Source organism: Perognathus longimembris, chromosome 6 (assembly GCF_023159225.1).
Source record: "Perognathus longimembris pacificus isolate PPM17 chromosome 6, ASM2315922v1, whole genome shotgun sequence".
Lineage (NCBI taxonomy): Eukaryota > Metazoa > Chordata > Mammalia > Rodentia > Heteromyidae > Perognathus > Perognathus longimembris.
The window spans coordinates 16,307,858-16,450,922 of record NC_063166.1 but is presented as its reverse complement, the minus strand read 5'-3'; the positions used below and the strand labels follow the sequence as shown (position 1 = coordinate 16,450,922).

The following is a 143,065-nucleotide window of genomic DNA, read 5'->3' as shown; positions in this document are numbered from 1 at the left end:
GTGAGATGCATCATTTGGATTCAATTTATGTATTATTTTATGTACCTTTATATGAATAACTCACAGTGTACCCATTAAGTCTTCAACTTATATTTCTCTATGTTGTATCTATTTCTTGAGTGTATATCTTTCTATGGATTTAGAATTTCTGGGATATTAACATATATAAACCCTTAGCTTACTCTATGTCATATGTTTTAACTTATATTTATTCCTTTTATTTATTATTATACATATTGATCAATAAACTGGAAAACTATTTCTTTATGGAAAATACAGATAGATGAGAAGAACTAAGATATAGTTATAGTCACCATATTATTGCCAACATAAAGTTCAGTACTATAATCATTTTCCTTAGAATCTACTCCATCAAAAAATACCAAAAATACTAATCATAAAAGCAAAATACTAACCCTTATGCATATCTAACATTATGTATCACTTCATAGATATTATACTCAAATAGCTGAGAAAATAATACTGCCAAGAAATATGGGAACAATATTTAATGAGAAGTGAAAACATCATAGAGTATCAAAATAAGGAGCAGTTAACAAATACAGCAATATCAACAATGCAATATTTATATGTTCCTCGGTGGTATATGGAATATTACTTTGGATGCATTGGTTTAAGTTCTTCATTCTTACCTTCTTTTACATTGTGAGATCCATAAAGACAGATAAATAATATTTATTTACATAATAAGTGCTTCCACACTGCATGAATATGATTAATGAATAAATATGTATTACATCCTGGAGTAGTGTTACATTTAGTATGTAATGGAAATTATTGCTGAAGAGTAAGAACGTAAATGATAGAGAATATCTCTCCTAGGTGTGCACACTAAATCACTGCCCAATAAAATGCCATCCAGAAGGGAGAGATGGTTACTCCAGTTACTTTGGGAAAGTTTGAGAGTTTGGTGATGTGAATGACATTGGGCAAATCTCCAGAGCTGCTGAGTCGCTCTGACAGTCAACTCCAAAACAAGAAGGGACAAGAAATGACTCACTTTAGTTCTCTACTGTGATCCATCTTTAATTGTTTCTTCCCTAGCACAGATAACCCTAGAGATTGCTCCATTCTGTGAATTATTATGAAACTTCCCTGAAACTTTTTAATAGTTGCATACACGATGAGAAGACATATTAATAGATCATACACTTCTAAGAGCTGGGTCCCTGTGGACATGGAGAAAACAAGGTTGCCATTATCTATAACTCTCTTACAGTAATGGTCATAATGAGGTCTCTAGGGTCTTGTCTTTCCAAGTTCTATAAAGAGCTGCTGAAGTTGCAAATTGCTCTCCTGCCTATTTTAGTTTGATGTATTCCCCATTGATCCCACCATCCAAAATCTCTTAAGGTTTTCCAGTTACCCAGACAAAGTTGCCTGATTCACTGTATCCTTATTTCATTTTTCCCAGCCATCAGAGGTGGTCTAAGAAAAGCTACTTTAATCAGTAAATCCAAACATTTATTATTCATTGGTTTTTCACCTTACAATTTCATCTCTCCTTTATCAGCCTCTCAGAACACAGCTGCCAGGGTAAATAGATCCAGTCATTAATAAACTGACTCTACATAACTGTAACCCTTCTGTAAATCACCTTGACAATAAAGCTAATTTTTTTAAGCTGACTTTTCAATTAGAAGACAGGAAGAGACAAGTGACTCAAACCCCTGTACTTCCTTCTCAATTCTTAAGATTTATTCTCTACAAAAAAAGGCCAACAAAATGTAGAAAGTGTTAACAATGTGTAGGAAGCTTTTGTAGTGTTCTTCCTTAGACCATTACCTTGAAGAAATGGCAAAAAAAAAAAAAACCACAAACCTGACTTAATTCACTTTACTAGCTGTTTGTGGAGAATTTCTTTGGGTAGTGTTGTGTTGCATTTGAACCCATAAAGTGAAGTTTAATTTAGAAGAAACTTGCAAATATTGAATGACTACTGTGCCAGATTTTATCAATGGAATTGTCATTGGGTCTGAGTTTGATGAATAGTTTTTCTGCTTTTACTTTATAAACATACTTATATAGTTATATGTTAATAGTTTGGGAGGGATTAAAAGCAGACATTAAGTCCATATTTGTCCATCTCCAGATATTTTGACATGTTTACATAAGCCCCTGTATTTTAGAAATAGATAAAACAAAATTCTGGAACATTATTTTGCGAACTTAATATATTTTATATGTTTAACAATAGTTGGAATAATTTTATTTGTTAAATATAATGTCATTTAGCATACTTTCTATTTAGTCCATATTTAATATAATACAAATAAAGTTAATGCATATACTTCAAGTTATGTAATATGAATAAGATCTATTTAAGGGGACTGGAATATGCCCTAGTGGCAAGAGTGCTTGCCTCGTATACATGAAGCCCTAGGTTTGATTCCCCAGCACCACATATATAGAAAATGAGCAGAAGTGGCACTGTGGCTCAAGTGGTAGAGTGCTAGCCTTGAGCAAAAAGCAGCCAGGGACAGTGCTCAGGCCCTGAGTTCAAGGCCCAAGACTGGCCAAAAAAAAAAACAAACAGAAAAATATCTATTTAATAAATTTTGAGATTCCTTCCATACTAGTACACTTGTATCACATTCTTTGTGACTTTATTTATGAGTGTTGTTGGAAATAAGTCAGGATGTTGGGGTGTTCCAATTAGACAAGGACACCAACTAGAAAGAAACTTGGCAAGGCAAAGTTTACTTCTGCAGAAGGGTGCACCATTAGCCCAAAATCTGGCAAGCAAACACACGAGAGCAGGCAGGCTGCTCCCTTTTATCCCTAACCCAGAAGGCCCCGCCCCTGGGTTCATATTGGCTAAGCTCAGGTTCATACTCTGTAAAAGGATGTAGTTTAACAGGATGTAGTTAAAATTTAAGAATCTTCTATTAGTATGTCTTAAGTTAAAGTGCAGCAGGAAAAAAGATATAACTAAAATGTAATTAACAAGGGCCAAGCTACCTGGCCAAAGCAAGAACTTTTCAGAAATTCTTACTCAAGCAATGAACCTTATTCTGTTTCTTTATAGCCACTCTGTAACTGTTATGAATTCATCTTTCTGTACTTATGCAAATACTTTTATAATGAATTCCTGAGAAGTAAAATTAGTAGACATGTGCATTTACCAAATTTGCAAAAATTTTATAAAACCATTCTTCAAAATTTATGGAATTATTGACATTTCCAAACAGAGTGTTAGTGTACTATTACTTATGTCCTCTCAGGGTATTACAAGAAAGAAAAAAAGTATTTGCTACATGGTATATAAAAATAATTCTAGTTGCTGTGATAAATATCTATTAAATATACAAAATTGCATTGTATGCTTATTGTTGTGTTAACTGTAGTTATCTAATTATGCTTAGAGTTGAAAATTATATTATATGTGTTGGTAACATGTATTACTGTTTCAATAAATTGTGCCTTATTATCCTTTTCATTAGTCTCATCCAGCAAAGTGTAATCTTTTTAAATTTTATTTATTTTTTTATTATTATTTTTAAGTGGTGGTACAAAGAAGTTGCCATTTAAGAAAGTTTATAAATGCAATATATCTTGATCATTGTTACCCCTAATGTATAGTCACTGGAAAAAGGTTTATTTATTGGAAAACGTTCCTTGACCACTAAAACCTTGCATTGGTCCCATATTCATTTTGAAATATTTTTCACTGTTTTCAATAAGTATCACCATGCCAAGGGCCAGTGGTTCACACCTGTAATCCCAGCTACTCAAGAGGTTGAGATCTGAGGATTAAGGTTCAAAACCAGCCCAGGGACCAAAAGTCCAGGAGACTCATCTCCACTTAACAACCAAAAGGCTGCCAGTAGAGCTGTGGCTCAAGTAGAAGAGTGCTAGCTTTGAACCAAAAAGGCTGAGAGACAGCCCTGAGGCCCTTAGTTCAAGCTCTAAGATGGGCACATACACAAAATTATTTATGTCATTGTGTTCTCAATGATCTTTTGTTTCACCAAAACCCAGATAAAAATAAGTGGTACATCTCAAGGATATGAACACCTTAGCTCTTAAACACCAAAACTAGTACCTAGAAGTTCTGATTCCCAATTGTTTGAGTTATTCCAGTATTTCCCCCAAGAAAATAGTCTTCTATTCTCATCAGCAGCAAATAATTACCCAAAGGAGCATGCAGTCTCCATGATGTCAACAAGAAAACATTATGCTTTCAGACACCGTATTTAATGCCAGGAAATTTGTTTTCTGTTCTTTCCATCTGAGTCTATAAGAGCTCCCACAACTACATTGGTTATTTCCTGGGATTGGCAAGACATTTTTGTCTTGGGAGTTAATAACTCCTTAAAAGCCCATTGAATTCCAATCATTGGTCCAAATAGCATGGATATAGAAGAAGGATGCTAATGCTGTTTTTGTTATTGTTGTTATTATTACAATTGCATCTTCTCTCTGAAATTTAACTACCTATGGCAATTTGTCCATTTTAACTTTTTTCTGAAATAGTACTTTTCTATTATTCTTATTGCTGTAATCAAATTGTAAGAAACAAATAGCACTTACCATTTGAGGAAAAAAAAATACCTAGAGCATTATGCCTAGAAAAGACTTTGGGGCCTGATTTTCCTTTTTGACAGGATGAAACCTTTGTAACCATGTTTGTGAAACTTTAAGAGCTTTATTTCATAGGCTCCTTATTTCTACTATATTAACTGCATGATCATCCACAAAATCAAACAACAAACCAAACCATGCTGAAAAATATTAATATGTATTTTTATTGTATTCTTCAAGAATGATGAAGCCAGGTAAGCTTAAATGACTGAAGAAGACAACAATTTTTTTCTTTTACGCTGGTATTGGCAATGGAAAATAAATTAACTCTAAGAACTTCAGTTTAAGAAGCTATCACTAGTGAGGCCTCATAGTACTCACCTGAAATTACAGCAACTAAACCAATGCAGGAGAATCTGGAATTCCAGGCTACATTTTGAAAGCATATTTCCAAAAATAATTTAAAAAATAGTATTCACTAAAGGTAAGTTTTTATTTGAAAATCAAATTATTGACAAAAATTGTGAAACTGCATTTTTCCCCCGTTTACTAAGTGAATATATTATCACCAAAACCAACCCTTGATTCTCTGGATCACATGGCAATCTAGATTTGCTATAGTAGCCATTTACTGCTATTAGGCTTGTCATTTATAACTGTTCAGTAAAGAATCAACATAAGCCAGGCACTCGTCATTCACACCTGTAATCTTAGCTACTCAAGAGGCCGAGATCTGAGGATCGTAGTTCAAAGCCTGCCAGGGCAGGAAATTCCATGAGATTATTATCGCCAACTAACTACTAGAAAACTGGGAGTAGTGATGTGGCTCAAAGGGGTAGAGCACTAGCCTTGATGGAAAGAACTCAGGGACAGCACCCAGGCAGAATTCAAGCCCCATGACTGACAAAAAGAAAAGAAAACCAATCAACATAATGATAGGTGTGAAGTGTGTTTCCTCCTGTATATTTGCTGTTTTCATATTTTTCTTCCTTTCTCTGTAATTTCATTTATAATCTGGCATCCTTTAATGCAATTCTTAACCACTTGGGAGTTGATTTTTTTCATAACTTTTAAACCCTTATATGCATTATCTTTTTTTAACTGTATTTTTCTTCCCCTCTACTCTATCCATCTCTATCACCATGCATCTCTGTCTGCAAACTAATAGCTGTTCTGACACTTCTAAAAGACTACTAGAAAGGAAAATATATACCAACTAGTGGTTTGCCTCTGCAAAGAATATACTCCTAATTTTATTAATCTAGAAGGCAGAATTCTGTTGCAAAGAAATTAATGCCTAAATCATTCTATCAGAATAAAGGATTGAGATACTTAATAGGTAAAATTATACTCTGCCTAAGAAGGTAACATTGACATTGTAAACGACAATTTGTACATGCATATAAAATTACAACAGCCCAATTCACAATAGGAAATACCTTCCCACATCTTTGGTTTTTCTAAACTGCAGACATTGAATTCAGCCCTGTTGGTCATAGTTTTAGAAAGTCATTGTCAATACTTAGACCACGTGGAAGAAACTACTAGAGCCACAATACAGCCCCTAACCTTGTTAAATGAAGAACAGTTGAAGAAAAGTAAATGTCTTGCCCTAAAGAAAATTAGTTGACCTGCCACCCCTATTTATAAATGTATTATTAAAGAGGGATGAAATGTGATACATCTTATGTAAAGTCAAAACATGTCTGTCAGGCACAGGTAGCACACACCTGTAATCCTAGCTACTGAGGAGACTGAAATCTGAAGATCACCATTCAAAGTCAGGCTGGGCAGGAAAGTCTGTGAGAGTCTTGTCTCTAATTAACCATTGGAATACCAGAAGTGGCACTGTGACTCAAGTGGTAGCACACTAGCCTTGAGCTGAAGAGCTCAGGGATAGTGCCCAGGCCAAGAGTTCAAGCCCCATAACTAACCAAAGAAAAAACAATAAAAACATATTGTCTTATGAATCACAGGGACAACATTTCTACAAAATAAAATGCCGATTATAAGGCTTTACAACATGAAATAATTTATTAATATTTAACTGAGTGACTGATGAAAACCTTACAGAGTTGAGCAGGAGATATCTATTAATGCAATGTTAGATTTGATGGCTATACTGTATTGTTCAGGAAAGATGATTGCCCATGTTTTATTTTGCAGAAAATATAAATAATCTGTTCTTTATTTTCTTTTACTAGGTGTATAGATTTGATGATGTGAAAAGAAGGCTATGGAAAAATCCAATGACAGCTCAGAGTACGGCTTTATCCTGGTGGGTTTCTCTGATCGCCCCAAACTTGAGATGGTGCTCTTCATAGTAAATTTTACTCTGTATTCAGTGGCTGTGTTAGGAAATTCAACCATAATCCTTGTATGCATATTAGACCCTCGACTTCATACACCTATGTACTTCTTTCTGGCAAATCTTTCCTTCCTAGATCTATGTTTCAGTACTAGTTGCATCCCACAGATGTTGGTAAACCTCTGGGGCCCAGAGAAGACGATCAGCTATGCTGGCTGTGTTGTCCAACTTTTCTCTTTCCTTTCTGTCGGTGGAATTGAGTGCATCCTTCTGGCTGTTATGGCATATGATCGTTATGCAGCAGTCTGCAAACCTTTGCACTACATGGTCATTATGCATCCCCAGCTATGTTTGCGGCTGGTGGCTGTGGCCTGGGGAAGTGGATTGGTCAATGCCATTGTCATGTCACCACTGACAATGACCCTGTCCAGATGTGGTCGCCGACGAGTGAACCATTTCCTTTGTGAAATGCCAGCACTGATCAAGATGGCTTGTGTAGATGCTCGGGCCGTGGAAATGTTGGCCTTTGCCTTTGCCATTCTTATTGTACTACTGCCCCTCACTCTCATACTTGTTTCTTATGGCTACATTGCTGCAGCAGTGCTGAGGATCAAATCAGCTGCTGGAAGATGGAAGGCCTTCAATACCTGTAGCTCCCACCTCACTGTGGTCTCTTTATTTTATGGAAGCATCATCTACATGTACATGCAGCCAGGAAACAGCTCTTCCCAAGACCAAGGCAAATTTCTCACTCTCTTCTACAACCTGGTGACTCCCATGCTAAATCCACTTATATACACTTTAAGGAATAAGGAGGTGAAAGGAGCACTGAAGAAGGTTTTGGGGAGACAATCGTGAGCATATATATATATATATATATATATATATATATTTATTTATTTATTTATATATTATATTATATATAAATGTATATTTATATATATTTATGGTCTTAGGCAAGATATTTTATTTCAAAGTGATTTAATATTTTTATTTATAATTAATCCAGCTAATGTATTTAACACTATTGTATACTTTAAATATGCATATATGCATTGAATTTTCTCTGAAGTCATTTGAATTAACCATGAGCATACTTTACACAGCTAAATCTTAGCAAAGAATATTTAGTAGAAAGAATTATCTCACTAGAAAGAATAAAATGACTTTGGTATAGATATGTAGTGAAAGATTATTCAAATTAAACAATGAAGGAACTAGATAGGTAATAGTAATTGATTCAAACTGTGAAACATGCAAAAATATTACAAGAAGTGAAGAAATGTTGAAATGACTGAACAAAGGGAGACGTCTTCCTCTTTGTAAGAGTGAAAACAATTTAATTTCTCTGAATTCTTGTCTCTCTGTGTCCTTGTCTCCCTGTCTCCTTGTCTCCCTGTCTCTCTCTGTCTGCCTGTCTCTCTCTCCCTCTCTCTCACTCATTCACTATCGCTCTCTCTTTAGGCTGGTCCCTGGGGCTTGAACTCGGCCTAGGCACAGTCTCTCAGACTTTGTGCTCAAAGTTAGCATTCCACAGCTCCACTTGCACTCTCTGATGGTTAATTGGACATTAGAGTCTCATGGACTTTCCTGCCCTGGTTGGCTTCAAACCCCAATTCTCTGTCTCTTAATCACCTAGGGTTACAGGCATTAAGTCACCAGTGCCCAGCAACAATTTAATCTCTGACAGTAATTAACTCTCATCATCTATAAGAATCATGTCACAATGTTATCAGTTATCAATAATTGGAAATTACCTGTCAATCAGAATCAGAAAATCTGGAAAGTTTCCTGTTGAATTTAGACAATACATAATTTCCACTGAAACATAAAATCTTCCACACAAAGTACACTATGTATTTTACCAACAAGTATGTTGTCTCAAGTTTCTTAATAAAAGGATGCAATTATTTTCATCTGCTTTCTAAAAAAGATGAAACTACAAGGGCTGGGAGGGTAACATAATATCAGAACATTTGCCTAGCATCTTCAAGCCCATCCCTGAATCATTGTCATTTTCTGATAAGTAATGTGCTTTTTCTATAATGTTTGGGTATATGCAGGAAACTCAAGTATCAGCCTTGCTTGTATTTTCTTCACCTATCTGCACAGTCATTTAGGTTTGCTGGATATAAAATTTTAACATCACCAGTTTTATTTTAACTATTTATGTCATTCTATCACTCATTCCTACGATGCCCCACACAAACTGCTTATAGAAGTTTTTCCTATACTTTGGCAACATACAACATATTTGTAAAATCATCTGGTTCTTCAGTTTAAAATTATTTTGTCTCTCTTTTTAATCTATGGCATAGTTATACATGGAAAGACATTTTTTAATTAATATTATGTTTATATATTTCATATATTTGCTTCTAAGTTCCTTGGCAGGAAGTCACTTTTTAAACCTTCTTAGTATCATCGTAAGTATTAATTAAGTTGTGACTAAAATGACTTGTAGCAGTAAGTGCAATAATAGCTGGTAATGTTTATTAATTTCAATTTATTCCATCCAAAAACTATTTTTTCATTCAATTGTCATAGTCTCTGTTCTTTAAAATGACAAGTGAGGCTGGGAATGTGGCTTAGTGGAAGAGTGCTTGCCTAGCATGCATGAAGCCCAGGTTCAATTCCTCAGCACCATATAAACAGAAAAAACTGGAAGTGGTGCTATGGCTCAAGAGGTACAGTGCTAGCCTTGAGCAAAAAGAAGCCAGGGACAGTGCTCAGATCCTGAGTCCAAGCTCAAGGACTGGCAAAACAACAACAAAAAAATAACAAGTGAATCTATCACAATATGTCATTGTAGTTTAAATCTGCTGTCATGTTTACATAATTCTTTTTGATTATCATGAGAAACAAAATAATCACTGAGGAATCCCCATGAGTATCAAGTCATCCTCAGATTTTTGAAACAAGACTGTTTTTCTCTAAATGTGCATCACAAAATCCAGAGAAATTATCATGAATTTTGTCATGGCTTATTAGATGAAGCTGAATAATAATAAGTCAGCATTTTTAGCTTCTTCAGATTGAGATATTTTGCTCTTCCCACTACAATAACTTCCTTACATGCAATGCCTTCCTACCTTAGTTCAGTATACCTTATTTGTTACCCATTTTCCATTAATTGATGATTAAAACCAGTGAATCTAATTTTAAACTGTAAATATTAGTGGTATAACAGTTGGGTACAAATCATGGATATGTTGGAAAGCTAGAGGGTAGCCTTGAATGCCCATAGAAATTATATTGATAGAATACCTAATTTGATATGCAAACTGGAAATAACTTTTAATGGATATATTGTGATATGCAGGTAGAAAATGCTTTAAATAAATATTACTTTTGTCTTTGATGCAAAGTTTCAATTACAAGACAACAAAGATTTAAATTAGCAGATACCCAAAATTCTACACTTATTATTATGCACACCCTTGTCACATGTGCTCAAGATCTGGTGGTTTGCAAAATAGCTCTCAATGTATGCTTTTTCTACTTTAAATATATGTAAATAGTGATTTAATATCATAAAGAGTTACATTCATTTTTACACATACTAGATTTTGAAGCATACTTAGCTTGAAATAGTATATTGAAAGAATCCTTAAGACTGAACATGATCCCTTAGCAGGCTAATATCCAGCCAAAATAATTGATAAAAGTAAAACAGAATAAATATAAATATGGAATGACTGTCATATCTATTCTGTTAAATAAATTATGATCCTACATGGTCTTTTAAAAACGTTTTGGGCTGGGAATATGGCCTAGTGGCAAGGGTGCTTGCCTTCTATACATGAAGCCCTGGGTTCAATTCCTCAGCACCACATTTATAGAAAAAGCTGGAAGTGGTACTGTGGCTCAAGTGGTAGAGTGCTAGCCTTGAGCAAAAAGAAGCCAGGGACAGTGCTCAGGCCCTGAGTTCAAGGCCCAGGACTGGCAAAAAAAAAAAAAAAGTTTTGATATGTTCCTTGTAGACATACTCAGAGATTTTCATAATAAAACTATTTACCCTGTTTCACTACAGTGCCAAATAAAATTATTCTGTTGGACCTAAAAAGGTTGTGATATCTTTTATAATATCCAAAATGAACAAACAAAAAGGGGACACTAATTCAAACCTCTTTTTACTAGAGAGAGTTTAATCATATGAAGAGAATATTTTTTGAATTATCACTAAAAGAAATGCACAAGTGGGGCTGGGAATATGGCCTAGTGGTAAAGTGCTCGCCTCGTGTACATGAAGCCCTGGGTTCGATTCCTCAGCACCACATATATACAAAAAGTCGGAAGTGGCGCTATGGCTCAAGTAGTAGAGTGCTAGCCTTGAGCAAAAAGAAGCCAGGGACAGTGCTTAGGCCAGGAGTTCAAGCCCCAGAATTGGCAAAAACAAATGTGAAACTATCAGTCATCATTATGAGGCATATTGAAAACTCACAGTGGATCAGTTTCACAGCCATTCTATATGAAACTGAGTATCACAACTAAAACTTGTAAGAAATACTTAAGTAATAAAATATATTTACCTTTTGAGTACAAAAAGCAACTTCTTTCTTTGGTTTCTTGATAAAAGTTCAACATTTCCTTTTATTTTTATAGAGAAAAATTGATTGGTGCAATTACTTTCTGAAGTTCAAAAAAGAATAATATATTTCTACTTTATTTTTTCTAACATAATTTAATGTCATTGTTAGTTATTGGGACTGTGGGAAACATCTCCAAGAATATCTAAAATGTCCCTACAAAAGTAATTATAGAAGATTAAAATAAAGAAGTTATTTTGTGTCGTCAGACAATGTTTACCTAGAGAAAACAGAAAAGTTTAATTATTTAACTTTTAATCAGAAAGCTTTTCTAACCCCTGATATTGTTATGTTATTATGTACATAATAAATTTTATTCAACCTATTTTAATAAAGTAATGTAAATTTATTGAATTCACTGCCAAAGAACATTGGTTATGACTACAAATCACACCAATTTGAAATGAAGATTCTGAATCTTTGTAGAAAAAGTTACCAAATTAGTTGTATCAAATGAGTGAATACCTATCTATTCAGCAAATTCCTGATCACATTGGCAGAAACCCTTTGCAGATGTGAACAAACAACATGATAGTTTAAATCTTTATGAAATTTTCTGACATGAAGGTATAAGCCATATTTTGATCCCATGACTCACTTTGATCCCATGACTCACTGCAAATAATCGGTCCATATGGAAACCTTTAATACTCAAGCTACATTCTTGTCTGTTATGATCTCCTTTTCTTTGTAATGTAAGGTTGGCTTAATATTCAGTGAAAGATGGGAAAATGTTCTACACTGAAAACAAGGAAATACATATATATATGAGGAAAATTAAACAAAGCCTAAATAGATGTAGAGCTATGATACATTTATTCATTTCAAGATTCAGTATTTTACAATGTACATGTTTCTAAATGGGCCAAAGATTTGAAAAAGAACTTCATACACAAGATGGGTAGCTAATAAATATAAAAAGGTATTCAACTCAATACTAACTCATACAAATGTATAAATTATAATAAAACCTGAGCACATATAATGGCTAAAAATGAAAACATGACACCAAAGGATGAAAATGTACAGAAATTTGAGTTCATTGTTGGTGAGAATACTAAACCTATACAGTTATTTGGACAAACTGCTTGGCAATTTCTTAGTTAATCATGCACTCTATCCATTTTTGTTTGTTGTGAGACTTGAACGGAGGTACTAAGGACAGTCCCTGAGCTTTTGTGCTCAAGACTAGTGCTCTACCACATTGAGCCACAGCTCTTTGGTGGTTAATTGGAGATAAGGGTCTCACTGACATTCTTGCCTAGGCTGGCTTCAAACATTTAGCCTCAGATCTCAGCCTCCTGAGTAGCTAGGTGAGCCACCAGGACCCAGCTCAGTTTTTGATTGCTACAGCAACAAAACTTCTTTAGCTGAGAGAGTTGGAGGCTGAGAGTTCAAGATTTAGGAGTTCAGTCTGTTTGGTCTCTAGTGAGGGTTGCCTAGACTATGCAACAATGCAAGAGAGATCACATGGTGAGACAGGAAGAAAGAAAGATTTGGGGGATGTGCTTACTCTTTATTATTGTTCTTATAACAACTCACTCTTGTAAGAACTAATGTCTGATGAGAACTACATTCATCCCCCCTCCCCTGAACCTAATTACATTCCACCAAGCCCTCATGTCAACATCACCACTGAGGACCAAACTTTAGCACATAAACTTTTAGGGGACACATTCTAACCATACATGAGCCATTGCTGGTGACCCTTCTTAATGTCCGCCATGTATCTATTATGTTTGCAAGAACTGGTCCTTTGTTGTCTCTGGACTCTTGGTTCTGTTGTACCTGCCTAAGGCCATTCAAGCAATCTGTTAGATCAACTTCTGGATGGTGCAGCATCTAACATGACCAGTGGAACGTGGTTCTTGAGTTCCTCTTCCATGACTTATGTGGGTTCATTGGTTGGATGCAAGGCCATGTGGTATCCCATGTTGAAAGACCAAGCATTGCACAAGACTCCATTACCAACAGGGACTTTTCAGGCAGAAGAAAGAAATACACCCCTGAAAGATGTATTTATCTTTGTCATAAATCTATCATGTATTACCAAATGGTATAGGTTGTTTTTCTTACAGACAGTGCTCTGTCAGGAACTCAGCATCCATTTGCTAACAGGCTAAGCATTCAAAGGCAGTGGAATCTATTTCTAGTTGAGTTTATGTTATAGTACCATGGCCATTCCAATCATAGATTCATTGTTCCAGATTCATGGTAGCCAATGATAAAGCTAACGACAACTGGCTACGTCATTTTATTGTTGTTTATTTTGTTGATGTTATTGTTTGGTGTATCACCCATGGTTAATGATTTTTGGTGGGGGTTAATATGTGATACAAAAATTATTAAATATAGATCTTGATCAGTGCCATTCTGTCCTAGTCTCAATATCTCTGTAATTGTTGAATTAATTAATTTCCACTTTCATCTCTTACCTATGTTACTACAAAAATGACATAATTTATTTCTTGGTTTCTAGCCTTACTCCACTACAATGTATTCCATCAGACCAATGAAATTGTTGTGCTAAAATACAATTCTTTTTATGGCATGGTCTACTTTAAACCACAGCTGTGACTTGCCTTTAGCCCCAAACTTCCATTGCAATTACTATAAGGAGTGATCTGCTTATACGACTTACAGCTCTTGAGTGATCATCCCAACTTTTGAGTTAATGTGCTTTAATGCTGCCCATTTTGATTCCTTTTACATATTATACCATATCCCATTTTATGAATGAACCACAGTGGCCAATCAAATCTGCAATTTATATTCCACCAAGTGATTTTCAAAGTTACACGATTACAAAAAGAGCAGTTATCAACACTAAAATTTTTTTCTTGGGCATATGGCTTTCTATGGGCTTAGAATGTCTTGAACATTAGAATGTATGATTCTTCATTTTATTATATATCACATGTCTTCACTTATTTATATATATTCTTTTAATTGATTATTACATTACTTCTGTCTAGTGGTCAATCAACTGGAAAATATTCACTTATATAAAATGGAGATAAATGGAGATGAACTACCATGTAGTCATCATATTATTGTCAACACAAAGTTGAGTATTGCAATCACTTGCCTTAGAACCTACTCCACCAAAAATTATCCAAAGTATTATTGATAAAAGTAGTAAACTAGGCTGGAAATATGGCCTAATGGCAAGAGTGCTTGCCTCGTATACATGAAGCCTTGGGTTCGATTCCCCAGCATCCAGAAGTGGCACTGTGGCTCAAGTGGCAGAGTGCTAGCCTTGAGCAAAAAAAAAAAAAAAAAAAAAAAAGAAGCCAGGGACAGTGCTCAAGCCCTGAGTCCAAGCCCCAGGACTGGCAAAAAAAAAAAAAAGTAGTAAACTTTATGTATAGCTTATATTTCACTTGATAGAGTAAAATAATCAAATATTTAGTGAATTACTACTATGTGCTAATACTGTAGCAGGCTTTGGTATGTAACAAGAAATATGTAGCAAGAAATGAAAATATCACAGAGTAGCACAATTAGGAGCAGTTAACAAACACAACAAAATCAATATTGCAATGTTTATATGTTCCTCGGTGGTATATGGAATATTACTTTGGATGCATTGGTTTAAGTTCTTCATTCTTACCTTCTTTTACATTGTGAGATCCATAAAGACAGATAAATAATATTTATTTACTTAACAAGTGCTTCCACACTGCATGAATGTGATTAATGAATAAATGTGTATTATATCCTGGGGTAGTGTTATAATTAGTGTGTAATGGGAATTATTGCTGAAGGGTAAGAACATAAATGATAGAGAATATCTCTCCTAGGTGTGCACACTAAATCACTGCCCAATAAAATGCCATCCAGAAGGGAGAGATGGTTACTCCAGTTACTTTGGGAAAGTTTGAGAGTTTGGTGATGTGAATAACATTGGGCAAATCTCCAGAGCTGCTGAGTTGCTCTGACAGTCAACTCCAAAACAAGAAGGGACAAGAAATGACTCACTTTAGTTCTCTACTGTGATCCATCTTTAATTGTTTCTTCTCTAACACAGATAACCCTAGAGATTACTCCATTCTGTGAATTATTATGAAACTTCCCTGAAACTTTTTAATAGTTGTATACAGGATAAGAAGACATGTTAATAGATCATACACTTCTAAGAGCTGGGTCCCTGTGGACATGGAGAAAACAAGGTTGCCATTATCTATAACTCTCTTACAGTAATGATCATAATGAGGTCTCTAGGGTCTTGTCTTTCCAACTTCTATGAAGAGCTGCTGAAGTTGCAAATTGCTCTCCTGCCTATTTTAGTTTGATGTATTCCCCATTGATCCCACCATCCAAAATCTCTTAAGGTTTTCCAGTTACCCAGACAAAGTTGCCTGATTCACTGTATCCTTATTTCATTTTTCCCAGCCATCAGAGGTGGTCTAAGAAAAGCTACTTTAATCAGTAAATCCAAACATTTCTTATTCATTGGTTTTTCACCTTACAATTTCATCTTTCCTTCATCAGCCTTCAATCAATCAATAAACTGACTATATTTTCTTTTCAGTTAGAAGACAGAAAGAGACAAGTGACTTAAACCCTTGAATTTTCTTCTCAGTTGTTTATATTTATTACCTGCAAAAAAAGGCAAAACATTTAAAGGAAACAATATGTAGAAAGTATAACTATGTTTAGGAAACTTTTATTTCGTGTTTTCCAAGCTTATTCATACCATTACTGTGATAAAATGGCAGGAAAAACTTACATCAGTCTGTTAACAAGTTAGTGGTTTGTGTAGAATTACTTTGGTAGTGCTGTATTACACTTGAATACAGAATCAAAGTGAAGCTTAATTTAGAGAAAACATGCAAATATCTAATGGCAGCTGTGCCAGATTTTATCAATATAATTGTCATTGGACCTCAGATTTATGGATACTTATCTTTTTTCATTTTTAATAACATCTGTTTTCTGTGTCACTCTCAATCTTTCAAAGAAGCACTTTGCCAAATTCCTGAATACTCTGATAAAGTAATGGGATAATGCATTTAATAATGCTGATGCATTAATTGGGTCAAAAACTGGGCAACGAAAGAGCACTGGATAAGTGTGATCTATTTTGCAAGCTAAGCAGAATCATAGAGACTATTAATTACGCACTTTTTTTTCTTTTGGAATAAGATTTTTAAAAAAACTTTGTGCAATTAAGATGGTTCAGTACCAAACCTAAATATGAGACCCGGGGCAAATTATTTTATTTACTTCCAAACTTTTACTTCTAAATATGAAAATAAGATAACCTTAGTTATATGTTATTTATAGATATGGTTATATGTTAATATTTTTTAGTTTAGGAGGAATTAAAATAGAAATGTATATCCTTGTATTAAACTCCAGATATTTTTGCATATTTGTGTAAATTATAGTATTTTAGAAGTAAGGCCTTAGTATAACTAAAATTATGAAATATTTTGTGTCAAGACTTAGTATTTAGGGGCTGGGGATATAGCCTAGTGGCAAGAGTGCCTGCCTCGGATACACGAGGCCCTAGGTTCGATTCCCCAGCACCACATATACAGAAAACGGCCAGAAGCGGCGCTGTGGCTCAAGTGGCAGAGTGCTAGCCTTGAGCAAAAAGAAGCCAGGGACAGTGCTCAGGCCCTGAGTCCAAGGCCCAGGACTGGCCAAAAAAAAAAAAAAAGACTTAGTATTTAATGTATAATACTTGAATATTTAATGTATAATACTTGAATTTTTTTTTAGTTTTTGTATAGTACCATCTAGCATAATGTCTGTATAATCAGTCTTCAATTCAAATATACTTAGTAAATATACTTTGAATACTATGTAATAAGCTTGAACCATATTTAATAGATTTTGGAATTTGTCTCATACTATATACAAACACCTCATTCTTTATCACTTTATTACTTATGAGTATAAATACATTTCATTCATTCATTCATTTATTGTCTATCATGGGGCTTGAATTCTGAACCTGGACACTGTGCCTGAGCTCTTCAGCTCAAAACTAGCATTCTACCACTTTGAACTACCATGTCACTTTGGGTTTTCTGGTAGTTAATTGAATTTAATTGGAGATAAGAATCTCAGAGACTTTCCTGCTCTGGTTGGCTTTGAACCATGATCCTCAGATCTAAGCCTCCTGAGTAGCTTGGATTACAGGCTTGAGCCACTGGTACCCAGCTAATACATTTCTTTTTCCATATTAAATCTGGATATTTAGTGTGTGTACTTCAACTACAATGTAACTATGAAAACATCTTTCTGTACTCGTGCGAATATTCTCAATAATAAATTCGGAGTAGGTCAACAATTAGTGCACTTCCCAAATGTCCAAAATCTGAGTTCTTAAAAACTGTTCTTTAAAAAATTTAAGGCTGATTTACATTTTCATACACTGTGTAGATCTCACAGAGTGAATATTACCAGAGAGAAAAACAAGTTGCAAAATTAATTGCAAATTTTTGTGACATTTTTCCTCTTTTTATTAGTATATATTAATTTATCAAAAGGTTTTATTTGATACTCCTTGTTTTGTTAATGCTATTTATTTAAAGGTTATAATTATGTTTGGTGACCATTTATGCACTACTGTTTCACCTAATTGCATCTCATAATCCTTTACATTTTACTTCTCCACATAAGTATAATCTTGATTGATTGGAAAAAGTTTATTTGTTGGACAAGCTCTTTGACCACTAAATAAATTACATTGTTTCCACACGTTCTGCAATATTTCACTATTTTATAAAAATCATTAGGATGATTTATCTGGTATTTATTGAGGCACTGAAATTTTTCTACTGACTATAATACTTGATTCTTACTTTTTTACTTAATATTTTTTAAAAACTGCAAAATGCTGCAAATTTAAATTCACACCATGCACACAAGCACACACACACATATATTCAGCCTCTGAAATGAGCTTTTTGAATTACTCATGAGTTTCGAAGACCTTCAGTAATAAGGACATTTGTAAGTTTTAATGTCTCATACCCATGAGTGTGTTTAATGTTTATTCTTAGACTATGAACCACCCCTTAAAGAAGTCTCTCTGATCCTTAGTTTTACTGATTAAGACAATGTTATCTTTCTTCAGGTTGAGGGGGGAGCAATATTATTTCTTCCAGAGGGAAATCAGTGTGGTTTTAGTGTTCTGTTTGAATATAATTTAAAGGATAGTCATCAAATTCCAAGGAATATTCATTTAGTATTTACTATAGTCAAATAATTTCATCAGGCCAAACCTAACATAAAATTAGATTTCAAGTGACAAGAAAAACACCAGAATCCTTTAGTTATCTTTTTGAAAATTAAATTATAGAGATTTTAGAATTTAGAATACTTTCTTCAGAAAAAAACAGATTAAATTTCAATATTTCAATTCAAAGAAAAAGAGCTGTGCAAAAGTTAATCATATGGGGGCTGGGGATATGGCCTAGTGGCAAGAGTGCTTGCCTTGTATACATGAGGCCCTGGGTTCGATTCCCCAGCACCACATATACAGAAACAGCCAGAAGTGGCGCTGTGGCTCAAGTGGCAGAGTGCTAGCCTTGAGCAAAAAGAAGCCAGGGACAGTGCTCAGGCCCTGAGTTCAAGGCCCAGGACTGGCAAAAAAAAAAAAAAAAGTTAATCATATGTCACTGTGCTCACAGCAAGCATCTGCCACACCACAGCCCAGAAATATTTTAGCATAGCAATAATTCCCAATTGTGTGGTGTTATTCTAGTATTGTCCCTAAGAAAATACTCTTCTATTCACATCTGCAGCAGATAATTACCCAAAGGAGTATGCAGTCTCCATGATGTCAACAAGAAAACATGCTATGGCAACTTCTGGACATCATCTTTAATGCCAGGAAATTGGCCCAGGAAATTGGTTCTTTCCATCTGAGTTTATGAGACACCCACACGGCACTGGTTATTTTAGGAAGCTGGTAGGAAGTCCTGGCATTTGGGACTTTGGGTGAGCACTGCAGAAAACATGTTGAATACCAGGCACTTAGTCCAAATGGCAGGGGATACAGGAGATGGATGCTAATGCTGTTTTTTTGTTTTTCTTATTACAATTGCATCTTTTCTCTGAAACATCACAATAGAATTATACTTATTGCTGTACAGTTTGTTAAGAAAAATAAAGCAAATGGCCTTTGCTGTTTTATTGTCACAAAGAAGAGGCTTAGAACATAATGCATGAAATAGACTTTGAGGCCTGAGTACCAGCCTGGTTTGTTTCTTTTTTCTTTTCTTTTGTTGTGCTTCTCTCTCTCTCTCTCTCTCTCTCTCTCTCTCTCTCTCTCTCTCTCTCTCTCTCTCTCTCTCTCTCTCTCTTGCTTTGTTCTCTCTTTCTTTTGCTGTCTCTCTCTTTTGCTCTGATGGTTTGTGTGGATGCTCAGGCCGTGGAAATGTTGGCCTTTGTCTTTGCCATTGTCATTGTACTACTGCCTCTCACTCTCATACTTGTTTCTTATGGCTACATTGCTGCAGCAGTGTTGAGGATCAAATCAGCTGCTGGAAGATGAAAGGCCTTCAACACCTGTAGCTCCCACCTCACTGTGGTCTCTTTGTACATGCAGCCAGGAAACAGCTCTTCCCAAGACCAAGGCAAATTTCTCACTCTCTTCTACAACCTGGTGACTCCCATGCTGAATCCGCTCATATACAGCTTAAGGAACAAGGAGGTGAAAGGGGCATTGAAGAAGATTTTAAGGCTACAAAAATGAGGAAGAAAGATATATAACAAATTATATAGTCTTAGGTAAAATAGTATTTCCAAATATATTTATTCTTTTACTGATAATAAGTCCAACTGATTGGGTATTTTAAATGTGGATACATACAGTTAATTTTTTCTAAAGTCAATATGAATCAATCATAAATTCACTCAATCTGGATAAATACTAAGGGAAGAATTAAGTTGTATTTTTAAAATATCTGGTACAGATTAGTGAAAAATATATGGTATACTTTTTTAATGTACTTAAACTTTAAGTTAGTAAATGAAGGCATCAGACAAATGTAATAATTGGCTCCAAAAAAAATTTAAAAACATGAAAAGTAAAGAAATGTTGAAATAACTGCAAATGCAAACAAAATTTACTTCTTCTCTTGTAGGAGAGAGAAGACAATTTAATTTCTTTTAGACAAGCTATCCATTTGTCAAAAATATACAAAGTTGTAAAATACCTGCCTTAGAATCAGATGAGTGTCCTTTCTACTGAAACAAAATCTTCCATACAAGCTAAAGTATATGTTTTCATACTCAATATGTGTTCAACCCTCATAATAAAAGGACATAATTGTTTTCACATAACTTTTTTAATGATGAAACTACAGGGGATAGAATGTAGCTTAGGACATTTGTCCAAGGCCCTATGTTCAGTCCCCAGCATAACAAGAAGTCATTTTAGGATTTCAAAGTGCTGTGCATTGTCCACAAATCATTGCCATTCTCTGATGAATAACACTGTCTTTGCTAAAGTGTTTGGTGCATACACAGCTTACCCAACTATCAGCCTTGTTTGAATTTTCTTCACTTATTTGTATAATCCTTAAAGCATGTTACCACTCATATCAGAGAATTCTCAAAAGCTTAATATCTATTCATTTACTTTAACTATTCACCCATTCCCACATTGTCTCTGGTGATCAGCACAAATACAATGTATTTGCAAAATTGTCTTTGTGTGTTATTTGATTTATAATTATTTTTCTTTCCTTTTTACTTACAGCATTTTTATGCATGTAAACACCACCTTTTGATGTTGTTATGTTTATGTATTTCACATATTGGGAATTAGATTCCAAGTTGCTCAGTGAGAAAAGTCATTCACTTCTTTAAATATCATTCTAGGCATTAAGTGTCTTGTAGCTACTAGGTGATGAATAATAGCTGGTGTGGTTATCAATGTTAAATTACTATTATACCCAGAAATTATTGTTTCTTTTTGTTTGTTTGCCAGTCCTGGAGTTTGAACTCAGGGCCTGGGCACTATCCCTGAGCTTCTTTTGCTCAAGGCTAGCACTCTACCACTTTAGTCACAGCACCACTTCCTGCTTTTTGTGTTTATGTGGTACTGAGGAATCAAACCCAGGGTTCATGCATGGTAGGCAAGCACTCTACCACTAAGCCACCTTTCATCCCCTATTGTTTCATTTTTAATTAGTGTCACAGTCTTTAATCTTCAAAATTACAAGTTAATCTACCACAATATGTTCTCAGTTTAAGTCTGCTGACAATCTTTTTAAATTTTTTTATTGTTATTATAAAGGTGACACACAGAGGGGTTACAGTTAACATACGTCAGGTAAAGAGTACATTTCTTTTTGGACAATGTCACCCCTTCTCACACTGTCTCCCAGTTTTTCCCTCCCAGCCCCAAACAAGTTGTATAGTTCATTTCTAACATTTTAATGTCTAACAGTTCATTTGCATTTAATGTACACTGATAAAAAAATTAAAAATCATGGAGGAATCTCCATGGGTATGAAAAGCCATCCCCAGATTTTTGAAACAATATTTTCCCTAAATGTACTTTACAAACTCAGTAGAAATTACCATGAATTTTGCCATGCATTATTGGAGGAGACTGGATAATAGCAGCTCAGCATTTTAACCTCTTTAGTTTGAGATAAGAAGGCGATTGGTTCTTCCCATTATGTAATTTCCTGGCGATTGATGCCTGCCTAACCGGCATTTCAATATTCCTTATTTGTTACACATTTCCTATGATCAATTGATTATTAAAATTGGTGAAAACAATTTCAAACAAAACTTCTGTAAATATGAGTGATGTAATAGATGTATGAAATCATAAATATGTTGAAAATGAGGGAAAGACTTTGATAAATGCCAATTGGAATCATATTGCTATAATACCAATTTATAGGCAAAATGGAATTTTCTTTTAGTGAACATATTGTGGTATGCAGGTGGAAAATGCTTTAAATAAGTGTTACTTTTTTTCTGATACAGAACTACAAATACAATTTTTCAAGGCAACAGAGACTTAAGTTAGCTGGCACCTCATGTTCTACTCTTGTGATTATGCATACCCTTCTCACATGTGCTATAGACCTGGTGCTTTCCAAATGTTTCACTTGTTTTCTTTTATATTTTTTAAAGAAAATTTCATTTGTAATTTAATATCTTACAGAAGGCATCATTCATTTTACATATTCTTTATTATACTGAATATTTATTGCAAAATGTTATACTGAAAGTACTCTTAAGACTTAAAAATGTTCTATTACAGTCTTAAAATCTGGCTAAAACAATTTATAAAGATAAAACAGAGGGCTGGGAATATGGCCTACTGGTAGAGTGCTTGCCTTGCATACATGAAGCCCTGGGTTTGATTCCTCAGCACTACATATATATGTGTGTATATATATGTATATATATATGCATATATATACATATATATATATATATATTTTTTTTTAAGCCACAAGTGGTGCTGTGGCTCAAGTGGTAGAGTGCTAGCCTTGACATGGACTGTCAAAAAAAAATTTTAAGATAAAAAAGAAAATGAATATGAAGGCCATAACTACTCTAAAATAAATTATTATCCTGTAGCATATTACTTTTTTTGTTAGCTATGAAACGAACTCAGGGACTAGACATTTGTTTCTGACCTCTTTAGCTCATGCACGCTACCACTTTGAGCCACAGATCTAATTCCAGTTTTCTGGTGGCTAATTAGAGATAAGAATCTTATGAGCCTTTTTGCCCAGGCTGGCTTTGAACTTCTATTCTCATATCTCAGCCTCCTGAGTAGCTAGAATTACAGGCATGAGTCACTAGCACCTGACTTCATCTTCCTTTAAACCTTAGTATAGTTTTCAGAACACAATACTACATTATACTGCAATACAAAAAAAATTCTTCTATTGGATTTCATAATTTTAATATCTTAAGTAATGTTCAAAATAGGATAAACGGGGCTGGGGATATAGCCTAGTGGCAAGAGTGCCTGCCTCGGATACACGAGGCCCTAGGTTTGATTCCCCAGCACCACATATACAGAAAACGGCCAGAAGCGGCGCTGTGGCTCAAGTGGCAGAGTGCTAGCCTTGAGCGGGAAGAAGCCAGGGACAGTGCTCAGGCCCTGAGTCCAAGGCCCAGGACTGGCAAAAAAAAAAAAAAAAAAAAATAGGATAAACGATTCAAACCTCCCACTGCTCTGTTTTACTATATTAAGGGATTATTACTATAAAGTTTTCACTAAAATGAATGACCAATGTGAAAATATCAGTCACAGGGCTTACTAAAATAAGTTAGTTTGAGAAAAGTGCAAGGTTCACAAAACTCCACAAAAACATAGATATTATGGCCACTCTGTATGAAATTAATTTATAGGAAAGTTTAAATAAGAAGAATATTCGCTATTTGAGCACAAAAAAATAACTGCTCTTTTCTTGTTGGAAGTGACAACATTGCCAGGTTCTAGTGGCTTAAACCTGTATGTTTAACTACTCAGGAAACTGAGATCTGAGGATCATGGTTCAAAGTGAGATTGGGCAGGAAAGTCCATGAGACTCTTATCTCCAGTTAACCACCAAAAACCCAGAAGCAGACTTGTGGCTCAAGTGGGAGAGTGCCAGCCTTGGGGGGGGGGGGGGGGGCGGGGTGGAGGAAAAGAAAATAAAAAGTGTCAACGTTTCCTTTTTTATTAATATGAAGAAAAATTAAGTTGTCTGATGTATATAATTAAAGGTTTCTGAAATTCAAATTTTCGATTGGCTTTCTGGGGAAAAGAAAGGGTCTGTCCCTACTCTAATTTTCCTATCATAATTTCTAATGTCATCAAATAGTGTTATTGTCATTTACACTTTTATGTTATGGGATTATAGCAGCCTTCATTGAAAATATTTTCTAAAGATCTCCTAAAAGGGTAATTATGGAGCTGTAAAATAAAAAAACTTACTCTACGACATCAGACACAGGCTTACCTAAGAAAATTAAATGTTGAATTGTTGAAACTCCTCTGAATGAGAAGTCTTGCTACTTTCCTTTCAGGATTTTCTTTTCTACTTTCAAATAATCTTATTGTGTTTACTCCTTAATTGAAATGGGTTTAATTAAAATGGGTTTTCTTTGCTTTTTCTTTTTTGTTTGGTCATGAGGCTTGAACTCTGGGCCTGGGCACTGTCCCTGAGCTCTTCAGCTCAAGGCTAGTGCTCTACCACTTTGAGCCACAGCACCACTTCCAGTTTCCTGGTGGTTAATTGGAGATAAGAGTCTCACGGACTTTCCTGCCTGGGATGGCTTTGAACCAAGATTCTCAGATCTCAGCCTCCTGAGTAGCTAGGATTACAGGCATGAACCACTAGTGCTTGGCCTAAAAAAAGTTTTAGTAAAGTAATATAACTTTATTAAGAAATAAATATACATGAGGAAATTAAGAACAAATTCTAAAATGTGTACCTGTAGCAAATTTACTAAGTGGGAGGTTAAGAATGTCAAGATACATGTTTTTGCTGAGTATAGTGGTTCATGCTTGGAATTATAGCTACGCAGGAGGCTGAGATAAGAAGGATTATGAATGAAGGACATCTTATTGGTCTCCAACCAAGAACCTGGGCAGGGTGATTTAATGTTTGTATTCATAACTATATAGTGAGCATAAATAGGAGGAGGTTTGTGATTACAGCCAGATTAGGCATAAATGCAAGACCCTGTCTGAAAAATAACAAAAGCAAAAGGACTGGAGAAATGTCTCCAGTGGTAGAGTGGTTATTACTGACTAGGGTGGTAGAGCTCCTTTCTGACAAAATTGCCAGGTCCTGAGTTCAAACACCAATACTTCCAAAAAAGAAAGTACATTCTTTACAAAATTATGTATTGATACTTAGTCAATTGAAATCTCAACATGAATTTTTATAGATGTTCACTACATGTTCTTAACACTTACATGAAAATGCAATAGGCCAGTAAATCGGAAATAATTTTGAAGAAAAAAAAAAAAACTTGGGGGCAGGGCAGGGCCGGGCCTGGTGGAGGGGCTCATGCCTGTAATCCTAGCTACTTAGGAGGCTGAGATCTGAGGATTGCAGTTTGAAACCAGCCCAGGCAGGAAAGTCCATGAGACTCTAACCACTAGAAAACAGGAACTGGTGCTGTGGCTCAAAGTAGTAGAGAGCTAGCCTTGAGCATATAAAGCTCCGAGAGCACCCAGCCTCTGAGTTCAAGCCTCATGACTACCACCACCAACAACAAAATTCCTTTGGAAAGATAGATAAGCTGACCAAACAGAGAATCCAGAAGTGGATGTGCATGCTCAGTTAGTTAATTTTTCATGTCACTAAAACAATTCAATGGTTTTGTGGAGTTGGCTACTAAAACAATATACTTGGGCTTATCTTGTACGATGAATATAAGTTAAATTGAGATGAGTCAAGGAATTAGATGTGAATGCTAAACCTATGAAGTTTCATATTTATCAATGCATAAAATTTACTCCACGTTGTACAGGGATCAAAATAATAACCATTTCCTCAGTGATGAGTATGTGTGCTATGGATTGGGCACCATGAAGGATATCTCATTTCTGTTCCATAATGTCAGGGACCTCAGCTGGGATGGCTTGAAAACGTCTGTGACAGCTTATTGGGTCCCATCCATCTGGAGCTTTCTTTCTTCTCCACATAGACTAAAATATCTGGGATGATCTTTTGCTCATGTCACGCATGCGTGTTCTCCCATGGTTAAAATGGTTGCTTATTGTGAGTATGTTTGTACCATTATGGTGGGCTCGGAGTACCTACAATTTACAAATAATGGGAGCAGAGGTTTCGGAGAAACGGAAGTTAAATAAAGGTTACTTGATTTTGCCAGACAGAATTTTGACGACATGAAAAAAAGAAAAATATAGTCGTACAGTCCAAGCGGGACTGGGGAGGGGCAGGGAGTGGAGGTGGATATGGGTTTTAAAGAAGAGCTCAGAAGCCTGGAGTCATTTCCATTTCCATTTCAGACCAAGTGACATAATGTTATCAATATGGGGAATAACACAAAGTTTATAGGGACTTTTTTTTCTGCCAAGGGTCACTTGGATATTTATCATTCAAGGATATAGTATCATTCAAGGGCTATACAAAATTATCAATACAGGCACATGGCCATGGGCAGCACAAGAAGCACAGGAGATGCATGTGTGGCTGTCTTGTCATGTACCAAATGATTTTGAGGGCTTTATAATGGCCTGTAGAGGGTCAGTGCCACCCATGAATGGTCAAGGTCCCTTTCAGCTCTGAAATAATTGAGGAAAACATGTTATTATAGCTCTAAAACAAACTGTAAAGGATGTGTGATGTTATTTATACCAAGTGAATGCAAACTACCTTTGATTGTCATTATCAATGAGTGTTGATGAGAATGAATTCTTAGCAAGTATTAAGAACCAGAGTTTGAAATCCTTAGAAAACTTAAAATGTGAAAGAAAACTTCTAGCATCTAAAAGCACATCAAATCTTTTGGAATGATCTCCAGGCTGACTAAGCCTCCTTGACCTTTATGAGGAGTCAAAAGACATATGAATCTCACCCAAAACAATCTTGCCCTTCCCCAGATGAAGCACAGATGTGGAAGTTTGCTTTGCTGTGTCCCACTGGTCTTCGGTTCTGGACAGAGCAGCAAACTTGTCTAATTGCTTCAATGGAGCCTGTATTCCCAAAGGCTTCAGTGAAGAGAATGAGACATTTTTTTGTTTTCTGCCAAGAGATGTTTATTCAAAAAGCTCAAGTATAAATTGTCTTTACTGCTTCACAGTAGTTCTTTAAGAGTCTGAGGATCTTTTCTCAGACTCTGGTGTGGCATATGTTGCCAAGGGCCTCAAGATGAATTCACAGGTGGAAAATGTGCCAATTTAATAGAGCTCCTGCTGCTATGTTTCAGCTCCATACAAGTTCAGGAAGAAAGTGACTTCCAGTCAAGTTGTAGATCCAATCCTATATTTGTTTGGTGAGCAGTTTTTCTCTCACACTGTTTACTTTGTAAGATTAATTTATACAAATTCATACCAAATGGCATCACAAAATGGGTGATATTCTTAAAAGTAACCAACTTCCTAGAATTAAAACTAGCATTTAGAAGAGAGAAATAGAGAAGGAAAAGAAGAACTACAAAAACTTAAATTCCAACATGGTCTTATGGATAGTTTAAGTGGAAGTAACATGGTAATTATTTTTTATTTTAAAAAAATAGTTTTCTTACTCTGATTTATCTCTTAAGTAAAAAAATTGACTAACAGTTGTACTTAACAGTGTTAGGAAAGGAGTGTGTAAGAAAGTATCTAGGAAATAGAGAGTACTAGAAATAATTATTTAAGAAAAAGAAATACTATAATGGAACCTATTTTTCAATATAGCTGATAATAGAAACAAGCTAGAAAATTACTTTTTAATCATGTGGACAAATGAAATACAAAAACAAAATTCATCCACATGATATTTCGGGCCATCAAAGTTCAAACTGGATACTCATATACAAGTTCTATCAATCTTAAAGAGCTTTGCAATTGTACCAGCTATGAAATCAGAAACATAGTTATAATAAAATTTTTCAACTTTCATTCTTTGTGATGTTCAGATATTTACAGAAGCTTTGTGTTTATATATAAATTGTATGGGTGGAATATAGTTTTAAATATTACCTTTGGCTTAGAATACTGTAAAAATTATTTTGAAAAAGGAAATCTTTCAGCCATTTAAAACAATCCATCAACAATAACCTTGATTCATCACAATGGATAAAATTTCCATCAGGTAAGTGTTTTTTTACTAACTCAAGCCAAGGTGAAATTATATTCTTATGTTGATATTGGGGAAAATCTCTGGTTTTATTTTATCATTTTTCTCTAAGCATGTATTGATATAATCATTTCTTCCTAATACTCTCCATTTGGAGAATATGTTATCTACCTTCAACTGCTTAAACAGATTTAACTTTAACAGAGTTCTTTGTATACCTCATTTTATCTGGTGACTCTATCTTAAGTTAAACATAAAATACTAAACCCATTAGCAAGATAAATTGTTTCCTAAATATTTCTGTCCATCTATAGATCATACTATTATGATTCATGACTAATTGGATTAAAAAAAATTTTGCCAGTCCTGGGCTTGAACTGAGAGCCTGAGTACTGTCCCTGGCTTCTTTCTGCTCAAGGCTAGCACTTTACCTCTTGAGCCACAGCACCACTTCTGGCTTTTTCTCTTTATGCGGTGCTGAGGGATCGAACCCAGGCCAACGTGCATGCCAGGCAAGTAGTCTACCACTAAGCCACATTCCCAGCTGGATTTTTAAAAATTTTTAAAGATTGAAAATTTTCCTGAAGATCAACCAATACACACACACACACACACACACACACACACACACACACACACACACACACACACACACACTAGCAAGTGTTTTGAAAAGCTGGAAAATTTTCAGATGTCCTTTTGCCTGACAGACTTGTTCATTATAAGGTCCTACAGAAACTATATACTTACTTAGCCCTCAAGTTAAATCCATTATTACCCTCAAATCAAATGCTCTCTTTTTCCTTCTGTGTGCTCACTTTTGACAATGCCAATGAATTTGAAGTCTCACCAAATTCCCGCTTTTGCTGAATAAATCTTCCAGGGCTGGGAATTCTTCCTCTAGCATGGTTTGCCAATCTATACACTCGTCTTTATGACAGCTATCATTCTAAGAGAGATTATTATCATTTCCTTCCTTCTTTCATTTCCTTCCCTTCCCTTCCTTTCCCTTGCCTTCCCTCTTTCTTTCTTTTTGTCCTGTCCTGGGGTTTGAACTCTGGGTCTGGCCACTGCCCCTGAGCTTCTTTGGCTCAAGGCTAGTGTTCTACCACTTGAGCCACACAGCCAATTCTGACTTTTTCTGAATAGTTTATTTGAGATAAGTGTCTCATTGACTTTTCCTACCTGGGCTGGCTTTGATCCATGATATTCAGATCTCGGAGACCTGAATAACTGGGATTACAGGCATGATCTACTGGCATCCTGTTCATTTCTTGATTAGATTACCACAGTCTTAGGTTCATCATTGTAAAATCAATCCAGTGCAGCCAGAATAAGTTCTAAATTCCAATCTCAATCAAGCAACTACTCTAGATCACTCAGTATTACTCACTACTTTGCATGTAAAGACCAAACTCCTTAACAAGAGCTACAAGGCCACGTATATACTAATCTTTACTACCTGGTCAGGTTGAGTGAATGCCATTCCTTCATCACATTCCAGAATACTAAGGTTTGTTTTTTGTTTTGTTTTGTTTTTTTTTAACTTCTTAAACCATGCCTTTTCTTGGCTGGGTTCTCTCATTATGAAACACCTGTCTTTGCTGGGTGCTGATGGCTAACACCTGTAATCCTAGCTTTCGAAGCCAAATCAGGCAAGAAAGTCTATGAGACTTAGCTCCAATAAACCACTCAGAAAAGGTCGGAAATGATACTGTGACTCAAGTGGTAGAGTGCTACCCTTGAGCCAAAGAATATTCTACTTCTTTTAAGAACATATCCTTTATCTCCTATATTTCAAATGTGTAACCCATCTATCTCTATATTCTTCCCAATCATATGATATATTTTCCTCTTCTTTTTCTTCCTCTTCTTTCTCCTCTTCCTCTTTTGTGTGTGTATGCACTGGTCCTGGGTCTTGAAATTAGGGCCTGGACACTGTCCCTAAACTTTTTTGCCCAAGGCTAGCCCTTTACCACTTGAGGCACAGCTCCACTTCTACTTTTTGGGGTGTTTGTTTTGTTGGTGCTTAATTGGAGATACGTCTCATGGACTTTCCTGCCTGGGTGGCTTTGAAACACAGTCCTCAGATGTCAGCCTCCTGAGTAGCTGGGATTACAAGTGTGGGCCACTGGCAGCTGGTGCCTTATTCTTCTTTTAATCCCACATTGCAGTATTTATATATAATCTCTGTGAAGGCAACAATAATCTGTACCTTGTTTGACATATTAAACCCAGCATTTGTCACAATGTCAACTATACATAATGGACACACATTTTATTTTCCCCAAAATATTCCTCTAATATTCCTGCAACTGACTAAACTGTTAGACTCCAGTGGCAAAAGTGAATTAACTCATATTAAACTTAAAAAAATTAAGTACGTGCCAATGGCTCACACCTCTAATCCTAGTTACTCAGGAAGCTAAGATCTAAGGATCAGGATTCTAGGCTAGTCCACTCAGGAAAGACTGTGAGACATTTATCTCCAATTAACCACCCAAAAGCCAAAAGTGGAGCTGTATTTCAAAGTGGTAGAATGCTAGCCTTGAGAGAAAAAGAAAACTCAGGGACAGTTCTCAGGGGCCTGAGTTCAAGCCCTACACACACACACACACACACACACACACACACACACACACACACACACACACGGAAATAAAGAAAATAAAAAGAGATTGTTTCTGTGAAAAAAGAATTTAAGAAAACCAGAAAGATAAGCAATGTCATTTGTTGCTGTGGGATGGGCAATACAGAGAGAAGGAAAATAAGATGATAAAAGTACAACTATGGTCAGCACTAGAGTCAGAACTAAGTAACTGTCAATCAAGCTTATTTGGGAAACATAGCCTTCTAAAATTCAGCATATGAAGACCTAAATGTTTGCCTTACAGTTAAATCAAATTCAAAAAGCATAATTATGAACATCTCTCAAAAAGGAAAAATATTAAGATACATAATTATGATGTATCATAATATTTGAATTTTACACTTTTCAGAAGGGAAAATAAATATTTTAATATAAGATAAAGCAAAATTTATTATTTTAGTACAATTTATATACTGCTATAGATTCAACTAACAGATAAAAATGGAAAGGTTGTACCTTCTAATTTAATAAAATAAGCTATTAGTCCTGCTTTCATTACATATAAAAGTCACTTTTGTGTTCTACTGACAGACTTTTCTATGGCCTATGACATGCTAGCTCAAAACAAGCAAAGAAATCTCTAAACGTAGAGAGCTAATAAGCATAAAAAATTAGTTAGGCATGATGGTGTATGACAGACAACCCCACCTACTCAGGAGGTAGAGTTAGAATTGTGATGAAAGGCCAGCCTAAGCAAAATGTGAAACCCTAATTTTTAAGTATACTGAAAAGCAAAAAATGCTTAAGTGTAAGGCTTTGAATTCAAATCCCAGTATCATCACAAGAAAAACAATTACTCTACCCTCTCTACCAATAACTTCAAATTTAACCACTATCATATACCCCTAAAGGTCAATCAGTTGTCATAAATTTGGGAGAAAAGAATTCGGTACAGTGGACATATCCATAATTTATCAAGACCTTTAAAATGGAAGAAATACCCTAAACTATTTAAATGCATAATGATACAGCTATCAGATTGTCAGACAGACATTAGTAGTTATTTTTACAGAATTTTACAAATAAGACTATAAAGTTTTAGATATACTATTTGTTTAGGGTATATTAAATTGCATTTCCACATAAGGAAAGAATCAAGAGTGCAGTCGTAGTTGTTTCTGTAATGTATGTACTTTTCTCTGTTCTTTGTATGCATCTGTTATTTTAAATGTATTTTATATCTAGAAAAGAATTAACTCAATAACAAGATATCCTGCCCAAAATATGTAGTGTCTCTCCACAGGATATTAAAATATACACAAGTATTTAATATTCTCCTTGTCCCTCTATCCATCCTTAGTCTGCCTCATTAAGAACACAGGTTCCTATTGGCTTTCTGAAGTCATCTGCTGATAATCTGCTGTCATGATCAACCAGAGCTGCCAGGATCAGTTCATCTTACTGGGCTTTTCAGATAGACCCAGGCTGGAACAGATCCTCTTCATATTTGTCCTCATCTTCTACCTAGTGACCTTAGTTGGCAACATCATCATTATTCTGGTCTCCCTCCTGGACCCTTGTCTCCACACGCCCATGTACTTCTTCCTCACTAATTTGTCCTTCCTTGATCTCTGTTTTACCACCAGTTCCATTCCCCAGCTGCTTTTCAACTTAGGCAGTCAGGACAAGACCATCAGTTACATAGGCTGTGCCATCCAACTCTTCATGTTCCTAGGGCTGGGTGGCACAGAATGTGTTCTCCTGGCAGTCATGGCTTATGACCGTTTCACTGCGATCTGCAAGCCCCTTCACTATTCAGTCATTATGCACTCTCAGCTCTGCTGGAAGTTAGTGTCTGTGGCTTGGGGAGTTGGACTTCTCAACTCCCTGGTTATGTCTCCTGTGACTATGAAGCTGCCAAGATGTGGGAGATGTCGAGTGAAGCATTTCCTGTGTGAGATGCCAGCTCTGATCAAAATTGCTTGTGTGGACACAGTGGCTGTGGAGAGCACTGTTTTCATCTTGTCAGTGATAATTGTTCTGGTGCCACTGTCTCTCATTCTCATCTCTTACAGCTACATTGCCTTAGCAGTACTGAGAATCAAGTCAGCCTCAGGAAGAAGGAAGGCTTTTAACACCTGTGGGTCCCACCTCACTGTAGTCTCCTTGTTTTATGGGAATATTATCTACATGTATATGCAACCAGGAAATACTTCTTCTCAGGACCAAGGGAAATTCCTTACCCTCTTCTACAACTTGGTGACCCCCATGTTAAACCCTATCATCTACACACTGAGAAACAAGGATGTGAAGGGTGCGCTGAAAAGGCTTGTGTCTAGCAAATAAGGTCAAGTGACTTTTCCTAGGGTTGATTCTTTAACTTCTTCAATAAAAGGAAATATTTCTTGAAGTGACAATTTAAATTTATAAATTAAATAAAATTCATCTACCAGCAGGAATGGATCTTTGGACTAAATATTATGAAGTCCTAAATATGATGCTGATAATTAGCTGTATTACAGCTTACAGTTCATTTGTATGATATCTTGGGTTTTACGTACTAAATCCATTCTTGTCCCTTTCCACTTAGCCATAACTAATTAAAATCCAACAAACCCATGAACAAGTGTTTCAGTACTGTGGGTGAACTAACAGGAAATAGGTCTTGCTGGTAGTTCATGTAATTGTCACTTTGTATCATGAAATGTTAAAATGAAATGCAAAACCACTTTTATTTTCTGAAATCCATAAATTTTATTATATGGAATAGATAAATTGTGGGCCTAGACATCATTTATAATTATTTTATTTGAACCCTGTTTCACTAATCTACTGATATAAATTACCTGGAGACTTTTTTTTCAAGTTCAAATCTCAGAAGGTCTGATTTATTTAGTAAGTGTAGAAATATTTGTGTTGAAAAGCTCCTCGATAGCCAGGCGCTGGTGGCTCGCTCCTGTAATCCTAGCTACTCAGGAGGCTGAGATCTGAGAATCACAGTTCAAAGCCAGTGTGGGTAGGAAAGTCTGTGAGACTCTTATCTCCAATTAACCACTTGAAAAACTGAAGTGGTTCTGTGCCTCAAGTGAAAGAGTGCTAGCCTTGAGCTGAAGAGCTCAGGGACAGAGCCCAGGCTCAGAGTTCAAGCCCCAAGAGGGGAGAAGGAAAGAAAGAGAGAGAGAGAGAGAGAGAGAGAGAGAGAGAGAGAGAGAGAGAGAGAGAGAGAGAGAGAGAGAGAGGAGCTCCTCATGTAATTCTAACATGGACTTGCATTTTAAAAAATGATATATTTTGAAAACTTTCAATAAACTTTCTGTCAAACTTTGACACAATAAAAAACATCACAAAATGGACTACAAATTGTAGACCTAAGAATTTAACATGGATGTCCAAATGTATCAGGATGAGTGTAAATCCTCTCACTTTATAAATATCAGTTTTACTTAAAGGATTATTAAAAGTGATGAGCCAGCCAAGCACTAGTAGCTCACACCTCTAATGCAAGCAAGCTACTCAGGACACTGAAATCGGCAGATAGTGGCTCAAATCCAACACAGGCCAGAAAATCTGGGACTCTCATCTCCAATTAGCCACCAAAAAGCTGAAAGTGGAGTTGTGCCTCAAGTGATATGCTAGACTTGAGCATGAAAGTTCAGGGATAGTGCCTAGGCCCTGACTTCAATCCCCAGAACCAGAACACATGTGTGTTCTCTGTCTCTGTCTCTGTCTCTCTCTCTCTCTCTCACACACACACACACACACACACACACACAGTGATGATCATAAAAGCAAATATGAAAGGTGTATATATATGAATATTTCTTCTAAAACTAATGAATGTGTTTGATTTAAATTTATTTTATAATCCAAAGAAAGTTTCTACACTTGGCAACACTAAATACCTATTTATCAAGTTTGCAAGTACACATTTGTTCTGTATCAATCAACAGTACCAATTAGTTAATTAGACAAACTCACCCCAAAATACCAAAAACTGTAAGTTCTTATCTAGAACCTCCAATAGAAATGCAAACAGAAAGGGGGTCAACAACTGACTAGCCCAAGTTATTACATCAACTGACCAAATGCTTTTTACAGCCCCATTATGTTGAATTAAGCGAATTGTACAACAGAGAACTCTGATCTCTTAGTTTCAATTTCCCATTCATTGAGAAAAGAACCCTCTATGTCTACCTAGTAACTGTAGAGATAGGCTAATAAATCATGTGTAGAATATATAATGACAGATTATATGTCGTCCAAGTAAGTGAAATTATCCAATGCAGAGAAGGACTCCAGGTTTCAACAGTTGAAAATTTGAAAATTGTTTTTTCAGTTGTGGGGCTTGAACTCAAGGCCTAGGCTGTGTCCCTGGGCTGTTTTTGTTGTTGTTTTGTGGTGTTTCTTTTTTTCTTAAGGCTAGCACTCTACCATTTTGAGCCACAGTCCCACTTCTGGGTTTGTTTTGGTGGTGGTGCTGCTGGCTAATTGAACATAAAATTTTCAGGGACTTTTCCACCTGGACTGGCTTTGAACTGCAATTTTCAGATGTTAGCCTCCTGAGTAGCTAGGATTGCAGGTGTGAGCCACTAGTGCCCAACAGCAAGTGGAATTTTAAGTGAAACAAATAGACAACAGGCTTTATTTGTATAATATGCAAATATAACTCTAAAAAGCACATATCAATCACTTGGCTTTGAGAGACATATGAGAATGATATCCTAGGGCTGGGGACTATGGCCTAGTGGCAAGAGTGCTTGCCTCATATACATGAAGCCCTGGGTTCAATTCCCCAGTACCACATATATAGAAAACGGCCAGAAGTGGCACTGTGGCTCAAGTGGCAGAGTGCTAGCCTTGAGCAAAAAGAAGCCAGGGACAGTGCTCAAGCCCTGAGTCCAAGGCCCAGGACTAGCAAAAAAATATATATATATGGAGAGAATGATATCCTAAACAAGAATGAATCCCAAGCTCCTCTTTATTAATAATTTCATTTCTTTGATGTTTCTTTTTAATATCTTGAGTCTACATGACTTACATTAATTATTGCTTAGTAACAAAAGTGACCTGACTTTACCGGGATAGAAAATAGGTTATTGCCAACTCTGCTTAGAAGAAGGGATACTTACATTGTGTATTCAAACACATTAGCTGAACTATAAAAACTGAAAGGGAATTCACTAAGATGAACACAAACAGTAAGTGGAATATTATAGGGAAAAATGAATTATAAAACTAAAGAAACAAGAAGATCACAAATCAAGATACCACCATACTTAAGTCTTTCTTCTAAGACAGTAGTGAGCTCCCAAAGAAGTTTAAGCAGGAAGGAAAGTTATTTTTACATAGTAAAAAGATTACTCAACCTAAGTGTCTACCAGTGCATACATGGATAAAGAAACTATAGTACATGATACACAATGGAATAATCTTCCATAATAAATAGGATGCGGTCTTGTCATTTGGAACAACATTGGTGGAACTAGAGAATCATTATGCTAAGAGGAATAAGCAAAGTTCAGCAATACAAACATTGCATGATCTCAGCTAAATATGGAATGTAAAAAGTGCTATTTTCATAATAGTAGAAAATAAAGCAATGGTTACCAAAGACTAGGTAGAGTGAGGGGAAAAGGAGGTAAGAAAAAAATTAGTCAATGGCTGCAAAGTGGAAATTGAAGAAGAGGCTTTTGTGCTCAATTACTCAGTAGGATGGCCATAATTAATAATAATATATTAAAATACCTACAGGAATATATTTCAAATGGTCTCACCACAAGTAAGTGAAGAATGTTTTAGAGGAAGAATAAGTGAATTTTCCTGTTTGATCATTGCATAATATATACATGTACAGAAGACCATACTGTACCCCATAAATACATGATTATTGTCAACTAAAACATAAAATTAGGACAAAACATTGCTAACATTAGCCCTTATGATATTACCTGCTAAGTCAATATGTACTTGTGTAGGATTCTAAAATATTGGATATAGTAACAAAATAAATATTGTGGTGGATTAAGAGAAAACTATTGAAAATTACTTTATTTTGTTCTTTCTGTGTACTGATATTTATGTGTACTTCCTCCAAAAGTGCACAACTTAAGAGATAAGATAATAAACCCAGGGCCTTTCCCATGCTAAGCATATACTCTGTCACTTAGATATGCCCTCAGCCCCCTATTTATAGTTTTCTTGAGATAAGATCTCAGAAACCCTGGACAGTAATGGAATCAATAGCACCATTTTTTTAAAAAAACTTAGTTTTAGTGATATATAATAGTATAAAGATAACCAATATAGAAACTGAAGCACAGACATTCATGCCTAATAGTCACTTTCTCTATTTTAAGTACAAGAAACAGTATTTGTAAAAGTAAAGATCAAGAATTTAAAGACTGGCCTAAAAATGAAATCAATACTAATAGACATGTGAAGTTAAGTATAGACAATGGGTTCAAGCCACATCAATTGGACAGGAAAAGATCGATTATCTGTTGATACCACTCTCCAGAGCCTTCCTCTTTGGTTTCTCTCTAGAGGCAGTCAAACTCTGGATACCTCAACTGAGGCTAATGAGTTAGATGGCACAGGACACTCTTGGGGCTACTAAAAATAAATACTTCCTCAAACATCTCAGTCCCTAAAGCATGGTCCTTGATTTTCATAGCTTATAAAAATATTAAATGGATACAACAATAGCCCTTTTATTTATGGGAAGATTCCATGGAATTCAGATTCCAACTTAGTTTCAGTTACAGGCTCAGTTGTCTATCCTAATTTATATACTGAAACACTATAAAATGAGTGGGAAATCTTCCCTGAAAACTTTATGCTAACTAATTTTAAAGGCACTGGCTTGCTTTGAACAGCCTGAATGGATAGCTATTTCTACTTCCCTTGTATTTGATGATTATTCTTTTTTTTTAGTATTTTCCTAATGGTGGCAACATTTAAGCATACTTTGAATATACAGGATTTGTATTCATCCTATGGATTCTATTCTATCTACATCATCCCATAAGCAACCCATAGTGTAGTTCTTCGACCAAATCTAACACTTGGGAACGTTGATGTGGGTTTTATTTTCTTGATAGTAACTGCCTCTTCTGTGCAATCTTCTAGTTTCATTGACTTGGAGAACTTTTTCAAAGACCATCTTACATCTTCAAGAAGGTAGATGAATGCTAGTAGTCTTTGTTATTCTTCGGTGAAAAATGTCATGTTCTTGGTCCAATTCAATCGTTCCCTAGGCTAGCTAATGGTGGTCTTTCTACTTCTGATTTCTTCACTCAAAACAAAGGTAGTACTTTCAGGAGAACTGACAGCTGCACATGAGTTCACTTCCATAGTAAGTCCTCAAATAGAAGAGCAATCTAAACCCTAGATTAGACAAATACTTTTGCATTGCAGTAGTAAATATTTTTTTTCTTTTTCAAAATGTTAGGTAATAGATCTTGTAAGCATGCAATCTATATTTGTGATTTAATCTTTACTATGGAACAAAGATGAATAAATTCTTAGGTGCATATTCCTGACAAGTTTGAGTCCCGATTACTACAAACTTCCACTATAGGTGCATATGTTGAGACTGCGCGTGCATATTTAGAAATCAAAGAAAAGGCAGCTTTACCAATAATAATATTAGCAATTATACATGACCAGAAGTCATTCTATTTATGAAAGTGGAATAGGATGGAACAATATTGTCATCTTAGGCTTACCACTGTTCACCAGGAATTGATTACAAAGAATCACTACAACTTGGCAAGTATGAGTACAATATTTTTGTAGTTTGAATCCGACTCAAAGAAGATAGGTTAAAATACTAAGCAATAGTTCTTGTGAATGTCACTTTACTTGGAAATAGGGACTTTGAATATATAATCAAGCTAAGGTAAGATAAAATAATCAGTTTGGATAGTCCTTAATCGAATGTGACTGTTATTCTTTTAAGTAGAAGAAGCTGACATACAAGGGAAGAGGGCCATTGAATGGTGGAAGTAGAGATTGAAATGTTACAGGTGTAAGCAAGCTAGGCAGTGCCAGAAAACTGCGCAAACACTAGAACTTGGAGAGAAGGACTCTCCTCGACAGGTTTCAGAGAAAACATCGTCCTGCTCTTACTTTAATTTGGGATATTGAGCTTCTAGACTGTGAGACAAAAATTTCTGCTAAATCCTCTTATTCCTCTTATTGTTGTAGGAAGTGCTAAGGAACTAACATTACTGTATAGAAATTTATGTTGAATTCTTATGCTAATTTTATTTTTCTGAATGTGATGAATTATATATACAGTTCTTACCAGAGTTTTTTGCTTTTCTTGGTGCAGATTACATTCTGTGTATCACTGAGAAAAAAATCATTTAAAAGCATATCTTTAGACCAAGTTAACAAGATATTTAAATAACCTCAAGGAAATCAGAGACTGATTGAACACTGTAAGAAACTTCAACTAGGCACCATGATGAAACATATTTTCAGTAACTCTTAAAGCACAAAGATAGAGAAAAATCATCAAAGGTAAGTATGAACAACATTTGATTAAAAAAAAAACAATCCTAGTTGTTAAGGGTCTTTTTCTAACTCTGGATATCTTGAAACAAGGCCTGATAATCTGAAACGTAAATGTTAAGCCATATTGAAGAATGTGCTAAGACTGAAGAATACTTATTCAGGATAGAACATTAGATATGTTAGAATATAAACCTACACAGGTTTCAGAAAGAGTTAAAGGGCTTTTTCTGTTTTTAATATCTTTTATTTTGAAAAAGAAATACTTAGGAAGTAGGAGTGAAATACAGACATTTGAATTTCAAAGCTTATTAATAGGAAACTTAGAACATAAAGCATTTTAATTCTCAATTGATTGCATTTTAAAAGCTATTTCAAATTTGGCCTGACAATTAGTGCCATCAAAACAACTATTGAAAAGATTTAGGAGCAGAAGAGATTAAGATATCAAGATCCAGCTGGAAAGGCATTAACAGACTGAAGGCAAACTATCTTCTTGATTGGTCATGAATTTTACTACTAGAAAATAATGTTTAGAATGGATAAGCCTAATAGACGTGTTCTTATAGTTCCCTTACATTCCGTGGTTTCTATTGACTAATGTACTGTAACAATAGAATTTGTTTAAATATGTTCCACTTAATAATTCTTGATCCACATCACAATGCTCATTGTTGCAATAAAGAAAATGCTAAGAATTAGAACCACAAAAAAGAAAGAAAATAATGTTTAGAAAAGATGAATAGGCTTTACAAGATTCAATACACTACAACTTCAAAAAAAATTGAAGTTTGAAGATACAGGACTGCTTATTACTTGAATGTATATGAACAACTTGAATATCTTGAATGGATATGAGCAAATTGAAATGCATATGAGCAAATTAATATATATGAGCAAATTGAAATTCAAGTACACCTTTCCAAGTAGACTAAGTCTTTCAGGCCATCAAAATTTCCCTTATATAGGAGATAATGCAACTATTTAGTAACTGTTGCTCAATATTTTCTTTAGCATTTGGGAAAGTGGCTCCCATGGTAGCATGTCCACCTAGCAAGGTCCTTCACTGAGTTCAAACCTCAGTACTGATAAAAAAATATTTAAAATATTTTGTTCGTTCCCTAGATATCTATAAATTTCTAACCTTCCTAAATTTGTTATTCAATATCTATGGCAGTGTTTTCACTTATCCAGCAAATGTTTTTTGTGTCCATATGCCAGAGTCGTTCCTAGGCTATGGTGGTAAGAGCAAATCCTGTGGCTGGGGATGTAGCTCAGTGGAAAAGCATATGTATAGCATGCATAGGGACTGGGTTTGATGCCCAACTCCTCCAAAAAAGTAACAATAGTATGAGTTTTCTTCTGGTATTAAGTGTTAAAATTGTGTAAAAAAGGAGATGAGGGGCTGAGAATGTTGCTTAGTGCTAAAGTGCTTGCCTAGCAAGCATGAAGCCCTGGGCTCCATTCCTCATACCACATAAACAGAAAAAGCCAGAAGTAGCACTGTGGCTTAAGTGGCAGAGGGCTAGCCTTGAGCACAAGAAGCTCAGGGACAGTGCCAGGCCCTGAGTTCAAGCCCCAGGACTGGCAAAACACACACACACACACACACACACACACACACACACACAGAGAGAGAGAGAGAGAGAGAGAGAGAGAGAGAGAGAGATGAGGGAAGATTCCAGGCCCAATAACTTTGATAGGAAAAATAAAAGATTATTTCGTGAGCTTGCTATTTTAAGAAATTCAGAGTAAAAAGTTGAAAACCTAAATTATTCCAGTACATTAAAAAATTTTTAAATAAATATAATTTGAAAGAAAATGAAAGATTAAATATGGGACTGGTTGCTCTCCAAGTGTTTGCTGAAATGTTGGCAATGATGATCACTTAGGACTGGTCCTCTTGAAATGTGAAGTTTGAATACAGAAAATTCTAAAATCATTTTTAGTAGCTTCCCAATCAATAAGACGGTTCCAGGATCTGGTACCCCAAAGATTTATTGGTTTATGAATTAAAATGTATTATTCCGCTTCAAGTAAAATTGGCAAATGGTGGGGCTGGGAATGTGGCCTAGTGGCAAGAGTGCTGGCCTCGTATACATGAAGCCCTGCGTTTGAATCCCCAGCACCACATATATAGAAAATGGCCAGAAGTGGCACTGTGGCTCAAGTAGCAGAGTGCTAGCCCTGAGCAAAAAGAAGCCAGGGACAGTGCTCAGGCCCTGAGTTTAAGGCTCAGGACTGGCAAAATAAATAAATAAACAATAATAATAAAATTGGCAAATGGTGAATTTCTTATTCTATGCATCTTTAGAATTTTTTCACTGCACAAAACAGAAGTAGGAAAGGAAATCTGAAATATTTTATTGATGGAAAATAGAGATAGATTAAGGGGTAACAAGTCTGCAATGTATCCAGGGAATTCACATTTAATTTTTGGAGAAATATTTAGAATTTATGCAATCATAAAAATGCAAAGCTCTTAGCAGTGATGTATTGTGTTGTGAGTAAAGTCAGCTTATGTCCTGTCTGGGCCATTTATTAGGCGAGTCACCATAAAAAAAAAAAAATGAACCACCCTTGGTGCCCTGTGTATTCAGCAAAAGCAACAAGAATGTAAATCTTGTGTAAAAGTACTCATAATATTAAAGATATACCATACATAATTCTTTATCACCCCCTCACTCACCAACAACAACAAAAAAATGGCCATTAAAACACATCAATTCACCAGTCAAGTTCCTTTCACCTAGGGTAGGAAAAAAAGCTGGCTCAAGCCTGCAAGATAAAAAAAAAAAAAAAAAGTTAAGAAGTCTCTTGATTCCAACAGGTAGAGTACAATGGAAAGAACTAATGACAGCACCTTCTCAGGATTTATTCTCCTGGGCTTCTCGAACAGGCCTCAGCTAGAAACAGCTCTCTTTGTTGTCATCCTGATCATCTACTTTTTGAGCTTTCTAGGCAATGGCTCCATTATATTTTTGTCAATTGTGGATTCTCGCCTCCATACCCCTATGTATTTCTTCCTCTCCAATCTCTCTTTTATGGATCTTTGTTTAACTACTTGTACTGTCCCTCAGACACTGGTCAACTTCAAGGGAAAGGACAAGACCATCACCTATGGTGGTTGTGTGACCCAACTGTTCATTGCCTTGGGCCTCGGGGGAGTGGAATGTGTCCTTTTGTCTGTGATGGCCTATGACCGCTATGCAGCTGTCTGCCGCCCACTCCATTACATGGTGATCATACATCCCCAGCTTTGCTTGCAGCTGGTTATAACTGCTTGGCTTACAGGGTTTGGTAATTCCGTGGTACAGACTGCATTGACCATGACTCTTCCCCTCTGTGGTAGAAACCAACTAGACCATTTCTTCTGTGAAGTTCCAGTGATGCTGAAACTAGCCTGCACTGACACTTCCATCAATGAAGCTGAACTCTTTGCTGTCAGTGTCTTCTTCTTGGTAGTGCCCCTCTCACTCATTCTAGTGTCCTACGGGCACATTACTCATGCAGTCCTGAAGATAAAGTCAGCCCAGGGAAGACGAAAGGCTTTTGGAACTTGTGGTTCTCATCTGTTGGTAGTGATCATTTTCTTTGGCACCCTCATCTCCATGTACCTCCAACCTCCCTCCAGTTATTCACAGGACCTAAACAAAAGTATTGCACTCTTCTATACTCTAGTAACACCTCTGCTGAACCCCCTGATTTACACACTGAGGAACAAAGAAGTCAAAGGTGCACTGAGAAGAATAGTGGGGAGAATCACAGCTTCAAGAGAGAGTTAATACAAAACTCGCAGACCCAAAACAATGTGCAGTAGAAGACATCTGGGCAGCTAAAAGCTAATTTTAATTTCATAAATTTTCCTAAAGCTTCTGCTATGCGCCAGGTACTTTTCTAAGTACTTAATTAGATAGGTTAATTACATAGATGATAGATAGATAGATAGATAGATAGATAGATAGATAGATAGATAGATAGATAGATAGAGTAATCAGATATTAAAACAGAAAAATCCCTGCCATTGTGGAGCTAAATCTCAGTATGAAGAGAAAATAAATAAACTAAGCAAAAAATAAATTTTGACACCTCATGTCAAATGTTATGTGAGAATAAATAAATTATAAGTACCTATAACATCAGGGATTATTCTCAGAAGTGTAATTTACTGGCCATTCTTGAAGAAATATAGATTGGTAATCTTTAAACAAAAGTTTTACTGAGTATTTCAAATTTCATGAATTAACTATAGTTGACTCATAAAGATGTTTAGTATGTATGTTTCAATATATAAAAGAATATCCAACAAAGGTCAAAAGCTTAATAAAAACCTAAAAAATATTTTCATAAGCCAGTGATTTCAAGGTGTTTAAATGTTTGATGATATGTAGTAAGAGATTTTGAAGCATATTTATAAAATATTTAAAAATAATTATCTGGTAAACTCCATGAGTTTATGAAAATATTTTCTTGAACATTTCTTATTCTGGCCATGGCAAGTTTGAGGATTGGTTGATATTCTTACATTAAGAAATGATAAGGGGGAGGGGGAAATGAGGGAGGAGGTAACAAACAGTACAAGAAATGTATCCAGTGCCTAACGTATGAAACTGTAACCGCTCTGTATATCAGTTTGACAATAAAAATTTTAAAAAAAGAAAAAAGAAAAAAAGAAATGACACAAGAATAAATACTTTCGTTCATAAATTGTTGAACTCCCTAATGATCTTCTCTGTTTATATTGAATAATTTTGAATGACTTCTGATTATTTTGAAGACATGATTTGGATTATCTTATTGGCAATTATTGGCCTCTTATTTATATCCATGTAGCCAGGTTCACTAATAACCATATCAGTCTTGGAACACAGAAGTTTCAAAAAATAATTCCCTCCCAAGACACCCAGGGGATACATGAGACTTCAGCTAGTCCCAAACCCTGTGTATAAGCATCACGTGATCGGGTTTTATTTGGAATTAAAAATACAGCCTCAGCTGAGCCCTAGTGGCTCACACCTATAATGCTTGCTACTCAAGAGGCTGAGATCTGAGGATAGTGATTCGAAGCCAGCCTGGATAGGAAAGTCTGTGAGACTCTTATCTCCAATAAACTATTCAGAAAAGGCCAGAAGTGGTGCTTGGCTTCATGATAGAGCCATAACCTTGACCAAAAGGAGCTCAGGGACAGCGTCCAGGCCCAGAATTCAAGCTCTAGGACCAGAAGGATAAACCAAAAAAAAACAAACAAACAAACTGCACAGCCTCAAGAGTTTCATTTTCATAGCAAACAGATTCAAGATGACCAGAGGTATTCTGTTATTAATAGGACTTTAAATTCCAACCCTTTCTTTTCCAACTTTTTCTTAACCTGTCAGCTAAAATATTAGTAGAAACATACCATAAGCAAGATCTTGTTTGTGTTAGCAGATCCAAGTAGGTAGGTTTTAATTTTTTTTTAACTTTTAGCATGGACTTACTTTAGTGTAACAGAATCAAGTATGGAAAACTGAGGAAAGGAATTTCCTACTCTACTCTTTAAGTCCAAATGTATTCTTGAATCCATACAACCATCCCTTACAATAAAGAAATGGCTTGGTGTCACACATTTTAGGGGAGTCCCTGCCAAAGACCTCATCTTGGAGCTTTCTGGAACTTCACATTGCTGTAAATTGAATTACTATTTCTGTTCATATCTTCTGTTCATAAAACATTTTTCTTCTTTAAACTCTTCTCATGCACTGTTTCTCTGAATTTGGTGATTGGAGGCAAAACAGTCAACTCAGCATGAATCTCACTGTCTTCTCCCCAATTGCACAGGTAAAAGATTCATTTTTATTGTATATCTCAGTACCCTCAGCATACAATGATTTCTCTTCATATTAAGTCTTGAACTACCTTTCTTTTATATGAAAGCCATGTGTGGTTTTTCGTTGGTTATTAACAAATTGCTACCATAAGTACATCATGCTTTGGGTTCCCTGGTAAGTAAAATAGAGTTACTTCAATATAATCACTGTAATATGATAATTGACCCAATCACCAGTAGGGCTGCTCAGTGACTAATGGATGATAGCATATAATACTGAGTATATATGCTAGACAAAATGATGATTCCTGTGCAAAGCAGAAACACACGGGAGAGTGAGCAGTGTCATTGCTACTCAGCGGAGCATCCGATTTAAAACTTATAGATTTTTATTCCAGTAATTTCCCATTTAATATTTTCAGACAATGGTAATGAAAACTGCAGAATGTAAATACTCACCTAGGTGCTTACTTTTTCTTTTTCAGAAAAATAAGCTTTGCTTGCATTTCATGGACTTGGTTTATTATCTCATTCAAAGTAGTCTTTTGTGGCTTCTACTTACAGGGGAGATGTGCTAGATTATAGCAAAGCAATATTCCCACTATGAGGACTTGAAAACCTGAGATAAATCATATTCTTTAAAGACATCAGAAAACCATGAACATGGTGCGTGCTATGCACATGAGAATAAGAACTAGGAGAGAGTGATTATGAACTGATCACAAATGCCAGGTTTTCTTCCCTCAGGAGAATATGTCAAACTTGTGGAGAAACTGAGATGTGAGTTTGGCTTAGATAAAGGGCTTTTACTGAGAGAAGAAATCAGCATAGGAATTTTATAAGGCTAGAAAGCTTTAGCACGCTCAAATACATGGCCCAATTTGAAGACATTTGCTGAGTTCTTGGGCAGTATGGGAAACTAGAGAGCAAAACCCAAAGCTTCAGAAATTTAGAATAAATCTCCTGTTTCACTGAGCCTAGGGAAAAGGGTTCTGCCTCTCTCAAACAGTTTTTTTTTCAATTGAGACAAACTAACAAAGAAGGCATTCCAGTAGAGAGAGAACAGGAAAATGTTGTAAAAGAATTGGAATTTATATAAAAGAAGCAAATAGATGCTCTAGAAATAAAATTAGCTCCTATTTACATACACTCCCCATGTGATCACAAATGGACATAAAACTTCTCAATGTGTGTTGGGAACAATTTTTTCACAATTAGGCACACAACCTGAAATAAGGCCAATTCTACATTCCCGATCTGTGTGCACCTATTGTTACAACAAAAGGGATATAATTTGTCTCCTGGAGTATTTTAGTGATGCAGGATTCTATTAATTTCAGCTACTTCTACCATCTCTGAGTAGGCTGTTTTCTTTCCAAAGTGGCTTGCCTGTATAAACTATGATACAAAATTCATGTGTTCATATTCTCTATTTCAGAAAACATTAGAATTGTATTACTATAAGTAGGTAATTTTCCAATATTGATATTCTTCTTCAGCAAAGAGTTAAAAGATTAGTCTATACAAGATTATACATGTATGCCATGTTCTATGTGTACATATATAAGTTTCAAAAACCAGGTGTTGGTGGGCCATGCCTATAATCCTAGCTACTCAGGAGGCTGAGCTCTGAGGATCATGGATAAAAGCCAACCTAGGCAGGAAAGTCTTCTTAACTCCCATTAACCATCAGAAGTGGAACTGTGGTATAACACTGGACTTGAGCAAAAATACTCAGGGACACACCCAGATCCCAAGTTCAAGCCCCAGAATTGGCACCAAAAAAGAAAGGGGGGGACATGTTTTAAACCATATTAATTTTTTTAAATTTATTTATTAATTGAACACAAGATTTTTGGACAGGGTGTTGTGCAAAAAGGGCACAGTTACATAGTAGGGGAGTGTGTACATTTCTTGTGATATCTTATGCCCTGTTTTTCTTTCCCTTCTCTAGGTCAGGTAGACATATCCATATTAATTTTTTTTAGAACAAACATAGACCATGGAAGAATTTGAAGAAAAGTATCACCTATGCAAATAAGGATAGTATCTTAACCTCAATGCTTCCACAGAATATAACATATAAGACCAGTAAATTTTAGCCACATGTCCATAATCTCTTCTCCTTTCCCATAAAATGGGTCTTTTGATCTCAGGCAACACTAATAGATAGGTACTTACAAGTTCAATAATGGGCTTACTAAAGGTGCTTCAGGAAGGGAACTATCATTTAGAGAATTGGTCAATCCTACTTAGAATGATTTCTTTCTAAGAAACCGTTTCCTAATTCAAACTAGAAACATTTGCTACTAGTGTCATAGGTATACATACTTTACATTTGGGATTTTCTTGGGAAGTAGTGAGAGATTTTACAATTGTTCCTGGAAGCCTATGAACAATCTCCAGATCCTTTAATTCTTTACCTATCCCTGGAGAAATGTCTATGTTCCTACAGTAGGCTAATTCGAATGGGAAAACCACCAGGGGAATAAGGCAATTATTGCTAGAGTTGAGGGAGCTTGTCAAGATTGGGGTCCCCGGGAGGTCCCTGGGGCTACAAAGAAGCTGTGCATTTTAATGCCTTGGTCTCTCTCATTCTCACTGCCAAGTATATGTAACCTGTTTCAGAATCATCCTTTTCCTCAATCTTATACATTCTGGGGAAAGGGAAAAATTCTCCCAATTTTTATATTTCTCATTACCTCTGAGTGCGACTTAAAAGTTAAGTATCCTTCCAGGAAGTCCTGATATGAGCACCTGGTAAGTACAAGGGGAAAACAACAGGTTAGAAGAAATGGGAAGAAAATCTGTCTTTCCTTACATAAGACAAGTTCAGCCTGCACCCAAGGCCAACAATCATTGCTTAATATATGAAGTAGGTGCCTAGTAGCCAACCGTGGAATTTGTTATTCAAATAGTGAGTGCCAACTATCTCAAGAGATGAATTCCCTGATACAGCATTTGCTTTGTGAAAAGTGGGCTAGATTTCAAATCAAATAATCATGTCAGAAGGTAGGGGTGAGACTCAATGATATTGCCCAGCCTGTATGAACCACTGGTTCAATCTCCAGCATCACAAAAAAGAAAGACAAAAATCTTATTGCAGACCAGGATTATGCCAAAACTCAATGAGTACATAATGATAAAAATGTACGATACACATGATGAAATTTTTGTACAGATTAAGAAAGTGGGAATGTATGTAGGGTGGCATACAGCACTTGAAAGTAGTAACTTTTCCCTTTTAAATTTTTTTCTAGCTTGGTGAAAATTTTATGATTTTGTAATGTAGCCATAGAGTTTACTAACTTAGGCTCATGTGCTTCTCATTGTTTTACTACATTTCCAACAGGAAAAGTATTTTGACACAAAAATGAGGTAAGATATATTTAATCTACTTCATCACCAATATCATCAGTTGAGTGCAAACAAAGAAGTCAATAAGCATTGATGATTCTGAATTAAAAACTATTTCCTGGAGTCTATATTGCTTCTTTATTGGCCTAAAAAGTAGTTCTCCTTCCATAATTTTTTTACAATAATCCCTTTATTCATTTCCTATAAGTTGTTTCCACAATCATATAAAATCTTTAATAGAATCACACAAAAAATATAAAGTAGTAATAAGCACGATTGAAAATAAAAGGAAATGTATCAGGAAAATTTTATGCCAGTGGGTATGAACTTGCCCCAATCTATGTTTAAAAAGAAAGGAAGGGAGGGAAAGAGAAAGGGAGGGAGAGAGGGAGGGAGGAAGAGAGGAAGGGAGGGAGAGAGGGAGGAAGAAAAAGAAAAGAATAGTCAGGAGATAGTGTTTAGCATCTATAATCCTAGCTACTCAGCAGTTTGCGATCTGAGAATTGCACTTGGAAGCCAGCCCTGGCAGGAAAGTCCATGAGATTCTTATCTCCAATTAACTACCAAAAAAATCAAAAGTTGAGCTATGGCTAAAGTGGTAGAGAACTAGCTTTGAGCAAAATGCTCAGGAACAGCACCCAGGCCTTGAGTTCAACACACAAGAGTGACCCAAACAAACAAACGAAAGGAGGAGGGCACCGTGGCTAAAGTCTGTAATTCTAGCTTCCCAGAATATTGATATTTGAGGATCCCAGTTCAAAGCCAGCCCAGACAGGAAAATCTGTGAGACTCTTATCTCCAATTAACTACCAAAAAAAATTCCAGAAATGGAGCTGTGGCTGAAATGGTAGAGCACTAGCCTTGAGCAAAAAAGTATAGATTCTATAGAAAGCTAAGTAAAGATTCCAATAAAGGAGGGTAGATGTAAAGACAACTGATGAAGTAGAACGACATACCTAAGGCTCAGTGAGTATTGGCAGAAAGAGCCAGAGAGAAGATAGGGTTATCAAGAAAGACTAGTTGGTAAATAGGAATAAGACAAGGTGAACATACAAAACTGCCAAGGGATTTTTTTTTAACCAAGCAAAAATATAATTTCACTCTTTGGGTTTTCATGCAGATACAAGAAATGGAAAAGGAAAACCAAACAAATGTCTCTGAATTTCTCCTCCTGGGCTTCTCAAATTGGCCAGGGAAGCAGACACTCCTCTTTGCAATTTTCTTGTGTCTCTATTTAACAGGGCTGTTTGGAAACTTGCTCATCTTGCTGGCCATTGGGTCAAATCGTCACCTCCACACACCGATGTATTTCTTCCTTGCCAATCTATCCTTGGTAGACCTCTGTCTTCCTTCAGCTACAGTCCCCAAGATGCTACTGAACATTCAAACCCAGAGTCAGTCGATCTCCTATTCTGGATGCCTCACTCAGATGTATTTCTGTATGATGTTTGCCAACATGGACAATTTTCTTCTCACAGTGATGGCCTATGACCGTTATGTGGCCATCTGTCACCCTTTGCATTACTCCACCATTATGACTCAGCATCTCTGTGCCTCTTTGGTGGCTGTACCTTGGGTCATTGCCACTTTGAACCCTCTCTTACACACTCTTATGATGGCCTGTCTGCACTTCTGCTCTGACAATATCATCCACCATTTCTTTTGTGATATCAACTCTCTCCTCCTTCTCTCCTGTTCAGATACCAGCCTAAATCAGTTGATGGTTCTGGCTGTGGTGGGACTGATTTTTGTAGTTCCTTCAGTATGTATCCTGGCATCCTACAGTCGAATTGTATCTGCTGTGATGAAAATACCTTCTTTTCAAGGAAAACTCAAGGCCTTCTCCACCTGTGGGTCTCACCTTGCCTTGGTTATTCTTTTCTACGGAGCGATCACGGGGGTCTATATGAGCCCTTCATCCAACCATTCAACTGAAAGAGACTCAGCTGCATCAGTAATTTTCATGATTGTAGCCCCTGTGCTGAATCCCTTCATTTATAGCCTAAGAAACAATGAGCTGAAGGGAGCCTTAAGAAAAACTCTGGGCCAGAGAAATTTTTTTTCCCAATGATTTACCTGGACTGAAAGTAATTCAACAAAACAGAAAACCTAATGAGATCATTAGTTGAATTGTCCGTTGTAAAATGACATAATCACAGCTCTTACTCCTATTGGCATTTTACTGATGTAGATAGATATAGTTGAGTCCCAGAAAAGCCACAATAAAATATAGTGTCATCAATTAAATGTATTATGAAGACCGCTCCCACAGTCTTACATCCATATATACCACAGGGAGTGCAAAATAGAGTATTTTCTATTACTGTCCTCCTCTTAGAGTCAATAAGTATAGGTAATTATAGTGTCGTGCATGAAAAATATTAAAGAATAATGTCATTTTATGATCAGTTCAAAAGGTAACTATAATGTAATATCAAAGGAAGAAGATACTAGAGAATGTGTCAGTGGTCAAATAGAGCTGTAAGAAAAAGCACATAATTTCAGTCTTGAACATGGTTGGGATTTACATGGGACCCATGAGAATATTTAAAACTTTAGAAGAAGACAACTAGGAAAGAAGTAGCAGGATATCTATATAGAAATTTGAATAATAATCCTAATATAGAGAAGAATCCATATTAGATACTGATAAAAGAAAAGGTGGATAGTCACTTTCATCCTATTGTTTTTGTTTTGTTTTTTACCAGTCCTGGGGCTTGAACTCAAGGCCTGAGCACTGTTCCTGGCTTCTTTTTGTTCAAGGCTAGCACTCTACCACTGAGCCACAGTGCCACTTCTGGCTTTTTCTATATGTGTGGTACTGAGGAATGGAACCCAGAGCTTCATGTATGTGAGGCAAGCACTCTACCACTAGGCCATATTCCCAGCCCCCATAATGTTTTATACTTATTCATACTATATGCCTTTACTATTTCCTGTCTTCATTCTGTTGTGGATGAAAAAAAAAACAGGATTTATACTGAAATCTGTGTCTACATAGATCTTTGTGCTTACCTACAAATAATGCCTAGAATGTTTGCTACCCATTGTTTAAAAACTTGTGTAATTATTGAGTTGGTAACATGACTAGAATTACCTATAAAAGAAGCAGATTATATGAGCATTGAAAGCCCGTGTCCTTATGAATTGATTTGGAACTTGTGTTTTATTTAACTGGGTATATACTGTCACCTACAGTTCTGAAAATGTGCTTTTTCTATATATAGCATATATATCATATTTGCTTATATGACATAAAATTCTGTAAATTGCAAACAAACTGCACTCTCAACTTTTGCATTTGTTCTCCCTCTTCCTGAAACATTTTACTCCTAATGGCTCTTCAATATTTGCTCAAATGACAACTTATTTGTGAAGTCCTCCATGAACAATCTATTCATGTCACATCATTTCAATCTCACCCCAAACTGCCTATATCCTTTATTTTCTCCTTAGCACTAGCATCTACTTTGTTAATTGCCTGTGTGCATATGTGCACACACACACATTCCAGCTTCTAAAACAGGGCCTGACGTAGAAGGTGAATAATCAGTATTCATGGAAGGAAAGGAAAGAGGGTGGATACAATCAAGACAGTCTTTTTCACTTATTGTCTTAGTGATTACCAAAATACAGTACTATGTTGACAAGAACATAGGTAGACAAGAACATAGCCAACAGCTTCCAAGATTCATGATTTGGCACTAACAAAAGTCAAATGTCCTCCCTCACTTTACAATCTAGTCATTCTAATACGGACTGATATATCCTTACACATATGATATAGGTTGACCGTGATTTTTGCAATAGTATTTGAAAAAGAAAAATTGGAAACAGCATTACTGGGGGGGGGGGGGGTAGTTCTTAAATTACGGCGCATATACACAACCGAACAACAACGCAGTTGTTCTCTTTTAGCAAGATCCAGGGCATTCTTTATGTACAAGACCAGTTGGTAGGAGGGAAAACAGGCAATTTGTGTCGCAGGAACAACGCGAAGGTAACTCATACTTGTGCAATAAATCTATGGAAGAATCTGTCCAGAGAAACATTTGAATTTGTCAAAACTGGACTCGTGGAGACGTTTCTTTTTAACAAGCTCTTGCAAATGCACGATTTAGTTAAATTACTTGTTTAATAATTTAAAAAAAAAAATCTTGAGACAGGTGAGAGATTCCATTAAAGGGACAGTAATTCGGTCCTCCAGGGGGGAGCGCGGCTAGAAGCCCGGGGCTGCCACCGAGGCACCGGTTCCTAGAGCGGCCCGGAAGTGCTGCGAGGCCGCCGCTGGCGCCCATTGCACTCCTGAAGTCTAGCCTTTGTTCAGGGCTGCTGTGGGGACGCCGGCTGTGTCACCTGTGCCTCTCGACTTGCGAGGTGAGTGTTTCCCGGACTCCCCAAATGGAGAAAAAGAGGGGACAAAGCACAGCCAGAGTCAGCAGCGACACCCTCCCCACACCCTCCTGTTGTGGGCAGTGTAACGCTCCAGCACTGACCCCCTCCCTGGGCGACAGATGTACCCAAGAGAATAACTTGGGCCGATTTCCCTGGAAAGCCTGGGTCGGGAGGGGACCTGGGCATCTCGGAATCGGGAATGCTGTGGAGCCTTTTGACGAATGGAATAACTTAGTAGTTTATTCAGTAGTGTACTTAGTTGGGGCAGCTGACAAGCCACGTACCCTGCATACCTTTTGTCATTTAATCTATACCTCAGCCAAGTGAGATACATGAGGATCTGAATTCTAGTCTAGACAAGTAACTTCTACATGATACAGTTGTCCCTGTCCCACTGTTCTTTACAGCCTCACAGGAGACTGGTTTCCTGCTACTCAATTCTAGTGGCTTGGCTTCATTAAGTGTGTGTTTCTTATCACTGCAACAGATTTTGTTCTTTCTGTATGGTAACAACTTTTTATTCCTTAGGAGTGTCTTTGAGGCAAGATCCCAGAGGGAGGATTAATCTGATAAACCCAGGATGGCTGTAGCTGTGGAACCTGAAGGACAAAAAGGACGTCTTAAAGTGAATGCTGAGAACTCTCACGGGGGACAGGACTCCATGTCACAGAAGTATAGTCCTTATCGGAGGGAACTCTTCAGGCAGCACTTCAGGAAGCTTTGCTACCAAGATGCATCTGGACCCCGGGAAGTTCTTACTCAGCTCAGGGAGCTTTGCAGCCAGTGGCTGAAGCCAGAATGCCACACCAAGGAGCAGATTTTAGACCTGCTAGTGCTGGAACAATTCCTGAGCATTCTTCCTAGGGACCTGCAAGCATGGGTGCAGGTCCACCATCCAGAGAGTGGAGAGGAAGCAGTGACTGTGCTGGAGGATCTGGAAAGAGAGCTCCATGAACCAGGAATACAGGTGTGATGATGGGGTGATAGTTGGCTGGGAGTGATCAGGGTATGTGGACCAAAACAAAACAAAAGATATGTCAAAGAAATAACTGAACATATTGAAAATGTATAACCTAGAGGGAAAACATGGTTTAGGGAGAGATATGACTGTCTGTATCAAATAACTGAAATGTGGCTTTGTAAAGAGAAGAGACACTAGGGAACAGACTGGTTCTAGGCATACTAGGATCAGTAGAAAGTTATAGGAAAGCATATCTGAGGAAAATTTTTTAAAAAACTTTCCTAATGTGACTGTAAATCAATTGGATTATTCCATAAGTAGTCCAAATAAATTGGATTGTGCTGTAAGAATCTCCTTTTCCGTAAATGTATTTGTGAGGACTCGAATAGCTCTCAAGGACATTGCACAACAGCACTGTCCAAAAAAATAAATACATGGATATATATACAATAGATATACATGTATACGTATGTATATACACATACATATGTATATACATATATGTATGTGTATATACATGTATATATGCATGTATGTACTATAGTGTGTGTGCTATATTTGTAAATTTTCTAATAATACTAGAATTATTCTAATCATTTCAATGAGACATATTTTATTTACTCCAAAGTATGTAATTATGTAATCAATACTTAAAATGATATAGTTTTTAACTTTTTCAAATTTGGTACATATTTTACACTTAGATTACTCCAATTTATACCAGCTGCATTTAAATAATAAGTAATATTTATTTATGACTATGGCTACCATATTTGGTGTAGAAGAAATCTTCCTTTTCTGGGCCATATGATTTCTCAAGTACCTTCTAAATCCTAAGTCTATGATCCTATATCCCTTTAAGATCATTTGGGGAAAGAACTATATGGATTAAGCATTCTTCTAATCATTACAATATAAAATTGAATCCAAATCTGTCACAATTCTCTTGGTTTTCAGATCCCAGCCAATTCAGAAAGCAAGGACATGTTCATGGACAAACTGGTTGCCTTGGAAAAGCCATATGAGTCACTGACTAGCCAGCCTCATTCAAAGAAGACTCTACTGAAACAGAAATCTGAGAATGGTAAGGAACTAGAGTTTTGTGACTATGAGGAAGGTAAGGTTATCTTCATTTTCTGTTTCTAATAACACAGTACCAAAAGCTGTGTATGTCAAAAAGAAAAGTTTAATTTTGGCTCACAGTTTGGCTGCTCTCGGGGCAGGGAATGTGGCCTAGTGGTAGAGTGCTTGTCTAGCATACATGAAGCCCTGGGTTCAATTCCTCAATATCACATATACAGAAAAAGCTGGAAGTGGTGCTGTGGCTTGAGTAGGACTGGTGGGAAAAACATTAAAAACTACTCTCTATCCTATTGCTCTGTTACCTTTATTTGACCTCTTTCTTTACAATATTTTGACTATACACTATGATGGTACCAAATTATGATGCGGGTGTTATGAGTTCTCATTGTTTTGTAATACTTTTTTTTTGGTGGTTGTAAGGCTTGAATTCAGGGGCTGGGCACTTTTCCTGAGCTCTTTTGCTCAGGTTAGTACTCTACCACTTTGAGCCACAGCACCACATCCAGTTTTCTGGTAGTTTAAGTGGAGATAAGAGTTTCATGGATTTTTCCTGCCTGGGCTGGCTTCAAACCACAATTCTCCGATCTCAACCTCCTGAGTAGCTAACATTACAGGTGTGGGCCATCAGAACCCAGCTTGTTTTGTAATACATTTATACTATTTATATGTTCTTCCTTTTGCTTCACAAACATAGAATAAAAAGTATTTATTTACTATTTGTTACAGGTAATAAAATTAGGACTAAAGATGAAGTATCATCACATGAAGATATGACCAAAGATATGGAATTCCTTGAGGAGATAAACAACAGATTTACCAAAGATATTCCTTATCATCCTGAATCCAAAGATTCAATTGAAAATGAGGGGAGATTAGAACGGCAACAGAAGGAAAGAAGACGATATAACTGTGATGAATGTGGGAAAAGTTTCAGTCATAGCTCAGATCTCAGTAAACACAGGAGAACTCACACTGGTGAAAAGCCCTATAAATGTGATGAATGTGGGAAAGCTTTCATTCAGCGTTCACATCTCATTGGACACCATAGAGTACACACTGGTGTGAAACCCTATAAGTGTAAAGAATGTGGGAAAGAGTTCAGTGGGCGCACAGGTCTTATTCAACATCAGAGAATTCACACTGGTGAAAAACCCTATGAATGTGACGAGTGTGGGAGGCCCTTCCGTGTAAGTTCAGCTCTTATTAGACATCAGAGAATTCATATAGCAAATAAACTGTACTAAAAAGGTGAAAGTAGAGACAGGAAGTTACTTTAATGTGAGCAAGTTCCGCCGTCATTAAAAACCATATCTTAGATACTTATAGAGACTACCTTAAGGCTCTTGGCAATCACATCATAGGTATGAAATAATTAGAACCTAAGATGATGAGTATGTTAATGGAGAAGAACAACATTTCAAAGAACTGTATTGACTCTGCCAGTCTCTTATTCCCATATTTCATCTTTGGAAATCAAGCCTTTCAACCTGTACAATTTAGAAATGTATAACATTTCTATGGTGTTTACATAACAGGCAGCACTTCCTTCTAAAGTGAGTGAACAGAAGACTACAGATAAGCTGGGGACCTCTACAATCTCCAAACATAAAATCCACTTTCTCCAAGGCAAAGAATTTCACCAGAGTTTATTCCTAATTATTGCTGTCCAGCTTTATTTTTCCCTTGTTCTATTGCAAAGGTCATCTTAGTTTTGCTTTAACGTTTTTTAGTGTCCCTCAAAACTTCACTGTTGACAGACTAGAACTCTATTCTGAATTTTTTGAAGGGTAGGGGAAGTGGGCAAGTGCTTGGAGCTTGCTAGGCATGAACTCTAGTGATTCAGCCAGGCCTCAAGCCCTTTTTGCCCCTGATTTTAAGATATGGGCTTTATTTGTTTATTGATTTATTTTTGCCTTAGTTGGTCTTAGCCACCATTCTATTTATGCATCTAGAAGTAGTTGAGGTAACTGATGCATCACTACACTCAGCCTTTCCCATTGAGACCGGTCTTAGGAACTTTTTTGTCTGAGCTGGTCTGGAACTGTGAACCTCCTAATCTCAAGATTCCCAAGTAGGATTATAGCTATGAGCCACTGCATTGGCTACAATCTCTTTGCTGTTGTTGTTATTCCCCATATTGTCACTAGTTACCAACCCATTCTATCCCAAGTAGAAGATAAGAGATGTGAAATAAAAAGAAAAAATAAGTACACTGAAAAAAATTAATTAAAAATAAGTGCTTTGATTAGGTCCAGAAACATTGAACTAACTTCCTGAGTTTTACTATTGTTTGCTTGTTTGGTTGTGATGATTAGATGGCAAACCCTTAAAAATAAATTAAGACTAATATCTGTTCCTGGTGGGTGGACAAAAATGAGGGAGGAGTCAGAAATGAGGAAGGGCTAAAAACACTGGAAGTGACTACCAGCAGGAGCTGATAAAGCAAGGTCAAGACTTGAGCAACACCAAAAAAGAAAAAAGTTTTTTTAAGTGATTGGGAGGGCTGGGAATATGGCCTAGTGGTAAAGTGCTCGCCTTGTATACCTGGGTTCGATTCCTCAGCACCACATATATAGAAAAAAGCCGGAAGTGGTGCTGTAGCTCAAGTGGTAGAGTGAGCAAAAAGAAGCCAGGGACAGTGCTCAGGCCCTGAGTCCAAGCACCAGGACTGGCAACAAAAACAAAAAGTAATTGGGAAAGGTTACAGAGGAATAAAAATATAGGACCAAAACAACAATGGCACTTCTCACAACCAAATCCTGCCAATCCTATATACTCTGAAAGGTTTAAGTATATGAACAATGAGTACAAACTTGTTTCCTGAACTTTATGATCTTAACAGTATCTATTCCTGAAGCTTACATTATAAATGTAGTTTGTTTTTTAATAAGTGATGACGGGCACTGGTAATCCTAGCTACTCTGGAGGCTGAGATCTGAGGATCCCAATCTGAAGCCATCTGGGGCAGAGAAGGCTGAGAAACACTCTTACCTCCAACTAACCACTGAAAAGCTAGAAATGGAGCTGTGGTTCAAGTAGAAGAGTGCCAGGCCGGCCTTGAGCAAAAAATGCTAAGGGGCAGTGCCCAGGCCCTGAGTTCAAGCCCCATGACAGGCAAAAACATAAAAATCGAAAAGCAAGTTTTCTACGATTGAAATATATAAAGCCTGTGAACTATGTAAATACACAATGTATATTCAATTTCAACTTTTTCAACACTGTATAGTGTAAAGTGTACAATTCCTAGGTGCCATAGGGCATTGCAGAACTATAAAATGATTAGCAGGAATTCCTTAAATTTTCCGTCAATAATGGAGACTTGGATAGAAGGCTAGGGCGTTACCCTTTGCCTGCCGGCCCCTGCCTGACACCGGCCTGGGGCGCGAAGAGCGTCCTATTCCTCCGGGGGGGTTCGAGGCCCCAAACAGCCGCACTGCCCGGCCCCCTGGAGTGCCCGAAAGCCGTGCGGTGCCAGCGTCCCTTCCACCGGCCAACCATAGAGCTCTCAGACCTCCTGGATTCCTAGAGAGCTTCCGGAAGTGCCTTTGGGGCAAAATGCGTGCTGGCCGGTGCTGTACCTCCGTGGGTTTGGAACTTAGTGGCTGGGGGGCCCCGGGCCCGAGTGCCGACTTGCGCGCGGTCCTCCCAGCCCCGCTCTCCCTCGGGCTCGGTCCGCCCTCTGCAGACGGCCTTTCCTGCAGACGGCCCCTGGGACCCGCGGTGAGTACGACTGGACTCCGGGCTGGAGGAAGGGGTCGCTTTGTGGCCGGATCAGGCCGCGGCGGCGGACAGACCCGAGGGGTCCGGAGGAAAGGGGCCCGCGGCGGGGTCCGCTCCCCGGACGTCTCCGCGGTCACGCCGAGGGCCCGCCCTGCATGCCGTCGCAGGCGGAGTCTGGGTCCCTAAACTTTTTACGAGGGGATCCTTTATGGGATTCGCTTTCTCCATAGCCAATCGTTTTCTGGTGTGTATTTTGTAGTCGATCTTATTTGTCGTGTCGGGGAACTGCCCTCACGATGCCTTTTGTCCAACTCTTCCCGTGGTCTGAAGTAAGTGTGTATGTGTGTGTGTGTGTTTAGAAGCTTTTGCATTTCGACCTCAGTATAATCCCTATTTGTTTTTAAAGATACATTTTGCCTTTGAATCACAGTTATCCACGAACACACACACACACACACGCACACCTCTTTTTTTCTTTATTGTTGTTAAAGTTATTCTTCTCTTTTTAGTGTATTCGGAAAATGGCAGTGTTGACCGGATACTTGTGCGAAAGAAACACTTTCAAAGTTTCAGGATAAAGGGGAATTCCATTTCAGAGTACTAACAAATTCGATTTCAGGACACTAGGGAATACTTTGCTTTTTATCACTTATTAAATCTAGCTGAAAAAGATACCTGGGAAGTATTTGGGAGAGGCCCCCACCGAGTAATTTTTTGTCAGGCGCTTTTAAGACCAGCACCCCATCTCTCAAAATTTATCTACCCTTTGGTTAGTTTACCGGGAGTATATGTATGTAAATACACACATCCTAAGTTGCTATTGAAAATGTAAAATGTGATGGATGAACGATTCAACTAGTGCAACTGGAGATAGCTACAAAACATAATATTTGCTTCATCTACTGTTTCTTCATTTTTAAGGTCTGGATAATGTTTTCTTTTTTTCCCCCCAAACATTTCTCAGACTTAGACTGATAGTTTCTTCCTTATACATCTGTTGAAAAACTTCTGCCATTGAAGTTGACTTATTTTGGGATCCAGAAGAAGCATTAAAATTATCTCTTTTAAGTTTATAAATCAATAAGCATGACTTATTCTTTTTTTTTTTTTTTTGCCAGTCCTGGGGCTTGAACCCAGGGCCTGAGCACTGTCCCTGGCTTCTTTTTGCTCAAGGCCAGCACTCTACCACTTAAACCACAGCACCACTTCTGGCCTTTTCAATGTATGTGGTGCTGAGGAATCTAACCCAGGGCTTCATGAATAAGAGGCAAGCACTCTACCACTATGCTACATTCCCAGCCCCGCATGACTTATTCTTGAAGGAGAATATGTAACAATCAGTCTTTACACACAGATGCTTACCAACTAAATACAAATATGTACACACAAAATTATTGAAGAGGAAAATATACAGTTTTAGACTTATTCTCAAAAATTTTCTGATGTGGGAAGGAAGAGACTAAAAAATGTAATATTAGCCACTGAAAACAATGAAAGGACTAGGGATGGTAGTATACTGTTATACTCATAGAACTTAGGAGGTTGAGGCAAGAGAACCACCAGTTTGAGGCCATCCTGTCCCATATAGACACATGGCTAAGCAGAAAAATAAATCCAAGCTGAAGAAAACACAACTGTTAGATACTTTGGTATGAAATACAAACAAACAAGACAATTAAGTAATTTCCATCAATGTCACTATTGAGAGATTTCAATACCACATCAATAATCTAAAGTTCTTGAAGAGTATACATTTCATATTGAAGTATTTGATAACTGCGGTTGGCAAAGATTGATTGTAAGATGATCAATTTTTCAGTAGTTAGAAAGGAACCTTAATTTTGGGAAATTTTATAAGAAAACATAGTAAGACTATAACTATATAGAAGCACATTCTCAAGTACCCCACCACAGAATCTTAGCATCTTGCTCAAATTCACTCTTCCCCCCCAAGACTCATTATTTTATCAAACTGCATGAATTGGACCTCTGGTTTAAATAGCTATATTCAACTTTATCTCTTGTTCCTTAGTTCTTCCAACTTTTGCTCTATGAACTGTTAACAACCTTCACGAAAATTTTCAAATAACCTCACTTTTCTCTACATCTTCTTTAAATAGGGATTTTTTTTATAAACCTTCTTAACATTTTTTTTTTTTTTTTTTTTTTTTTTTTGCCAGTCCTGGGCCTTGGGACTCAGGGCCTGAGCACTGTCCCTGGCTTCCTTTTGCTCAAGGCTAGCACTCTGCCACTTGAGCCACAGCGCCACTTCTGGCCATTTTCTATATATGTGGTGCTGGGGAATCGAACCCAGGGCTTCATGTATACAAGACAAGCACTCTTGCCACTAGGCCATATTCCCAGCCCCCTTCCTAACATTTTTAAGTGGGTGTCAAATGTATGAATTCTTCTACAATTAAGTGTAAAACTTTGTATCTTTGGGCATTTTTCTGAGACGGAATCAGTTTCATTAGGTTGAAGGGTCTATAAACAAACCCTCTTCGAAAAAAGTAATACCCAAAAGATAAAGAGTACTTTTTTAAAGACTCATTTCAGGAACTGTACATTATCAGCTTTGTTTGTTTGTTTTTTTCTGTGAAGAGGGACCTAGATAAAAATATCAGATTTGTGTTCTTTGAAAGACACTGTTGAATGAAAGGAAAGCAATATTTGTAAACCATACATCTCATGGAGAACTTTTACCAAAAATACATAAGGAATTCTCAAAAACTTAAGAGGGTGGAAAACTCAAAGCTAGGAATGGTGGCACACATACCTATAATCCCAGCATTTGAGAGGCTGAGGTAGGATTGCCAGTTTGAGGCTAGTCTGGAGTCCATAGTAAAGCAGTATCTCAAACAACAAAATGACAAACAAGAAAACAGCAAATACAACATTAAAAAGCTATTTAACATAGTAAAGAAATATAAATTAAGCCCATGAGATACTACTACTATACGCTTGTAAAATCCAAACAGTATAGCAACTCACATTTTTCTCTGTGAAATGCAAAATATTAGAGCCACTTTGAAAGACAGTTTGAAAGTTTCTTAAAATTATACATGCTCTTGATAAACTAACAATTTTGCTTCTATGTTTTACCCAAATAGAAGTAACTATGTTTACACAAAAACTCATGTGCACATATTTGTAATTGTCAGAAACAAAACAACTCAAATTATCCGAATTGGTTGGGAATGAATAAACATACATTTATGCAAGGAGCAACCTACTTATACATACAGCATTGATTAATACCAGGTGTAATGTGCTAAATGAAAGATGCTGGAGTCCAGAGACTGCAATATAGAACGTTCTGGAAGAGGTGTTTGCATTGTAAGTGTTTACATGGAATCCAGGTTCTTTTTTTTTTTTCGCCAGTCCTAAGGACTGGACTCAGGGCCTGGGCACTGTCCCTGGCTTCTTTTTGCTCAAGGCAGCACTCTACCACTTGAGCCACAGCACCACTTCTGGCTTTTTCTATATATGTGGTGCTGAGGAATCGAACCCAGGGCTTCATGTATGCAAGGCAAGCACACTACCACTAAGCCATATTCCAAGCCTGGAATCCAGGTTCTTTGGAGATCCATTACTCCAATAAGGTCCAAAGTAGAAGTTAGACAGGATAGGAGAAAAGATGGGGAGCACATATAGGATGTTGAATGTTAAGGCAGAGAAGAAGAAAGTACAAATTGTGTGGAATTTAGTCTCATCTGTAGGAAAGGAAGTAGATTTAAAGCAGAGGCATATAGAAGCAGTGGCATAACAGATGCTATAAGGTATTAAATGAGCAGAACTGAATTTAACCACAGAATTTCAGCTGAACCTAGTCTCCATGAAATGCTTACTCCTCTACATCCCTAGTCAGAAATAGTCAGAAACTAGTTAGGGGTTACTTGTGGGTGGACCTGGCATGGTTGGAATGACAGATTAAAGGAGTGACCAGCTATTTCTGGAACCGTGAAGCAGATCATTTAAGTAGCTGAGACAAACTCCATGTCATGGTCGGATGGGGAGCTTGTTATGATATCTTAGTAAGTTACTCTGACTTTTTACTTGCTTTAACACTTTGTCATTTTTTTTTCTTCTGGAAAGTACCTTTGAGGCCTTCAGAAGGTTCTTACAAAGGTAGTGGAAAGGAGCTACCTGAGCTCTTCTACCCCTAAATGGCTACAGAATCAAGAAAGCCTTCAGCCCCATCTCCACCAGACCAAGCTCCTGAGGAGGATCTTGTCATCATCAAGGTAGAAGAAGACCATGGTTGGGACCAGGAATGTGGCCTGCATGAAAGTAACCCTCCTGGCCAAGAACTATTTCGCCAACGCTTCAGACGGTTGTGTTACCAAGAGACACTAGGACCCCGAGAAGCTCTGATTCAACTCCGGGCACTTTGCCATCAGTGGCTTAGGCCAGACTTGAACACCAAGGAGCAGATCCTGGAGCTACTGGTGCTTGAGCAATTCCTGACCATTCTACCTGAGGAGCTGCAGGCTCTAGTTAAAGAACATCAGTTAGAGAATGGAGAGGAAGTGGTGACCCTATTGGAAGATTTGGAAAGGCAGATCGATATACTGGGGCGGCCTGTAAGTAGGACTACGCATGCTGGGACTGTGGGAGTCTTGGACTCTGAGTAGTGGGATGTAAGCATTGGTTTCTTTTGGGTAAGTGTAAAAATAGTTATGTGGTTTATCCAATATTTATAGAATTATTTACGGATATAGTTCATTTTTATCCTCAAAAAACATCTCAACAACTGTATTACTGTTCTTGTTCACTTATAGGAACATATAGAACTCGGATTTTTACAGGAGTACCTAAATAATTAAAGGTGAATAGGAATCAGAACTCGAGCTTCCTACTTGCCTTATCTAAAGTTGTTTTGCTACTGTATGGCACTACTTATAAGTTTCTATTTGTCATTCTTTCTCCTCTCCTAGCTTAGTGGCACAAAATGTATAGATTCCATGTAGCAGGGAGGTCATAGATAGGAAATTTTTCCTGTGGCACTGTGTAGAAACAGTGCTTTTCTGAGCTGCTTGACTTGTTTGCAGTCCTTATGCCCCTAAGAAATAAATGAGATTTTGCTGCTTACTTCCCTAAACATGAATCCCTGTTGATGGTCTGTTGGCCATTAGGTTTGTTCACTTCATTTCCCAGCAGGATTCCTTATAATCCAGCTGTCCCGTTATTTTTTCCTAGGTCCCAGCTCGTGCACATGGCCATAGGGTACTTTGGGAGGAGATATTGCCTTCAGAATCTTCACCAAGTACTCATCTCCAACCTGTGGCAACCCAGCGTAAATCTCCAGTGCCCCAAAAGCCTCAAGAAAGTGGTGAGAAGCCAAATTTCATTGTTAAGGATGGGAAAAGTCAAAAGGAAAGAAACATCTGTGGTACCTGATCAGTGTTTAGGCTTCAAACATAGGCTGTTAGTCCTACTAGTAAACTTGAAAAAAAATTAGACAATTCTGGAGTCACACATTTATATTACCCTTATGTGTTTACAAAATAGACATTTTTGAGCTTTTGCTGGTATCATACCACTTTGTGAATATTTCAGTGTGTATTTCCTTAAACAAAGGTATATATCTTAAATAGCCACAATAAAATGAACACAATTAAATGAAATAAGGATCTAATACTAGTCTAACCCTCCATCCATATTTTGCCAGTTATCCCAGTAATATTCTTTTGCCTAGCCTAAGATCACAGTGTCTAATTAGTTATCTCTTCAGTTACCTTAATCAGCATAGTTCCTCAGTCTTTCTTTCCCCTTGAAAAATCTGAACTTTGTTTTAAGAATTACAAGTGATTGTGTAAGATGACTGCATTGAGGCTTGCTTGATACTACTTCATATTTAGATTCAGGTTGTATATCTATGTCAGGAAAACACTAGCAATATGTCCTGTTAAGATACCATTTTGATGACTTAGCATTCTAAGCATTGCTCAGTTGATCACTGCAAAGTTCCTAAGTAACATGGAGAAATATCTAAAGTTGGCAAATACCCTAGCCCTCATTAAACTTTTGTTGCTAAAACACTCGTTTCAAGGTAACTAGCCAGCTTCTATGATTTTATAACTGTGGTTTCTTCCACAGTGATTTGTTGTTTTTTGGTTTTTTGTTTGTTTGTTTGTTTGTTTTTGGGTTTTTTGGCCAGTCCTGGGCCTTGGACTCAGGGCCTGAGCACCATCCCTGGCTTCTTCCCGCTCAAGGCTAGCACTTTGCCACCTGAGCCACAGCGCCCCTTCTGGCCGTTTTCCATATATGTGGTGCTGGGAATCGAACCGAGAGCTTCATGTGTAGGAGGCAAGCACTCTTGCCACTAGGCCATATTCCCAGCCCTTGTTGGTTTTTTTTGTTTTTTTTTTTTTTTTGTTTTTTTGGTTTTTTTTTTTGGCCAGTCCTGGGCCTTGGACTCAGGGCCTAAGCACTGTCCCTGGCTTCTTCCCGCTCAAGGCTAGCACTCTGCCACTTGAGCCACAGTGCCGCTTCTGGCCGTTTTCTGTATATGTGGTGCTGGGGAATCGAACCTAGGGCCTCGTGTATCTGAGGCAGGCACTCTTGCCACTAGGCTATATCCCCAGCCCTTGTTGTTTATTTTTTAATAGCATTCCTCTCTCCCTATTTTTATTTATTACTTTTGTCTGTGTGTAGGCACACACGCGCGTGTGCACTCACATGAGCACCAAGACTAGTCCTTGAACTCAGGGCCTTGCTCTGTTTTTTGGCTTTCTTGCTAATGGCAGGCCTCTACCACTTGAGCCATGCTTCTAGTCTGATATTTTTGGCTGGTTAATTAGAAATGAAGCCTCACAGACTTTTTTGACCAAGCTGGCTTGAATTCACCATCTTCCCATTCTCAGCCTCCTAACTGCTAGGATTACAGGTGTGAACCACCAGCACTTGGTTAATTACTTTTATTTTTTAACATATCAGATTGGGCTTATAAACTCTTCCTTATTCTATAAATACCTGTTACTGTCTTTATTTTATGCTGAGATCATCTCAGATTTGGCCAGAGAAAACCCCTTAAGTTTTAGCCCACATGTCTTTTTGACATTTTTCTCATCCATTTTTTGAGAATGACTTTCCTTTCTTACAGAATAAAGTGATCCAGTCTCACCTCCCTCTGCATTTTGTGTAGTTTAGTTTGTTTTATGTAAATAAATCTTTAATATTCCTTAAAAAAAAAAGCTTAGAAGCACTTTTCTTTCCAGTCCTGAGGCTTGAACTCCAGTTCTGGGCACTGTCCCTGAGCACTCTACCACTTGAGCCACAAAGCTACTTCTGGCTTCTTTTGTTTGTGTGGTACTGAGGAACCAGGGCTTCATGCATGCTAGGCAAGCACTCTACCACTAAACCACATTCCCAGCCAAAGCACTTTCAATTAATAATGTAATTCTTGTCTTAAGTCTTAAAGCTTGTTGCCCAAGACACGTGATAGTGAGGTATAATACTGATTTGGGTAAAAAAAACAAAAAAAGTTGACTGATACCCATTAGAAGCAGATACTGGCAGCCATGGTAGATATTTCAGAAAGGTAATTTAAGTTAGTAAAAATAAGCTGGTTTTCTCCTATTCTCCTGAGATCTTGTGCTAGGACATTAGGACTTAAAGAAACATTATACATAAGCACAACAATAGTAGTTTGGGCAGCAGAGAAGAAATTGGAAAGCAATTCCTATTAGTAAAGCAGTGCATTTTCTATATTTTACTGTAACTTCAGACTTAAATTCAAGGACACCAAAGTGAAGATTATCTGTGGGCAGCCACAGTTAGGACCCAGAGTCAAAGATGTCAGCACTTTATATGCGGAACCTTTGGACACATTTATGCTAGAATTCAAATAATTTGGAATGGGTGAGTGCTGGTGAGGGCAAGGCTGGTCTCATTCATAGCTTCTTTCTGCTCTCTCAGCCATGTGTACTTCTCAAAGTCCTACCCCTTCTCAGAAAGGAAGTTCTGGAAACCAGGAGATGACAGCTACACTTCTCACAGCAGGGTTCCAGGTGAGTCACACTCCCTCTCACTGAAACCTCATATCCCTTGTTGGAAGTGTTTGGGGTATCTGCTCCATATCCAGAACTGTAGCAATACCTATTCAAGAACACACCCAACTGCTTTTCCATAGTGACAGATCAACCCCAATAAATGATTTTCTTCCCAGCTATTTAGATACTTTTACATGTTCCATTCCCATACCTTAATACTCTCCTAATACTAGTAGGTTTGTCTGACACTCTGGATTTAAACTGTGAAACAGTTGCAGGCCCCAAATGAGGGTCTTGTTTTGTTGCAGACATTGGAGAAGATCGAAGACATGGCTGTGTCTCTTATTCAAGAGGAGTGGCTTCTTGATCCGAGTAAAGATAACAGGCCAGAGAATTACAGAAATATGTTCTCCCTGGGTAAGGAGAGCTATGGTCATTATAATTTAAGAACTTTTGTTCATTGTATAAATGGTAGATATGAACTTTATAGAAGATATAGTTAAGTTTAAATTCAGAGTCCAGCAGAGAGACACAGCATTGAGATTTCTTGAGGTCCAAACCAATTACTTCAGGAATTCCTTACACTTTATACCTGGGTGTTATTCTGTTTGCTAGTTGGAAATTGACACCTCTAGTTCCAGTAGGAGCCTTATGTGGATTTTTTAACTAAGCCTGTCATGTTTCTTCCTTTTCCAGGGCATTACCCATTTCTCTCTTAAATTTACTAAAAGTTCATTTAGTAGTTTCATATTCCTTCCCACTCTCCAGCTTCTAGTTCAAAGTGGGCCCTTCCCAACTTTAGTCCCCCTTCAGTAAATCCCTTTATCATGGTCCCACTTCCCCACTTGGCCTCTATTATATCTCCCACTGTTATAAAGCCATTTTGAAAATAGAATTTTTTTTGTTATTTCAGCTGTTTCATGTGTACTTTCCTTTTTCCCTATCTTCAATTATTTTCTACAAGCATAGACACTAGAAAGTGACATTGGCTTGATATGTGTTTTCTTTGGTCTTTTTTTTTTTGGGGGGGGGGGCAGTCCTGGGGCTTGGACTCAGGGCCTGAGCACTGTCCCTGGCTTCTCTTTGCTCAAGGCTAGCACTCTGCCACTTGAGCCACAGCGCCACTTCTGGCCATTTTCTGTATATGTGGTGCTGGAGAATTGAACCCAGGGCCTCATGTATACGAGGCAAGCACTCTTGCCACTAGGCCATATCCCCAGCCCTCTTTTTTTTTTTTTTAATGGTTAGAGGGTTTGAACTCAGGGCCTGTGTGCTGTCCCTGGGCTTTTTTCTCAAAACTAGCACTCTTCCACTCTGAGCCACAGCTCCATTTCTAGTATTCTGGTAGTTAATTGGCAATAAGAGTCTCACAGACTTTTTTGCCCAGGCTGGCTAAGACACATGATTCTCTGATCTCAGCCTCCAGAGTAGCTAGGGTGACAGGTGTGCATCATCGGTGCCTGGCATGTATATTGTTTTTATTTCAGGTGGTGAGTCCAGGAATGAGAACAAGGAATTAGCTTCAAAACAGGTAATATCTCCTGGAATCCAACCACATGGAGAGACAACTGCCAAATGCAACGGGGATGTTATCGGGGGTTTTAAGCATGGAGAAGCCCGAGACTCTTTGGGCAGATTAGAAAGGCAGCGGGGAAATCCCACCCAAGAGAAACGACATAAGTGTGATGAATGTGGAAAAAGCTTTGCTCAGAGCTCAGGCCTTGTTCGCCACTGGAGAATCCACACTGGAGAGAAACCCTATCAGTGTAATGTGTGTGGGAAAGCCTTCAGTTACAGGTCAGCCCTTCTTTCCCATCAGGATATCCACAACAAAGTAAAACGCTATCACTGTAAGGAATGTGGTAAAGCCTTCAGTCAAAACACAGGCCTGATCCTGCACCAGAGAATTCACACTGGGGAGAAGCCATATCAGTGCAATCAGTGTGGAAAGGCTTTCAGTCAGAGTGCGGGCCTTATTCTGCACCAGAGAATCCACAGTGGGGAACGACCCTATGAATGTAATGAATGTGGGAAAGCTTTCAGTCATAGCTCACACCTCATTGGACATCAAAGAATCCACACCGGGGAGAGGCCCTATGAGTGTGATGAATGTGGGAAAACGTTCAGGCGGAGTTCACATCTTATTGGTCATCAGAGGAGTCACACTGGGGAGAAACCTTACAAATGCAATGAGTGTGGGAGGGCCTTCAGTCAAAAGTCAGGCCTTATTGAACACCAGAGAATCCACACTGGAGAAAGACCCTATAAGTGTAAAGAATGTGGGAAAGCTTTCAATGGGAACACTGGTCTCATTCAACATTTGAGAATCCACACAGGAGAAAAGCCTTATCAATGCAATGAGTGTGGGAAAGCGTTTATTCAGAGGTCCAGTCTGATTCGACATCAGAGAATCCACAGTGGAGACAAATCTGAAACTATAGGAGTTTAGGAAAAACTTTGGTCCTAGTTTCAAGATTACTCAATTTAAGAGAAACCATACACTGTTGCAAAGATCTTTCAATGTAGTAATAAGGCAGAAAGTTTGTCATCACCAAATGACAGAATCTTTCGTGGTGTCCAAGAATAGATCTCCAGTAGTTTGGGCCCAGTGCCTTGAAAATTGATTAGCTTGGTTACTTTCTTTGAAAGTATCTGATGGAGCCCTGACAGCCTAATGAATCCTTTAGAAATTAAAAATAGCATTATAGCAAGTTGCTTGTCGTGGCTTGAGGCACTAAACTTTGTCTTTTTGGGTGAGTAGCTGTAGGTTTGAGAGAGGCTGCTGCTCCTAGCTTCTCTGCTCTCATTTCCTGGGATACCCTCCTCCCACTGATTCCTCAGAGGTGCCCTTGTAATTTGTAGTCTGATCTAAGAAGCTGTTCTAGAGTCCAAAGCAGCCTCTCGATGATAGATTTGTATTTAGCTTTTGAAGATCCTAGTTCTAGGGAAGTTTTTGCACTTAAACATACTTATGCTTAAGTGTTTCTTTTTTATGCTAATATTCCCTTCTAGTTGTGAAAAATCCATATTCCCATGCAAACAGAGAATGCTATATTTTTGACAGCATTCCAGCATTTACCATTTTCACTGACCACTGAGTCATTGAACATCTGTCCTTATTCTTCACCACCCCCAGTCCCAGTACCTGTGTCAGCAAAGGAAGTGGACGCATTAGTGATGGTTTTGAGAGTGATGCAGAGAAAGAGGTGAGTGGAGACTCAGCCTGGCTATTCTTGAGCTTGGATAGTTGTACATGGTGGTGATCTCTGATTCTCCTTCCATCTGTGTACACTGGTACAGAAGATATGTGCACTACCCTAGTTATTGTGTCAAATAGGAGAAAGAGGAGATGGGGCGGGAGGAGGGATTCTTGAAGAAGACATAAGAACTCTTACAAAGAATGTATGTCATTCCTTCTAGGCCACTACAGTACTGCTCTCTCAGGTTACTATCAGGCTGCACAGATTTTATAACTAGATGGTTTTTCTTGCCATTACCCCAGATCTACCTTCTTAGATGGCCTCAGCACATCACTGATCATTTTCCATCTCTTTCTTGCCACTCATTTTTATAATATTAATGTCTATGATGGCCATCTGTCTAATACCTTACCTACAATTCCTAAGTCTTTGAATTCTAATGTACTTCATGAGAAGACAATTCTTGTCTTCATCATAGTTCATCCTTGAGGTTTTTAGTATACCAAGGGTTACTCTATAGAGTAGTGAGAGTGGTTTCCAATAACATGTCAGATGGTATGCATTGCAAATGAGATGTCCTTTAAATTGAGTACTTCTACTTTAAAATACTATTTTTCTGATAGTATTGCTATTCCTCCAACCACTGGGAAGTTCCTATTTCATCAACTGTGCAAGGAAATACTGTGTTTCTGTATTCTGTATCACATTTTGGTTTTGACCATTTGATTAGCCACTTAGTCACTAGGCTTGAAATAGAATAACTTGCTTTCCAAAATTAACCCTCACACATGAAATTATTCCATAAGTCTATTAAAAGAAAACCATGTGGGTTTTCATGAAAACTCCCAAGAGAAATTACACACTTTCACACTGTGATTATCCTAGAAAAGGATAATAGTTATGCTGTCTTATGATTGGTGTGTTTAAAGAAATCAGTCATAGATTCTTACCTCATAGAGGTCCACCTTTTTCTGTCATAAATTCTTGATAACATCTCTCTACCTCCTTGTGGCTCAGCTTTGATCACAAACATACCTACATTTCCTTCACTGAGCCAGTGTATTTATTCATCACTTGTCCTAGTTTCTTGGGTTAATTTTTACAGGAATCCTTTTCATTTTTCTCTTAACCTCTTTCCTTTCCTTTACTCCCTCTCTCCCACATGTAGATTAGCATTTCTAACTCCCTGTACTTTATAAGAAATCAGGAACAAGTATATTTAGTTCTGCCTGAATCTTTGCTCCCTGCTGGGGTTGTGCCTTGCCCTCTATAAAATAATAATTCTGCCTGGGGCCCCTGCTACCTTGTATCCAAATATTACATAGGATGGCTAATTCGTCAGAGGGAAAATGGGCACATCTGTGTGTATACATCCACTTATCCCATATACTTTCGAGGAACACTTGCCTTCAATTCCAGTAAATATCGATTTTAGCAGAGCATCTTAATGAAATGTCTGTATAGTACCTCTTTAGGCACTAGTACCCACAGTAATGTGTGCCCAGATTATTAGAGTCTCAAAATTACTAAGCATCTGGCAGAAATTCAATCAGAGAAAAGAGCGTCACTTAAAGGCTTTCAAAGCTCATTCAGCATATATATGGAAATAGCCACATGGTATCAAAAATAGTTATTTTTTTAAAGAGGCTACAGATTCATAGAATTTTAGCATTAGAATATTACTGATCAAGCTATATGACATTTTGAGCTCTTACCTATGAAGTGGGATACATTATATTCCTTATGTTTTTTTGTGGGGTTTTTGCTCTCAATGAACTATTCATCAAAACTTCTCCCATCCTCAGTTAGAGGCTAACCTAATGAAGTGGTTCTTCCATAACTCTTACTGCTATCAAATTTAACCCTAGGAGACACATCTTAGGTTTCAAAGATTTTTCTCTGTGAGGCAAAGAGAGCATGCCAGAATTTGATGATTGATTCCCATATGGAAGAATTTAGCTTTACTCTTAGTTCTAAGTCTCCAGATAATGATAGCTGATAATTATGGGGCACTAACTCTACCAGACTTATGTTAAGTATTTCTGCTACTTATGATAGATATGATCCTATTTCTAGATGGTGAAACACATATAGAGAACTGACCATTATCACACAGCCAGAGAATGATACAACAAGGATTCAAACCTACATAAGCCTAATGCTAGTAGAGCCTGGGCACTTGACCTCTATGCCATACTATGTATAATCAACATATAACTCTGGACAGCCATTATGTATTCCTGGGTAAGATAATGTACAAGATAGTACAGATCCATTACAATTACTGGAGAATAACTGAAAATAGCACTTTGGGTTTTATCATCTTCAACTATTAATGCTTTTCAGTATGAGAAAACTAAATTATTTAAAGAGTAGTGGGAGGATAAAACAATAACTTACAAATTCAAATGTATTTACTTTCTAAACTGACTAGAGAAAAGTAAATTGTGAAAAGACATGAAATATCTCTGTTCTGGGCTGAGCAGGTGGACAGTTAAGACAATAATAGTAAGGTAATCTATAGCCTAAAATGTGAAAACTCTTCAGCCTCTTCACCCATTTTTTAACAATAGTCCTATTTCTTCTCTAGTATTCCTGGTTTTTCAAATACATCATGTGTTTTTTAACACATTGACTCTATTCTTAAAACTTCTTACTAATTTTCTCGTTTGTATTTTGAATGGGGCTTGAGCTCAGAGTGATCCCCCACTTGGCTTTCTTGCTCACAGATGGCACTCTACCACTTGAGCCACACCTCTAGTCCAATATATGGCTAGTTAGTGGATATGAAGTCTCTCAGACTTTTCTGCCTGAACTGACCTCAAACCTCAATTCTCCAGGTCTCAGCCTCCTGAGTATCAAGGATTACAGGTGTGAGCCACAGCACTTATTAGTTTTCATACTGGGCCTTAATGGAAATCCTCTTAGAATACCAGTAAGTAAATAATATTAAGGCTCTGAGAGGAGAGAAGGAAAGTTGGTTTTTTTGAAATAGAGTCTATGTAGTCCAGGCTAGTCACTAACTCACTGTGTAGCCCAGTTTGGCCTCAGGTTAACAATCTTCCTGCCTTGGCCTCCCAACCACTGGGATTACAGGCATGATCCACCATGCTCGGTTTCATTCCTGTCCCCTGCAGTTTCATTTGTTTCATATTCTTAAATTCCTCCTGTACCTCAGGACTTCTTTTTTCCTTTAGCTTATAAAATCCTGTTAGACCATTTTTCTCTACTATCTGGCTTTTCTTTATTAGTCTTTTTTTTCCTCATACACCAGTAATAATAATTTATATCTTATTTTTACCCACTACTTTTTCTGTATTTCTGCCTATTCGTTTGTCTACTTTATATATTTGAATGACCTCATGTGTGTCATATCTGAGCTTGTGGCATTTTCCACAGGCTCTTCTACAACCTGGTATTTAAAAGCAAAGCTTGTCACTCCTTTTCCTTTGACCTCCAATTAACTTTCAAATAAAATAGCATGAGCACTCAATATCTTTCACATTTTTCATTCCAGTCTTGACATTTCCTTTTCATCTTTTTCTGCTCTCTACTTCCCATGTGCAAAATTTTGCTGTTGATCTAATCCTTAGTCTTCTTAAGACTTGATATGTTACATAGTTACCATTCCCTACAGTCTTCCATGCAAATCTATATCCCTTAGGGTCTAGGTTGTATTATGTTATTTTTCTTTCCAATTTTCTTGCTCTCAAAAACCCTCTGTTAGATAAATCTCCCAAAATGACACTCATCAAACTGTTTTCATGGTATCCCATTTTTTTTACTAAATACCTGGCAGATCATTCTAATCAAAGCAGAGATGTGCCAAGTTCTCCCATACCTTGCCTTCAGTGCTTAATCTGCTCAGCCTTCATTACTGTCCAGCATGCTCACCTTGGCTCATCTCATTCGTCCATCTTACAGCCTTTGTGTAAGCCCTCACCTCTGTGCCTTTCTCATGCTGTTCTAGTTTGCTTGGATCATTCTTGGTACCTAACTCATCTTTATCGCTCCCTGTAAAACCTGGATTTCTTTATATCTCCTGAGTGAGCTGTCCCTGATTGACTTGACTTCACACTGAGCCCTACCTTATTCTGTGCTGCTCCAGCACTTATCTTTTGAGTTTGTACTGTGACCCATACACTTACTGATATGTTACTCTGTGATTATTTTCTAGCAGTGTATTGTAGTTTCACATTTGTATTTATTTCAAAACTTAAATTGTAAGCTCCTTGAGGGCAGAAGTAACTTTGGCATTTGTATCCCTGCACCCTCTAGTGCCTAGTACAGTGCTGAGCACATTGTAGGCGTTTAATAAAATGCTTGTTGAATTATTGTGTGGATTATTTGTGGCATTATGTGTAGCAATTTTAAGCAGTTTTCAAGAATGCCTTCTATGCTCAAAAGTACTGACCTACCCAGCCACCAATGGCTCAGACCTATAATCCTAGCTCCTCAGGAGGCTGAGATCTGAGGATCATGGTTCAAAGCCTGCCCAGGCAGAAAAGTCCATGAGACTCTTTACTCCAATTAATCATCACTGGAAGTAAAGCTGTGGCTCAAAGTGTAGCCTTGAGCAAAAGAGCTCCAAGATAGTGCCCAGGTCCTGAGTTCAAGCCCCACAACTGACAAAAAATACAGACCTATTTCCATCAAGACTTGCTTATGCCTAAGAATAGGTCCAAAAGTAAAACAAAACTGGTCTACATGGGCATGTTTACATTTTGCTCCAGGCTAGCACTCTTACCACTTAAGTCACAGTGCCACTTCTGGCTTTTTTCTGTTTATGTGGTGCTGAGGAATCGAACCCAGGGCTTCATGCATGCAAGGCAAGCATTCTACCACTAAGCCATATTCCCAGCCCCATGTCATGACATTTTTGAGTACACATGAAAGATGCTACTGTTATTTAGTGAATAAAGTACAAAGATGCTGCTAACTATCCTGCATGAACAAGACAGCCTCCACAGCAATTGCCCAGCCCCAAAGCATTTAAGGCAGAGAGTGTGGTCTAAATATATTTAAGACAGGAGAAACAAGAGATCAGATACTAGCATTGCAATTGGAGCTGTTAACCATACCAACCTTTAACAGAATCCTAAGTGTGTGGGTTTAGTGTTAAGATTGTTAGAGGGTATGGAGGCATGCCTCAGTTGGTAGAGTGCTAGCCAGTGAGGAAAAGTGTCGTGTAACAAGTTCCAAGTCCCAGTCTCAGACCAAAATAAAAGAAGAAAAAAAGGACTATTAAAGAAAACAAATTCCTGTTTGGAGTTCACTTTGGCATTTATATCAGCATGTTGAAATTTTTTATGTTGCTATTGCTTTTTTATTGATACATAGTTATACATTTCAATAAGGTTAAGACTGCTCTGAACCATATATCTGTCACCATCTATGACAAGTGTTGCTGGAGTACAAATCCAGTTATTAGCCTTTCACATCTTGGCTCATTTTCATGGATCAGAGGTAAAGCCTTGGGAGCTATCTCTTCAGCAAGGGTTGAGGAGTTGTAATGTATCAAAGATTTAGCTTTGGGGACAAAAGCTAAATCTCAACAGTCCCTTGGGCAGACACTAGAAAAGAATAATTACTAGGGCTGGGGATATGGCCTAGTGGCAAGAATAATTACTAGTTCTCTATAATCTTGAACCAGAATATTAATTTGCAAAATAAATCATTCCCATTGTTTTCTCTCTTAAGGTTACTTAGAAGACACTGTCAGAGGAAATAAGATTTCCTAAATATTAAGCCATTAGAAACAATGTAGTATGCCTATTATCCCAGCACCAGGAGCCTGAAGGCAGGAGCATAGGATGTAAGACAGGCCTGGGACTTTGTCTAAAAAAAAAAAAGCCAGTCATACTTTCCTTTTCAGTTTTAAAGGGACCAATTCCAGTTAGAAATAGTATGGGATGTAATGGCCCCAAAGAACAGCATTGCCCTGTTGCATTCAAATGGTCATGGTTTAAAAATAATACCTTTGGGTGCCATTTAGTGTGTCTAAAAATAGAAGCCTGGGGAGACCATCTGATTTAACTGTTGCTATTGGTTCAAGTGGGAATAGAATACTGAATTCCTGAAGCTTTTCTCATTTTATATTTGCTTGTACACCAAAGCCTGACCCTCACTCTGAAGTTCTTAATTCATGTTCTGCCATAGGATGGGTTCAAACTAATTCCACCTAAATATTTCATATTAGGATTATTTCCTTCATCAGCCTGTATACCCCCGAGGCAGCATACTTTAAAGTCTTAAGTTAAAGTTATACATAAATGAGTAGCCTGTGAGCTTTTGCAGTAAATATAGCTGTTTTGAAAATCCTGAACTCACGCATGGTCCATACACTTTGAAAGACACACAGGATACATACAGAGGTGGCTTCCTAAAGACCAGAGATCCTGTGGCTCTGGCGAAACTTGTAGAACCCCAAACAGATGTTTCCTACCTGTAGTTCCTTTACATTCTACGACTTGGGGCAGTCCTACTCCAAGTAAAAACTCAGAAGTCAAAAAAACAGTTCAACAGGAAATCAGAGCCTTGCTAAAGTCTCACAGATGTGTTGGAGTGCAACTGCAAGCCTTGAGTAGAGTAACAGCAGCCCTAAATGAAACCAAGTCCCACCCCGGAAATCCTGAGACTTCTGCCACCTCTTCCAAAGTCAGAGGGATGGAGTGTGGGCAGGATTCCCAGGTGCAGATCCTAATAGGGTGGGAATTATGCCCAAATGCAACTTTCCAGGAAAAGTTTTTCTGTTTTTGTCTTGTTTTGTTTTGTTTTTCCTTTATGTGCCAGTCCTGGGCCTTGAACTCAGGGCCTGAGCACTATCCCTGAGCTTTTTTTGCTCAAGGCTAGCCCTCTGCCACTGGAACCACAGCTCCACTTCTGGCCTTTTGGTGGTTAAATGGAGATAAGAAACTCATAGACTTTCTCTCAGGTCTGACTTCAGTGATTCTCAGATCTCAGCCCGGGGGGGGGGGGAATTCCTCACAATTTATTGTTGCAAGAAATTGATACTGCTTTCCCCCTCAGAACAATAACCCTGGTTTTTCTACTGTCTACATCGAGTCATAGCTACAGATATGTTCCTGGTACATTTGGTACCACCGAGTGCCCATCAGACCCTCAGTTCGCTTTTCCACACAAAAGGAAAGAAATTAAAAACAACTGGACATAAGTACTAGGACTCTAGATTCTTCCACCTCCATTTCTTGTGCCCATGGCATTTTGTTTTGAATGTAGAATAATTTATTTCAACTTGTCAATAAGTTGTCAACCTTCCATTTATGGGTCATTTTTATCCACACTAGGGCTGTGCCTTCCACAACCTTGCTATAGTTCTTTAGTGAACCACCCCCCCCCCACACACACACACAGTGTGTTCATTCAGAGACAATAGTAGGGAAATTCACCTAGCAGGCTAGCATGGTATCTCACAGCCTTTTGCAAATTAACCGGACCTGACTTGTGTGTGTGTGCTCTCTGTCTCTGTCTCTCTCTCTCTGTCTCTGTCTCTCTCTCTCACACACACACACAAACACACACCATAATAATAATAATAGTTATTGTGCTATGACTGTCTTTACCTTTAAGTAAAAGAATGTTTCTTTTACAGAAGAATTCCTAAAGAAGAGCTCTTCAAAGGAATCTGTAAATTTCAGACTCTGATTATAGAAAAGTTGAGTGCCTCTTTAGAGAAGTCAATTTTGATTATCCTAATTCAATTAATAAGAAAAAAGCTCCAGACTGGCCTGCTCTGAGCTGGCTCCAGCAGCTGGGTGGATAATGCTGACTCCCTTACCCTCCTGCCTGAAAAGTGCCCGTTTCTGGGAGTGGGAACAGTACTGCTGGAGAGGCGGGAGTGCCTTGGCACCAAAGGGACTTGGCATTCTGTAGTCTTCTGGAGATCCTATAAGTAATATCATAGAGGGTGTTTCATCAATTGTCTGACCCAGGAAAATTCACTTGCTTCTCAGTGTTATATATGAAGGGGAGTGCTTAGTGTCTCCCCTGCAGGATTAAAGGAAATAACAAGCATCAAATATCTTCTACGGGATGATTAGAGCCCCTTTCTTCAAACCCTCCATTCAGGTTAGCTCACGAACCACTGAGAGGGAAGCCTCCGGGGTCCTAGAGTAGACCACCGAGTGCGCAAGGATCCCGCCGGCCTCTCTAGGCCGGCAGCTGCACTCCATTTCTTACTCCTTGGGTGTAATCAGTTTTCCAGGTGAGTTGCCTCTTCGCACTGTGGTTTTGCGTGGCATTTGGGGCGAGCAGCCACGGAGGAAGGAAGAAGCCATGGTACTGTGCCAGGTTGCCCTGGGCCTGTCCTTCCTCTTCCCCCCTCGTTCCCCTTCTTTCTCTCCCGTTCCCTTCTATCCCCTTTCGTCACTGCCTTTTTCTCTTGTCCTCCCTTTGCGTCTCTTTTTTATCCTCCCTAGTCTCCATTACTTTCTCCTTCCTTTCCATTCTTCTGATTCCTCCCTACACACGCACACACACACACACACACACACACACACACACACACACACACACACACACACACACACACACACGACTTCCCCTCACAGATGTTGGCCAGTCACTGTAGTCCAATCTTCTCAGTCTCTAAGGCTGATAAGACTCTTGCTCTCAGAAATGACCTTGACTCCTTGATCTTGTGTGCTCTGCTCTCGCTCTTGCATTGATCTGTTTTGTTGTTGTTTGTTTTAGCAAAATGTCTTTCGATTGGGACTTTGTTTGGGGCAGAAATTATACGACTGGGGAGAGGAAGACCACAGAGATGAAATGCTGTTTTCATTACATCAAAAGTGTATGGTGACAACATTACTGGGACTGTAGCATGAAAATGGCAGAGATAATTATTGTGACCTGGGATTGGAGATATGGATGATTGATAGATAGATAGATATGAAGTCAATAGTTGGTATACAGGTGATGAAAGAATACCATTAGTCTGTCAGTTCTCCACACATTGATCAACTCTATAATGATGAAAGGAGCTGGTGGGACTCATTTGAAGATTTATTCCCTTTCAGTTACAGACAAAGCCTCCCTGTTGCTGAGATACTGTTTGTCATAGCAACAACAACAGCTGCAATTATGGCATTACAAGGAGCAGTACTTTCCCAGTCTGCACATCTTTTCAGTTCAAGTAATGGAAAACATATCTGTCAATGTTATAATCATTTTTTCACATTTATTTGTTAAATTTCTATTTCTTTTGCCAGTTATATTCCCATGTTCCTTCATCTAACAAAACTACATATCTCTTCCATTTCTGTTGTATTAAATATATATATATATACATACATATGGTCTTCTAAAGTAGGAAGTATACATTTTTGTTTAAGACTGGGGTTCAAATCTAGGACCTGATGCATGCTAGGCAAGCACTCTACCACTGAGTTATATCCCAGCCACTCTGTGCATAAATATTTATATACATATATTATTTATTATTTTTCATATTCAGATTCTTAGGTACTTTCATAGCCAACATGGAAGTAGACTTTTGGGCCAGATGTTTATTGTTCTGTAATTTTACTCTGTCTTGGGTACAGGTTGAGTAAAACCATATGAATCCCATGTGATTTGTATGTCCTAGGATTGTTTAGCATTTTTTTTACAAGTCTGTATCACATTATATTCCCTTGCCAGCAGAAGATGAAGTATATTTCTAAAAATCTTTATTTCAGGAATCAAGAGCAGAGTTGTGAACCAAGTATTGACTTTGAAGGGAAGATTCTTATGAGAATGGACTCATACATCTCTAGCCTATATGAGGATTCTTTTCAGATTCCTGAGTATGGAAAAGTTTCTCAATATGAGAAACAGTTACAAAAGCAGGAGAGTAGGCCTATAGAAGAAAAAAAGTATGCATGCAGTGAGTGTGGAAAAAAGTTTGCCCAGAGTTCAGGCCTAGTTCGACATCAGAGAATCCACACTGGAGAGAAACCTTTTGCATGTGATCACTGTGGAAAGGCCTTCAGTGTGCGCTCAACCCTCACTGTGCATGAAAGAATCCACACTGGGGAGAAGCCCTATGCTTGTAATGAGTGTAAGAAAGCCTTCAGTGTAAGGGCACACCTGATTATACATCAGAGAATCCACAATGGAGAGAAGCCCTATGACTGCAGTGAGTGTGGCAAGGCATTTAGTGTGAGCTCAGACCTTATCAAACATCAGAGAATCCATACTGGTGAGAAACCGTACGAGTGTGATGAGTGTGGGAAAGCTTTCAGTGTGAGCTCAGCCCTCATCAAACATCAGAGAATCCACACAGGAGAGAAACCATATGAATGTAAAGAGTGTGGAAAAGCTTTCTATGTGAACTCAGCCCTGATTAATCATCAGAGGATTCACTCTGGAGAAAAGCCCTATGAGTGTGGAGAGTGTGGAAAAGCATTCAGTCAGATCTCAACCCTTATCCATCACCAGAGAATCCATACAGGAGAAAAACCGTATGAGTGTGATGAGTGTGGGAAAGCTTTCCGAGGAAGCTCAAATCTTACCAAGCACCAGAAAATACATACCCGAAGAAAGTGTCACCAATGATAAATGAAGACATTCTAAAGAGCTTTTGGTGCATCAAAAGAAGACTATGAGTGACTCTTTTTAAGTGCCTTGATTGACACTTCCTTTGTGAGGATACTGGAGAAGTAAGAAATCAGAGCCATCAGCACAATGTCTGAAATCCTGTCTGCTTACGTGCAAGTATATAACTCAAGGTAAAACCATTTAAAAATCATAATTCCATAATGAAGTTTGTATTGGTTTAGTAAGGATGGAGCTTAATGATTTTAAACATTTTATTTCTCTAATTAAGGAACCTGTTAGTAGAAAATAGACTATCTCTTTAGGTACCTAATTCTTTATGATTGTTCTTGCTTAGACAAAAAAGCCCCAGGTAGCCAAGCACTTTGTGGCTCATGCCTAAACATTTTAACACTTAGATCTGAGGCTGAGATCTGGAGGAACATAATTCAAGGCCAGCCTAGGCAGGAAAGTTTTCTAGACTCCATCTCCACAATAACTAGTGAGAAGAAGCAGGGATAAAGATAAAGATAAGAAAAAACTGGTAGAATGTCAATCCCTAAGTTCAAACCTGAGTACCATCTTGAAGGAAAAGAAAGGAAAGGAGGAGGTAACAAATAGTACAAGAAATGTACCCACAGCCTTACGTACGAAACTGTAACCCCTCTGTACATCGCTTTGACAATAACTAAGCAATTATTAAAAAAAGAAAGGAGGTAAAGGAAGAGAAGAGAAAGGGAAAGGAAGGGGAGAAAGAAAATAAAAGAAAGGAAAAGGAAAGGAAGGAGAAAGAGGAAAGAAAGAAAAAGCCTTAAATCTTTGCTGATCAAAGTAAGCCCTTCAACTTGACTTGAGATTTCTGAACTGAAACAAAAGAAAGAAAAAGCAATCTCCCAAGGAGTTTCTTGGCAGGAGCTTCTGACTTTTCACCCTTTGCCCTTAGTGTTTCTCTAACTGCAGTGTGGCATATTCAGAGGTTCATAAGTATGAGAATGGGACAAGCTTGGAGAGTGAATTCTGAGTTAGTATTAGCCTTGGGTTTTAAGGCAGCTCTCAAGGAAATTATGTGAAGCATCACACCAAACATCAGCTGCAAGAGCTTGTGTCTGAGAGATGGCAGAAAGTTAATGAACTTACTTAGGTTAGAAAACGTTTTTATTGTCTGCTGAGGGTCCCAGTAGAGTTGCCTAAAGGTCTATACACTCATTTCTTATTCCCAATCTCTTCTCAGTGTACATGTAGGAGAGAAATCTTCACTAAAATTTACTCTGTTCATGTTTTCCTGTTTTAACTAATTTCTTAATCCTAGTTAACAGATCTGAAATTCCTTTGAGCATTGAGACTTAACTTGTTTAAGATGAACACCCATTGGTAGACATTGCAGATTGCTTTGGTCCACATTCTGGACAAGTAGGAAAGAACACGCTGAGAAGGTGAAATGATGTTCACTTTTGGAGGAGCACTCATGTTACAAAGAGATGGCCAGTTTATTCTGAATTCTGTCAGCACTTCAGGCAGCTGTAAGATACACTTGGCTCTATAAAGCTTCTGGCACAGGTATAAAATTCTGGCCATCATGTCCAAGTAACTTTAGGCCTAGATATAAAGACAGCAAAGGTCAAGGTCCTAAAATGCCAAGTTTTTTGTTTAGCTCTGTTGTAGTGCTGGGGATCAAACCCCACTCATACATGTTAAGCATGTGCTCTATCACTTAGCTACATTTCCAGCTGAAGCTCAAGATGAAGAGATAGAACCTCACTCAGGACGTGAATCATGTTAGAGAACATCATGTACACACTTACAAAGTGTGGTCTTCAGCAAAACACTAGAAAATTATCTCTGCTGTGCGGGATTACCCTCTACCTTGCTTCCTGCCTCTGTAATTGAAGGAGACTGTGAGTCTTTGAGGCTATGTGACTATGCCATCAGTCCAATGCTTTGGTGATGTTATCAATGCTTCAAAAGTTTACTGTTATTACCCCTGATATCTTGGTTTGTTTCTGGGATAGAAGTTTGCACATAGTGTCCTTTGGTAAAAAAAAAAAATAGTCTTCTGGGATCAGCACTGAAGTAATACCATATTGTACCCTAAATCAGCAAAACTGTAAATATTAAACAGTGAGTGGTGAGTGTTCTAAAGACCTTGAAGGAGCAAAAACATGTTACTGAAGAGGTTAGTGTGAGTATAAGGCTGAGCCTTATGCCAGGTAGGAAGAATACAAAAATAAATGAAATAATACCCTACTTTTGGGGACAAGAGAATAAAATTGAGAATAGAAGAATAGAGTAGAAAGAATAGAAAGAGAAAAGGAGAGAACAGAAAGAATAGACTTGATTTACATGAACATAATCCCTGGTGGCTTAGCTCTTGGCAGATCAGCTCAGCTCTTGGTTACTACCTTCTCTTCTATTTCAAATGTATCTTGGCTCTTCTTGGCCCTGCACATTTTCCTATAAATTTTAGAATCAACCTTCAAAATTATATAATATATGAAGATTGCAGTTCAAAGTTCAAAGCCTTCCAGGCAGGAAGGTCTGTGAGACTCCTACCTCCAATTAGTCTGGGAAAAAGCCAGAAATGGCACTGGCTCAACTGGTAGAGTGCTAGCTTGAGCAAAAGGAGCCCAGAAACAGTGCCCAGCCCCAGAGTTCAAGCCCCAAGATGGGGAAAAGAAAAATATATATATACATATATATGTATACTTACATTTTTGAGGTGAGAAACGTAGATCGTTTTTTAAATTAAGATTGTATTAATTTTTTTTTTTTTTTTTTTTTTTTTTTTGCCAGTCCTGGGCCTGAGCACTGTCCCTGGCTTCTTCCCGCTCAAGGCTAGCACTCTGCCACCTGAGCCACAGCGCCCCTTCTGGCCGTTTTCATATATGTGGTACTGGGGAATTGAACCGAGAACTTCGTGTGTAAGAGGCAAGCACTCTTGCCACTAGGCCATATTCCCAGCCCAATTGCATTAAATTTTTACACTACTCAAGAAAGAATCAACATTTTGACAAGCTCCATTCCATAAACATGGTATAGCCTTTCATTTCATTAGGATCTTTAAAAAAAATTATTCCAGCAGTATTTTGTTTTTTTTCTTTATAGATGTCTTCAATATTTTCGTTAATTTTATAACTATTTGATATTTTTCCATGTCATTTTCTCAGGGTAATCTTTTTTGTGTTTAATTCCTGTATAAACAGAGAGGTCTCTAAAAAACAATTGTTTTTAATATATTGACTTTGTATCAAGCATTCTAACCTAGTATAAATGGTGAATTTTGCTTTTCAGAGATAACTAAGACAGTTGAGCAATGAAATTGATTTGAAGTTTCTGGCAACTAAGAAAAAAATCATTAACTTGCTTGCAATTTCTATAAAAAGTAAAGGAAATATACCAGAAGTTTTCAAAGTTTTATAATCTCCCCAAATACATAATAAAATACCTTGCTAATGTAAGGACCTTTTCTTTGGTCTACTGTTCTCTGTATTACATTCATAGAGGATCTTGAATTTATATTGAATCTCTTCCACAGTCCCTATTTTACTTCTATTTGCTTTTATTAATACTATTACTACTAAAAGCTATCATTTGATGTCAACTACTCTGTTCCAGGTACTTTCCCTGACTAAATATTCAGATACAGTAGAAAATAAATAAATAAAAAGTAATGCTCTGGGGGGCCTAGTGGCAAGAGTGCTTGCCTCATATACATGAAGCCCTGGGTTCCATTCCTCAGCACCACATATATAGAAAAGGCCAGAAGTGGCGCTGTGGCTCAAGTGGCAGAGTGCCCTGAGTCCCAGCCCCAGGACTGGCAAAAAAAAAAAAAAAGTAATGCTCTACAGATCCATTTTGAGATTGTTAGCAACAACAACAAAAAAGAACAGGAAAACAACCCAGGGAAAACAGAAAAAAAGAGCTGAGAGCATGTTGGCCACACACTTGTAATCCCAGTACAGAAGAAGCTGAGATAAGAGATTTGCCAGTCAAAACCAGTCTGGGTTACATAGTGAAACCCTGTCTCAAAAAACAAAGCACAAAATGAAAATATTTAAGAGCATAAATTGATGAAAAAAATATGCATAAGTATAGATAGCTCTCACATATAAAGTCTTGTATTTCAGGCTGACTCTCTCTGTAGACTATTCTTTTGTATGTCACACTTCAATCCCCTTTCTGTCTTTAGGAAAAAGAAGCCAATTGTGTGATTCACCTGTTCTTTCAGGTAATGACTCCTCCTGGCCTCAAACATGGAATCCGTTTCAAAAACTGTCTGGAAGAAGCCCAACTCAGAGGATGATGCCAAGGGAACTAAGCGAGAAAACTTTGGAGCAGCCCCACATTGAATAAATGTAAACAATTTACCCAAAACACACCTTTTTTTTTTTTTTTTGGCCAGTCCTGGGCCTTGGACTCAGGGCCTGAGCACTGTCCCTGGCTTCTTCCCGCTCAAGGCTAGCACTCTGCCACTTGAGCCACAGCGCCGCTTCTGGCCATTTTCTGTATATGTGGTGCTGGGGAATCGAACCTAGGGCCTCGTGTATCCGAGGCAGGCACTCTTGCCACTAGGCTATATCCCCAGCCCCCAAAACACACCTTTTGAGTTAGCAGATATATTGGCTTAAGTTTAAAAAAATATTTCTATCTAGTAAAGGAACTTAAACATCTCAGAGAATTCACTGTAAAATTCAGCCCTGCTGGTGCTGGTAAAACACCCTCCATTCACTTTACACAAAATTTTCAGTTTCAACTGTATTAAAGAAGCAGCCTCCCACTTTAAATAGAGTGGAAAAGATACTGGTACAAAAATATCCTTTCCTAATAAACCTTGCCACATCAGAAACTGAATTAAGCGCCTGTGTATCCAAAGTGGAGGAGAGCCTTTGAATATCCTTAGTCTGGAGGGGCATTCGGTGGATATGATTGTCCCACCAAACAACACAGAAGCCTTCCTAGGGGGAAAAGAATCCCATGAAAATGAAGAATGTTGCAAAACCTTCAGATTGCTGAAATATTTTTGTCAGAATCATAGAACTCTTGTGGATATCTTCAGTGTGAGAAATCTTCTGCATGGAATCAAGTCTCACTAAATAGAAGCAGGTTCATTTTAGACAGGGGCCTTATCTATGTTACTAGTCTTTTCCACATCATTAGCCTTGAAGTACTATGTTAGCCTTATTAAATACCACCAAATCTGCACTAGAGAAAATAAAACCTTTGTGTGTGAAGAGTGTAATAAAAGTGTCCATTGTAATTCAGACCCACATGAAATAAATTAAGTGTGCTATGGAAAATATTTGAAAGCCAGAAGAAAATCTGCAAGCATAAAATCATGGGAAGGCAGTCACTAAAAGCTCAATCTATCCATCAGAACAACCACACTGGAATAAAACTATATACATCTGTGACTACTGTACCAAATGTGTATTCAGTGCTTTAAGTCCATCAGAATTCCACATAAGGAAAAGCTATTTATTTATTTGTTTATTTATTGCCAGTCCCAGAGCTTGAACTCAGGGCCTGGGTGCTGTCCCTAAGCATCTTGTAGCTCAAGGCTATTGCTCTACTACTTGAGTAACTGGTTTTATTTGTTTATTTAGGTAGTTTAGTGGAGATAAGATTCTCTTAGGATTTCTAGGCAGGGTCTGGTTTTGAACTTTGATCCTCAGATCTCAGCCTCCCAAGTAGCTAGGATTACAGACCGGAGCCACTGGAGCCCAGCAATAAGTTCTTTCAATGTGTGAGAGCCTTCAGTCAACCATCAGATCCTTATCACATATCAGAGTCCACACTGGGTAGAAGCCTTATAACTGGGTCAAATGTGCGAAAGCCTTTTGATCTTTATCCCTTACCAAACATCAGAGAATGCACATAAAACATGAAACTTAATAATCAGGACATACTAATAATAGATTTTCTTGAACGTCAGGCATTGCCATTAAGGAAAAGCAAAATACTAAGCACCAGCAGCTCACACTTACAATTGTAGCTACTTAGGAGGCTGAGATCTGAGGATAATGGTTCAAAGCTAGCCCAGGAAGGAAAGTCCATCAGATTCTTACCTTCAATTCCAAAAAAAAGTCAGAAGTGGAGCTGTGTCTCAAGTGGTAAATTGCTAGCCTTGAGTGAAAAAAGCTAAGGGACAGCGCCAAGGTACTGAGTTCAAATTCCGGTACTGCCCTCCCCCACTCCCAAAAATAAAAAGGAAAATATATATAGTTACTGTAATTGGCATGACTTTATGGAATTGAAGACAAGTTTTCATAGGAAAATACTTCTGGACAGAGTTGAGGAATTAGATTTCTATGACATCTCTGTATATTTATGACATCTTTTCATTTTCTATTGTAAATGTAGGGCATTGTGATAAGTATTCAACCATGGATAATAAAAAATATTTGCCATATTGAGAGCTTTTAATTGAAATTTGTGATAATTAAAATACTTTTAAAAATTATTTTGTCTAGCTGCTTTTTTAAGATAAGGCCATATGGGGCCCAGGTATGGTGGCCTTGTAATTCTAGCCACTCAGGATCGAGATTCAAATTTAGGAAGGACACCTAACTAAATTTCCCAAGACTACTCAATGATTTAGCTATATCCATTCATGTGGGACATGAGAGGAAAAACTGGAGTATGAGATCACCAGATAGGCCTCAGAGCTGAAGAGCAGATAAACAAGTGATGACGGCTGAAACAGGAACAAATGCAAGACATCAAAAGAGAATTTTGCTCAGATTCTGATTCATAGAGGTTTGTAATCAAATGTCTTCCTAGAAATGTTATACTCTCCCTATGGAAATGAAAAACGTAATCCAGATCCACACTGAGAAAAGATGGGAAGGGTTCTGGTCCCCTATAATTCAGCAAGAATTGAGAAATAATCTTAGCTTTTGTAGGAAGAATACCCAGGCATTTTACTCAATTTGGAAAGGGGCGATAGTTACAGTCACTGCGATATAGAATACACTGAAGAGAACCTTTTTTTTCCACTGACCTAAAATTTTCTTTGGAATCAGACTGCTTATATGTAGTATCAGCCAGTTTCATCCAGATGTAAGATGAAACTCATATAAAGAATGGTGTGGTTCTGTGGTTAAAGTATCTGCCTAGCAGCTCAAGGCTCTGAGTTCAAACCCCAGTACCATCGTGGGAAAGAAAAAGATTATTAATACCTTACTTGATAATTAATATATTAGTTGATTTATTAAATCTACTGGTCACTTCTATACTAATATCTTCATTTCACAACATCATCTGGCTGTCACTACTCTTGACTTTAATTTATTTCAATTTATCTTTATTTAAAATTTTTAATTACTAGTAACCATACACATATTCAATAAAAGGTAGTAAAAAGTTGCAAAATATTTATACAGAAAGTTTAAAAGTTTCATAGCCCTACTATTAGATATACCAGCTATTAACAATTAGAACTCATCTATCAGGATATTTTTGTTTATGTCATCAGTGTCTTCTGGAAGTTGCAAAAGTTTCTTTCATGCTATCTTCATTCCCAGTATGTATTTGTGTGTGTATACATGCATATATATATACATAAGACTTGAAAATACTGAGCTATATTGAATGCCTTAGTTTAGCTCCTAAAGAGATGCACAGTAACTATGTGTATAATACATACAGAGATATACACAGGCATCCATAATACACCTTTGAATACAATATGAAAGCCCTAAGTTTGAGACCTCACTGATATTAAGCATGTATTCAGTCTATCAGCTAAAACAAATACACTGTATATTCTATTCTACAGCTCACCCTTCTAAACTGAACAGAGGAAAAATAATTGAAGGTTACCATATTGACATTTTAATCACCCATTTTTATTTTGCTTTATTATACATGGTCTTACTAACTATTCCATTTTGATTAATCTTCAACTGTTACAAGTACTGCTGTACAGTATGTATATTGCATACAAGTATAGGTATTTATTTCTCTGGTGTGAATATCTACGACTGGATTACACTTGGATTTAAGGAAGGACATGAACTTTATAATTCTGGGTTTTTTTCGATGCTGAAGATTGAACCTAGAACCTCATGCATACTGTACAAGTGCTCTCCCACTGAGCTACATCACCAGAGCCTGAACTTTATACATTTTAATAGGTCTTAATACAATTATGCATCAACTTGGCTGAGCCAATTTGAATTTTCATGAGCAAAATTTCAGAAATGTAAAAGTAGGGAAAGATAGATGATATATTAAAATTTTAAATATTCTTACATATAAGTTAGATAAACTGGCTTCAAAATTCATTCATCCACTATTTGATTTTTCTCTTGTGAGTTGATTAAAAGTGGTTTTGGGGGGGAAGGAAGAGAATCTTTTTTCTGCTAGTTTTCCTTTCCTTATTGTATAGAGTTGCAGATAATTAGCAAGCCATTTACTTAGGATAGTAATAAAAACAATTTCTAATAATGTTAAATGACTAACACGGACAGACAATTTTCTAAGCATATCACTGTTTAACTCATCCACTACCACAACTTCATGGATTTTTTTTCCTTAAAAATAAGGTTTATTAACCTAAGAGTTTCAATTAATTGAAAATAACTTTGCACTTTATTTCTGGTGTAGAATTTTATTAAACAAAGTGCTTCATTAATTCATTTAAACAATAGTTGTCTGCTCACTCTTGACTCCGGTGTAATATTCTGACCAAGACTCACACCTACCTACCTTGCAACTCGTGTAAATCAAACTATCAGTGAAACTCTTATTCATTTAATAGTAAAACTAGTAAACTGCCTTTTCCACTGTCCTGACCAAAGTCAGACGTGATTTGCAGTTCACTGTTTCTTTTCAAAACATGTTCACACTTGCTGTTGGTTTATCACAGACTGGTCAATCGCAGTGGAAAAGAAGGCTAAACAAACAAGGAAAAAGAAAAAAGAAAGAAAGAAAGAAAGGAAAAGGAAAGAAAAGAAAAGGAGGAGGAGGAGGAAGGGATGGGGGCGTGTCCTGGATGACGGGCATACAGAAGCAAAAGAAAAAATCTGCGAACGTGAGAAGTTCTGATTCCCAAAACAGGAAAATCGACCTCCAATGCAGAATGCAAATGTAGCTGCGGAAGGATGAGGTGAAGATCCCCCTTTATCATTAGGGGCCAGCGAGGCGTCTGCTAGCGCTGCGTTAATAGGACCGCTGGCTTTGCATCTTGCAAAGTATACTGGACATTGACTGGTATACTGGTACCTAGAAAATACATGACAAATTCACTAACGTTTCGTGGTGATTGTGAAATATACTGTATGACGCCTGACTCAGACAGTGGTTATGATAATTAGGCTAGGGAAGAGCTATTAAATGTTTTACAAGCAAGAAGTTCCTGGAAGCCCTGTAGGGTGGAACAGATTGAGCCAACAGCAATACCATGTGACGAGGTGGCCGAGTGGTTAAGGCGATGGACTGCTAATCCATTGTGCTCTGCACGCGTGGGTTCGAATCCCATCCTCGTCGAGGTTTGTGTTTTTTTTCTTCTTACTCCAAGAATCCTAAAGAACGGGTAGGATTTTTGCTAGGGAATCATTTTCTTTTTCACCATCCAGTTGAGCTGTTCTAAACTTTTCCCCCTTTCAATCCTACTTATCCCAGCTTTGAACTTCATTTGTTATATTTAGTTAATTCCTTTTTCCTTCCCACACCAAAGTTTCCCTCCCTCGTAAATTTGCTTAAGAGATATTCCCCACTAAGGAAAAATATGAGTCAATTAAAGATTACAGAAAAGTTTTGCCTACAGTAACTGTTAAAAAAATTTTTTTGTTAAATTTTTATTGTCAAACTGAGGTACAGAGAGGTTACACTTTCATACATTAGGCATTGGATACATTTCTTGTACTGTTACCTCCTCCCTCATTCCCTCCTCCCCCCTCCCCTGTTAAAATTTTAATCCATAGATAATACACAAAATGATGTATCTCAAACTTCATGAGTTAGTAATTGATAATTTTATTATTTTATAATCGTTTTTATAATATAGTTTTGACTAGTATCTTTTTAATTTATAAGTTATTGCAAATTATAATTACATTTATTTATTATTTCTTATTTCTTATTTTTGACACAAGATCTCACACTATTGCCCAGGTTTTTCTCAAATCCCTGGCTTGAAAGGATCTGTTTCAACTCCAAGAGTAGCTGAGGCTACAGTTACAGGCCATTCTGCTCCATTCCATGCTAATGTTTAAAACACCTTTGATGGTCTACAGACCCCCATCTTGGCAAAAATAATACAAGCCTTAAATGGTTGTTTTGAAGGCTATTAAACTCAAGATTTTAATAAATGTTGGTTTGTTCATTAAGTGAAGAACAAACACAGTCCTTTCTAATTTCATTTTCTAATTTGGTTTTTATGCAATGAGTTCAACATTCTTTTTATGTCCAGGCTATGTAGCCCAGGCTGACCTTGAACTTCTCATGCTTGTCTCCCTCCTGAGTGCTAGGATTATCGGAGTGTGCCAGCACATCCCATTGAGTTCAAACAACTTACACAGAAATTCGGAGTAGTGTGCATGAATTGTTAAGCAAGGGAATTTTCCTTCCTTCCCCTCCCCTTTTTCTTTGCTATAGATTTAACCCAGCATCTCACACTAACTGTACTCCCAACTACACTCTACCACTAAACTGTATTCCCAACAGCCTCCATACGTTTTGCAAGATATTCTTTCTATTTTATTTACACATGGAGAGGCTGAGACTTGAAACAACATAAGAAATTGGCAGAAGATGACACAATCAATAAAGAACCAATATAAAACTCATGTCAGCATAACTGGAAAGTCTGTGTATACGCTTGTATGTTATGAAGTTACATCTTTGTTTTCTACTCCCCCCTATTCTCTGTGTGTGTGTGTGTGTGTGTGTGTGTGTGTGTGTGTGTGTGTGTGTGTAGGAGGGAGGTTACTGGATCTTGTTCTTTCTACCACTTGATTCACACTTCTAGTCCTTTTGTTCTTTGTTGCGGTTTTTTTTTTTTTTTTGAGAGAGGATTTTTTTTCATACGTTTGTTTAGGCTGGTCTGCAATTGTGATCTATTCCCAAATAGTCTCTATCTCCCAACTAGTAGAGATATAATAGATATGTACCAGCACACCTAGCCCAAAAGTTTTTCTGTTATTTCTAGCCTTTGGACTACTAAATCACTTTACTTTCAGCAAAAAGCTTTAGGGTCTATGATAATTACTTATATTATCAGTTCTATCATCAGTTATTGCCATTTTTTAATTCTTTTTATTGCTGAGGAGGTAGCCTCTAAGGATATCAGAATGAATACTGATTCAAAGATGGTTTTAAAACCTGAGGTAGGAGAACATTGCACAGTGAAAGTGGAGGCAGACAATTACTTCCAAAGGCTGGAATCCATTTCTTTATTTTTTTTCTTTTTTCTTTTCCTTTTTTTTTTTTTTTTTTTTTTTTGCCAGTCCTGGGCCTTGAACTCCGTGCCTGAGCACTGTCCCTGGCTTCTTTTTGCTCAAGGCTAGCACTCTGACACTTGAGCCACAGAGCCACTTCTGTCTGTTTTCTACATATATGGTACTGAGGAATCAAACCCAGGGCTTCATGTTTACAAGGCAAGCACTCTTGCCACTAGGCCATATTTCCAGCCCCAGGAATCCATTTATTGATGAAGCAATTTATTGGATTTAATTTCACTTAAACATAATTCATTGGACCACCTCACTAGGCTATAGGTAAGCCCCTTTTATAACTCACTCTTTTATAAATGAGCTTTTCTGTTTTATGCAAAGTGTGATATCTAAAGACTATCACCAAAATTATTTGATTTTTGTTGTTGTTGTTTGTTGTTTTGTTTTGTTTTGGCCAGTCCTGGGCCTTGGACTCAGGGCCTGAGCACCTTCTCTGGCTTCTTCTGGCTCAAGGCTAGCACTCTGCCACCTGAGCCACAGCGCCCCTTCTGGCCGTTTTCCATATATGTGATGCTGGGGAATCAAACCAAGAGCTTCATGTGTAGGAGGCAAGCACTCTTGCCACTAGGCCATATTCCCAGCCCCCACCAAAATTATTTGAAATTACACAATACTGCTAATTTTTTTGCTAACATTTTGTTTTCAAACCAAAGCCTTGTGCAACCGAGGCAAATATTCTATCACAAAGTAATACCCTAGATCCCTAGGTAATATTTTGATCCTAAAATTCAGTGGCTTTCCAGTGCTTACTGAATAAGATTTGAATTTCTTGCCCAGGTACAAAAGCTCTCCATAATGTACCTATCTCTTCTAACTTGCCTTATTTTCTGAATTTGACAAAGTCACTGCAATCTTTTTCAGTTCTCTAACAGATCACCCTGTTCATGTGAAAATAATGGCTCACAGCAGGTTGTAATCTTTCTTCCTCTGAGCTTCCATAGCCCTGTTTCCACTCACAAGGCATTTATTGTTGTATTGCCTTTCCCGTGTTCAAGGCTTATCAACCTTACTATGTCAAAGCGTAAGCCTAAGATTATAGGTATGTGTGCATATGTGCACACGCACACACACATATAAGTACTTAGTTCTGTCCCTTCCACTAAAATAATAGTCATTAAAAGTACTTTTCCACAATATTTCTCTTTCCAACAGAGAAAATTTTAGGTAGAAAAAAGTGAAAGGAGATACAGGGATCCATAATTAATCTCATTTAGTTATGCTTTCATAATGCTTTCTGTTGTGTACAAGGCTTTAATATAAATCTCTTTGTCTAATATCTGAAACAAGCACCAAAGGAAAGATGGACAAAAGTTGACAGTAATGAGTTTGATTTTTTTTTTTTCGGTCATGGAGCTTGAACTTGGGGCCTGGGTTTTTGTACTCATGGCTAGCACTCTACCACTTAGAGCCACAGTGCCACTTCTGATTTTCTGGTGGTTATTTGGAAATAAGAGTCTCACAGACTTTCCTGCCCATGCTGGCTTTGAACTGCAATCCTCAGATCTCAGCCACAGGCACCCAGCTGAGTTTGATTATTTAAAACTCAAACTAGTAGCAAATATTTAGATAGTGTAAAGTTTAAGGAGAGAAAATATGATTAGCTTTGTGGAAATAGTCAAGCTACTTTAGAAGGAAATAGGCTAGTTTAAAAGGAAATGTTAAAGGCTAGAAAATGAAGTATACAAAGCCAACAGAACTTTGTAAAGCTAAAGTTTTAAATTAGACTGAAGGCAATGAAAGGTTTTAGGGAATTTTCAAAGGGAGAGCCTTTTGGAGGCCAAGGGGTGGGGTAGATTCATTTGTCTGTTTTTGGTCTTGGTGTGTTTTCACAGGTCCTGGGTCTTGAACTCAAGCTGTCCCTGAGTTTTTGTGCTCAAGGGTAGCACTCTACCACTTGAGCCACAGCTCCACTTCTGGGTTTTTTTGGACATTACCTGGAGATAATGAGTATGATAGACTTTACTGCCTGGCCTGGCTTTGAACCACAATCCTCAAATTGCAGCCTCTTGAGTAGCTACAATTACAGGTGTGAAACACCAGCACCCAGCAAGCCCTTTGATTTTAAGTTCCTAGTCAGCTCATAGTACTTCAGAGCAGGAATCCAGAAAGTGTATCTAAGAACATACACTATGGTGGTGACCAGGAGAAAACAAAACAAAGCAACTTGGCCAGGGATTTCACTAGAACATGATACAAGTCATCCATGACAGAATCTGGCAAAGCAGGAGGCTGGTATTGTACACTCAAGCACCTGAAAAGAAGTTACTCACCTTTGAAGAACATAGGTGATTTAAACATAAAATGGTGGGCTGGGAATATGGCCTAGTGGTAAAGTGCTTACCTCATATACATGAAGCCCTGAGTTCCATTCCTCAACACCACATATATAGAAAAAGCCAGAAGTGGTGCTGTGGCTCAAGTGGCAGAGTGCTAGCCTTGAGCAAAAAGAAGCCAGGGACAGTGCTCAGGCCCTGAGTTCAAGCCCCAGGCCTGGGAAAAAACAAAACAAAAAAATGAAAAATGGTGGCTATCACAAAAGTCTTATTTCATAGCTTTGAGTCTTGACTTCAGAAGCTGATCTATTTGCATAGTGTGGGTTCCTTTTCACTGAGAATTATCTCAGAGAGTTTCTCAACAAATGTATTTTCCCCTACCACACACACTTGAGAAACCCAAGTCACTAACTCAATTTTCCTATACCCAACCCACAGGACAGTTTGGAAGTCATGAATAATAATTATACATATTTTGGGTGAATCTTCTGACCTGAGGAAGTATACGCTTAGCTGGATATACACTGAAGGAGAGGGTTACAGACTGTGTTCTGGAACTTGGTTAGGCCTAAGGTACGTAAAAGGTAAACAAGATGTTGGACATTACATAATTTACATCAAAATTTATAATCATTTTAATATGACAAGAAATTTTTATTTACCTGTCTGTGAAAAAATTCCCCTAAAGAATATAGGGCTATTTCAAACAGGTAATCTCTCAATCTCAATTAATCTTAATGATTAAAAATGTGTTTAATGTACGTTCATATAAGACTACTGTCGACATATTGTCTATTGTCGACATTACATTTAAAGCCCTAGGCGAATTTTCTTTGGCGTAGGCCACGTGGCTACTGTGTATGTTCTTGGTACATTGTATATTGTATATATGTCTACCTGACCTAGGGAAGGGAAAGAAAAACAGGGTGTAAGATATCACAAGAAATGTACACACTGCCCCACTATGTAACTGTACACTTTTTGCACAACACCTTGTCAAAAATTTTTGTTTAATTAATAAATAAATTACAAAAAATGTGTCTAAATGTTATACAAATTCAGTGCAATCCCCATCAAGGTCCCAGCTACATTCTTCACTGAAATAGAGAAAGCAACCCATAAATTCATATGGAACAGCAAAAGACCTAGAATAGCCAAAGCAATTCTAGGCAAAAAAAGCAGTGCAGGAGGTATCACAATACCAGATTTCAAGCTCTATTATAGAGCCATCATAACAAAAACATCCTGGTATTGGTATAAAAACAGACCTGAAGACCAATGGAATAGAAGACCCAGAAATAAAGCCGCATTCTTACAGTCAGCTGACATTCGACAAAGGAGCTAAAGACATATAATGGGAAAAAACAGAGCCTCTTCAACTACTGGTGCTGGGAAAACTGGGCAGCCATATGTAGAAAACTCAAAGTAGACCCTAGCCTATCACCATGCACCAAGACCAACTCAAAATGGATCAAGGACCTCAACATCAGACCTGAATCCTTGAAACTACTGAAAGACATTGTAGGAAAGACTCTAGAACTTATAGGCACAGGAAGGAACTTCCTGAATAGAGTCCCAGGGGCACAACAAATAGGGGAGAGACTCGACAAATGAGACTTCTACAAATTAAAAAGTTTCTGCACAGCTAAAGACATAGCCACCAAACTAGAAAGACAGCCAACCATATGGAAAAGGATCTTCACCAGCACAGCAACAGACAAAGGCCTAATATCCATCATCTTCAGAGAACTCAAAAAACTAAGCCCCTCCAAACCCAGTAAACCAATTATTAAATGGGCAAAGGAGCTAAACAGAGACTTCACAGGAGAAGAGATAAAAATTGCAAATAAACATATGAGGAAGTGTTCAACATCCCTGGCAGTAAAGGAAATGCAAATAAAAACAACCCTAAGATACCACCTCACTCCAGTTAGAATGGCCTATACTCTGAACTCAGACAACAACAAATGCTGGAAGGGATGCGGGGAAAGAGGAACCCTTCTTCACTGTTGGTGGGAGTGCAAATTGGTACAACCACTTTGGAGAACAGTATGGAGTTTCCTCAAAAAGCTCAGCATAGACCTACCCTATGACCCAGCCATACCACTCCTAGACATCTATCCTGAACAACAGGTCTCAGGATATCAAAAAGACATCTGCACTTCCATGTTTATCGCTGCACAATTCACAATAGCCAAAATATGGAAACAACCCAGATGCCCTTCTACAGATGAATGGATCCAAAAAACGTGGTACCTATACACAATGGAATACTACATAGCGATTAGAAATGATAAAATATTGGTATTCGCAGGGTCAGAACTTGAAAAAATAATGTTGAACGAGACAAGCCTAGAACACAGAGAACAAAGGGGCATGGTCTCCTTCATATATGATTGTTGACGGGGGGCGGGGGGGGACAGTAGAGACCAAGTCTGTGAAACAAAAAATCTTCTTGTCAAATGGTTATTTCCACAGGTTTGGGTCAGCGACCTTACATTATGTATCTAAAACCAAACAACTACTAAACATAAAAAGGTCTAAAATAGACCTCTCAGTGGATCACAATAGCTCAACTGCTATGTATATATGATCATATAAGACAAGGATAAGCAAACTCTATTGTTGACATTATATTTAAAGTTCTAGGTGAATTTTCCTTTGGCGTATGCCACATGGCTACTGTATATGATTTTGGTACACTGGGTATTGTATATATGCCTACCTGATCTAGGGAAGGGAAAGAAAAACGAGGGTGTAAGATATCACAAGAAATGTACTCACTGCCCTATTATGTAACTGTACCCCTTTTGCACAACACCTTGTCAACAAAATTTAATTAATAAAAAAATGTGTTTAAGGCATTCTAACTATCCTCATGAACTATGTATTTCCCCATCCCAAATTCTGGCAACACTATGTATTGGACACAAATCACACTAATTGACTTCAAAGAACTCAGAACAGAAAACTAGACACTTTTTTAAACAAATAAGTATTTTCCTACCATGCACACTTGGGTAGGGGATGTAATATAAATAGACACAATATTCTATTCAGATACAAACACAAATGACCTTAGCAATTCCAGAAATATAAAGACAGCTTTTTCAGAGTAATAAAAGTCATTTTACTGGTATATTAGCATCTATATGTAAGGCACAATAAGGGAGAAAAGACTTCACAGATCTGACCAACTCATGAAGAATTTATTGTGCCCAAATTAAATGATAAAAGCAGCAATCCTCAAATCAACAGCTATCCATCCAGGAGAAAACAAGTGCTGGCTGAGGGCAAATAGCTATTCTGGGAGGCCATTTAAGTCAAATGAGTAAGAACAAAAGACACAACACTCCTATGGTCTTTTATCAAATGAGTTTTGATCCAGTCAGCTTCTAGAACATAAAACAAAGTTCATTCCAGCCAGACTATATTGTCAAACACCTGGAGATATAAACTGGTATGACCCCAGCCCATAACTTCTATGTCCAATAAAGGCTCCATTGTGGAGCCTTCAGTTGAATGACAAATGGGCACCAACATTGACATACATAGAACAGGTCACTGTGACAGAAGTCTTTTCCCTACATGGCTTCTCTGGTGTTGAGCCAGGTAAGAAGTTCGAGTAAAGCCTTTTCCACATGTATCACACGGGTAAGGTTTCTCACCAGTGTGGATTTTTTGATGTTCAATAAGGCTTCTATTCCTAGTAAAACTTCTCTCACACACATTACATTTATAAGACATGGGAGTTTCAGTATTTTCCCAATGGCTTTCCATTCTACGCTCCTTTTCCCAGGCCTCTCCATGCACAGGCTCCTGAACATTTTTAGCCCCAGTATGGATCCTCTGATGTCTTAGGAGATGTGAATTCCGCCTAAAGGCTTTGCCACACATGATGCACAGGTATGGCTTCTCCCCAGTGTGAATTTTGTGATGCTCAAGGAGGCTACAGCTCTGGCTGAAGGTTTTCCCGCAGTCATCACATTCGTAGGGCTTCTCCCCAGTGTGGGTTCTCTGGTGTTTGATAAGATTTGAGCTGTGACTGAAGACCTTGCCGCATTCTTCACACTCATAGGGCTTCTCACCAGTGTGAACTCGCTGATGAATGACAAGGGCAGAGCTCCCAATGAAGGTCTTCCCACAGTCTTCACACTCATAGGGTTTTTCTCCAGTGTGGATTCTCCTGTGCTTGGTCAGGCCCGAACTCTGTGCAAAACTCTTTCCACACTCACGGCAATAGTGCCGCCTATTCTGCGTGGCACTTCTCTGCTTTCTTTGTAACGTGCTCTTGAGCTCGCCAGCTTCTACATCTGGAAGAGCCTGTGGAATGTCTTCACCCATGTGGTGTGGTATCTGCTTAGGCTCTTGTTCTGAATATTCTCCAGCTGCACTTACCTCATTGGTTTTAATCTGCATTTCTTGACCTGAAACCACAAATGTCAGGGATGGTCAATTATATCTTGCAATGTAAGAAAAGTCTGTGGTGAAGAACAAGGAGATAAGAATCACAGAGCCATGATGAAGATTTAAGTACCATAAAATAAGGATGGGAGTAAAGGGAAATAAAAGAAGCCTGAGAATGAAAGTAGGGACACTAGACCGAGTTTACAACTGGGAAAGGAGGAAATGGAAAGAAAGTGGTAAGATTCAAAGACCATGCTAAAGAGAGGTACATGAGGGTGAAGATGCAAATGGTAAGAATGATGGAGGCAGAGCCATACACCTGCACTTAGATACTAAAATGGCTGAGCAGATGGAGACACTAAACAGAGACATAAGAAGATTTCTGAGACATTCTAGAAGAAATGGAGAAAGTGGGGACTAAGAAATTGATCACTGATCAATGATTCAAGCTGTTATCACTGATTATTCCAAGCAGAGTCACCAAATAGAATCAGTATCAGAATAGAAAGTTCTGAACTGAAGCCCGCATCATTCTACCAATCAGCTATGTGATCTCTGAGCAATCAGGTAACCCTCTTTGCCTCTGCACTCTCACCTCTAAGGACAGGATCTGCAGTCAATGACTAAAGTCATTACTAACTCTTATACTCTATGAGTTCATGGCCCATTTCCTGAAGAGGCTCATCAACTAACTTCCTTTCTCTGTCAGAGCTAGAAATTTAAAGGGAACATCCAGTAATAAGCCAGACCTTTGTTAAGAGCTATTTCTACTTCATAGCACTTAAATGGACTAGAATACTGTTAAGCTAGAAAAGAAAGCAAAAGTTGGGGGTGTTGTTTGTTTATTTGGGGTTTGTGTATGCATGTGTGTATACATGCTTGTGCCAGTACTAGGGCTTGAACTCAGGGATGGGCCCTGTTTCTTAGCTTTTGCGCTCAAGGCTAGTGCACTACCCCTTGAACTACATCTCTACTCCTCACATTTTGCTGGCTAAATGGGGAAGAAAAGAGTCTCATGGACTCAGCCACCTGAGCTGGCTTTGAACCATGATCCTCAGATCTTAACCTCCTGAGTGGCTAGGATTACAGGCATAAGGCACCAGTGTCTGGCAAATCAGGGGTTTCAAGTAGCTAATTACACAGCTGGTCCTTAACAAGAGTTCAGAAATGGTGAATCAAAATAAACTTCAAACAGATTCTGATGTGCAAAACTTCCAATAACTTCTAATACAATAAAAGAGAAAAAGACACCTTAAGAGAAATTAGTGTCCAGCAGTCTTACCAAGGGAAACCAGGCTGCCATAGTTCTGTCTTTCATCCCTGATGAGGTTCATATGTGATGAATCCTGCTGCGTCCATCCAGGGGAAAAGCTCAGGGCCACACCTTCCATTTTCAGCAATCCCTAAAACATTAAGGAACCCCACCTAGTGCCACTTGCTCATAATCACTCCTCCAAGTGAGATACTATATTTTAAGAAACCAAGCAAGGAAGAAGAAGCTGAGTAAGCAGAACATTTGCTTATCATGTGTGCAGGCCTGTGTCTAAACCTCAGCATTGCCCCTCCACTCACCAAAAACAAAACAACAACAACAAAAAAAACCCTAAACCACCATAGTAACAAAATATTCAATATGCATTGTCTGAATTGCCCTTTTTGAAAGAATCCCACTGAAGAAAAACTGGCCAAAGAGATGGAGTGGGAGAGATTTGAGAAGCAGAAAAAAAAAAAATCCAAGATAGAGGGGCAAGCCTGTTAAGTGAAAGCCAAATGGATACTCAATGATAAACAATTTAAGATGAGAAAACTCAAATCTCACATAAATCTAGGGTGAGAGTGGAGTAGTACTGAGGAAGGAAGAACCTAACCTAAAGCCCAATAGTAATGAAAGGTGCAGGGTGTTGGGGAGAGTGAGAGGTTCCAGCTCACCTGGGCCTGTAGAGTGGACCTGGCAGCTGCCATGACATCTCCTCTGCAACTTCCTCTGTGAACAAGTCCAGGAGCCTGGGGCACTAAGAAGGGAAGAAGCTCTGCATGAGATCTGCCCTGGCCTTCAGCCTTCCAGCCTTGTGGAATCAAGATAAAAATTAGGTGAGTGAATTTGTGACATTTATGCAGTGTTTTCCTTTCTAAAGTTCCAGATCACTTCCAACTCCAGTTCTAGGGTTTCAGAAATTCAGGTGTGTTCCTGCAGGTATACTTAGAACAAAAACAACCAACAACAAAACCGTGGGGGAATAATCCTGTGTAGGAATGGTGAAATGAATGCAACATAAAAAAAAGAAATAAAGCTTTATATTTCTAGAACATTCTTCCTTAAGTGTTTCTGGGAGAAGGGGATAGAAAAGGTTTTGTTGTGTGGCTAAATATCTTTCATAGCTATTAGTGGGCTTTCCTCTTTGGTTCTGAAAAACTAAGAGGAGTCAGATAAGGATAGGCACAAAAAGGACAAAGGAGTCTGCTCTCCAGCCTAAAAGATTTTACTCACCTCTTTCTTGTAGAGATTCATGCTTGAGCAGGGCCTTCATTGGCTGCAACTGGTTACTCTGAGACCTCTCAGCCAGTGTCAACAATGCCACCTCACAACAGAGTGGTTCTTGCCTCCTGTCTCCACTTGAGACCTAAAAGCAATTCATTTGCTTTTATATAGTCATCATGTGTAGGAGGCAAGCACTCTTGCCACTAGGCCATATTCCCAGCCCTATATGCTACTTTTTTAATTTGCCAGACACTCATTCTAAAAAGTTTTATGAATATTAACTCATGTAATGCACAATGCTGATGTAAGCCACTCTTACATGAAATTTGCAATTGGGAAACTGAGGCTCTGTTTAAAATGATTTTTTTTTCCAGGACACCCAACTTATAAGTAGAAATACTATGATGGGCAATCATATAGGCTCTGCAGAATGACTAAACATCAGTACTGTGTACTTCCTCACTATATACCTTTGCTCTTATGAAACCCTTTGGAAACTGATGGTAAACTCTGAGAATACTAACATTTTTTGATATTTGAAAAATAAGGAGTAGGGCACCAGTAGATCATGCCTGTAATCCTAGCTACTCTGGAATCTAAGATCTGACAATCATGATTCCAAGCCAGCCCAGGCAGGAAAGTCCAAGAGATCCTTATCTCCAACCAAAAAGACAGAAGTGGAGCTGTGGTTCAAGTGAGAGAGCACCAGCCTTGAGCAAAAATCTAAGGTATTCAGGGTCCTGAATTCAAGACCAGGTATGTGCCCAAAAAAATGGATATTAATTTTTAGCTTATGGGGTTGAGTGCAGTAGTAAATAGTATATATACAGGGCTGGGAATATGGCCTAGTGATAAAGTACTTGCCCCGTATACATGAAGCCCTGTGTTCAATTCCTAAGTACCACATATATAGAAAAAACCAGAAGTGGCACTGTGGCTCAGGTGGTAGAGTGCTAACCTTGAGCAAAAAGAAGCCAGGGACAGTGCTCAGGCCCTGAGATCAAGCCCTAGGACTGGTAGAAAAAAAAATATATATATACACACAAAATCACCCAACACAGAGTTTGACATATTGTGTGTCTTCATTAAATGAAGGTTTCCTTTCAGGTATTCATAGTTAAATTTATTTTCAAGTTATTTCTCATGTGCCCATCAGAATTTATCATATTCTTTACAAAGCATTGAGACTTGGGATTTTTTTCCCCCACTGTTACAAGGGTTTGTAAAATAGTTCCAATACAAGAACCTTGGTTCCCTGGTCACTGGTTAGAAGGTTCTGGACTTCAGTCCTCTGAGTATTTGAATGTGCACAAGGACACTGAACCATGAAGAGAAAAACATGCAGAAGAAGAGCAAGTGGAAAGGGTTACATTGTCCAGTAGGAAAGTACTCTTTACTTGACTTACGTAACTGTACATAACCACTATAATAACAATGTTTTAAAAAAAAAAAACAACAGGTTGAGGAACTAAAAACCAATCCATTTCTTAACCAGAGGTTTAAAAATCAGTGTTCCATGAACATGGATAGAAAACAAGTTTTTTTTTTTTTTTAACTAGTTTCTAAGAAATCAGGTCCAGTATTGATGGAAGCAACAAACTAATGTCACTTAAGCAGTGGCAGGACTTGATCAGTGCACGGGTCTTCACTGCACATTGCCACAAAGTATCATTTGCCAAACATCACTTTGAAATTTCCAATTTTGACCCTGTCACTAGGCCGTTTTATTTGGCATGTTAATTTAAAAGCACATGTGTGATAACTTTATCACAAATTTGTTTAGCAATTTGCTAATGGAATATCAACCAGTCTGACTTCTTTTGCAATGTCTATGTGTTTGAGTGTGGGTGAGTGCGGGTGAGTGAGTCAAACTCTGGAGCTCCAGGCTCTCCACCACTTTGAGCCACAGCTCCACTTCCGGCTTTGTGGTGGCTAATTGCAGATATATTTGTTTTCAAGCTATTCTGCCCGGCTTTGTGCACTCTTCCATATTTTCCTTGATGTTTTTAGAGATCTTATTCTTGCCTTATTCTTGCCTTACTGCCAAAAGAGGTTCATGGCACAAAGAGACTGAGAAGTCCCAGGCCTGAAAGGCACGCCCCTCGCTGGGAGAGTTCAGGGTGCACCGCTACTAAACCTGTCCTTTCTACCTGCGACATCGGCTCATCCAGCTGCCTCTCCAAAGACTCCAGCAGCACCACCACCTCCTCCCCGCTCTCTGGGCGCTGCTCCCGCACCCAACCCCGCAGGTCCCCTGGCAGGATGGTCAAGAACTGCTCCAGCACCAGCAGCTCCAGGATCTGCTCCTTGCTGCGCAGGTCCGGTCGCAGCCACTGTCTGCAGAGCTCCCGCAGCTGGCTCAGCGCCTCGCGGGGACCCGCAGTCTCCGGGTACCGGAAAGCACGGAAGCGCTGGCGGGAGCACTCGGGGCCCAGGATGGGACTGCAGGGTGTACCCGAGCCTGCAGCCAAGGAGGAGAATTCTTCCTTCTCCACCTTCACAGTTAGAATCTCCATCGGGTCCTTTGAAGAGTAGGCATCCAGAGCTGTGTTTCGTCCCGGTTCTCTAGCCATGCTGAGCTAAGGCAGTACTCGAGTCTCACCTCCAGCTGCGTGCTGTTTATCTTCATAGGATTCTTGAAAGATGAGGAAGAGCTATTTGCCAGGAAAACTGGGGTCCAAGGACACCCCCGAGGCGCGTCGGCACAGATCTCCCCGTGCCTTTGCAGAATTCTCTGCTCCCATCCTGAATCCCACAATCAGTACTCCCAAAGGATGGTAAAACGGTGAACACTAAACAGAGTGAAGTTGAGGCTGGGGCACAGGAAACCTCAGTGGGAACCAAAACCACTTCCTGGGCGCTCTAGGAAGAGCCTCTCGATAGTCTTCGAATTAACCCATTAGGGATCCTATCCTTACCTTCATTCAAAGGAAAGCTGTTTGGGGGAAAGGGAGGTGGGAGGATAAAACGTGACTTGGATCATAAAACGGGATTGAATCTTCAAGTTCTTGAAGATGCTGCTAGGGCTTCCAATTTTATCTAATGTAAAGCTTGCCTAAACAGCTAGCATGAAGCTGACACTAAAATTCAGCTGGAAAGTAGAGTGACCCAGGAACTTCAGAACTCTGGCAGGAGCTTTTAGTCTATTTTAGAAAAGTGAGGAAAGCAGAATTTATCATTAAGCTGGAGACAGTAATGGCAGGTTCTGGTCCTCTTCATTCTTAATCTGACACTTTATTCCTCCCCATCCCCCTCCTTAGAGCCAAAACTCCTTGAGAGAAAGCCCTTTCCACTGTGATTCTAGATGTCACCTTCCATTAATCTTTAACACAATGTGGGCATTCAAGTGCCACTACAGCTACTAAGATAGTTCTTGTAAAAAGTAACTAGAGATTCCCCTACTCTAACTCACCACTTTCCACTTCCCATGGCATCTTCTTAGGCAACCAAGGGCACTTTGCTGTATACTTTCAAAAATTGTCATGTCCCTAGCTCAGAAACCCTGCTTCCTTCCTGTATTTCAGCCTCTATTTACCATAAATGATCAGACCATGTTACATAGCAATCTTGATGTGCCCAACTACCAGATGTGTGATTTGGGTAACTTTTTCTGTGCCCAACTTTCCTGATTTACAAGTGAAGACAGCAATTGTAAACAAAGATGTTGTGGGGATTAAATAATGATTAAATAACATCATGAATATTTTATAAAGCGCTTAGATGATGTGTGGCATAGAATAAGTTCGATCTTGCCCTGGAATAAAAGGAAGCTCTGGGACTTTTTTTCAAAGTCATTTGTGACTAGATTTTAAGCTATAAGCCAGTACAAGTTCTTTGGATGGATTGAAGTGTCAGTAAGTGCTCTTTCTATCCAGTGGAATGGACAAGCTAGAAAATACACATTCAGTAAGTTATCAGAAAATTACATTTGAATATTGTTCTCAGTTTTTACTTTGAGCTTTAGTTCAAAGGATGACAAAGAATAGAGAATTATGAGAGGTAGTAAAGGCCACTACAAATGAATACTGGGAAATAGTTTTCTCTGTTTGAGCTGCCCTAGGAATACTATTCACAAAACTTTGTTAGCAAAATCAGGAAACCTGCATGTCCTGGATGTCTGATCTCTAGATCCTAATACTCTATGAAGGTAAAATAGAGAAGCAAGTTGGCATTTTAAAAACTCTGTGTCACATTCCAATTATTGGAGAGCTTTTAAAATATATTCCAGCTAGAACAAAGATTGGTTAAATCAAAGCTTCAGAGAATGGGGTTCAGGCATGAGTAGGGCAAAAAGAAAAAAAATCCTAGATAATTCTAATTTGAAGATGAGTTTGAGAATTAATGAGTTAAATGATACTTTTAAAAAGCAATAAGCCAGGTATGGGTGCAGGTGGCTCACGCCTGCAATCCTAGCTTTTCAGGAAACTAAAATCTGAGGATCATGGTTCAAAGCCATCCTGGGAAGGTAAGCCCACAAGACTTTCCAGCTAACTACCAAAAAGCTGGAAGTGGAGCTGTGGCTCAAGTAGGAAAATGCTAGCCTTCGGCAAAAATTCTCAGAGACAGAACCCAAGCTCTAAATTCAAGCCCCATGACTGGCACATGAGATTTTTTTTTTTTTTTATGGTCAGTCTTGGGGCTTGAACTCAAAGCCTAAGCATAGTCCTTGACCTCTTCTGCTCAAGGCTAGCACTCCACCATGTTGAACCACAATGCCACTTCTAGTTTAAGAGTAGTTAATTGGACATGAGTCCCATGGACTTTCCAGCTCCAGCTAGCTTTGAGTCACGATCCTCAGATCTGTCTCCTAAATAGGAGGATTACAGGTGTGAACCACCGGCTCACGGCTGTAATCCTAGCATTACTGGCCTGGCTAGTGGAGATTGTTTCAAAAATCCCAGTAAGAAACATCCTTGGGGCTGGGGATATGGCCTAGTGGCAAGAGGGCCTGCCTCGGATACACGAGGCCCTGGGTTCGATTAAAACGGCCAGAAGCGGCGCTGTGGCTCAAGTGGCAGAGTGCTAGCCTTGAGCGGGAAGAAGCCAGTGACAGAGCTCAGGCCCTGAGTCCAAGGCCCAGGACTGGCCAAAAAAAAAAAAAAACAAAAAAAAAAAATCCTGCCTCTGCTTCTCCATAAGGCTCTCTTGTTCTTCATACTCAGATTATATTATCCTTCCCATACACCTAAGGATGGTTATTTGTAGGGCTTAGTCAGAATGTCACAAGAAGTGACCAATGAGAATCACGTTCCAAAACACCTAATTAACATAAATAAGGCACATCTATGTCAGAAATACTCTGATTGGTTGGGTTATGCTACACCTCATTTGCAATAGTGTGACCACCTAAAGTATAAAATCCCTTAGATTCAGCCACAGTCTGGGTAGCAAAGTTATGTTCTGAGTAAGTTCTTTATACCAATCTGTCTGTAGATTTCATTCTTTGAGTATAAGAAACAAGAAACCAAGAAGGTGGTTAGTTGTAACCACAGGGAAGCTGCCATACTAGCACACATCGCATGAATTAGGACTGCAATACTAGTAGTTGCTGTTGGATGCAGAAACTAGAAGGGCTGTCATGTGCACAGGCTCTGCCCACTGCAAACAGAAGAAAAAAAAAAATCTGTTCTTATAGTCTCTTTCAAGGTATCTTTATTGATCACAGGCTTACCAAAAAAAAATCCACATTTGGGGGTTTGGAGGTGGCAAGATGGGATATTCATTCCCCAAGCAAAATAACTGGTCTTGGCCTTGAAAGGTACTGTGACCAATCGAACCCAACAATTCCAAAATAATTCTAGTCCTTGTTTCTAGTAGGAACAAAAATGGCTCAGAAGTCAACAATAGTATTTATACTGTGAAGGTGGCTCCAAGTCCCCACCCTCTCCACCCCGCCCCCCCCCAAAAAAAAAAACCTGGGGCCTGAACTCAGGGTATGGGCACCAACTCAGAGCTTTTTTTTTTTTTTTTTTTTTTTTTTTTTTTTTGCTCAAGGCTAGTGCTCTACCACTTGAGCAACAGCTCTCCACCCTCGGATTTTTTGGTGGCTAATTGGAGATGAGGCTCATGGATTTTCTTGTTTGTGCTGGCTTTGAACCGTGATCCTCAAACCTCAGCTTCCTGAATACAGTAGCTGGGATTATAATAGGCTTGAGCCACCAGCACCCAGGGGAAAATGGAGAGATGAGAATTTCCTTGTGTCACAATTAGTGGAAAAGCTAAATGGAAAAGAGAAAAGCAAAAGAACGGGAAGAAAGAGTGGCAAAAGTAAAAAGTGAAAATCCAGGTGATGAAGGTGATGTTTCAATAGTAAGGGACTCATTGATGGAAATTCCCCTGATCAATATCCCCTCAAGGTGATATGTAAATACAGGGTAATTATGTAAATACTGAAAAACCAGTGTCTACATTTCCCCTCCACCACTTCCGAAAAGCAACTTCCACCTGTTATATTCTGGGGATCGAGAAAATCCACCGAGCACTGTTAAAGGTGACAAACAAGTTTTTTGTTGTTGTTGTTTTTGTTTTTGCCAGTCCTGGGCCTTGGACTCAGGGCCTGAGCACCATCTCTGGCTTCTTCCTGCTCAAGGCTAGCACTCTGCCACTTGAGCCACAGCGCCGCTTCTGGCCGTTTTCTGTATATGTGGTGCTGGGGAATCGAACCTAGGGCCTCGTGTATCCGAGGCAGGCACTCTTGCCACTAGGCTATATCCCCAGCCCCGGCAAACAGTTTTATTAGTCAGTTTGCAACTGTCTTGCCCCAGGCTACCCCAGCTCTAGGATCAGTTGCAGCCTCTGGGGGGAGGTTCTTTCCTTTCCACAGGCTTCTCCTGTTCACAGGCCTCTGTTCTTCATAAGCCTCTCCCCTTTCTGAGGGACTCCACTTTGCACGTGACTCTCTGTGGGCCTCTGGTCTCCTCCGGTCTCCGCTCTCCACATCCGCTCTTCTCTGGCCTCTGGCTCTCAGCAGGCCTCAGTTCTGCAGGACTCTCCTCCCTTCTGGCCCAGAGCTAGGCCACTCCGGCCTCCATTCTCTGCAGGCCCAGGTTCAGGCCTCCCTACTCGCAGGCCTGGGTCAGGCCTTTCCGCACCACAGACCCGGGGCTCTGGCCTCCTCTGTCCCCAAGCCCGGGCTCGGCCTTTCCTGTCCATAGGCCCGGACCCCCTGAACCCAGGCACTGCTCAGCTCCACGAGGTACCTCCTGGAGTCTTGCTTTCTCTGCGCATCTTCCCTCTCCCCCCACCCCAGGAAATCCGGCCCTCTAATGTCCCCTGGCTGCCTGCAGTCTGGGGGTGGTGGTTCTGGTACCCTCAACATGGGGCAGGGATCCCCTTTTGTGCTTAGCGGTTTGGCAGTAGGGCGTGGTAATTATGACAACATGGGGCGGGGCTTCCCCCCCCCCCGCCCCCAGGTTATTACACCACCTAAGCCACCTGTGAATTCGAACCTCCCCTAGCAACACAACGGAAACGGAAGTGGAGTCAGAATTCATGCGCAGGAAATTTTTTTCCTAGTGCGCCTGTGCAGGCAGGAAAAGTCTAGGCCCGCGGTGGAGACCGTAGTAACCGCCGTTTTCAAGGCCGCCCATGGCTCCAGTATCTGGGTCAAACTATTCCCAGGACACTCCGGGCTTTCGCAGACGACGCAGCTCGTCTGGGAGCCCACCAGCACCACCATCATCATCGGTGCAGACCCAGTGTTTTCCTTGGAGTGCCAGTCCCTGCCCTCACTCCCCAAGCAGTGAGAACCTCCAGGAGACGACGTCTCGAGGTGGGAGGAGCGTCCACGCTTCTTCCCGGGTAGGCCGCACTGGGTGTGGAGAGAGGCCCTCGGGGCTCCGAGACTGCGCCTTCCCATCTTCTTCCGATTCTGTCTACTATGGCGCCTACCGCCGCCACCACTACTATGCTGGTGACCAGGCCGTCGACTACGAGAAGGAGAAGGAAGAGAGCTATCGGCAAAGGAGGCTGAGAGAGAGAGAGAGGATTGGAGAATTGGGAGCGCCTGAGGTATGGGGTTTGTCACCCAAGTTCCCGGAGCCAGATTCCGATGAACACACGCCCGTTGAAGATGAAGGCAAGAATCCAAGGAGCGTTAGTTCAGATTCTTCCTCCAAAAACAAAAAGAAAAAGCTTAGCCGTTCAAAAAAGAAAAAGGCCCCCAAAAGAAAACACAGGAAGTATTCTGATGACAGTGATTCGGACTCAGAGACTAACTCAAGTACTGATTGTGATAAAAAGAAAGTAAAAAAAGCCAAGAAGAAAGGGAAGAAAAAGAAACATAAGGCAAAGAAAGCCAAGAAAAAGAAGAAGAGAAGCAAAAAAGAAACCGGCAATACAAGTTGTAAAGCTTCTGAACAGGAATTGTCAGAAGGCATCTGGATCGAACAGACAAACACTTCAGATACAGTGAATTTAATAGGTCCAGAAGCACCTATAATACATACCTGTCAAGATGAGAAACCTTTGAATTATGGCCATGCGCTGCTCCCAGGTGAAGGGGCAGCTATGGCTGAGTATGTAAAAGCTGGAAAGCGTATCCCACGAAGAGGTGAAATTGGGTTGACAAGTGAAGAGATCGCCTCCTTTGAATGCTCGGGTTATGTTATGAGTGGTAGCAGGCATCGTAGAATGGAGGCTGTACGACTTCGTAAAGAGAACCAGATTTACAGTGCTGATGAGAAAAGAGCACTTGCATCCTTTAACCAAGAAGAGAGGAGAAAGAGAGAGAATAAGATCCTAGCCAGTTTCCGAGAGATGGTATACAGAAAGACAAAAGGAAAAGATGACAAGTAAGGACTTTGTTGCACAGAAGGACTTTTTGAACAAGTTTATATAACTAAATATTAAAAAGCTTTACAGTGATATTGTGCTTACTGTTACTAAGTCCCAGGTGGGCTGTGGACTGGTTTTTCGTATATATATATATATATATATATATATATATATAGAGAGAGAGAGAGAGAGAGAGAGAGAGAGAGAGAGAGAGAGAATCACATCCAGAATGCTCAAGTCTGCCAAACAGCAGGTGGTTAGGGCCTCCTAGACAATCAGAGAAAGATAATATTAGAAGGCATAAAGGAGGATAGAGTTGTCAAAGCTTAAGTAGAAAACACCAGGTCAGAAAGTATTATATGGATGAGTTAGTGTGGAGAGACTGGCTTACGAGTACTTAGGACTTTAGAGTAAGCTCCACTTAGAGGCACTGAACCTGAGATTTTTCATTCAACACTACCCAAAGATTTCACTTGGATAGACCCCTTTTTTTGAGGTTCAAGACACCCATAAGCCCCATTGAGATGAAAGTAAAAGGGTAAGTTTCCAGAAATTTTTCAAAGCAGGGTGATGTAGGGACACTTACTCCAGTGTTTCACAGCTAACATCCTCATACTAGGTAGGTTAAGGGTTTCTCAAATGAGGTTAGAGAACATTGGTGAAAGCCATACTGTTACATCTGCATGTTTTTAGGAATAAGCCATTTTTACTATGCCAAACATAGGGATTGACACTGCTTTTTTTTTCCCCACTTAGCGGCACATCTTGAAGATACTTTATATTAGTATGTACAAACCTCACTTTACGAAACTTCATAGTATGAAAGTCTTACTGAACATGTAGTATTCTTCCAATCTAATGACAATGGGATTGAAATCAAGTCAGGGAACATTAAATCAAAGAGATGGGGAATTGGAAGCATGACTGATCAAAACACACCAGGTTGGTTCGTCAGACAAAAGAAAAGATAAGCCTTGTCTTCAGCAGGATTTGTAGAAGCAGATTAGGCTATCTCAGTTTTATTTCCACTAGTTATGGTTGCCAGTTTTGAAAAGTGCTTTTCCTGTACAAACATTTTGGCCTTAATGAGGGGGCAGTTGGTGTATGTTAGAAGCTCTTGTATTCCTTCTGTTAACATCTCATCCTGATTCTGCTCTTGTGATAAGAATGAGCTGCTTTTCATAGTGAAAAGAATGGCAGAAAATATGTTTTGCTTTTTTCTTGTTTTAAATGTTATTGTAAAAGTGATGTACAGAAGGGTTACAGTTGCATAGTCAGGTAATGAGTTCATTTCCTTTTGAACAAGTTTAAAGAGGACAGTGTGTGCTCTTTGGTATGAGAATTGTTTTTATCTGTTTATTGTGGTAGTAAGAGGTTGAACTCAGGGTCTTGTACTTGTTAGGTGAGCATTCTGCCATTTAAGCCTTGTCCCTAGCCTTTTTTTTTTGAAGTTTGTTTTAGAGAGAGGTTCTCTAATTTTTACTTGACCAGGCTGGTCCAGGATCTTATTTATACTTCCCATGTAACCGGATGACAAGCATGTGCCACCACTATTGATTGAGATGGAGAGTGTCACTGCCTGCACTGGCCTCAAACCACAATCTCCACTTTGCAAGTATCTGGGATTACAGGCCTGAGACATCTCAGCTAGCCTGTTCTGTGGGGGTTTTGTTTGTTTGCTGTTTTGGGTGACAGTCCTGGGGCTCGAATTCAGAGCCTGGGTGCTGTCCCTAAGCCTTTGTGCTCAATGCTAGCATTCTACCACTGGAGCCACAGCTCCACTTCCATCTTTTGGATGGTTCATTGGAGATAAGAGTCTTAGGAACTTTTCCTGCCTGGCTGTCTTCAAACCTCAGTCCTTAGGTAACAGTCAAGTTTTGGGGGGTAAGTTAGGAAAAACAATATCATACTCATCACATTTTTAAAATATACCAGATTTTGAGTTCTGGTTTGGGGTCTGTATCTATTATTTGTCCTTACAGGTTGCTGTATGTTTTGGAAGGACCATATTTTATTGGATTTTTGAGGTATTCCTCTTATTTTGCTGTTACACAGTATTGTCGTGAAAATCTCCATGGATGTGTAACTATGAATATATATATATAGCAGATTTTTAAAAATGGAACTATGTCAAAAAGAATCTCCTAAATGGAGAAATGGTCACCTTGAAATGGAATTATTGAGTCAAAGAAAAACACTGATTAGATGCCTACTATGTTATAAACAAAACATATATGGAAAGTTCTACAGATAAACCAAAGAATAAATTGGCCTTCATCTTTGACATCATAGAAATTTACATTCTACTAGAAGACAGTTTTAAAAGTTAAATCATTGCAAATCATCCTGTGCTATGAAGAAAATATGAGGCTAGAGAAGAAAGACAAAACTCACGTGACTGCCAGGAAAGGTCTAAGAATAGCATATTTAAGCTCTGTGCTCTTAATTTTTAATAGATAATTACTGTTATCTCTTAAAATATGTTTAATCAGTTTACAGACCAGCATCATCATTGACACTCTACTTTCAAAAAGTTTTTTTTTAATCTGTGTTAATCTGTTAGATGAAAATTGCTTTTTTTAAATTAAGAATAAGATACAGCATTTTTATGTATGAATATTTTTGCAATAATTTTATTGTAAACACATAACAATCAATTTTCTGTAGGGCTATTGATCTTTTTTGTTTATCAAAACACTCTTCAAATAATAAAATGTTATTTATCACATGTCTTGCACACATCCCTTTTATTTGTATTTTGACTTTGTTTTCTCTGAGATACTTGATTATATTGCCCTGCAAATCCTAGAAAGACTACTTGTAGTAACAAAACAATTATCTTTGCGTTTCTTACTTGGGAAAAGGTGCAAATTTGTCTTCCTGAGATGACTTCAAACTTCAATCCTCATATCTCAGCCTCCTGAGTAGATAGGATTATAGGTATGAGCCACTGGCAGCTGACTCATGATAATTTTGAAAAGTTCCACAGAGGTAAGTATTTTTGAACTTTAGTTGTCAGCAACTTAGTAAAGAAACTATAGAGTTGGAAAATTAATGTTTTCTAGTCATCTTTCTGTGCTATGACAAAATACCTGAGATAATAGAAGGAAACATTTATATTGGCTTACAGTTTTAGAGATTTTAGTCCATAGTTGATTAGCCATATCATTTTGGGCCTAGGGCATGGGAAGGAGGCAAACATCTCATGGCAAACAAGGAAGCAAAAGAATATAATGGCTGCAGTTTCAATATCCCTTCAAGGGCACACTTTCTATGACTTAAATGATGTTTAAAGTTTCAACACATTCCACTGGGCTGAGAATGTGGCTTAGTGGTAGAGTGCTTGCGTAGCATGCATGAAACCCTGCATTTGATTCCTTGACGCCACATAAACAGAAAAAGCTGGAAGTGGTGTAGCTCAAGAGGTAGAGTACTAAACTTGAGCAAAAAGAAGCCATGGACAGTGATCAGGCCCTTAATCCCAAGCCCCAGGACTGGCAAAACAAACAAACCAATATTGAATGCTATAGGCTAGTAATCAAGCTTCAACTCATGAGCCTTTGAGGGACATGTAATATCAAACCATAATATTGCCAAACAAGTTGAGCTAAAAATTTTGGGGGAGAAGTAGCATTAAGGTTTGAACTTAGTACCTTGCTTTTAGGCATTCTGTCATGGAGCCTCTGTGCCTTTTTGCTTTAGTCATTTTTCCAATAAGGTCTCATATAAATGACCAAGTCAGTCTGCACTGTGATCCTCTTATTTGCACGTCTGCCTGAATCACGATACCCAGCTATTGGTTCTGATGTGGCAAAAAAATGATAATTTTTATTTCATCTACCATTGTCCCCCCCAAAGATATATACAGAATAATAAAATAAAAAATGTAAATCTTACAGGCTGCTGGTGGCTCATGCCTGTAGTTCTATTAGGCTGAGATCTGAGGGTCACTATTCAAAGCCAGCCCAGGCAGGAAAGTCCATGAGACTCATCTCCAATTAACCACCAAAAAGCTGGAAATGATGCTGTGGCTCAAGTGGTAAAGGGCTAGCCTTAAGCAAAAAAAAAAAAAAAAAAAAAAGCTTAGGAACAACACCCAGGCTCTGAGGTCAAGCCCCAAGACCAGCAGACAAAATAAGAAGAAAAATGTAAACCTTTCCACACTATAGTTCTACGTACTTGGGAGGCAGAGGCCAGACCTCAGTAATAACTTTTTCAGCTCCTAAAGACTCTTCTATTTATCACCTGTATTCTTTTAAGCCCTTCTTTTAGCCCTCTACTGAAAAATTAAGTCAGATGTCTGAGTTTCCCTTCAAAAATGAATTAACTTGTTTCTAATTGACAAAATATTTGTACTTGGGGGTTTGCTTGCCTAAGAAAAAAAATTTAAGTTAAACTTTTAAAAGGTACTTTCAAGCTGCTGATACCCAAGAAGAAAAATACAACTCTCCCTGTTATAATTAAACTGCTGGTTCTTGACTTTTTATGTTTCCATTTTACTTATGGACATAAGTCATAGTAAAATTGTTCTTGTGCTGCTTAATAAGTTTCAAACTATCAGCTGATAAATAGAAACTGCGTTCAGAGTTTTAAGTTTATGTTATTGAAAAATATTTTTAAGAGTTTGTGATAAGGTTGTCAAGAGGAACTATTTCTGTCCTCTAAGACTTATTTATTTAGTTCTGGTACTGGGGCTTGAACTCATGGGTTAGGCACTGCCCATTTGGTTGTTGTTGTTTTTTCTGAAGTCTAATGCTCTGTCACTTGAGACACAGCTCTATTTCTGGCATCTGTTTTTGTTTTGCTTTGTTTTGTTTTTAGTGGTTAATTGGAGATAAGAGTCTCTTGGACTTTTCTGCCCAGGCTAATTCCCAGTAATGATCCTCAGATCTCAGCCTTTTGAGCCATTAGGATTACAGGTGTGAGCTGCCAGTGCCAGGCTCTAAAATTATTTTGCTATTGATATCAGATGCTTCCCCCCTTCCCCGCCCCCCCCCGCCCCGCTCCTTGCACCCTACATTTATTACAAACAAAAATAGTTTTGATTATTCTCTCCTGCAACAAAAGACTTTTTTGTCACTTCAAACCGTTCAAATTTTCAAATATGTCGATTTTTTTCAATACTTTGGCACTTAATTTTGTCATTGTGTTTGATGATTTAACTGCAAAGAATATGATCCTTTTGTTTATGTGAGCGAGTAAACTGGGAAGGCCGCTGTTTGTGACAACATTGAACTGAACTGACCTGTTGTGAAATGAATAAAATCCCAGCTTTGAAATGAGAACAGCCAGGGTCCAGGAGTCACGGGCGGGCGCGCATGCTCACTGCCTGCCGCTGGGTCTTTGTGGGCGGAACCACCTTACCCTCGCCCAGAGGCCGCAGCTGGACCGCCAGGAGCCGTGTCCTAGAGTGGGGGCCAAAGTGCTTGGGGGACGGGATCTGACCCTCGGAGGAAAGCTCACACCCGGTGTGCGAGCGTCGGAGCTTTGATCAAGTGAGTGATGTGAAGGCTTCAGTTAAGGGCAGAGCTGCGGCCTGCCGGGTTTGGGAGTGGTGGCTTAACCACCAAAGCAGGGTGCAAAGCAGCTTTCCCAGATCTTGGGATCCTGTGAACTGGAAGCGGGATTCGTGGCGGGAGAGGAGGGGTCAGTCCTGGGGCCTGTGAAAAAAAGCCAACAACCTGGTTCACTGGCACAGCCAGCCTTATGCTGTATTTTTTTTTCCTCCCTTGGTCGCAATTTTAGATAGGTCCCAGTATCAAAGATAGGTCCCACTGAGATCAGCTGAGGGAGATGAAAACTCCTGGATGGCTTTTGAGTGCCTGAGATTTCAAGGCAGGGAAGCAGCAAATGCAAAAGCCCTAAACCTGAAGCTTGTCATACTTGAGGAACAACAGGGAGACCGGAGTGGCTGGAGTGCAGCAAATTAAGGTAGCTGGAGAAGATGATAGCAGACAGATTAGACATGCAGAAAGTGGACATTCTGTTGTATAAAAAAAAAATGTATTTTCTTGGTGTGGATTTTTAAAACGTTTTTTCTTTCTTCTTCCTCCTCCTCCTCCTCCCCTCCCCCTGCTTCTTTGGTTAAAGGGACTGGGTCTTGAACTCTGTCCCTCACCTTTTTTTCTTTTTTTTTTTTTTTTGGCCAGTCCTGGGCCTTGGACTCAGGGCCTGAGCACTGTCCCTGGCTTCTTCCCGCTCAAGGCTAGCACTCTGCCACTTGAGCCACAGTGCCGCTTCTGGCCGTTTTCTGTATATGTGGGGAATCGAACCTAGGGCCTCGTGTATCTGAGGCAGGCACTCTTGCCACTAGGCTATATCCCAGCCCCCACCTCACCTTTTTTTCAAAAGGCTGGCACCCTACCATTTTTAGCTTTTTGCTGGTTAATTGAGCAAGAGTCTGACAGACTTTTCTGCACGGGCTAGCTACTAACCACCATCTGTAGAGACACTGCCACCCACCCTAGAAGGCAGACTTTTCTTTTTCTTTTTTTCTTTTTCCTTCCTTCCTTCCTTCCTTCCTTCCTTCCTTCCTTCCTTCCTTCCTTCCTTCCTTCCTTCCTTCCTTCCTTCCTTCCTTCCTCTCTTTTTGTGCCAGCCCTGGGACAGCTCCACTTCTATGTTTTTAATCATTAATTGGAAATAAGAGTCTCACAGACTTTCCTGCCTGAACCTGGCTTTGAACCACGATCGTCAGATCTCAACGTCCTGAGTAACTAGTATTACAGGCACGACTCACTGGTATCTGGCTTTGGAAGATTTTTAAGCAGAAAAAAAAAATAGACTCCAAAGATGCAGAAAACAGACAAAAAGAGTCTCAAGACCAGCACAGGTTTATTTGGAAGAAAAACCTACTGAGGGTGACCAGCCACTTAAAGGTTGAAGGTATTTCCAGTGGATTAGTGGAAAATCCTGGCAGAGGTATTAGGGTGTGGAGACTAGCATTATTTGGGTTGATGGGGCCAGATAATGTGCTAACTTGGTCACAACCTGAAGGACAGTTAGGGTTGGGGTAAGGCTAGGTGTTTGCCAAGAAAAATACTAATCTGAAGTTTCAAGACAGAGGCAATCATGGCCAGTCAAACCCAACAGAAAAGACATGATTTGATTTCAGTTTTAAAGCATCATTAGCTGACAACTCAGGATGAGAACAGGCTGTCCAGGAGTGAAAATGAAGTCAAGAATACATAAAAAGGCTTTGCTCACTCTTCATTCTAAACATTAGTCTCATCCAAAAGCACACAGAAATATCCAGAATAGTGTTTGACCAACTATCTCAATATCCCATGGCCCAGAATTGACATATGAATTAATCATCACAATACCAAATTTCTAGCTCATAATCATTAATTTGTTGGACTTTTTCGCTTCCACTGAGAATGCTAGCATTAAACAGGACATGGTGGGCATTCCTATAGTCCCCACCACTTGGGAAACTGAAGTAGGAGGATTGCTTGAGTACAAGAGGCTGAGGCCAGCCTGGGCAAAAGGTTACTGTGACTATTACTACTATTAGTACTAGTATAATTTTTGTTATTGTATTTTTAGGAGCATCCTTGAGGATATAGTCCAAGTTCTCCAAACTGAGAGAGCAGTCTGAAGCTGGGGATGGCAATAGCATTGGTGAGTGTTCATTTCCTGGCTTCTCTGAATCAGAAGAGAATGGAGTTTTGTTACCAGAGTCCTAGGCCACAGGTCTGACTGTGAGGATACCAACAGAGTAGATTTGGATACCACAACCTCAGGTGGTAAAACAAAAAAAGAAGTGTATTATTCAGAGTGGCTTTACTGAAGAAAAACTGGAAGAACACTGTTTTCAGGATTTACTGGGGAAAGACAAAAGCTGGGGTTGAGGGGAGTAAGATATGATTATATATACTCATAATCAAGCCATCTTGACAAACTGCAGTCTGGGGGATCTTTGCCTCAGGTCTAGTTCTGCAAGTTCTTCTGGCTTCAAGTAGTAATTATTATTTAAGGAGGTCATTTCAGTTTGCCTGCCTTCAGTCATAATTGCTCCCACTTGGGGAGCAGATTCATATCAAAGGTTAGTGTGCTTGCTGTTCCTGGAATCGTGAAAGTATCTTAGTAACCCCCCTCTCTTGCAAACAATGGGTCTTGAACTCAAGGTCTTGCACCCTTGCTTCTTAGATCATGACTACCATTATATCACTTGATCCATGCCACCAGTGCTGGTCTTTTGCTGGTTAGCTGGGGATAAGAATCTCTTGGATTTATCTGCCTGGACTGGGTTCAACTTCGATCTTGAGGTCTCAGCCTCCTGAATAAGGATTTGAGGCATGAGCCACTAGCACCTTGCGTTGGTTATTCATATCTGTCCTTAGTTTTTGTTTTTTGTTTGTTTGTTTTGCTGGTCCTAGGGCTTGAACTCTGGGCCTGGGCACTGTCCTTGAGCTTTTTTGTGCTAGTACTCTACCACTTGAGCAATAGTGCCACTTCCAACTTTTTCTGAGTAGTTTATTGGAGTCTCGTGGACTTTCCTAATTGGGCTGGCTTCGAACCTCAGATCTCAGATCTCAGCCTTCTGAGTAGCTAGGATTACAGGCATGAACCACTGGCACCTGAAGAGAGTTTAGGTAAATTTAGAGGTATCCAGGTACCAGTGGCTCACTCCTGTAAACCTAACTATCCAAGAGGCTGACATCTAAGGACCATACTTTGACGCCAGCCTAAGAAGGAAAGTTCATGAGACTCTTGTTACCAATTAGAAACCAAAAAGCCAGAAGTGGAGCTGTGGCTCAAGTGATGGAGCACTAGATCAGCGACAGCACTCAGGCCCTGAGTTCAAGCCTTAGTACAGACAGACATACACACACACAGACATACACACACACACACACACACACACACACACACACACACATACACTGGCCTATATTAACAGTTTTTACATAGACACTTGTTAAATGATTAAAGTACCAAAGGAAATGGCCACAGGCCCAAGTGAAGAGCTAGCACTTTTTAGCAAAATCAGCCTTTAAGTCTCTTTTATACCTACTCTACTTGAAAACAGAGATTTACACTGCAGGATAACAACAGCAAAGGCGATGGACAGGATCCATTGTGCAAACAATTTAGACAATTGCGCTATGAAGAAACTGCAGGGCCTCGAGAGGCTTTGCACCGACTCCGAGAACTCTGCCAACAATGGCTGCAGCCGGAGACCCACACCAAGGAGCAGATCCTGGAGCTGCTGGTGCTGGAGCAGTTTCTGACCATCCTGCCTGAGGAGCTCCAGTCTCAGGTATGGAAGCATCACCCAGAGAACGCAGAAGACCTGGTTGTTGTACTGGAGGATTTGCAGCTGAAACGTGGAGAAGCAGAACAACAGGAGGTAAGGGTCAAACATCCTCTTATAGGGAAGCAGGAATCTGACCACACAGGTGTGTTCCTCTGTGTAGCAGAGGGCAGAGAATAGCTAAGCTTTGGTTCAGTTTCTTGCATGTCTGAGTGTTCATCTCTGAAGGTCTTTCCTTAACCTACCTGACCTCTGCTGGGAGGAAAGGAAATATACTCCAGATTCTTGCCATTTCTCTTTGTTCTCTTTTCTATTGTTGAAGTCTTTTTGTAATTCTAAACTCACATGTACCTAATTATCTCTACATTATACCTGGTTGTCTTTACATGTACCTAATTGTTGCCTCTAGGACCCAGACAAGGGAGAGAAAGACAAACTACTGGTGGAAGAAACAGCTTTTCTCAAAGCAGTGCTGGAGCAGCAGGTCCTGCCTAGCTGTGAAGTTCAAAAACCTAAGGAAGAAAAAGGTAAGAAATGGGTTGCAGATTTTCACACGAGAGGTAGGTTAAGCTGTGCAATTAGTTCCCTCTACTCCAGCACCTTGGGGATTTGTGTTTTCATTCTGTCAGGCTTATTGAGATATAATTTATATCAGTTAAATTCATTTTTGGTAACTGTACCATTCAATGAGGTGGGTTTTTTTAAATTGTTGTTTTGTTTTAATTGTGGCAAGTCCTGGGGTTTGAACTCAGGGCCTGGGCACTGTCCCTGAGATAATTATGTTTCCTTTTGATGATTCTTCATCACTTAAACATAAATTCTTTGGTGTTTCTGCCCTCTTTAAAAACCTTTAGTGATCTGTGATCTTGATAATCTTGTGCTCTTATTTTATTTTTTTAAGTGGTACTGGGGCTTAAACTCCAGGCCTTGAGCTTACTAGGTAGGTTCTACCACATGAGCCAAGCCTCCAAACCTTGCTTGTTTTTTCTTAATGTTTGAAAAATTCCATGCTGGGAATTAATAGCTTATATCTGTAATCCTATCTATCCAGGAGGGTGAGATCTGAGGAGCAAGCTTTGCAGCCAGCCTGGACAGAAAAGTCGTTAAGACTCTTATCTGCAGTTAAGTAACAAAAGAAAGCCAGAAGTGAAGGTATGGTTCAAGTGGTAGAATGACAGCCTTAAGCTCAAGTAAGACTATGAGACCCCTGAGTTCAAGCTCAGTCCTGGCACACACAAAAAGTGAATGCCCCTATGCCTCTGTGTCTCTGATCATATAAAATAATATTTATCGAAATGGCAAAAAAACCCACAACCAAATAAATAATAAATGAAAAGAATTCAACCACCTTTAAGTGACTCACAGTTTGCATTAATAAGATCTACACATAGTATGTTCTAGCAGATGCTTACCTGTCAGCCCCAGTGAATTAATCCATTGATGAAGTCATATCCCTCATGACCCAATCACCTGTGAAGAGCACCACCTGTGACCAAGCTTTCACTTGTGTTTGGGTTTTTTTCCCCACACAAGGTTTCCTTCCTTTCTTTCTTCCTTCCTTCTTCCCTCCCTCCCTCCCTTCCTCCCTTCCTTTCTTCCATGAGCATGTACTCTCAAGGTTTGTGGTCCAGTGTTTTGACTTATTGGTGAGGTTGCAGAGGACAGAGGACTTAAATTACTCTTCTATGTTGACATTCTAGTCAGTGACAAAACTAGCACCACACCAACATTTCTTTATTTTTCAGTCAAAATGACCCTTTCTTACAGCCTCAAGGGTATTCAAATTCACCTAGCTTTTATACTTCCCCTGTTACAAATCATTTTCAAGACATGACCTCTAAGACAATTGGTTTGCCCAGCACAGTGGCTCATGCTTGTAATCCCAGATGCTCAGGAGGCTGAAATTGAGAGGATCATAGTCCAAAGCCAATTAGGGCAAAAAAAGGTCATAAGAGTCTTAACCAATAAAAAAGCTGGATCAATCTGTCACCTTAGCTAAGAGGGAATCATAAATAGGAGGATTGTAGTCCAGGCCCTGATGAAAGCAAGACCTTATACAAAAAAAAAAAAAATCACCAAAGCAAAAAGGACTGGAGCCATAACTCAAGTGGAAACTCGAAATTCTAAGTTCAAAGTCCAGTATAGAAAAAAAAAAGAAGTTTGCTAGCTTCTCTGAATATGGTATGTATCACACACTAGAACATAAACCATTTAAAATAAGTCACTGCCTGCCACGAAGTTCCATCCTTCCCCAAAGTCATTCTCTATTAACAAGTTCTTGTGTGTAATTCTACATACATTTTTTGTGTGTGTGCCAGTCTTGGGGCTTGAACTCAGGGTCTGCAAGCTGTTCCTGACCTTTTTATATTTTTTGCTGAAATGAAGGCTAGCACTCTACCACGGGAGCCACAGCTCCACTTCCAGATTTTTGGTGGTTACTCAGTGATAAAAGTCTGACTTTGAACCTCAGTTTCTCAAATCTCAATCACAAGGAATGACAGACAGCACTTTTATTTATATTGTTCTTCTAGTTGAAGATTCTTTTTCACAAGTGGAAGAAATGGTATATATTTATTGTTTTAGGTGAGGAGACAAGGGCTGAAACTGCAAAGCTTGTGACAGTGACAGATTCTTGTGGAATCATGGAATCATGTAGGAAAAGATCTGATTTCATGGAGACTCATCACATGGTCATTAATGTGGAAAAGCAGCAGACCAGTCCCCAGAGTACAGCTGACTATAAATGCTCAGACCTGACTGAAAGTGTCAGTTCCCACCCAGGAGGAAAGTGCTGTGAATCAGAAGTGTGTCAGAGTTCCGGTCCCAGACAACAGGAAATATTCTCCAGAGAGAAAAGTCGTCAGTGCCAAGAGTGTGGGAAAGTCTTTCAGCGGAGTTCACACCTCATCAGACATCAGAAAATCCATCTTGGTGAGAAACCATTTCAGTGCAAAGAATGTGGAAAAGTCTTCAGCCAGAATGCAGGTCTTTTGGAACATCTCCGAATCCATACTGGAGAGAAACCTTACCTGTGTATCCATTGTGGGAAGAACTTTAGGAGAAGTTCTCACCTCAATCGACACCAAAGAATCCACAGTCAGGAAGAACCTTGTGAGTGCAAGGAGTGTGGGAAGACCTTCAGCAAAGCCCTACTGCTCACCCACTATCAGAGAATCCATAGCCACTCCAAAAGCCATCGGTGCAATGAGTGTGGTAAAGCCTTCAGTTTGACTTCAGACCTTATTCGACATCACAGGATTCACACGGGAGAAAAACCTTTCAAATGTAAATTATGTCAGAAAGCCTTCCGACTAAACTCACACCTGGATCAGCATTTAAGAATCCACAATGAGGAAAAAACATATGAGTGTAGTGAGTGTGGTGAAGCCTTCCGGCAAAAGTCAGGTCTCTTTCAGCATCAGAGACATCGCCACAAAGGCAAACTGGCATCATGAGGTATTCACTCCTTGTCAACCATCAGAGAGGATACATTGCCTACAGATAGTGTTTTATGGATGTGCCTCTAGCCAACTCTGGCATTAGACAATTCTTAGAGGCCAGTTTGGAAGCTGTTTGTCTCTACTTCTTCTTCTTTGTTTTCCTTGGCAATATTTTTACCCTCAATATAGAACTTCCCAGAGCTTTTCATGTGATAAATGCATGATTATATATCTCCAAATAACCTCATGACTGCATAAAGGCTTTGAATGTCCACAGCTTTATGCAGAATAAGGACAGGCTGATACTTTTTCAAATGCTATAGAAACCAACTCATATATCTATTAATTTGTAGAAATAAATCACTTTCAAAAGAGTCTTAAAGTATAGGAAGACAGTGGTCATTTTCCCACTAACTTCACTCCCTTCCTCCCACTGACCTCTTTTCCCATGCACTATCGATGGAAACATTTTAGAAAGGGAAGACGATCTTTTGTTGTTAACATAGAGCCTGCCCTCAGAATTAGCTTGTGTCATGCACATGCTGGTACTAGGTCTTTAACTCAGTGCCTTCTACTCTTGATTAGCTTTTTCATTCAAGGTTAGAGCATTACCACTTGAGCCCCACCTCCATTTATAGGCCTTTTGCTGGTTAATTAGAGATAAAAGTCTTGGATTTGTCTGCTCAGTCTGGCTTTGAACCTAGATCCTCAGATCTCACCTACTGTGTATCTAGGATTATAACATGAGTTACAGTGTCTGGCTCTCCTTTGTTTCTATTTGGCATTTGACACAGAAAGTAATAGAGAACTGGTACTATTTCTTGTAGTCACTTAAACAAAATAAAGGCAAACCAGCTGAGAGACTAGCAAAAGAAGAAGGAAACCAACTTCTGAAACAATGATCCCACAAGGGCTAGAAGAAACAAGAATAGCAACTACAGGGGCTGGGGATATGGCCTAGTGGCAAGAGCGCTTGCCTCGCATACATGAAGCCCTGGGTTTGATTCCCCAGCACCACATATACAGAAGTGGCACTGTGACTCCAGTGGCAGAGTGCTAGCCTTGAGCAAAAAGAAGCCAGGGACAGTGCTCAGGCCCGGAGTCCAAGGCCCAGGACTAGCAAAAAAAAAAAAAAAAAAAAAAAAAGAATAGCAACTACAGCCTTCAGCATCTGAGATGGGGGGAGGCAGTGGTATTGAACACTACTTTCAATAAAAGTTTCTTTTTAAGTTTGTCTGGCTTCTGAACCTTATAAACAACAACCAAGTATAATGGAATAAAACTCACAAATCATTAAAAAGTCTTCATGGAAGATACTTTCCAATATAGACCACACTATTGGTACATGACTCTTTTGATAGTTATTTGGCCATTGGTCATTAACCTAACTGGAGACTAGTGCCCATTCTGAATAGCATAAGAAAACACAACCATGTCAACTCATTAGCATAGCAAAACACAATCACTTCAAAGATGTAAGGATTTTAGTTAGAAGTTGTATGTGAGGGAATGGAAAACCAAGCAAGTTTTTCCATGATACCACAAACCATCATTATTAACATCCCCCACAAGAGGGGTCTGTTTGCTGCTGTTGATGAACCTACATTGATAAATCATCCCTCAACACCATAGTGTTCGTAAACATTTTATACATCAGGACAGACATAAGTAACATGTATCCTTTATTATAGTTTTTATTGTTGTTTACAATTACACAGGAAACCAGTTTCATGACCCTAAAATCCTCTAAACCTCCTAATTGTCCCTCCCTGCACCCTAGCCCCTGGAGAACACTAATCTTTCGATCTCAGCCTCCTGGACAGCTAAAATCACACAGGTATGAGCCACCAGCGCCAGGCTCCGTCCAGAGTTTAATTACAAAAAGTGCGCCGTGGGGGCACACAGGAAAAGGGTCTGAATGAAATCCAGACACAGAAATGCCCGTAGCTGGGAGGCAATTGGCTCCGCTCGCGCACCAGCGAGACGGGGGAGCTTTCCTAGAGAGGCGCCGAACCCGCCCGGAAGCTACCGCTAGGGCGCAGGCGCGGCGGGAAGGAATGCCTCGGGTTCCCCGCTCCGCTGCTGGCAATCTCCCGCGGTCCAAGCCCCGGTGCAGGTAGCTCCAGGTGACGCTTCCCTTGCACTACGAGACTCCACGGTGTGGTAGCGTCGGGGGGGAGTCTGGCCAGAGCATTCCAGCTATAAGCCCGGGGTTCCTGGGACATCCCTAAACTAGATCGGAGGCCACATTTTTGTTTTGCACCGTCTTTTAACTCGGTAGTCGGAGCCCGCACTTGGATTCCAACGTATTGGACCCGTCTGCTGCGAGCCGGGCGCTGTGCTGCGTGCTAGCGTGCAATCTTAGGATCCATGCTAAGCCTGCCACAAGCCTAGCATCTCAGGTACCTCTCTGTAAAGTCATCCATCCAGAAGCCCACCAGTATCTCGTGTACCAGGTAGGTTGCAGTCTATGCAGAGATACACCCCTGTCCTCAAGCTAGAGTGACCTGTGATCTGAGGAGCAGGCCGGAGTGGGTACCGTTTCCCGTGGGAACACTACACGGTCACTCGTGTGGCATAAAGGTCAGAACAGTTTCCCCTTCTGTCCATCGTGTTTGAGGGTGGCAAGGGAAGGTTATGCCATACATAAGGGGCCTCTGCACTGAGCTTTGAGAATTTGCACTTAAAAGCTGGTCCTGGCCATAACTACAAAGTGAATGGGAAAACCTTGAGTAGTCAGCATGGCAGTGACATGAGAAATTGGGGGTGGGGAGGGGGAGCCATGATTTTCTTCACGGTAAGAAAAGAAAAGCTTTATACTTGGAAACGGTTGAGTTGCTTAGTAAATTGAAAATCAAACAAAAGCCAGCAGATACCAGATCCTGGGGAGTGTAAATTCAGTCTGTAGAAGAAACAGACTTTTTGCTCTGCTGTGACGTTACAGCCATTAACCCCAAAGATTTGTGTATTTTCAAAAAGTGTGGAGATTCTTTTTCCCCACCAGCAAGCAAACAGTTAATTTTTCCTGGTACATCACTGGGTGTCCTTGACACCCATACATTGATGACCTAGCTGCACAAGACTGCCTCCTATTTCTAGTGTCAGTTGTCAGCCACAGGTTATTTTACCTGTGCTTGCCCAATTGGCCAGAAATCAGGATTCTTACAGCCTTTTTCTTGAAGTCACACAACTCAAGAAAATACATGTTTACTGATGTAGTGTAAAGGATACAGATGAAGAATTGCATAGGGCAAAGGTAAGGTATGTGCAGCTTCCATGCCCTCTGTGAGGAACCAACCTCCAGGAGTTTCTTAATGACCAGCTATTTGGAATCTCCATGAACCCTGTCCTTTTGGTTTTTTTATGGAGGCCTCATTACATAGCATGATAGATCAAATCACTGTCCATTGCTTCCATAACTGCCCCCCCCCCTAGATTTTGGGAGTGAGGGGCCAAAAGTCCCAATTTCATAATCCTGGCTTGGTCTCATACTCAGTGACCAGCTCCTGTCCTGAAGCCACCTACTTGCCCACCAGTCAGTTATTAGAATTCAAAAAGACACTACTCTGAAGATTTTAAGGATTTTAGGAGTTACATGCCAGGAAAATGAACAAATATTTAACATATTCATACTCTCCTGGGGCTTAGTGAATATGGTCAGTACTTGTTAATACTAAGTGGTGGGTGGTTGAGCAAGAATGTCACACACACACACAAAGATTATAATAGTGACTGGAAAGGATAATAAGAACAAAAAAGAAAGAATAGCTGTAAGGCATTTTGTAGAAAGTACTGGACGCAGTGATAGAAGTGTAAATGTGTATGGAAGATGATGACAGCAGAAGAAATGGAGAAATAGAGAATGAGCAACTTTTAAAAAAATGAGATTGAGCTTCCATTTCCTTTTCCTTTCTCTGAGACATAGTCTCTCACTTTGTGGTCCAGGCTGGCCTCTGGCTCCCAAGTGCTGAAATGTGTCACTATACTTGGCCAACCATTCCTATTGTTAATCTTTCTTCTCTCGTGTATTGCATCCCTTAACACTGGGCTCAGCCCCCTTAGTATTTAAGAAGTACTTCTGGTTCACTTCTTTTTTTTGTTTTGTTTTTGTTTTTGTTGCCATTCCTGGGGCTTGAACTCAGGGCCAGAGCATTGTCCCTGGCTTCTTTTTGCTCAAGGCTAGCACTCGATGATTTGAGCCATAGCGCCACTTCTGGCTTTTTCTATATATGTGGTGCTAAGGAATCGAACCCAGGGCTTCATGTATACGAGATGAGCACTTTACCACTAGGCCATATTCCCAGCCCTGGTTCACTTCTTTTATAGAAAGGCTAGTAAGTTCAGCTTTTGAGCATGACCTACAGTGGGACAAACATTTGATTATGTCTCAGGCACTGATGTCTCACACTCATAATTCTAGCCACCCAGGAGACAGATTTAAGAATCTTGGTTTGAGGACGTGGCACTGTACCTCTTAAGTGGCAGAGTGCTAACCTTGAGCAAAAAAGCTCAGGGACAGTGGTGAGGCCCTGAGTTCAGGCCCCCAAATGACAGAAAAAATAAAAAATAAATCTTGCTTTAAAGCTAGATCTGGCAAACAAACTGAGACACAGTTATCTCCATTTAACCAGCAAAAAGTCAAAAATATAGGTTTGGATCAAGTGATAAGATAGCAGCTATGAGTGTAAAAAGCCAAATGAGTGTGAGAGGCTCTTAAGTCAAACACCAGTGCCGGCATGAACATGTGTGTACACGCTCACACACACACACACACACAAATTAAGCATGCTGCAGAGAATTTGAAACTCAATAATTTTTGTAATTATGATCAATTCTTATACTTTAGATGTACCTTTGGAAAAGCATTATTGAAGCATAGACTTCAGCCAAGTGAGCCTTCCTCTAGCATCTGAGCTCAACATGTTTGAAGGTTTGCCAGGTTCTACTCGTGAAAATGAAGACAGTCTTGTGAAAGTGAAGGCAGAAGATTCCACCTGGGAGCAGGCCTATCACTCACAGGAGAGCAGCACCCACACTCAGGAGTTTTGCCGTCTGCGCTTCCGGCAGTTTTGTTACCAAGAGGCTCCTGGACCCAGGGAAGCTCTGGCTCATCTCCGAGAACTTTGTCACCAATGGCTGAGACCAGAGATGCACACCAAGGAGCAGATCCTGGAGCTGCTGGTGCTGGAGCAGTTCCTGACCATCCTACCCAAGGAACTGCAGGCCTGGGTACAGTTGGATTGTGTGCAAAGCGGAGAAGAGGCAGTGACAGTGTTGGAGAACCTAGCCACAGGACAGGGACCTGTGGGACAGCAGGTAGGAAGATAACATGTACGGTGGTATGGGAGAAGAAATAATAGATGATTTAACAAAAGAGTAGAGAGAATAATATAGAGAATTCCTGTGTCTTCACCAAGATTCACAGTTGGTAACATTTGTTTCATTTTATGATGTGCCCCATGTAACCCAGCCCATACTGAATCTGTTTTGACATGCATATTCGGATGTACATACACACATACACAAACACACTTTGCTCCTGAACCATTTGAGAACTAATTGCAGACATTAATCTCCTTTACCTATACATTTCAGTGTAAATTTCTGAAAAACAAGGATATTTGTTTGTACAAGTAGTGTTTAGCCATCAAGTCTAGGGGCATTAAATAAAATTGTCATACTATTATATCACAGAGGCACTAAATAAAATTATCATGATATTATTATATCACAGTAGTCCTTGTCAAAATTTTGCCATATTATCCCCACAGTGTTCTTTATGACGATTTTTCTTTTGATCCAGGACATAAGCCAGCATTACACATTCCATTTAGTTGCTGTGTCTTTTTGGTTTCCATGAATCTGTTCAGTGACCTGAAGCCCACACCAATGTTTTTTTGGAGAAATGCCTTTCAACTTCAGTTTATGTTTTCTGCAGATTAGATCCAAGGATGTATGATTTGCCTAGAATATCTATCACAGAGGTGATGTTGTATTCTCCTCAGTCCATCATTTCAGGAATAATGTTTTATCCCATTATCGATGAGGTCATTGTAATGCCTATCAAATTTCTTTTTTTTTTTTTTTTTTGCCAGTCCTGGCCTTGGACTCAGGGCCTGAGCACTGTCCCTGGCTTCTTTTTGCTCAAGGCCAGCACTCTGCCACTTGAGCCACACCACCACTTCTGGCCATTTTTTATATATGTGGTGCTGGGGAATCGAACCCAGGGCTTCATGCATACGAGGCAAGCACTCTTGCCACTAGGCCATATTCCCAGCCCTGCCTATCAAATTTCTTCACTAGAAAGTTATTACTGTCTCTTTCATGACTACTAAGTATTTGGTAGGAGACTTTTTGAGACAATGTTCATATCCTAGTCCTCAGTAAACTTCCACTCACTAGTTTTGACATTCACCTGATTTTTGCATTTCTTTTTCTGGCCAGGGCTTATACCTATCTTGTCTTCCTTGCTTGCTACTGAATCCCCACATATAGTACAGGGCCAATTTTAGTGGACACATAGTCTTTATTTGCCAAAGGAATGTATGACTGTTCATAAGCCTTGTTCTGTGTTTCCTTGGGCAAGTTCCTAGCCTCTATCATTCTAGTTTCCTCCAGGATACTTTTTCAAGGTACATCTCTTGTCTCTAGGCATCTTTCTACATTCAGGGACAGGACATGCACCTAGTGGTAGCAGAATATCAGGGAGCCTCTTTGGACTGTCAGAACCTCCATATCCTGCCTGGAGTCACCACCCTGACATGTGAACATCCACAGCTCCCCCAAGAAGTGAGTGGTGGAGTGCCAGAGGGTGAGTTTAATGGGGACACTGGGAGTAGGCCTCTGACACATACATTGACTTAGTACTTAGGTCCTTAAGTTTTCCATTCCTTTCCTTTTCCATTCCTTCCTTTCTCTTTCTTTTTCTCTCTTCTCTTTCTTTTTCCTTCCTCCCTTCTTTCCTTGTAGGTGCAAGGGTTGAGACAAGGTCAGCTAGCCAGTCTGGAACTCACTATAACATAAGCCAGGCTCAAACTGGTGTTCTGCTTCAGCATCCTGGAATTGCAGATGTACTATCATGGCCTCAAGTTTTTTTATTTCTTACATTTGTATACCTTGTACAGGATGATTATTAAAAGGTACTTCACATATTTATCCTCTCACAGTTACTATGTGTACATGTGGAGAGTACTTGAAATCTCTCAGCACATTTCAAGTATGATCCATGCCTGTAGTCTTAGCTACTTGGGAGACTGAGATAAGATTGCTTGAGCCTGGGCAACATAATGAGACCTTATCTAAAAAAAGAAAGAAAGAAAGAAAGAAAGAATCAGGATAGTCACTGTATTATATGTTGTTGGGTTTTTTTTCCCCCCCAGTCCTGGGGCTTGAACTTGGGGCCTGAACACTGTCCCTGGTTTCCTTTTGCCCAAGGTTAGCACTCTACCACTTGAGCCACAGAGTCACTTCTGGCTTTTTCTGTTTATGTGGTGCTGAGTAATCAAACCCTAACACTAAGCCACATTCCCACCCCCTGTACTATATGTTATGACTCCAGAACTTACTCATAACTGAAAGTTTATGCTCTTTGATCAATATCAAGTTGTATAGTTTCATTCATCCCTATATCTAAATATGCTTTAAAAACATGAGGAATCACACAGTCTCAGAATTCTAAGATCTTCTTCAGTGCCCTCAATTAATAGAAAGACCAAGACTTAAATAACTTACCCAGGGTCAACAGAAGCAAAGGCACTTGTAAAAATCAAGGCTCCTGACATTTGACCCAACCTATTCTTTCTCTACCACATGTCTATAAAAAAACAACAGCTACTACCACAAAGCCAGCAAAAGAAAAAGAGATCAAATCAGCATAGGTCAAAGGTAGACAGACTATTATGGGTTTTGTGCTCCAAGTATTCATCACTACCTTCTTCCTCTTGTATATTTATTTTCATCTATGATGTTAATTTTCCCGTATGTATGCAAAAGCTAATCACTGTAAGGCCCCTTATAAATTCATCAACTCCATCCAGTTTGGAGGGTAAAGGACACCCAAGCTTTAGAATTTTAGACTTTCTGACAGAATGAAGGCAGTCTCAATACACTATCTTGGACAATAAGATCTGCATCTTAGTTTGGAGGTTTAAGGGACTGCTTTTGGAGAGTTAAGTCCCAAACAAAAGACACTTCTCTCACTCAGGACTGTTGTCTCCTCTCTTTCTAGGGTTTGCTCCTCAGGGAACAACCTTTGCCCAGGAAGAAAGTTCCAGAGATGAAACAACATTGCCTGAGTTTAACCCACCCCAGGTCCAGGTGAGTCTCATGATCTGATGGTAACTTCAGTAACAGCTTTCTTTCTAGACCTGTACTGTGCCCTTCTCTTGACCCACATTCCTCACCTGAAAGCCTTGCTGATGGCATGGTTTCTGCAGGTTCACTTTGTCACAGAACAAGTATCAACTTGGAGTCAAATTACATATCAATACAGAAAGATGATATTACTTAAATGAAGAAGGCTTTTTAATATCAAAGTAGTTATGTTAGGAGGGAGGAGATAAAGAAGAAAACATGTCTTCCTTATCAAACATTCTGTTTGTGGAAAACTAGACATTGCATCCTTTGTCAGGGTATGCTGGGAAATAAAACAGAAAGTCAAGATAGTTCTAAAAGCTATGTGGTAGGACCTTTGGGGACACTGTCACATAAAGGTAAAGAACCGTATACAACTCTATAATAAATTATTGCAGTATATAATTATTCTAATGTATATGTCTTATCATTAATAGCTTTGAGATTTTTATTTTTTTCTTTTCAGCAGTACTTGAGTTTGAATTCATGACTAGGCATGTTTTCTACAACTTCAGCTCCATACACCCTGAGTCTATTTTGCTTTAAGTATTTTCAGATGTCTTACGTTTTTGCCCAGGGCTGGCCTCACACTGCTTTTATGTAGCTAGATCACAGGTACATACAACTATGACCAACCTACTGGATGAAATGAGGTCTCATGACCTTTTTGCCTAGGGGCAGAGGGTCCTCAAACTGTGGTCATCCAGTCTCTGCCTCCAAACTGGCAAGGGCCACCACACAGCCAGCTACAAAATATTTTGAAGTATTCTCTTGTGAAATTCCTTCATTTCCATTAAGTTCCAATTCTGTTAAAAGAAGTTTCATAACTCCTCCATCATGTATTTGTAACCAGTTTAATTGTATGTGCTATAGTGTAATATTACACTGAAATGCTCTTCAACCTTGGTAGAAAATGGTACTAAAATAATGAGAAACATGGTTCGAGTGACTCAGCTTTTGTGACAATGTCCTTCTATGTAAACTTCTTCCTCTAGAATATTCTTAACTTACTTTTTTTTTCAATATCATCTCATAAAAATTGTCAGGAGGGCTGGGGATATGGCCTAGTGGCAAGAGTGCTTGCCTTGTATACATGAGGCCCTGGGTTCGATTCCCCAGCACCACATATACAGAAAATGGCCAGAAGTGGCACTGTGGTTCAAGTGGCAGAGTGCTAGCCTTGAGCAAAAAGAAGCCAGGGACAGTGCTCAGGCCCTGAGTTCAAGGCCCAGGACTGGCAAAAAAAAAAGACACGAAGGAAAAATTGTCAGGAATCTTAGACTTAGGTGCAGCCAATGTGTACTAATTCTAAGTTTGGTTTAGCAGATACTCAAAAGCCCTGCAGGGTGAGGGTCACCTTGCTGTACAGCGGCAGGGGGAATTCTCCCATGCATTGCAGGATATCTAATATCTAGTCCCATGCTCTGAATGGTATTGGCATGAGTTGGTAATAAGCATCACTTCCAACAAATGTACCAAATGCCATTAGTGACTGATACCACAGGTCTACAGTAATATATCCAATACTCATCATAGCTGGACCTCTATCACAGTGGAAACTAAGAGGCTATGTTTTGCCTTTCAGATGTCAGCACAGAGTGGAGAAGAAGCATCCCAGGCTTTTGCCCCACAGGAGTGGCCACACCTGAGTTTGACTCAGAGAAACCTCTGTGGGAACTCAGCTCAGGAGAAGATTGCCAACCTGATGAGTAAGGACAGACCTCTGGCTCCTCCCATCTGTGCTCTTCTTTTCCCATCACTGACTCTGACTTGACCTTGGAGTCTTCACTTCCTCTAGGCCCTCACCCTCCCTTCCCTTCTTCTGCCCTCTGCCTCCAGACTCTTCTCATCCCTTACCATTTTGCATTCTCCCCATTCACAGCATCTGCTATTGCTAATTGCATTGGTTGTTGATACTTTTTATTATTATTTTATTTTTGAATTCACATGTACTTATAATATTACATATACAAAGGCATACATTTATAATATGATGTATACATTTGTAAATATCACAATGAATGCTAACTCACTATGATATTTCCATACATATACACATTGCACTTTGAACAAATTTATCTTTCCTACTATATTTCCATTCCTCCCCATCATCCTCCGCCCTTTTCCAAACAGCATTTGGTGGGTTTGTTATTAATTATTTTGGCCTTCTCTGACTATCCTTTTCTTTCCCCCAATTCCCTCAGTGATTCCTCTACATTATTTTCTTCTTCACCCACAGTTCCAATAACTTGTCATTTCAGATAGCCCTTCATATTTGGAAACCCTGTGACTGCCTCTGCCCCATCACTCCAACTCAGAGGAACAATGCCATCTATGTTTAACTTTCCTTCAATGTACTCTTTCAGTCTGGGCCCTTGTTCCAGCTGTTCTCTGATGCCCTACTCAACCTTTCTTACTATCTTCCTGAACTGTACCATATTTCATAGTATTGAAACTGCGTGCCCCAAGGTACCTGTTGCTTTTTTTTTTTTTTTGGTAATTTCTTTTTTGCTAGTCCTGTGGCTTGAACTCAAGGCTTGGGCACTGTCCCTGAGCTGGTTTTGTTCAAGATTAGTGCTCTACTACTTGAGCCACAACACCACATCTGGTGTTTTCTGAATAGTTTATGGAGATAAGAGTCTCACAGACTTTCCTGCCTGGGCTAGCTTTGAAATGTGATCCTCAGATCTCAGCCTCCTGAGTAGCTGGGATTACAGGCATGAGCTACTGGCATCTGGCTACCTGTTTTTTGTTTTGTTTTGTTTTTTAAATTAATTTAGACTGTCTATTTCTGACCTTTGAGATTTTTTTTCATAAATTCATGAAATAGATGACATGAAAATAATGAATGTGTTGTTTCACACTGAGTTATAACAAAGACAGTTTGTTTAAAATAGAACAAGATACTCCTGAAGAAATGGAACAAGATGGGAAGACCTTAGGAAGTCCCAGTAGGTGAGTCTTTGGTCCTGACATCAAATCCTGTGGATGTAAGAAGAAATTGGAATGGAGTCAGACAAACCAGGTAGTCAAAGCCTGCTTTCCCAAGTAATACAAAATATTTGACACTCTAACTTCTGTGATCCTAGGAGGTTCCTGCCAAGATGGTGACCTATCAATATATAAAAATTATGCAAAATCTGAATTTGGCCTTTAGTCAACAATCCTATATTAGACTGACCCAGTCTTTCCTAATGACCACTCTTGTATATGTGTTGATGTATGTATGCATGCATGCATGTACATATGAATGTAGGTTTTGCCTATACTGGGACCTCACATTTACTAGGTGAACATTCTACTACCTGAGCCATACACTAAGTCTACTCTGCTTCCTTGTGATTTTATGGAGGTGAAAATGGAAAAAACAAAAGGCAGAGGATTTAGACAAGAGTAAAGGCTGCAGGTGAATCTGCCATGATAGTTAAAGAAGTATCAGAGCTGATCTTTTGTTAAATCTGCACTTTCTAAGTATCAACAAAAAAAGGGAAATGGAGTATAAATCAATTTTTGTATAATCTGTTGAACATGAGTTTTATTTGCTTACTATTAGGGCTTTGCCCCTTTTCTGTACATCTCTTGGGATCCTATGTAGAAGCTATTCTCATTAACACCAACAGTTCAGTCCACTCTCTGGTACTAGCTACAAATCTGGTTTCATATTCTACTTACCAATTTAAATAAACAAATATTTCTAAAAAAAAGAAGTATCAGAGCTGGAAGAGGGGGCTGGGAATATGGCCTAGTGGTAAAGTGCTCGTCTCCTATACATGAAACCCTGGGTTCCATTCCTCAGCACCGAATATATATAGAAAAAGCCAGAAGTGGCACAGTGGCTCAAGTGGCAGAGTGCTACCCTTGAGCAAAAAGAAGCCAGTGACAGTGCTCAGGCCCTGAGTTCAAGCCCCAGAACTATCAACAAAAACAAAACCAAACAAACAGAGCAGGGAGAGGGCATAAGGAGGATGAGTAGGCTGTTTTCACCCTCCATCAGAAGACCTAAATAAGGAATAGATCAAAAGGAAAGTAGCTAGTGAAAGAGAAAGTAATTAATTATTGTAGTAGGCTCTTCCAAAGTGTTGATTGTAAAACTGAAATGTCATGTATTTTTAAGCTGAAAGGAACAATCAAATCGCAAGCAGAGGGTTGGGCTTCTTGTGAGGCAATTAACTTCTCAGAGTTGAGAAAAGAGGACAGGAAACAAGATGAGATTATTAGCCTAAACAGCAGGGCTGGGAGTGGAAACTCCCATTGTTGACATGTGTTTGTCTTAGGAAAATAGGGATCTAAACCTTAACAAAAAGAGAAAATGTATTTATTTAGTGCTAGGGCTTGAACCCAGGATCTCACTCTGTTGTTTACCACCAAGCTACCTGTCAGCCTTTACAATAGAAGCATGTTGAAGTTTAAGAAAAGAGAATGAAATTTTCATTAAGCTAAAGAGGACTGACTGAGCTAAACTCTACTAAATATGGTAACAGCATGGAGTGGTAACTGAAACTAGGAACCTGCATGACTGTTGGGTATATTCAATATCAGGTAAATGAAACTGACTCACAGTCCCTACAAGAATAAAAATAAAGGCAGGCAGGCACCTTTACAGGCTCATACCTGTAATCCTGGCTACTCAGGAGGCTGAGATCTGAGGACTGCAATTCAGAGCCAGCCTGAGCAAGAAAGTCTTTGAGATTCTTATATCCAATTAATCACCAGAAAACCAGAATGGAGCTGTAGATCAAAGTGGGAGAGAGCTAGCCTTGAGCGAAAAGGCTCAGGGACAGTGCCCAGGCCCAGAGTTCAAAGGCTCACAACCACCACCACCACCAGAAACAACAAAAAAGGTAGGAATATCGGAGTAAAACGGATGGACCTGGAAATCTGAACCAAGTGCTGGCCAAAGTTAGACTGAATAAAGCAGCTGCGATCTAACTCAGCTTAGACCGGCAGAGTACAGCAGATATCCTCCTGAAGAGGCATGTCCATTGCAAGCTATGGCAAAAGTAGCATGGAATATCTATATCATAAGGAAGACAAAGGGAGGAGGTATGCTCAAGATGCCCAGTTCCTTCTGTATTGTTTGGTTGGTTTATTGTTATTTTTTTTTTCTTTTTAGCCAGTCCTTGGGCTTGACCTCAGTCCACTTGAGCCACAGTACCACTTCTGGCTTTTTCTGTTTATGTGGTACTGAAGAATCAAACACATGGCTTATGCATGCTAGACAAACCACATTCTACCACTAAGCCACATTCCCAGCCCTTGTACGTTTAATTAGTTAGGTCATAAGAAATGAATGATAGGTGGAGAGGAGCCAGTAATGTTGTGTTTAGCTGACGTCTTCCCTGTGGATGTGTAAGAATTGAGAAATTGTATTCCTTCCCTCTCTAAGAAAAATGATACTTCATATTTATCATACATTAAAGAATGAGACTCAGGAATTGTCCTTTTATTATTTTATTTATTTATTTTTTCCAGTTCTGGGCCTTGAACTCAGGGCCTGAGCACTCTCCATGGCTTTTTTTTTTTTTTTTTTTTTTGTCAAGGCTAGTACTCTGCCACTTGAGCCACAGCACCACTCTGGCCATATTCCCAGCCGAGTGTGTGTGTGTGTGTGTGTGTGTGTGTGTGTGTGTGTGTGTGTGTGTGTGTGTTGGTCTTAGGCTGGAACTCAAGGCCTGGGCACTGTCTCTCTCTCTGAGCTTTTTTGTTCAAGGTTGGCACTGTACCAGTTGAGCCACAGATGCACTTACAGTTTGAAAGTGGTTAATTGGAAATAAGAATGGTACAGACTTTCATACTCTGGCTGCCTTTGAACCTCAGATCTGATCCTCAGATCTGAACCTCCAGAGTAGCTAGGATTACAGGTGTGAAGCATTGGCAGCCACCAAGACTAAGGGTTTCTGTAGCATATGATTTGTTCTCTTTCCTTTCCCAGAGATTGTGCACCCCACCTACCTTGTAGTACTACTGAAAAGACAGTTTCAAATTTGAACCCTTTGAAGGATCGTCACCCTCCCCGTGACTCATGGGCCCGGATGCACATTGCATCCTTGCAATATGCAGCAGGAGACATTACTCGAAAAGGGAGGAAAAAAGACAAAGCTCGAGTGAGTGAACTGCTTCAAGGCCTTGCATTTTCTGATGACTCAGAGGGAGAGGAAGAAATTGAGCCTGAATTGCAGCCTGTGCAGAAGAAGCTAAAGGTGTCAAGTGTCTCTGAGAAAAGTTGGACTAAAAGAGACCTAAAACCCAACTTTCCAAGTTGGTCAGCACTAGACTCTGGACTTTTGAACCTCAAGAGTGAAAAGTTGAATCCAGTAGAACTCTTTGAATTATTTTTTGATGATGAAACATTCAACTTGATTGTCACTGAAACTAACAATTATGCTTCTCAGAGAAATGTCAACTTGGAAGTCACAGTCCAGGAGATGCGATGTGTGTTTGGCGTCCTGCTTTGGAGTGGCTTTGTGAGGCGCCCTAGAAGGGGAATGTATTGGGAAATTTCTGATACTGACCAGAACCTGGTGAGGGAGGCAATTAGAAGAGATAGATTTGAATTGATTTTCTCATGTCTGCATTTTGCAGATAATAGCCACCTAGATCAGAAAGATAAGTTTTCAAAATTGAGGCCTCTCATAAAACAAATGAATAAAAATTTCCTCTTGTATGCTCCCCTAGAAGAATACTATTGCTTTGACAAATCAATGTGTGAATGCTTTGATAGTGACCAATTCCTGAATGGAAAGCCTCTTCGAATTGGCTACAAAATTTGGTGTGGGACAACCACACAGGGTTATCTGGTTTGGTTTGAACCCTATCAAGAGGAATCAACTATGGAGACAGACAAGGATCTTGACCTTGGGCTTGGTGGAAATCTAGTCATGAACTTTGCTGATGTTCTTTTAGAGAGAGGTCAATATCCCTATCATCTGTGTTTTGATAGCTTCTTTACCAGTGTCAAATTGATGTCAGCTTTGAAAAGGAAGGGAGTAAGGGCTACTGGATCAATTCGTGAGAACAGGACTGAAAAATGTCCCCTTATGAATGCAGACAATATGAAAAAAATGAAGAAGGGGTACTTTGATTTCCAAGTGGAAGAAAGTGATGAGATAATTCTGTGTCGTTGGCACGGTGATAGCATTATCAGTTTGTGCTCAAATGCTGTAGGCATAGAACCAGTCAGTGAGATAAGTTGTTTTGCTGATGGCAAAGAGCTCCCTCAGGTAAGTCAACCATCCATAGTGAAATTGTATGAGGAATGCAGAAAAGGTGTAGGTAAAATGGATCAAATTATTTCCAAGTATAGAGTAAGATTGAGAAGCAAGAAATGGTATTCAATTTTGGTGAGCTATATGGTTGATGTTGCCATGAACAATGCATGGCAGCTGCATAGAATCTGTAACCCAGGCTCCTCTCTGGACCTCTTGGATTTTCGGAGATGTGTTGCACATTTCTACTTGGGACACAATGCTAATATGTCAGATTAAGAGAAAAGAAAATAGAGCTAGGAATATAGCCTAGTGGTAAAGTGCTCGCCTCATATACATGACGCCCAGGGTTCGTTTTCTCAGCACCACATATATAGATAAAAGCCGGAAGTGGCGCTGTGGCTCAAGTGGTAGAGTGGTAGTCCTGAGCATAAAGAAGCCAGGGACAGTGCTCAGGCTCTGAGTTCAGGCTCCAGGACTGGCCAAAAAAAAAAAAAAGACAGAAGAAAATGAACTAAGTACAGGGAATAGCAAGACACAGAAAACTTGTACCTACTGTTAGATTGCACCCTACCAAAGAAATCTGATGTAGACAGTGCAATTATTATATAACTGGTATTTTTTAAATCAAACATGGAATTTCAAATAACATTAAAAACTACCTGCAAATACCGAACTCCCGTGGTACCTTTATGTTTCATTTCATGTCAGAAGTGAGAAAACAAATTGTTTAATTATTTTGCCCATTAAAAGAATGAAGTCCTCTCCTCTTAATTTTCTCTAGGAAATTAAGTATTTTAAAAACTTGGGAAATACTACAGTAACTGTAGAATGAAATTGAATCTATAGTCCAAATTAGAGGTATGGTGTACTAGGTGAGAATAATCTACATAAAACAAAGTATAAGGACAGGTGAAGTTGTACCTTTACATAATGTTGAGGTGAATGGTGTGACTTCTGACTGTAATTTGTCAGCTAAAGTCAAAAGTGAGGTAAATATGAAGCAAATTAATACTAATAATAGAGTCATGATATGAAGAACATATAACAGTTAACATAGTACTCACATTGATATCCCCTAAGGAGATGAGCAAATATACCATTTAGGTCCTAAGTAATTGATATATAACCCAAGGAAAAATATTTTGAAAACAAGAAATATGGTTCTTTAGTGTTGGGACCTAGTCAGTCTTGACAGTAAAAAGAAAATGGATTCACTTCTATAAATTCTTTGAACTTACCCAATCTTTAAAGTACATACACAGAGACTTTGAAGGTTTTTTTTTTAGACAATTAAGTAAATTTTTTATTGAAGCTTACATTGTGGTACAGAAATACATTTCAACTGATTAAAAGTCCAACACCAATCAATGAAGAGAGAAATTATGACACCAAAAATTTCCCTCCTCTACCACGCGAGGACAAAATTCTATTCAAATCTATAGTTCTCATCTTTCTAAGCTTTGCTCCACATAAATGTGTGCAAGTTTTCAACATTAGAACTCTATATTAGGAAAAGAAAAACCAGACCTCAAGCCAAAAATGTCATCAAAATCTACAGGGATACTGTTCAAGAACAAAATCCTCCCAACAGAGCAAGTCTCAACATTAGGTGCTGTGCTCAGTAAGAATCAAATGGATAAAGCTAATTGAAAGCTTCAATTAAATGTTCAATCAACAGCATGCTTAAAATAAAAGTCAACAGTGTTACAACCACTTGATATCAAACCAAGTAGGTATTGTTTAGAAACACTAACAAAAGGTGTTTCATTTATAAATATAGAAGGAATAAAACATCACTGCATCAATCCAGAAATTAACAAGAAAATATTGTGGACAATAAATATAAAATTTAGTTAACCTTGCTCTTCTCTCAGTTGCTTACCAGTTTTTTGCAAATATAGCTTAAAAGATGCCAACTCTTGAAAGCCTACATTTCTAGTTGAGTATTTATGAAATTTGGTGTCTTTTATTCATTCAAAAATCCTGCCACATAGTTTTATGAATAGCCTGACAGTTCTCATTCTGGACATTATTTGTTCTGTGACTGCCATGGTAAAAAGACCACACAGGAACAGGAAGAACCAACATCTCACGTGCATCACAGAACTTTAAGCCAGAAGATGAAAAAGCCACTTACTCTGTTCTGAACTCTAATTTATAGTAGAGATTACTAATGAAAACTAGTGGCAGCGGCTGCTCAAAGTATAAGGTAAATGATCCAAGCTGAACAGATAACCTTTATGCTAAATGTCCTTGCTTACATACTCAGTGATAAGTTCTTTTCTACCAGTACTTAACAAGTTAGTATATTCCATTAGAAGCCAATCTAATTTACTTAAGAGTAGAACATAGTTGGATTGTTTACAGAGTACTCTGAAAATCTATAATTTTTCTATAGGTTCTTGCTGGGTAGATATGATTCAAAAGATTTGATACATTCAACTTCGCTACTTTTTTTAAGGAGCCCATGCCAACAAAGGAGGCAAAATTCCAATACCCTTGAAAAAAAATTCAACTCAGGGATCACCTCCCTGCTTCCCCTCTGGGGTATGAGATTTGTATATAAACCCACAGTGTAACAGTGTATTGCTTTATATGAGGGGCAGAGGGAGAAGACACCATGGTGAGGGAAGAAACCAATCATAAGACTACAAATGTAAGAACAATTATTAAAATAGTAATACACACAAAAGGAATAACTAGAATCATTCTATGAGGATCCAACTTGTGGAAGAAAAATTTTAATTGCCGTTGCAAAAAACATCTGTATGAAGTAGAAACTGGTTTCAGTAACATTAGTAGAGAATGTGTTCTAGAAAGTGGAGGTAACTGGATGTAAAATTCTGGCAGCAATTTAATAGAACAGTCCCAGATGGTTAGGCTGAGGCCAACACCTAATGAGGACGAAAGCCTTGTCTGTGGGGAATTTTGGATGATACCTGCAGAAATATTATACTGTGCATGAACCAAATTGAATTGTTTTCACAAGTGTTATAAAGTTTCTTATAGTAAAAGTTATGTTCTACATGCACTTCAATTTCACAGCAAGAGTGGCATAGAATACCTAAACACAGAAGAGAGCATTCATGCAAGACATCTAACTCCTTGATATAATAATGCATAGACTTCAAATTGATTACACTATCGTTACATCTAGGGCTTTTTGCAACTACAAGGTGGTGGTTATGGAAAACATGACCCCCGGTATCAATGTCTAGAAAGCAGCCACTACCATCTATGTGTCTTCTTTTTTTGCGTTTTTTTTTTTCCATTTTTTCTTTCTTTTTTTTTTTTTTTTATTTATTTTTGGCCAGTCCTGGGCCTTGGACTCAGGGCCTGAGCACTGTCCCTGGCTTCTTCCCGCTCAAGGCTAGCACTCTGCCACTTGAGCCACGCGCTGCTTCTGGCCGTTTTCTGTATATGTGGTGCTGGGGAATCGAACCTAGGGCCTCGTGTATCCGAGGCAGGCACTCTTGCCACTAGGCTATATCCCCAGCCCCCATTTTTTCTTAATCAACTCTGCTATTGTTGCTGCTTTTTAGCAAAACTGGTAAAAACAAAATTGTAATCATTGAACATAGCACTCTGGCAATCAAGACGTTTGAAGCCTTCAATCTTCTGAGGAGAAGAAAGCACGGTGCAACATTTAGAACTCTGATTAACAAATAAGGTGGTCACAAATTTTCCTGGCTTGAAGACTTCCACAACTTTCCTGATCAGGTCATCATAGGAGGTCTGACTAAGTTTGTTTCAAAGCTAACATAAGAAAATTCTGGTTCTGCAGTGATGTGAATAGTCCAATAAGTTCCATCTGATTTCATTCCATTTATTGAATACCCACAAGGATTGAACAGTGTGGCATCAATGACAGAACCTGGTATCAGGTCACGAATTCCACTCTCACGAGTGACATCCTTTGCAGTAACACCATCTTTCATGTAGAACTGGTCCATAACTGCTGGGTCAAGCTCACTCATCAAAATTTCCAGGGTTTCATCTGGCTGGCTGATTACCCGACTCTCTGGGAAATCCAAAGTATACAAGTGCCAACAGTCAGAATTCATCCGTCCCGTACAATATGCTGCTCCTTTAGGGAAAATTGCATTAAGAAACTCTATTTCTTCCTGGAAATTCCGGTGTGGGTATCCTTGGTGAGACGGCTTAATGAAATTCTTACGAGAATAAAAGAAGCTTTGAATTGAGTCAAACCCACTGTAATCCCTAGCAAGCTTCAACAGGGGAACCACTGCTTTCAGCAAGAGAGTGGTACCACATGTCTTCAAAATGAAACGTCTCTTGGAGACAAACATGCTACTCTCACTGAGTACATAAGCTTCCTGCTTGTCAGTTTGTGTCACACTTATGATTGAACATTGCACATTCTTCAAAAGTACAACCCATTGTGATCTAGGGATAGTGCGAAGATCCCCAGATCCTTGGTTTGCGTCACGCTGCTGCTGGAAGAACCAAACCTCCAGCAGCTTCTCGGTCCCTTCAAAAAAATGTGCAGCTTCCATCACTGTGAGAATAGCGAACAACCAAGAACCACAGAAAATCAACTAAATTAAAGCTCTTCTCCCGCCGCTGATGCGGATTGTTCCAGCTGTTAGTAAAGTTCAGGTTCCTTTTTTTTTTTTTAAAAAAGGATTCATAAAATTTTCCTGGCTTGTGTGTGTGTGAGTGAAAGTTGAATGTGAGTCCGTTGGAAATAGAGGCAGATACAGTTCAGTCTCTTGTAGTCCGCTGCTTCCCCATTAGAGAAAGTAGAGTGAGCGCTAGCTAATGTCGCCGGCCATACGGTGTAAGCCTGAAGTTATTGAGTATTCAGTATTAATCAACAGTCTCTCCATACAAACTTATTTCCAGATAAGATTTCTTTGTCCCTTGCAGAGAAATCATTAAGAAGCATGGAATGAGTAAAAGAAAAAGTAAAGAAGTAAAGTGAAAGAGAAATCATTAGAAATGAACTAAGGCATAGAGAATAAAGAGGCCACTGGCCTCTCCATTGGGAGACACCAGCATCTAGTTTGAAAACAAGCTGTTCATCCCAAAGTGAAATGAATTTGTTAATCA

General features: G+C 38.9%; 10 protein-coding genes, 1 long non-coding RNA gene, 1 other non-coding gene and 1 pseudogene across 18 annotated transcripts; 10 read left to right on the top strand and 3 right to left on the bottom strand.

Moving 5' to 3' along the window:
• Positions 1–6,781: 6,781 nt before the first annotated feature.
• Positions 6,782–7,711, top strand: LOC125352871 (putative olfactory receptor 2W6). The gene has a single exon (XM_048348265.1). The coding sequence runs from the start codon at positions 6,782–6,784 to the stop codon at positions 7,709–7,711; it is 930 nt and encodes a 309-aa protein (XP_048204222.1).
• A 15,372-nt stretch (positions 7,712–23,083) lies between these two features.
• Positions 23,084–33,123, top strand: LOC125352872 (olfactory receptor 2W3-like). Its single transcript, XM_048348267.1, has 2 exons — positions 23,084–23,103; positions 32,199–33,123. The coding sequence occupies exons 1-2, from the start codon at positions 23,084–23,086 to the stop codon at positions 33,121–33,123; spliced, it is 945 nt and encodes a 314-aa protein (XP_048204224.1).
• Positions 33,124–42,134: 9,011 nt separating this feature from the next.
• Positions 42,135–43,079, top strand: LOC125352867 (olfactory receptor 2G6-like). The gene has a single exon (XM_048348262.1). It carries the CDS (start codon positions 42,135–42,137, stop codon positions 43,077–43,079), a length of 945 nt encoding a protein of 314 aa, XP_048204219.1.
• A 6,480-nt stretch (positions 43,080–49,559) lies between these two features.
• Positions 49,560–50,528, top strand: LOC125352919 (putative olfactory receptor 1F12P). Its single transcript, XM_048348314.1, has one exon. The coding sequence runs from the start codon at positions 49,572–49,574 to the stop codon at positions 50,526–50,528; it is 957 nt and encodes a 318-aa protein (XP_048204271.1). The 5' UTR covers positions 49,560–49,571.
• A 2,186-nt stretch (positions 50,529–52,714) lies between these two features.
• On the top strand, positions 52,715–56,150 carry Zscan16 (zinc finger and SCAN domain containing 16). The gene is made up of 4 exons (XM_048348261.1): positions 52,715–52,834; positions 53,381–53,819; positions 54,771–54,897; positions 55,623–56,150. The coding sequence occupies exons 2-4, from the start codon at positions 53,433–53,435 to the stop codon at positions 56,138–56,140; spliced, it is 1,032 nt and encodes a 343-aa protein (XP_048204218.1). The 5' UTR covers positions 52,715–52,834; positions 53,381–53,432; the 3' UTR covers positions 56,141–56,150.
• Positions 56,151–58,459: 2,309 nt separating this feature from the next.
• On the top strand, positions 58,460–123,090 carry Zkscan8 (zinc finger with KRAB and SCAN domains 8). Of its 5 annotated transcripts, XR_007211213.1 has the most exons (9): positions 58,460–58,616; positions 62,712–63,199; positions 63,816–63,948; positions 66,537–66,628; positions 66,919–67,027; positions 68,098–69,154; positions 69,205–69,816; positions 77,899–78,034; positions 79,509–79,641. XR_007211213.1 is itself a non-coding variant. In XM_048348243.1 (6 exons), the coding sequence occupies exons 1-6, from the start codon at positions 62,783–62,785 to the stop codon at positions 80,365–80,367; spliced, it is 2,388 nt and encodes a 795-aa protein (XP_048204200.1). In that variant the 5' UTR covers positions 62,340–62,782; the 3' UTR covers positions 80,368–80,784. The 5 variants fall into 5 exon arrangements, 3 of the variants coding, with proteins under 3 accessions (XP_048204199.1, XP_048204200.1, XP_048204201.1); XR_007211212.1 differs by lacking the exons at positions 77,899–78,034; positions 79,509–79,641 and having other exon boundaries at positions 69,205–71,449; XM_048348243.1 differs by lacking the exons at positions 58,460–58,616; positions 69,205–69,816; positions 77,899–78,034; positions 79,509–79,641 and adding an exon at positions 79,687–80,784 and having other exon boundaries at positions 62,340–63,199; positions 68,098–69,053.
• Positions 84,555–85,113, bottom strand: LOC125352940. The gene is made up of 2 exons (XR_007211214.1): positions 84,943–85,113; positions 84,555–84,722 (listed from the first exon to the last, which is right to left on the bottom strand). It is a non-coding gene; the product is annotated as an uncharacterized LOC125352940 (long non-coding RNA).
• Positions 89,751–89,832, top strand: Trnas-gcu. Its single transcript has one exon. It is a non-coding gene; the product is annotated as a tRNA-Ser (tRNA).
• Positions 97,434–103,772, bottom strand: LOC125352851 (zinc finger protein with KRAB and SCAN domains 4-like). Its single transcript, XM_048348247.1, has 5 exons — positions 103,109–103,772; positions 100,968–101,100; positions 100,409–100,491; positions 99,762–99,882; positions 97,434–98,499 (listed from the first exon to the last, which is right to left on the bottom strand). The coding sequence occupies exons 1-5, from the start codon at positions 103,529–103,531 to the stop codon at positions 97,634–97,636; spliced, it is 1,626 nt and encodes a 541-aa protein (XP_048204204.1). The 5' UTR covers positions 103,532–103,772; the 3' UTR covers positions 97,434–97,633.
• On the top strand, positions 108,546–109,754 carry Nkapl (NFKB activating protein like). The gene has a single exon (XM_048347471.1). It carries the CDS (start codon positions 108,546–108,548, stop codon positions 109,752–109,754), a length of 1,209 nt encoding a protein of 402 aa, XP_048203428.1.
• Positions 115,088–119,954, top strand: LOC125352881 (zinc finger and SCAN domain-containing protein 26-like). The gene is made up of 4 exons (XM_048348275.1): positions 115,088–115,228; positions 117,282–117,356; positions 118,768–119,088; positions 119,402–119,954. The coding sequence occupies exons 2-4, from the start codon at positions 117,342–117,344 to the stop codon at positions 119,762–119,764; spliced, it is 699 nt and encodes a 232-aa protein (XP_048204232.1). The 5' UTR covers positions 115,088–115,228; positions 117,282–117,341; the 3' UTR covers positions 119,765–119,954.
• A 1,398-nt stretch (positions 123,091–124,488) lies between the features above and the next one.
• Positions 124,489–138,378, top strand: Pgbd1 (piggyBac transposable element derived 1). Of its 3 annotated transcripts, none has more exons than XM_048348235.1 (7): positions 124,489–124,888; positions 127,363–127,748; positions 129,084–129,243; positions 130,660–130,748; positions 132,370–132,493; positions 133,682–133,739; positions 136,717–138,378. In XM_048348235.1, the coding sequence occupies exons 2-7, from the start codon at positions 127,581–127,583 to the stop codon at positions 138,266–138,268; spliced, it is 2,151 nt and encodes a 716-aa protein (XP_048204192.1). In that variant the 5' UTR covers positions 124,489–124,888; positions 127,363–127,580; the 3' UTR covers positions 138,269–138,378. The 3 variants fall into 3 exon arrangements, with proteins under 3 accessions (XP_048204192.1, XP_048204191.1, XP_048204190.1); XM_048348234.1 differs by having other exon boundaries at positions 127,279–127,748; positions 129,084–129,228; XM_048348233.1 differs by having other exon boundaries at positions 127,279–127,748.
• Positions 138,379–141,501: 3,123 nt separating this feature from the next.
• On the bottom strand, positions 141,502–142,509 carry LOC125352865 (annotated as a pseudogene).
• Between the last annotated feature and the right edge of the window lie 556 nt (positions 142,510–143,065).

Bases quoted from the DNA above. Each gene is read 5' to 3' on its own strand.
- Zkscan8 (XM_048348243.1), top strand. From the start codon at position 62,783: ATGGCTACAGAATCAAGAAAGCCTTCAGCCCCATCTCCACCAGACCAA. The intron at 63,200-63,815 runs GTAAGTAGGACT...ATTTTTTCCTAG, and splicing joins TCGATATACTGGGGCGGCCT to GTCCCAGCTCGTGCACATGG. The intron at 66,629-66,918 runs GTGAGTCACACT...GTTTTGTTGCAG, and splicing joins TTCTCACAGCAGGGTTCCAG to ACATTGGAGAAGATCGAAGA.
- Pgbd1 (XM_048348233.1), top strand. From the start codon at position 127,353: ATGTTTGAAGGTTTGCCAGGTTCTACTCGTGAAAATGAAGACAGTCTT. The intron at 127,749-129,083 runs GTAGGAAGATAA...TCTTGTCTCTAG, and splicing joins AGGGACCTGTGGGACAGCAG to GCATCTTTCTACATTCAGGG. The intron at 132,494-133,681 runs GTAAGGACAGAC...TGTTTAAAATAG, and splicing joins GAAGATTGCCAACCTGATGA to AACAAGATACTCCTGAAGAA.
- LOC125352872 (XM_048348267.1), top strand. From the start codon at position 23,084: ATGCACGCTACCACTTTGAG. The intron at 23,104-32,198 runs CCACAGATCTAA...CTGATAATCTGC, and splicing joins ATGCACGCTACCACTTTGAG to TGTCATGATCAACCAGAGCT.
- LOC125352919 (XM_048348314.1), top strand. From the start codon at position 49,572: ATGCAGATACAAGAAATGGAAAAGGAAAACCAAACAAATGTCTCTGAA.
- LOC125352871 (XM_048348265.1), top strand. From the start codon at position 6,782: ATGGAAAAATCCAATGACAGCTCAGAGTACGGCTTTATCCTGGTGGGT.
- Zscan16 (XM_048348261.1), top strand. From the start codon at position 53,433: ATGGCTGTAGCTGTGGAACCTGAAGGACAAAAAGGACGTCTTAAAGTG. The intron at 53,820-54,770 runs GTGTGATGATGG...CTTGGTTTTCAG, and splicing joins TCCATGAACCAGGAATACAG to ATCCCAGCCAATTCAGAAAG. The intron at 54,898-55,622 runs GTAAGGAACTAG...TATTTGTTACAG, and splicing joins GAAACAGAAATCTGAGAATG to GTAATAAAATTAGGACTAAA.
- LOC125352881 (XM_048348275.1), top strand. The intron at 119,089-119,401 runs GTAAGGGTCAAA...TGTTGCCTCTAG, and splicing joins GAGAAGCAGAACAACAGGAG to GACCCAGACAAGGGAGAGAA.
- LOC125352867 (XM_048348262.1), top strand. From the start codon at position 42,135: ATGGAAAGAACTAATGACAGCACCTTCTCAGGATTTATTCTCCTGGGC.
- LOC125352851 (XM_048348247.1), bottom strand. From the start codon at position 103,531: ATGGCTAGAGAACCGGGACGAAACACAGCTCTGGATGCCTACTCTTCA. The intron at 100,492-100,967 runs GTGAGTAAAATC...TTCCCTTCTTAG, and splicing joins TGAATCTCTACAAGAAAGAG to TGCCCCAGGCTCCTGGACTT. The intron at 98,500-99,761 runs GTAAGACTGCTG...TTGTGGTTTCAG, and splicing joins TGGCAGCCTGGTTTCCCTTG to GTCAAGAAATGCAGATTAAA.
- Nkapl (XM_048347471.1), top strand. From the start codon at position 108,546: ATGGCTCCAGTATCTGGGTCAAACTATTCCCAGGACACTCCGGGCTTT.